The sequence below is a fragment of the Dipteris shenzhenensis genome, chromosome 23 (assembly GCF_047967505.1).
Source record: "Dipteris shenzhenensis isolate YYH24624 ecotype China chromosome 23, Dip_SZ_1.0, whole genome shotgun sequence".
In the NCBI taxonomy this organism is placed as follows: domain Eukaryota; kingdom Viridiplantae; phylum Streptophyta; class Polypodiopsida; order Gleicheniales; family Dipteridaceae; genus Dipteris; species Dipteris shenzhenensis.
In genome coordinates this window covers 14,015,168-14,159,346 of record NC_141618.1, presented here as the reverse complement: position 1 = coordinate 14,159,346, position 144,179 = coordinate 14,015,168, and the positions used below count along the sequence as shown (strand labels likewise).

Here is a 144,179-nt window from a genome sequence, read left to right as displayed (position 1 = left end):
TGTGTGTGTGTGTGTGTGTGTGTGTGTGTGTATGTGTGTGTGAGAGACATTACATTCAAAAATTTTGGACTTGTATAAAGTCCAATTCCAAAACTGGACTAAATACAAGTCCAATTTTTTTGAATATCATAGTCCCATGGTTTTTTTCCCATATACTTCAAAACAAATATTGCAATATTAGTTGAAACTCACTTGCATAGAGTAACCATTGGCAGTTTTTCTACCAAACTTTGAAAACCAAAATTTAGTCAAATTACCAAATATTAGATAAGCCTACAAAATTACCTTATGTTACACTTTGCTCCACACCACATAGTTTTGAACCAAAGTCCTAAGTATATAAAGATGACTTGTTCTCTAGGAGAGATGGTGTACGTATACACCTTCTTGGTGTTAAAATACACCATTTAAGTGCAGGCCTTTTTAAATTACAACTGGATGCCCGCTTATTTCAACCAACTTTATGATAAAGTTTGCAAGGCATAGTGCTGTACTCCTCAGTTCCGATGCAACGCCAAAGATTACAAGCTCTCCTATCATAATGCAAGGTGTTGATCATACGTATAATTTGAAACAAATATTAGACACTACACCATATCATGAAGTTTGGGAATCAAAGCTCTCTCTCTCTCTCTCTCTCAACACTGTATTCAAAATTTTTGGAATTTTTCTCTTATTTTGGACTTTTTTTCCAAACCAGTCACCTCCACATCATATTCACCTAGTGCACTCAAAAATGGGTATTTTTAGAGCACTACATATATTCACCTGCACACAACCATATAGTATTTTGCTTATTTGACATCATAAATGAACTCATTGTCCCTTTTCCAATTGATTTGACAACAAACACCACTACATTCTCAAATTTCTAGTGAAAGTTATGATGGAAACATGGGAAGGTAAGAAATTTGGGGTTATGACTTACGTATAACCAAAAATCACAAAGTACATAAGCTCAAAGAGACAACCATAATTTCTAATCAATTTTATCTTCTCATTAGTTTTGTAATTAATTATTAATTAATTTTGTAACTAACAATATTTACAAATTAGTTTCATTTAAAAAATATATGAATTGTTAATTAACAGTCAAACTAGTTGTTATATCATTTTTATTGATAAATACCTCCGTAATTATTTATTTAAAAATTCCTTAATCATTTACTAATTAATTTTTATTATTTATTAATTGAATAGTAAATAAATTAGATAACCTATATATGATAATCTAAGAGTTGTTGCTATCAACATAGAGGTCATGTAAAGATACACCATTTTTTAAAAACGATGCATAATATATCTTCTCTTATGCCTCTAAATCTCTTCTAGAGTCATTAGACTTTGTTGTAGCCCGTTGATGCACAATTGGAAACTTAATAGCACATTGATGCACACATGAACTCTCCTGTAGAGTGAAATCCTATATTCAAAGAAACAAAGGCTAGCAATGGAAATGCAAAGTAGAATTTAATTACTTCTAAAAATATTTACTTGATAAGCAACCATCCCTCAAAATAGGAAACAAAACAAATAGTCACATTTTGTTTACTTGACAAGCAACCATCCCTCAAAATAGGAAACAAAACAAAATGTGCATGACTATGCTTCCAGCTTATGTGTGTGTCTCTAATGGGCTTGATACTTTGCACAAGCATTAATATAAGTGGGATTTAGGGCTCTATAAAGTATCCTTTTTTTTTTGCATGGTTGGACATGCATATTTCCTGGTTTCTTACCATGAATGATGCATGAATGTTAAGAAATATGCATAAGTGTACATCTAGCCTATGGACCCATATCTGTTGGGCATAATACTTTACATAAGCCTTAATCTAGCTAAGGTTAAGGCCTGTACAAAGAATCATATCCTTTGGATATAATTTTCATGTTGGACATGCATATTTTCTCGTTTTCTTACCTGAACCCTAAACCCTTAATGCTAAACCCTAAACCCTAAATGCTAAACCCTAAACCCTAAATCTTAAAAGCTAAACCCTAAACCCTAAAATGTGAAATAAGTTCCTTTGTTTAAAATCTAAACCCTAAACCCAAATTTAATGGCAAAAATTTAGAAACAAATCAAATTATACAATTATTTTTTTGAGAATCCCTCGCTTTTTGTTGTTAATTTCAAAAAAATATCAAAATGTGAACAATTGTTCTTAGAAAACCCCATTTTGAGGTACAAAAATGTGGAAATATGTTTTTTGGGAAAAAGAATCAAAATTTTTCAAAATCTGGGAGCTCTTTTGAGAAACCCTAATTTTATGCTATTGATTTGGGAAAAAAACAAAATGGGACATGGTTTGAAAACTCTCATTTTTTGGTCTAGATTTAGATTAAAATTAGAAATATTAGGGAGGAGGGGAGGGCAGACAACACATGCATATAATAAGAGGAAGAGGGAGGGAGTGAGGGGGAGTAGGGAGAGAGAGAGGGAGAGGGGGAGTACTAGGGAGCAGGAGAGGGAGAGGGAGGAGCGAAGAGGAGGGAAAAGGGAACGTGAGGGAGGAGTATGGAGAGGGAGAAGGAGGGTGAGAAAGGGGAAAGTAAAGGGGTCTCTCTCTCTCTCTCTCTCTCTTCAAGCCCCTTCCCCCCCCTCTCTTCCCACCCAACATGTGGCGCATGCCAGATGTTTGCCCCCCCCAAAAAAAAAAGGTTTTTCTTCCTGAGAGGGGGGGGGGCAACATATGGTGTGTGCCACATGTTAGCAACATGTAAACCCCCCCCCTTCCCACCAACATTTGGCACACACCACATGTTGGCCGAAGCCAACATATGGTGTGCACCAAATGTTGGCAATGTGGCATACACCACATGTTGTTTGGGGGGGAGGGGTAGGGGGGGTTTGAATTCTCGTTTGGGGGTGGAGGGCGCTTCTCTCTCTCTCTCTCTCTCTCTCTCTCTCTCTCTCTCTCTCTCTCAACGCCCCCCCCCCAACACACACACACACTTCTCCCTCTCCCAACTCCCCACTCCCTCACCTTCCCTCTCCCCTCGTCTCTACTCCCCTCTCTCCCTCTCCCTACTCCCCCCTCACTCCCTTCCTCTCCTCCTTATTTCTTAATCCCCCGCCCCCCCAGCCCCCTTTCCCCCTTCACCCTCTCCCTACTCCTCCCTCACTCCTCCCTCTCTCCCACTCACCCACACCACATGTGGCGAGAGGAGGAGGGAAAGGAAGAGGAGGGGAGGGGAGAGGTGAGTGATGTGAGAAAGAGGAGGGGAGGGGAGAGGCGACATGAGAGAGAGAGAGAGAGGGAAGGGGAGAGGCACCATGAGAGACATAGGACGAGAGGTGAGCGATGTAAGAGAGAGGAGGGGAGGGCTACGTGAGAGAGAGGAGGGGAGAAGGGAGGAGCAGCGTGAGACAGAAGGGCACATATGGCTCAAGCCACATGTTGGGGTGGGGGGCACATGTGGCTCAAGCCAGGTGTTGGGAAGGGGGGGCGCACATTTGGCTCATGTTTGGGGGGGGCGGGGGGGGGGGGGGGGGGGGGGGACAATGTGACTCACCCCACATGTTTAGGGGTGGGGGGGGCACATATGGCTCAAGCCAAATGTTTTTATTTGGGAAGGGGGGGGCGGCACATGTGGCTCAAGCCACATGTGGGGGGGGGCACATTTGGCTCATGCCACATGTTTGGGGGAACTGTGGGACTCTCTCTCTCTCTCTCTCGCTCTCTCTCTCTCTCTCTCTCTCTCTCTCTCTCTCTCTCTCTCTCTTCCAACTTTCCCCCTCCCTCACTTTCCCTCTCCCCTCTTGTCCGCTCCCTCTCCTACTCCCCCCTCACTCCCTCCCTGTCCCCACATGTGGCGCACGTTGCATGTCAAGGTTCTCCCCCCACATGTGGGTATTCATTTTTAGATAATTCTTTAATTTGCAAAACTTTTGTTGATTTCCAAAACAAACTTTTTTTTTTAATATATAGATTTTTTGGGGGAATTTTCTTTTTTTATAAATGTTTATTAAAAGTCAAAATTCTAGGAAATTTTTAAAAATAAATAAAAAGTTTTAAAAGTTTTTTATTTTTTTTGTTATCTTTGAAAATAAAGTATAATATATATCAAACTTTTGCTCTTTTTTGAGTGAATTTCTTAATTTGCAAACTTATGTTGATTTTTAAAAATCATTTTTTCAAAAAAAAAAGGAAAAAATGTTTTTGAGAAATTTCTATTAAAAAATCTAAAATTTGGGGAACAAGATGCTCTCCTCTACATGCATTTTTTGCTTCCACTTGAATTCCCCAGTGATAATATAGAGGGAATCTCCTAGTATCTTCAATCCCAAGATCCTTATCTAGAGTGCTTGTTGCAATCCACTATGAATGCCATCCATTCACCCAAATTATTTGTGTAGCTAGCATACATAAGACCTAAATTTCATGATGTTTCCACTCTTTGTCAACAAAAATTTGCCTATTGACACTTTGCTCTAAGGTCCTTGAGAAGCACCATTGAATGGGAGGATGGACTTGGACTTAGACTCACGATCAAGTGATATGGGTTTGTAGATATGGTGGACGATGTTGACATCAACGAAATTTTTTGAACACTCCTTAGATTCTTCCATCACTTGCACAGACTGTGTCAATGGAGCTTTTGACACCTAATTATTGCATGGACCTAGCTCCATCCTCATAGTTTCCTATAATAGACATATAATGTTTCCTTACAGAACCTGTCACTTTGATGGCTTTGCCTCCTATAATAGGCACAAAAATTCTCTAGACACTCCTTGTCATAATGGCCAAGTTTATTATAAGCTTAGCATACGACTTTCACATTGGGGACATGCAGCTTTCAAAAAATGGTCTAGTTGTGTGATTTCTTCAACACATTCATATGCACGCATTAGAGATTGGAACCTCCCATCCATAGTGTGGTGAAAGTTGCTGATCATATCCTTGACCTCTCCCAATGTGTTTTCAAATGGAACCACATGATGCAATGGTGAAGGAGGTGGACTTTGAGGGTTGACAATAGTTAGTGGGGACGGAGTGAGGGGTGAGGACCTAGTGAGGAGTAGTGATAGCTCTTCAATCTCCTCCGCCCCCATTAGGACTTGGTTCGAACCTAGCATACAACTTTTTAAAAATTGGTAAGGTTTAAGTTCATGTTTCTCCCCATCTCAGCGTCGAAGCTCATAGAGTCCTCTGAACTTGAGGATGCAATGTGCATGGGACCTTGCACCGAGTATGAGCTTAACATTGAGATCTCGGATACTGACAGTGCAAAACTAGTTGGGATGGTTAGGATAATGTTGGAAGCACTATCCTCCAGGTCAGGTTTAACTCCTATCACACTCCTAGACCTCAAGTGCATGTGTCACCTACTCCATCAGGATGCATATATGCATATCTAGAGATAGTGATGTGTCGAACAAAGTTTACTCGTACAATTTTCGAGGTAAAGATAGATTTTGACAACCACTTGGGGATGTTGGCCTTTGACCTAAATTATGTATTTCTTGAAGACATGATCAGAACAATCTTTTTATGCTCAATATTTATTTCATAAGGATGCATGAAATTTTGATTGGATGATCAATCTTAAGTTCTCGATTGGATTAGCATTGCATGGGCAACTCCAAATACTATGGTTGTGATAAATTACTAAATCCATGTGGGAAAAGGTGAATGATTTAATGAGTTCTAAACTAGCTAACAAGGTACTCCTAAACCCAACCTTCACATGATGTTACCAAAATGATGAAAAAGTGGTTTTTTGGGAATCAAACATGTGCCTTTAGTCATCTTTTGGTTATCTAGAATGGTGTTGCCACATGATCCATTATAATAGGTAACATAGGTTGTGGTGGCCATTAAGTTAGATTGCTACAAAGGAAATATAGGAGAAGTAGAAGGAATAACCTAAGTGCAATGAGAAATGTATGAATCTCATTTGCCTCCTAACATATGGTCCAAGAGATCAAACAAAAATATAGGCAAGATGTGAGATTCATACAAGTGCAATCGGGGCATCATAGGAGGAATCAAAGCAAAATTAAAGTTCATAAGGATGCAAACTTGTGTGCCATTGATGCAGAAGCAAGTCATTGGAGTGAGATATAGTACTAGCAAAGCATCTCCAAGAAAATCCCACTCTTAGATTGTAATTTTGTCACATGTGCTTATTTGGTGTACATAGCACTTTTCACTCAAAAAAACAAGTTCTCACTGTGAGAATCAAGGAATCTTGCTTTGGGACAAAAAGGCAAAGTTGATCAAGGTGAGATTTCACAAAGTTTGTTTGTTGCAAATTTGGTCCTTTGAGGGGTGCCTCAGAGGCTCAATTTCACATCATAGTGAAAAGCATGTTTTGTATTTTACTCACCAAGATAGTGGAACCAAAAATCCAATCCCTTTGTGCATCTGGCTCTCCAAATATGCCACACTACAATAGTCACCAATATCTCCCATGAAGATTCCATAGAGGCAACATAGCTCTAAATGGTGAGGCAAGAACATCATTTAAAGGACACAACTCAATCAAGTGGCATTAAATCGATAAAGCCCAAGAGGAGTCATGTCTTTCATAAAAGACCTAAGGCCTCGAAAGAGAGAGTCATGAAGAAAGGGGAACGGACAAAAATACTGAGAATCCTGGCTATTCCCCTCCAAATAATCCTCACCTATTTGCAATCCCATAAGCAATGCTGAACTGAATCCACAGCAAAAAAGCAAAGAGGACAAGTAAAGTTGGATCTGCATAAGTTCACTGGAATCCCACCATGAATAGAAAGCCAAAAGAAAAGAGTGATTTTTGTAAACATAAGGGATTTCCAAAGTCTCTTCCAGTTCTTTTGTATGTCAGCAAAAATCTCAAACCCCCTCCCAATAGGGAGCTCTAGATGGCCTCCAACCTCTACAACTTAGCTGAAATCTCTTGGCATTGCGAACAGTGTAACAAAAGAAGGGGATGCTCTTCTCTTGGTGCCCTTCGTTGATCCACTCCCACTCCCCAAGAACCCACTGCAAAAACTTTATGGGAAGCCCACCATAAAGCCACAATCTCCATGCACCCAAGGTAATAAGGCGCAAGTGAGGGTCTATGTACAACTATGAGTCTGAACCATGATCCACAAGACCAACAATCTTGATAGGCTAAAATGCATAATAAAACATCATGTGTGGATCTAGAGAGCCTTCCTCTCACAATGACATCAAAAGCCATGGCATCATCATCTGCACCAAGAAAATCAATAACTTGTAGAGGAATGCGTGCTCTCTTGAAAGATTCCATCCAAATGGAACATGAAATAGGCATATCATGTGTGTCCATCCAATCCATTGGAATGGTTGCATCAATTTGCTGAACTCTACATAATCTCCCTCTAATAGTACTTACTAAATGAGCCTTAAGGTCCTCTATAAGCTTTTTGAAAGCTTTCAAGGATCCCACAATAGAGGCAAGGCCCCTCTCTCGCCCAAACCATTGGTTTCCTCATCATTGATCCAAAGCCATTGGATTTATGCCACTTGATGTGCTCCCCCACAGTGATACAAAAGATATACAAGGCTACCTTGAAAGAAGTGAGTGTATGTGGCATGGCATCCAAAAAAATAGCAGTATCATCTACCAGTTCACTATCTGGAAGTCTTATTCCCATCTGAGGGGAAGTCTTAGCCCAAAACTATCAGCTCGAGATCTGATATAGATACTCATAGCTTTGGCCACAAACAAAAAGAGAAAAGGAGATAGAGGGAATCCATAGAGGACTGATCTAGAAATTTGAAACCTCTCTCCCTTGACTCCACCAATAAGCACCTAGCTATGGGCTGATCTTAAGGAGGAAACCTCTCTAATCCAAGCATCTATGAATCTAAAGCGAAGAAGAGTGCCCTCTTAAAGCTCGAATCTACCCTATCATAAGCTTTCTCAAAATCCAAGAGTAGAATGGTGAGCCTCTGGCTACTTTGCATAGCCCACTTATAAGCTTCCCAAAATGAGAAGATATTATAAAAATACTTCTTCCATGCACGAAACCTATCTGCACATCATGAATAAGACATATAAATAAAGGTTACAACCACAAGCTAATTGCTTTAGCTAGTATTTTGTCAAAAGTGCCCAAAGAGTAATAGGCCTCCACTAAGACACTAAATTTCTGCTACCCCCCTTTAGAATAAGATTAATGATACAATCTATAAGTGAGTTTGGAATCTCATCAGAGTCCCAAACACCCCGCAAGGTTGAGTAATGTGATCCCCAATCATATCCCAAAAAATAATAAAGAATGAGGGGGTAAGCCCATTCAAACCCAGACACTTGTCCTTATGAAGGGCAAGAAGCATAATTCTAAAATATATGTTGGTGAAAGGTGCACCGAGTGAGAACCACATCTTTGGTTTCACCAACATATAAATATAGCATATTTAGCATCATTTCTAGTCCATGTGTCAAGATCTGTTGTAAGAAGGGAGGCATAATAATTTGTAGATATGTACATGATAGCATCAGAATCTGTCTGCAAAACCCTATTTGAGCAAGCTGTGAGACACTCTCTCTACTATGTCGGGGGCCAAGAGAAGTGAAGAAGTGTTTATTGAATCTACCTCCCATTTGAGTCCAAAATGACTCGCATGCATGAAAGGCATACTCTACTCTCTGATCTAGCAGTATTTACTGATAAGCCATTACCGTAGTAAGGCGATCCTGAAGCCAAGCATCTGTAGGCCATTTCTGCTCTTCCCTCTACAGGGCTACCAACTATTGGCAAATGACAATCTTGGGTCTGAGAATGTCATGTCTCCTGCACACTGATGGTTTAAGTCACTAGCACCTTCAGTAGAAGACCTTCTGCCAGGATTACTAAGGGGAGGGAAATCCATGGGGCAAAGAACCCCCGCACCCACTAAAGGAGATCCTCTATCAATAAGAAATTCGATAACAGCATCCCCAAAAGTGGAGGGCACAAACTCCTCCACCACAATCTTTGACATATCTGCTAGGACTAAAAAATAGTTCCTATGAACCAAGCCTAATACCGGAGTGTGAAGAATCACTGCACTCAAGGAAAGTGAAGGAGATGAATCCCCCTTACCTCTGTCAATGCATGTAGCCTGGAGAGCAGAAGAGTTTCATTTACAATGGATTATTTAAAGCCTAACACCATACAGTATAAAAAATATACATTTTCATGGAGATAATATCTCTAGCTCTTTGAAAATTGAAAAAACTCAACTCTACCCATTGTGACAAGTGTCAAAGCACACTGAGATCATATTTGATAGAAGTCAACCTTTCAAAAGAAATTGAGAAAAATGGAATCTATTAAGATATATGCAACTCTTGGAGTCTTCCAAACATAAAATAGTATTCATGATGAGGCATCCCAAGGAAGGTGAAGTGGGGTTATTTAAAGGTGCAATGTAGTTTTATGCGCTTACTTTGCAGCTACAACAATTTGAAAGCAAAATGGTGGACAATCGTTATAGGCCTAAGTAAGAAGGTTAAACTATCCAAACCAAACATAGATTCATGGTAATAATTGTAAGATACTCATCCTTAACCCTTGGGAGAAATGACCTCATTGTACCCATATGTCTTTGACCACTTTAAAATGGGATAACCACATATGATAGGGCACCATATCTCTTCATAAGCACCGATGATGAGCTGATGTACCCTGGATCTCTTCATAAGGCCAAGGATGGCAAACCATACCTATCTCAATGGGCAGAGCTAAAGGTTCGAACTTGGAGATATTAGTAATCTTCACCTTCCAATTTGGGAACTTTTATTACGATTCATTATAATTAAAGCTGCGTAAAGGATCTCGCACATAGTGCCTATTGTGCATCGTTGGAAGTGATCTAGATTGAAACCTCTCCAATGTAGCCTCTAGCAGTGTATTTCCTCAAGATCCAAGGGTCACCTCCACATCCCATGAATCTCGACATTGAAAACGATTGTGAGTCCGACCACTTGGTCAAAGAATTGGCTCATGAGCATACCTCTAGTCAATTGTGCGCCAAGGAATAGCCTCTTGGCCCACTGTACACAGAAACTAGATTTGTGATAGGCAGTCTTTCCAGCATGGAGCAAGTAACTACTAACTTGAAATTGAAGTTGAATCCTACTATTTTATCAATTGGTTAAGGAAAAAAGAGAATGAGTAAAATAGTGGACATGAGATGCGACACAAGGTTTGTTAGGACCCGAACCTCCCTGCAAATGTTAGGGGTGGTGATTTATTATTGATTTTGTGATGTCCATATTTTGGAAGCTGAAGTCCAACAAATACATGAATAAGGCGATACAATAATTGATCCTCATTGCAGCTTTTACAATATTGTCACGTGCACTACAACCATATCAATAAAGGTGTAGTCATCCTTCAATCTTGCATCCATCTTGGATTTCCTTGCTCCCTCGCATCGATAACATACATTAAATGAGAGGTTTTGAATGGACCAATAATTGAAAATATTTATATTATAATATATAATATATAATGATTATAACCACACATAGTGTGGACGAGTAGGTGCCGCGCTTCCTTCCCCAAAGAGTTTTCGAGGGAACGGGCCCTTCCCTGGGCATCGAGATAACGCCGAGAATATTAGCGTTGAGGATAAGTCTTGCGAATGGATAAGAAACTGGCATATTACCTGAATGTCAATAGTCGTAATCATAATCGAACGCCGAGAGACAATATCCAAAAAACTTGCCAATGTGGCCCTGAGAGGATTTGTGTGTGTCCTTGAGCGGGATGATTCCAACATTCTCAGATCATTTAGTAAACTCTGGATAGCACAAAAAGATAACTATCATTAGAGGAGTTCGAAGTAGAGCACGTAACATTCTCACTCTCCACTTAGCTAGCATTATGTGCCTCTCCAACCTCGGGAAAATGGGAGTTTGATCACTATATTAAGTCGAACTTTTAGGCTTGTGAGAGTAGAGCATAAGGTCATCGCGAGGCTCTCCAAAGCTTCACATGCCAATAAGCCCAAACTTGCAAATCAAGTAGACCATCTCTTCAAATCGAATAGGTTTGAAACGTTTATATAGTCTTTTTATTGTGAAAAGCACCTATATGCTTTTAGTGCTTTAGTCAAACGAGTAACCTGACCCGTCTACGACGGGCTAGTGACCCGCTCCGCCGGGTCTCAAGATGCTAAAATGTCTGAAACCAGCAACATATTCTAACCAAAAAAAATGTCTATGACATAGTACTTCAAAATATTACATCCGAAAGTAAAACCAGAGAACTCATTGATATGTCCAAATACACATCCACATACAATGTCATAACTAAACATACAAAATCTACAATAGACACACAAACATCCCTAAAGGGAAAAGTCTGCGGCCATGTACTATAGGGAAAAGCTTGCGTCAACCATGTACTCCACATCCACCATGTCCAAAAAAAAATTCTGTATGACAGAGTACTTCAAAATATCACATCCAAAAGTGCAGACAGATGTCTGAACATGCAATAGCTACATCAAAGAACTAATTGATATATCCAAATACACAGCCGCAAATAAAGTCATAACTGAACATACAAAATCTACAATAGACACACAAACATCCCTAAGGGAAAAGTCTACGGCCATGTACTGCACGGAAAAGCTTGTGACGGCCATTCACTCCACATCCACCGTGTCCGCCGTGTCCACCACGGCTACGAACATACAAACGGAGTACCAGCAATCGTATCTGGACCAGCATCACATAGAAAGATAATTGAGGAACTATAATTATTGAGCCATAAATCTTTTATACATGTATGTTGGTAAAACCCAACTCATTCTTTAGAGTACTTACTTAGACGCAAAGGGATGTCAACAATGCTCACATAGGTGTATGTGTAGTCCCCATTTTGCCCTCGATAGAAAAATCGTGTCCCCACACATTCATAGTATCCCAGCCAGCGAATAGTGATGGTTTGTGGTCGATCATCCCTATGAAGCCAGCAAGCCAGGACAGCGTAATATCCCAAATGGACTCGCGCTCCTGTTTCGATGACAAACATGAACTGCCTAGACATCCTATCGCATTGCAAAAAAAGAACGCACGTGTCAATCTTCATATACTGGAAAAAAACAATAGGCTTGAAGAGAAAATAGGCTGTAGTATATTGCAAACCCATGACTCAAATGAAAAATGAAATCCAAACATTATCAAGGACAAAGTCATGAAATATTACGTCTCAGTTCATATTTCTATAAATAGCCAACATTCCCAAAGACCTATGACAGTTGGAATATTGAAAGAAGTTTAAAAAAAGTTATACAAAGATTACCGAAATGAAGATTTGCCACCCAAGAAAGTCTCAAGAGGGCTTGAAAGAGCAATGTCATACTCCTAGGCTCTTGCTGTTGCCAATTGCAAAACTTCCTTGTACACAACATTTGTGGTAGAAGTATTATCCATCTCCTCGCCCCTGGCATCAGACGCACTCTGCAAAATGAAAACCTTAAGTAACAACGTTTGATGCTCGGATATGTGAAAATGCCACGTATAGTTGGCCATGATTGAATACCGGTGTCGCCAAGTACAGCCCCAAAACAAACAATGTTTGGCCCTGTGGCTTATTGATTGTCATGCCAAATGCCAATCGGATAGGAAATTACTGTCTCCTCATGTCGAATGGGAGTTTAAGGTTGGTCGGAATGAATGCTATCCTTCGAATAAACGTTCTATCACCAGCATTGGTACCAGTAATGATTTCAGCTTCTAACACTTTCGTGTGAAACTCTTTCCAAATACATATCTGCAAACAAAGTCATAACTGAACATACAAAATCTACAATAGACACACAAACATCCCTATAGGGAAAAGTCTGCGGCCATGTACTATAGGGAAAAAGCCTACGCCAACCATGTACTCCACATCTGCCATGTCCAAAAAAATTTTCTCTATGACAGAGTACTTCAAAAATATCACATCCAAAAGTGCAATCACATGTCTGAACATGCAATAGCTACATCAAACAACTGATTGATATATATCCAAATACACAACTGCAAATAAAGTCATAACTGAACATACAAAATCTACAACAGACACACAAACATCCCTAAGGGAAAAGTCTGCGGCCATGTACTGCAGGGAAAAGCCTGCGACGTTCGCCACATCCACCGCAGCTATGAAAATACAACGGGGTACCAACAATCGTATCTGGGCCAGCATCACACAGAAAGATAATTTGGGAACTATAATTATTGAGCCGGCAATCTAGGACAGTGTAATATCCCAAATGGACTCGTCCATCCAAACGATTATGGGCGTGGAGATTCATTAGAAACCTTGAATCAGGAACAGTCCTAAAAGACAAACAATAGCATGTCTTCCCGCTCAAATAAAAACTTTTGTTTTAACAAAAATAAAGCAACAAACAATGTACACGGTTCTTACCCAAGGTAGCTCTCCAGCTCAAGCAAAACCAACAATAGTTGCGTGCTCTCCAGAGATCCCCAGTGTTTGATGCTCAGATATGTGAAAATGCCACGCATTGATGGCCATGACTAAATACCGGTGTCGCCAAGTACAGCCCCCAAAACAGACAATGTTTGGCCCTGTGACTTATTGATTATCATGCCAAATGCTAATCAGATAGGAAATTGCCGTCTCCTCATGTCGAATGGAAGTTTAAGGTTGGTCAGAATGAATGTTATCCTTCAAATAAACGTTCTATCACCAGCATTGGTCCCAATAATGATTTTAGCTTCTAACAGTTTCGTGTGAAACTCTTTCGAGTAACCTGACCCGTCTAAGATGGGCTAGTGACCCGCTCCGCCGGGTCTCAAGATGCTAAAATGTCTGAAACCAGCAACATATTCTAACCAAAAAAAATGTCTATGGCATAGTACTTCAAAATATTACATCTGAAAGTGAAACCAGAGAACTCATTGATATGTCCAAATACACATCCGTATACAAAGTCATAACTGAACATACAAAATCTACAATAGACACACAAACATCCCTAAAGGAAAAAGTCTGCGGCCATGTACTATAGGGAAAAGCCTAAAGAACTGATTGATATATCCAAATACATAGCTACAAAATAAAGTCATAACCAAACATACAAAATCTACAATAGACACACAAACATCCCTAAGGGAAAAGTGTGCGGCCATGTACTGCATGGAAAAGCCTGCGACGGCCATTCACTCCACGTCCACCGCATCCGACACATCCACCATGGCTACGAACATACAACGGAGTACCAACAATCGTATTCGGACCATCGTATCTGGACCAGCATCACATAGAAAGATAATTGAGGAACATTAATTATTGAGCCATAAAGCTTTTATACATGTATGTTGGTAAAACCCAACTCATTCTTTAGAGTACTTACTCAGATGCAAAGGGCTGTCAGCAATGCTCACATAGGTGTACGTGTAGTCCCCATTTTGCCCTCGATATAAAATTCGTGTCCCCATACATTCATAGTATCCCAGCCAGCGAACAATGATGGTATGTGGTCCATCATCCCTATGAAGCCAGCAAGCCAGGACAGCGTAATATCCCAAATGGACTCGTCCATCCAAAGGATTGTGGATGTGGAGATTCATTAGAAACCTTGAATCATGAACAGTCCTAAAAGACAAACAATACCATGTTTTCCCACTCACATATAATCGAAAAAAAACCTTTTGTTTTAACAAAAAAATAAAGCAACAAACAATGTACATGATTCTTACCCAAGGTAGCTCTCGAGCTCAAGCAAATCCAACAACAGTTGCGTGCTCTCCAGAGATCCCCAGCCCGCAGGATCTGCAATTTTCTAAAAGTGAGTGACTATACCATTAAACATGTCAACATAAAACATGGTTGTCAAGCAACTATGTACCGTGCACCTGCGCTCCTGTCGTCTCCTCATGTCGAATGGAAGTTTAAGGTTGGTCGGAATGAATGTTATCCTTCGAATAAACATTGTATCACCAGCATTGGTACCAATAATGATTTTAGCTTCTAACACTTTCGTGTGAAACTCTTTCGAGTAACCTGACCCGTCTACGATGGGCTAGCGACCCGCTCTGCTGGGTCTTAAGATGCTAAAATGTCTGAAACCAACAACATATTCTAACCAAAAAAAATATCTATGACATAGTACTTCAAAATATTACATCCAAAAGTGAAACCAGAGAACTCATTGATATGTCCAAATACACATCCGCATACAAAATCATAACTGAACATACAAAATCTACAGTAGACACACAAACATCCCTAAAGGGAAAAGTCTGCGGCCATGCACTATAGGGAAAAGCCTGTGCCGGCCATGTATTCCACATCCGCCACGTCCAAAAAAAACTTCTCTATGACATAGTAATTCAAAAAATATCACATCCAAAAGTGCAGTCACATGTCTGAACATGCAATAGCTACATCAAAGAACTGATTGATATATCCAAATACACAGCTGCAAAATAAAGTCATAACTGAACATACAAAATCTACAATACACACACAAACATTCCTAAGGGAAAAGTCTGCGGCCATGTACTGCAGGGAAAAGCCTGCGACGGCCATTCATTGTACGTCCACCACATCTGCCGCGTCCACCGTGGCTACGAACATACAACGGAGTACCAACAATCGTATCTGGACCAGCATCACATAGAAAGATAATTTAGTAACTATAATTATTGAGCCATAAAACTTTTATATATGTATGTTGGTAAAACCCAACTCATTCTTTAGAGTACTTACTCAGACGCAAAGGGCTGTCAACAATGCTGACAAAGGTATACGTGTAGTCCCCATTTTGCCCTCGATAGAAAATTCGTGTCCGCACACATTCATAGTATCCCAGCCAGCGAACAGTGATGGTCTGTGGTCCATCATCCCTATGAAGCCGACAAGCCAGGACATCGTAATATCCCAAATGGACTCATCCATCCAAAGGATTGTGGACGTGGAGATTCATTAGAAACCTTGAATCAGGAATACTCCTAAAAGACAAACAATAGCATGTTTTCCCACTCAAATATAATCCAAAAAAACTTTTGTTTTAACAAAAATAAAGCATTAAACAATGTACACAGTTCTTACCCAAGGTAGCTCTCCAGCTCAAGCAAATCCAACAACAATTGCGCACTCTCCAGAGATCCCCAGCCCGCAGGATCTACAATTTTCTAAAAAGTGAGTGACTATACTATTAAATGTGTCAACATAAAACGTGGTTGTCAAGCAACTATGTACCTTACACCTGTGCTCTTGTTTCGGTGACAAACGTGAACTGCCTAGACATACTATCACATTGCAAAAAAAGAATGCACGTGTCAATCTACATATATTGAAAAAAAACAATAGGCTTTGAAGAGAAAATAGCCTCTAGTGTATTACAAACCCATAACTCAAATGAAAAATGAAATCCAAACATTATCAAGGACAAAGTCATGAAATATTACGTCTCACTCTATCTTTGTATAAATAGCCAACATTCCCAAAGACCTATGATAGTTGGAATATTGAAAGAACTTAAAAAAAGCTATACAAAGATTACCGAAATGAAGATTTTCCACCCAAGAAAGTCTGAGGAGGGCTTGAAAGAGCAATGTCATACTCCTAGGCTCTTGCTGTTGCCAATTGCAAAACTTCCTTGTACACAACATTTGTGGTAGAAGTATTATCCATCTCCTCACCCCTGGCATCAGACGCACCCTACGAAATGAAAACCTTAACAGCGTTTGATGCTCGGATACGTGAAAATGCCACATATAATTGGCCATGACTGAATACCGGTGTCGCCAAGTACAGCCCCAAAACTGACAATGTTTGACCCTATGACTTATTGATTGTCATGCCAACGGATAGGAAATTGCCGTCTCCTCATGTCGAATGGAAGTTTAAGGTTGGTCGGAATGAATGTTATCCTTGGAATAAACGTTCTATCACCAGCATTGTTACCAGTAATGATTTCAGCTTCTAACACTTTTGTGTGAAACTCTTTGCATATCAACCGTGTCCCATTGCACAAACCCTGGCGAGGATTCAAATTACGCAACAAAATTATAGGAGCATTCCTTTTCAAAACCAACCGATGCGGGGGATATCCACCACCAAGATCAAGACTGTTCAAATACTCGACTGCAAACAAAAAGGAATCTCCCCCTAAGTTGTCCACTGAGTCTGCACTTAGGTACTCCCTTTCCTCACCGGGCATTGCCTTCAATGCCATAGCATTAATTGCATCAACCTCGGTGTTTCGAGGTGCAAGAATAGCGCGCTCTCGAAAGTATGTTGCACAGTCCAAAACAGTTGCAAGCCCTCGATACACCCATCCAATGAGGCCTTCCATGGACTTTGTCTCTAAAAGCATATGCGATGGAATCACAACAGTATCTTCTTTTGTACATCTATTTATCCCATTGCCAATGTCCAGAACCCATTGCATGAACTCTTGCTCAGCATAATTATCACCATTCTGAAGGACCCACATATTCTGCGTCAACTTCAATATTGTAGTGCGACCCCAAATCCTTGAGTGGCATAAGGTAGCATTGATAATGTCCTCTCGTCCTGCCTTTGGAAGAACTGGCAAGACTTGCCTAAAATCCCCCCCCCAACAATACCACCTTCCCACCAAAAAGTTGCTCATTGGACATGATATCTCGTAAAGTTCTGTCTAGTGCCTCGAAAGCAAACCGGTGAGTCATGGGTGCCTCATCCCATATTATCAGCCTAGCCATCTTCAAAACATCTGCAAGTTGACTATTAACCTTAATATTGCAACTGCTAGTACCATCCAGCTCCAATGGTATCTTGAATCGTGAGTGTGCCGTTCGTCCATTAGCTAGTAGCAATGCAGCAATCCCAGAAGATGCACATGCCAAAGCGATGAGCCCCTCCCCACGCAATCGAGAGAGCAAGCAATTGTAGAGAAAGGTCTTTCCAGACCCTCCTATACCATCGAGAAAAAAGACCTCACCACCATCTCCATAGACCCTTGCCAAAATCCGATCGAATGCAGCACGTTGACAGTGATTCAAGGACATTTCCATTTGCTGGGCAGTCTGTGCTTCTTTCACACAATCAAACATTCTTTCTTCTTGCAATAAGCTATTTCCAGCTTCTAACAAAGATGTTCTATCTACAATAGGCATTCCGTCAAACTCAGCCAACCTTCGCCCATGTTGTTGAAGAATGTGCTCCAAGTGCAATACAACCTTCTTTATTGCTAGTTCACGACGACCAATTAAATTCCCCATACTTGATTCCAATATATTAAAAAAATCATCCGAAAGCTCAAGGGAAAATTTTTCTCACAAAAGTCGAGGAGACGTTGGCTCACAAAAAACCAATATTGTGACAAATAGGTGTCTCAGTTGTGCACTATTTTGATAAAATACAACCTCTTGCATACACACAAACCATTCATCATCACTCTCCAACAATCCCCGTGCTATGCATGCTGCCTTGAAAGTAGGGTACACTTGGCTGTCAAAAGTACGTAGGTCATCAAAGGACTTGCATCCCGTGCACACATTAAGAAGCATACGCATGAAGTAGAGCTCACCAGCTGAGGGGGAAATATTGTACATCCGACCTATGGTATTCCCCTTTTGTCTTCTAGTCCACCGCTTATTGGTTTTGTTCCAAACCAACTTGTCTGGCAAGTCACCATACAGCAAGTTGCTTCCGTCAGATTGCAATTGATTATAAGTGAACCATTCTGTGAGGGTGGTCTTTTGATTTTGTTCCCTGCCTACAACATTTTGCAAATCATCATCATCTTGAAAGATGACATTATTGCGCATTGGAAGATGAACCTGCAATCTTTGCACATCGGGTTTTTCATCGTGCGTGGCATACTCATAAATCCGCCAACATGCTTCTGATGCTGACACGTAACGTGCATCTAAGTAACTACTAATCTCATCAATGCCACCGTCAACTATGTTGTGCAAATGCCCTTGCTCTCCTGCATTATTTACCTGCATCTTGATAATGGCTCTATCATGACCTTTGTACACATATTTATACAAATACTTAACTACAGTGATTGTGGAGCATATTTCAACATTTATGTGTGCCTTGCACTTCACGGAGAGGAAAGGATTAAATGGCACAATCCAACGATTATCAATCACACCCCCTTTCACTTGTATCTTTCTACCATCATCACGACGCATGTAAACTAGATAGCCATCATTGCCAACAGTAGTCGTCTGTGAGAATCCACGTGGATAATGACGAATGCATTTTCCATCAACCATGCAAGCTGCAGATGGATTTAGTGCACCACACGGACCATGGACATTAGATTGCACAATAATATCATGCAACTTTGGAAACATAGCCTTATCTGGCAACTCCGCACACACTAATCGGTCATAGTGACCGATCTCCACGGGTTTGAAACCACTTTCTAATATCAACAATATGTGTGAGTGTGGCAGACCTCTCTTTTGAAACTCTATGACACTCACATATCCAGCCACCTTCCCAAACAAATTATGTTTTGTAATTGACTGCATCATGTCCTTATGCTTTTGGAAAAACACACGGGCTGTCAAATCTGGACGGTCTTGCGCAGTTTGCCCCGGCAACAATGCTATAGATATTTCAGGCCATTTGGGATTACAGGTGAATGTTATGAATAAATCAGGTTTGCCCCTTTTTCTGACAATTGCCATAGCATCTTGGTATAGCTGACACATATAGCGAGGCCCTCCCGTAAAAGAAGAAGGCAACACCACCCTACGCCCTGCAGCATTGCCAAGCACAATACGTGTCCCATCAGTTGTATTCACCATGTCCATCAACCCTTGATAGACTTCAGCGCGTAGGGAAGCTTGGTTGTTTCGTATCCACACCAACCTGGACTCTTCCATGCTACTGTAGGCATCAACCATGCATTGCTGCAGCAATCTACCCCCATGCAAAAGACATGCATTTGTATCATATCTCACTTGCAAACGATATGCGTAGTATTGTCTCTGGGTGACACAACTCTGTCCACGTATCTCGTGCAATGGTGTGTGATTAGGAACATCACTATATGGGATATATGAATGCCAACCATCTTCCCCCCAAGGGAACAAAAGAACATACATGAGAGGCATGTATGATCGGTGCAAATTAGATATTCTACGCACAAACCCATTGCGGCTAAAAATCTGAATGTCCCGATTTCCAATATCGAAGTCATCCCCTTGTCCTGGCATGATTGCAGCAACCTCGCTAGCCATAGGAGCCAAGTACTGCCTTGAGGTGGAGCGGCTCTCACAAATAACCATCCTCAGGTTTGTATGTAAATTTGTTCTTAGCACTTGCCCAATAGCCATCAATGCACTGGCATATGGATTGCACTCGTGCATCATCCTCTGCAACAACTCCAAAATGCCTGGTGGATCCAAACCAGGCATCCCATGTAAATGGTGTTCTAGTTCAGTGTCATACACATACAACTGTGCAAAACGTGGCATCTCTTGCCTAGCCTCATCGGGCAATAAATTTCCAACCCGATGATACACACTACCATGGACCCGAAAGTTTTGTATACCCCCATTCCCATGGAACATGTGATCAACATGAGCTCCCAATGAAACAAATGCCATGGCACTATTATAAGCCCTAATGTTTTTCTTAAATAGTTTGCTTCTAGCATCATGTCCGTGCAATAGAACTCTCAAAATCTCTGGTGGTTCTTCTAACGGCAACAATGACACACGACCAACTTTGCAACAGTGCTTGCCCACAACTTGATGCATATGTATTCGCGTCTCTTGTTTCCACAGTTGAGCTTGGCAAAAGCTGCATGTATGATCCATGGATCCAAGTGCATGAACAGAAGGAGCATTGAAGACCAGTGGATACAAAGATGGATGCTCTACATTTTCCCTTAACGGAAAAGTATGCAAGATAGAGAGGCTCCCCCCTGCACCCAAAATCACAGCCCTGTTGTGAACAACACGCCTTCGGGCTCTTAAATGAGTAGCATCCCTGCTTGCATCCTTGCAATGAGAGTTCCAGGCAATTCTGCCATGCCCTGCGCTATTACTGCAGCACCATCTGAATGGATTTCTCCCCACAAAGAGCCCAAATATCGTGTGTACATGGCACATGCATCCTTATTATTCTCGCACATGGCTTGAATGGACTTTAAAAGATTGTAATGACTTGAATGCTCAGTTGCATGGGTTGAAGCTCTCCCCCTTGTAAGTCGTTTCATTATATTAGCAGTGCGACGTTCGTGGCTAGACTTAAAACGCTTTGAAGGCAACTTGGGACCGTGATTTGCTCCACGGGTTGAAGTCTCGGCCCTTGCAAAAACTTGATTTATCACATGAAGGCTATCTGGCTCAGGAAAAGATGACAACACAATGTCAGAAACTGCAGAGCCCTCCACCCTTGCAGCTCGCTTTATTGCTCGAAGGCTTTGTCGCCCATGGAAACCCGACTCCCCAAGATTTGAAACAACGATAGAAGCCATTTCTGGAGTTGCATCCATAATAAAATACAAAAACCTTTTCAGGTATGTATTGGCTCAATTGTATAATTGGATCACACAGATTCCATAGAATAAACATGAGCAGAAATCAATTGGCATAGGAGGTAGATACCCAAAGATTGTAGCCCATCTCCTCTCAACAAAGAATTTGGAATCAAGTTAGATGGATTGAGATATTTGTGAATGAGCTCTTGCCAAGCACTCGTGCAAATATTTTCCGATTCAAAGGCGGTAAGTTGCTTAGAGTGACCAAGGATATGGTGGTAGGAAGTAGAAATCATAGGACATATTAAAAGGAGAAATCGACATGGAGGGCACATGGCCCTAGCGTCTATTTCAAAAATCAAATCCCCCTAACCTCCCCTTGCCATGTATTAGCCTGCTCTACCCAACCCTAAATCTGAGACCTTAGTCCTATGATCATCACCAAGAAATCTTACTGCAATCTTATTGTCTACTCATGAAGGTGTATCCAACCACATCATGGACTTATTTCACTTCTGTCCACCATTATATTTTGCTCTGTGTGTGTGTGTGTGTGTGTGTGTGTGTGTGTGTAGCCCCATCTATCATCCAATCGTCTCACCTCTCGAGCTTAGTTCTCATGGCTATAAAGCACATGACGTGAAACACACTTAATCCTTTACTCTCCTTGAGAAGCAAGGCTAACTTCTGAAAGAGGTTAGATTAGATCACTTAGGGAAGAGGATGCTGGCTTATCTCTAGACATACTGCCAGCTCGATGCTCCTAAGAAAAATACAAATACCTTGAATGATTACTGGTCCAAACACATCATGGCCTTGTCTTATTTCACTTCTGGCCTACCACCATATTCTTTCGTTCCCCCCCCCCCTCTCTCTCTCTCAGTGTAGCCCCACCTATCATCCAATCGCCTCACGTCTCAAGCTTAGTTCTCATGGCTATAGTCTACATGACATGAAACATATTTGATGCTTTACTCTCATTGAGAAGCAAGGCTAGCTTCTCAAAACGAAGGTTAGATTAGATCACTTAGGGTAGAGGGTGCAAGCTTATCTCTAGACATATTGCCAGGTCATCAAGATGCTCCTACGAAAGATACAATCACATTTAATGATTACTGGTCCAACCACATCATGGCCTTGTCTTATTTCACTTCTGCCCTACCATTATATTCTTTCATCCTCTCTCTCTCTCTCTCTCTCTCTCTCTCTCTCTCTCTCTCTCTCTCTCTCTCTCTGTGTAGGCCCTCATCGCCTTGTCTCTAACTAATACACTAACTTAATTCACTTCTGTCCATCAATATATTTTCCCTCTCTCTCTCTCCCCCTCTCTCTCTCTCTCTCGCCTCTATTATCTTTTAGTTCTTCCGTCTCAATAATATAATCATCTAGAAACTATAAGATCATAATGGTTTGGATGATTTTAAAAATGTAGCTTACATTTAATGATTACTGGTCCAAACACATCATGGCCTTGTCTTATTTCACTTCTGGCCTACCATTATATTTTTTCGTCCCTTCTCTCTCTCTCTCTCTCTCTCTCTCTCGGTGTAGCCCCACCTATCATCCAATCACCTCACGTCTCAAGCTTAGTTCTCATGGCTATAGTCCACATGACACGAAACATATTTGATGCTTTACTCTCATTGAGAAGCAAGGCTAGCTTCTCAAAACGAAGGTTAGATTAGATCACTTAGGGTAGAGGGTGCAAGCTTATCTCTAGACATATTGCCAGGTCATCAAGATGCTCTTACGAAAGATATAATCACATTTAATGCTTACTGGTCCAACCACATCATGGCCATGTCTTATTTCACTTCTGCCCTACCATTATATTCTTTCGTCCCCTCTCTCTCTCTTTCTCTCTCTCTCTCTCTCTCTCTGTGTAGCCCCACCTATCATCCAATCGCCTCACGTCTCGAGCTTAGTTCTCATGGCTATAGTCCACATGACATGAAACATATTTGATGCTTTACTCTCATTGAGAAGCAAGGCTAGCTTCTCAAAACGAAGGTTAGATTAGATCACTTAGGGTAGAGGGTGCAAGCTTATCTCTAGACATATTGCCAGGTCATCAAGATGCTCCTAGGAAAGATACAATTACATTTGATGATTACTGATATCCAATTGCCTCACCTCTGGAGGTTACTTCTCATGGGTATAATGCACATGACATGAAACATACATAATCCTTTACTCTCCTCGAGAGGTTGATTAGATCACTTAAGGTCCAACCACATCATCGCCTTGTCTCTAACTAATGTGTCCTAAGGAAGCAAAGAATTCATAAATTATCAGATCGGAATGGTTTCAATGATTTTGAAAATGTAGCTTGTCTTAAACGATGCAAACACACACACACACACACACACAACGTATCCTAAGGAAGCAAAGAATTCCAAATAGAAAGCAAAGTCAATTGAAAAGCAAGGCTAGCTTCTCAAAATGAAGGTTAGATTAGATCACTTAGGGTAGACAGTGCAAGCTTATCTCTAGCCATATTGCCAGGTCATCAAGATGCCCCTATGAAAGATACAATTACATTTAATGATTACTGGTCCAACCCCATCATCGCCTTGTCTCTAACTAATATACTAACTTAATTCACTTCTGTCCACCATTATATTTTCCCTCTCTCTCTCTCTCCCTCTCTCTCTCTCTCTCTCGCCTCCATAATCTTTTAGTTCTTCTGTCTCAATAATATAATCATCTAGAAACTATAAGATCATAATGGTTTGGATGATTTTAAAAATGTAGCTTCTAAGCTTCTCTCTCTCTCTCTCTCTCTCTCTCTCTCTCTCTCTCTCTCTCTCTCTCTCTCTCTCTCTCTCTCTCTCTCCTCCATTATCTTTTTGAAAAAAGATGGTTCTTAGTTCATTTTCCCCTCCCAAGAATCTAAGCGTCCACGAATTACGATCAGAATGGTTTCATGAATGTAACAAAGAATTCATGAATTATCAGATCAGAATGGTTTCAATGATTTTGAAAATGTTTAAGATGCAAACACACACACACACACACACACAATGTCAATTGGAAAAAAAGTGATCACCTACCTGGATAAACAAAAGTTGTGGAGAGAAGCTAGTGCTAGTCCAACAATAAATTGAAGCACTTGCAAGAAAAACAACCCCAAAAAAAAGTAAAGCTAAGCGAACTGTACATCTCTCTCTCTCTCTCTCTCTCTCTCTCTCTCTCTCATAGAAATACGTAATGACATACACCCCCACGTATAAATTAAGCTAATGCCTTACACCTTTATCCCCCCCTCCCCATTTCCTTTATATTTGATTTAATCCATATTCTTTTGTTTTCGACGCATGCAATGAAATAGTCATTGCACCCCTTCGCCTCACTACATGGGCCCTCCATGGTCTAGATTCCATAAACTGAATCACACTCCCTCACCTTTTTCTTTATGCCGCAAACCTCCAATGTACCTCCATGAGTGAGGGGATACTTTTCCTTCACTTTTGGGCCGATGATGCTCAGTTACGTCTCAAAGTGGATGTTTGAAGTGATTTTTGTTATGTGCTAGAGGAGCATGCGATGAGGCAAGGAAGGGAAGGCAATAGATAGAAGATAGATGCTCAAGGGCGCTCGTATATGACTGTACATCTCTCTCTCTCTCTCTCTCATAGAAATACCATAGCTAGAGAGAGAGAGACAGGGGAGGGGGGAGGGGGTTATCAAATGACTAACGACACTATCTCTCAAAATGCACATCTCAACACACACACACACACACAAAAAAAAAACCCGTAGCTAGAGGTGTTAACACATACACATACACACACACACATACACGCACACACACACAAACAATTGATTAGATATACATATAGCTTGTAAGGATTATAAATGTTATGTTTTTACATTTGTGTGTGAATGTGAGCACCATGCAAGATTTGTGAATGCGAGAGAGAGAGAGAGAGAGAGAGAGAGAGAGAGGGGGGGGCGAGGGGTTTATCAAATGACTAACGCCACTGCCTCTGGAAATGTGTATCTCAACACACACACACACACACAAAACCATAGCTAGAGAGAGAGAGAGAGAGAGAGATAGAGAGAGAGAGAGGGGAGGGGGGAGGGGGAGGGTTTATCAAATGACTAACGATACTATCTCTCAAAATGCACATCTCAACACACACACACAAAAAAAAAAACCGTAGCTAGAGGTGTTAACACATACACACATAATCTCTCTATCTCTCTAAAAATGGCACGTACACTTTTATGCATGCTATAGATAGAGGCTAGAGGCACAAAAATACAAAACTTCACATGCCACTATCTCCCAAAATGCACGTAAGATTGGCGCCAGCATGTACCCTAAGTTAAGGAATATGCTAAAATCAGTTAATTAGTTGAAGGGAAAGGAGGGTGTAGCATATGTGTCTACATGCAAGCTTGCACGATGGCGATTGATTGACCTATCGTAGGGTGCACACTACCTCATTTCCTTCAGGAAAATCTCTCCTTGCTTGCTCAAATCTACCTTCTTTCGTTCCTCCATTATCTTCATTTTCTTTCATCTCCTTTCCTTAGATATTCATGCCCTTTCATCTTCCCCTAGCATCGATCAACCCCTACACCTCTCTTTCTCTCTCTCTCTCAAAACCACATACAAAAATTCTATAAACCTCCCCCCCCCCCTCTCTCTCTCTCCCTCTCTCACAAAAACACAAAAGCACACACACACACACACACACACACACAAACACACTCTCTCTCTCACACACACACATATAATCTCTCTCTCTCTCTCTCTCTCTCATAGAAATACGTAATGACATACACCCCCATGTAGCTAGAGGTGTTAACACATACACACATAATCTCTCTCTATCTCTCTAAAAATGGCACGTACACTTCTATGCATGCTATAGATAGAGGCTAGAGGCACAAAAATACACACAAAAAAAACCCGTAGCTAGAGGTGTTAACACATACACACACACACAACACACACACACACATACACGCGCACACATACACACACACATAATTTATTAGATATACATATAGCTTGTAAGGATTATAAATGTTATGTTTTTACATTTGTGTGTGAATGTGAGCGCCATGCAAGATTTGTGAATGCGAGAGAGAGAGAGAGAGAGAGAGAGAGAGAGAGAGAGAGGGGGGGCGAGGGGTTTATCAAATGACTAACGCCACTGCCTCTGGAAATGTGTATCTCGACACACACACACACACACACAAAACCATAGCTAGAGAGAGAGAGAGAGAGAGAGAGAGAGAGAGAGAGAGAGAGAGAGAGAGAGGGGGAGGGGGGAGGGGGAGGGTTTATCAAATGACTAATGACACTATCTCTCGAAATGCACATCTCAACTCACACACACAAAAAAAAACCCGTAGCTAGAGGTGTTAACACATACACACATAATCTCTCTCTATCTCTCTAAAAATAGCATGTACACTTCTATGCATGCTATAGATAGAGGCTAGAGGCACAAAAATACACACAAAAAAAACCCATAGCTAGAGGTGTTAACACATACACACACACACACAACACACACACACACATACACGCGCACACATACACACACACACAATTGATTAGATATGCATATAGCTTGTAAGGATTACAAAACTATCTCTCGAAATGCACATCTCAACACACACACACACAACACACACACACACATATACGCGCACACAACACACACACACACATACACGTGCACACACACACACACACACACACACACAATTGATTAGATATACATATAGCTTGTAAGGATTATAAACGTTATGTTTTTACATTTGTGTGTGAATGTGAGCACCATGCAAGATTTGTGAATGCGAGAGAGAGAGAGAGAGGGGGGGGCGAGGGGTTTATCAAATGACTAACGCCACTGCCTCTGGAAATGTGTATCTCAACACACACACACACACACAAAACCATAGCTAGAGAGAGAGAGAGAGAGAGAGAGAGAGAGAGAGAGAGAGAGATAGAGAGAGAGAGGGGGGGAGGGGGGAGGGGGAGGGTTTATCAAATGACTAATGACACTATCTCTCGAAATGCACATCTCAACTCACACACACAAAAAAAAAACCCGTAGCTGGAGGTGTTAACACATACACACATAATCTCTCTCTATCTCTCTAAAAATGGCACGTACACTTCTATGCATGCTATAGATAGAGGCTAGAGGCACAAAAATACACACAAAAAAAACCCGTAGCTAGAGGTGTTAACACATACACACACACACACAACACACACACACACACATACACGCGCACACATACACACACACACAATTGATTAGATATACATATAGCTTGTAAGGATTACAAAACTTCACATGCCACTATCTCCCAAAATGCACGTAAGATTGGCACCAACATGTACCCTAACTTAAGGAATATGCTAAAATCAGTTAATTAGTTGAAGGGAAAGGAGGGTGTAGCATATGTGTCTACATGCAAGCTTGCACGATGGCGATTGATTGACCTATAGCAGGGTGCACACTACCTCTTTTCCTTCAGGAAAATCTCTCCTTGCTTGCTCAAATCTACCTTCTTTCGTTCCTCCATTATCTTCATTTTCTTTCATCTCCTTTCCTTAGATATTCATGCCCTTTCATCTTCCCCTAGCATCGATCAACCCCTACACCTCTCTTTCTCTCCCTCTCTCAAAACCACATACAAAAATTCTATAAACCTCGCCCCCCCCTCTCTCTCTCTCTCTCCCTCTCTCACAAAAACACAAAAGCACACACACACACACACACACACACACACACATACACACACACAAACACACACTCTCTCTTTCACACACACATATAATCTCTCTCTCTCTCTCTCTCTCTCTCTCTACTGCACATGCTTAAAAACCGTCTTGAGGGATGATCCTATGCAAGAGAAAGATAAGTGGAAGAGGGGGGGGGGAGAGAGAGAGAGAGAGAGAGAGAGAGAGAGAGAGAAAGAGATTGCAACACGTCCACTATCTCTCGGAATGCAAAATAAACTCGCTTAGCAGACCGATCAACTGAAAGTAAACCATAGCAAATCGACCTGGCAATACAAATGGTTGTTGAAGGAATTGTCCACCAAGACGTCGAGCTGAGGATGTCTACTTCAAGTCTGCACACAGGAGCAGAGGATGTTTGTTGGAGCCTACTCGTGTATGTGAACTGAGGACGTGAAATCCTTGGAGCTGGCTGCTGGTCGACGGAACTGCTGGAGGTCGAGATATAGAGCGGATCAGGAGCTGTTGGAGGTCGAGATATGGAGCAGATCAGGAACTGCTGGAGGTCAAGATATGGAGAGGTACAAAAGGCTGCACAAAGGTGGCGATCGATATCTTCTATACTTCTATATGGAGAGGTACAAAAGGCTGCACAAAGGTGCCGTGGTGATATCTATCTGCTGGAGGTCGAGATATGGAGGTCGAGATCTATCTGCTGGAGGTCGAGATATGGAGCCTGGAGGTCGAGATATGGAACTGCGATATCTATCTGCTGGAGGTCGAGATCTATCTACTGGAGGTCGAGATATGGAGCCTGGAGGTCGAGATATGGAGCTGCTGGACGTCGAGATCTGGAGCTGATCAAGAACTGCTGGAGGTGGCGACTGGAGGTCGAGATATGGAGCTGCTGGAGGTTGAGATCTCGAGCTGATCAAGAACTGCTGGAGGTGGCGATCGAAATGCTGGAGGTCGAGATATGGAGCTGCTGGACGTCGAGATCTGGAGCTGATCAAGAACTGCTGGAGGTGGCGACTGGAGGTCGAGATATGGAGCTGCTGGAGGTCGAGGTCTCGAGCTGATCAAGAACTGCTGGAGGTGGCGATCGAAATGGCTGCACAGGAGGTGGCGATCAAAATGGCTGCACAGGAGGTTGATCGATGCTGTCGAGGCGCTGGAGAAGCAACGGCGAGAGGCGATGGAGGCTGCAGGAGACGGCGTTGTTGAAGACGATTCATGGCGTGACGGCTCCGACGGCTCCAAAACATTAACACTCCCAGCTCCCTCCGAGCTCGACACGTGGCTCCAAGGTTCGCTCTCCCAGCTCCCGACACGTGGCTCCAAGGTTCGGTCTCTCCCTCCATAATAGATAGTATAGAAGCTTAGCTTTTACATCAAACAAAATCAAGAGATCAAGGGCTTAGATTCATGACACGTGGCTCAAGGGGGTGTGAGAAAACCCAAACATCTCCCTAGGCTACCTGCCGTAAACATTTTTCTTAGCGGCGGATACAAAAACCTTCAAGTTGAAAATCTTGAAGTTTTAAGTTAAAAATTTGCAACCAAAATATTATGCAAAATGCCTTGAATTTCATAAGTTTTAAAAGCTTTGGCTTTGGAATGTGAAGGTTAATTTCCAAAATATGCCATTCGTGTGACATTTAACCTGGGACACTCCCTCCGTGACACGTAGTGGTAGGGCTAACCTCAGCTCTCCTTATGGGGTTAAGCAAGTCAACTCCTGGTTTGACTGGAGCAACATTTGCGTGAAGCGTAATTTATTTGCGTACAGTAGTTTTCAGCTCCGTCGCTTGTTCCCAGAGTTGCGATGGAGAATTTCTGCCGGATGTGTTCGGAGTGAAGAACCGGATCAAGCGACTTACGGCAAGATTTGTACGATTCAATTGCCCCCAATTCTGATGCTGACAATAATAATCCATCGAGAGTTATGCCTTGTGTGTTTTCGGTTGTTTTTTGCGGTGTGTTGTTGTGGGGAAGAGGGAGGGAGGAAAGAAAGGAAGAAAGGGAGGGAGAGACAGAAAGAAAGAAAGAAAGAAAGAAAGTGGCAGTGTGGGATAAGGAGAGAGGGGAATTGAAGATCCCTAGTCCTTGCCTTTGCAACTATATAAGAGATTCTCAGGCTCTCCAGTCTGCAGCGTTGCACAGTGCATTGATTTACAGCGCAATCTCTGAGACATAGTGATTTCATAGACCTCTTTTGGCTGCGACTTGTTTGTGAATAAAATCTCACACCAAGAAAATTCATCAGCTTTAACTTTCCCGAAGCTCTTAATCGAGTTTTAGCATGATTGCAGTTGAAGTATCGATCTGCATTTCTTAAAACTTCACCAGTCTGGCTTGCTCCCGTATGCTCAAGCTTCGAACGAGTGAGATATTGTGTCTCTTCTGGCGAGTTCTTTGATCCAGTTCCACAATTGTACCTGTCCATTGATCTAAACATTTGCTCCACCTTCCTAGGCACGTTAAGTGGAATGAGCGGGTCAATTATATTCACATTCTAGCATCACTCTTGATGTGAACATGACCATTATAGCCAAAAGTGTATGCGCTAGGGACAATCCAGGCTTTTGTTCAATCTTGCACAATTTATTGTGCCCTTGGTTTGTAGAATCAATTTTTGCAAAACGAGAAGGTAATTGAGTGTTATGCTGCGTGAAGATAAGGAGTTGGCGTGGAGCCAGGTATGTCTAGAGGATTATTAAAAAGTTTATGCGCTGGGGACACTCCAGGCTTTCGTTCAATGTTGCACAATTTATTGTGCTTCTTGATTTGTAGAAAGAGAAGGTAATTAATTGTCATGCTCTGCGTGAAGATAAGGAGTCGACTTGGAGTCAGGTATGTCTAGAGGATTATTAATCACTCTTGATGTGCACATCATCGCCATAGTCAAAAGTTTATGCGCTGGAGAGACTCGCTTTTGTTCAATGTTGCACAATTTATTTTGCTTCTTGGTTCGTAGAAACGACAAGAGTAATTTGACTGTCATGCTCTGCGTGAAGATAAGGAGTAGACGTGGAGCCAGGTATGTCTAGAATATTATTAACCACACGGTTGTATTCCAATTTGAAAGTTAAAGCAAGTTCGTTCAAGTAGGTTTTTTTGGGCTGCAGAAGTGAGTTGATTTTGCAACTTTTCATGATTGAAATGTCAATCCCTTGGTGGCTCACGAGTAATTGTATTTGTAGTGTTGTATCTGCATTTGCATGCAAAAAGTTTTCCGAGTGTCAGCTTTGGAAATGAGTTATGTACTTGTAGTGTTATATCTGCATGTGCATGTAAAAAGTTTTCCGAGTGTCTGCACCTATCCTCTGTCCAAACTCCTAGGGGCGTAGAAATGATTCCCAACCAAGGGAAAAGAGAGAGAAAAAGAGAAAGACACAGATTTTGGGAGTTGAGAATAGAAAGGAGAGCAAGGCTAATGGCTGGAGAGGCCAAAAATAGGAGAAAAAGGCTAGAACATCAGCAACAGGGCCTCCGGAGATGCACCAACAGCCCGTACAGCTTCCAGAAGTAATTTCGGGGTGCATGCCAGCTGCAGAAAAACGAGCTTGGGACTGCGTGCAAGGAGTTCTGGGGCAGAGAAGGAGCCTTGGAATGCGTGTCGACAACAAAATCAGGCTCCATACGATCATTAAACGCTGTCTGATGCTCAGACAGTGTGGAAGGGAGTCATGGGGATCTTAGCGAGGGCTGCACCCGAGCTAGGACCGGTCACTTGGGGAGCCGTTTGCTGGTGCAGCACCGAGATGGGACATCACTTGGCTTATGAGTTCTCTAGGCAGGATCGAGTTTTCTTCATCACGCAGGCCACCTGGGCATACATGGACAGCTTTCCTTGGCATCTGACAGAGACAAATGCAGGAGCGATGACTCGGCACCCAGTTTGGGAGATCATAGGGAGTATTGTAGGCTGGCATATCTGGACTTCCAGATGCGCGCAGACCTTAGGAGATCAGGCTTCTTCTGCTACCCAGACCCTAGCGGACATTTGGAGCACGATCATTCACACGCTCAAGGGTCAGTGAGATCAGATTCAGGGGGAGTCGCGGGCAGGGAAGGAGAAGAGACGGCGCTTCCTTCGTGACTGGGACCATCAAGAGCTGTTCTTCCAGCACTTTGCTTAGAGTCTTCAGTGGCATTCCTCCCCCCCACCGTGGCTGTTTGTCCACACTCCGATGATTATGCCTTGAGAGGCTTGTAATTATTATTTTGTTACCACGGGCTGTATCCATTTTGTGATTACAGCCCGCTGGCCTTTAGGCCCTCTTGTACTCTCGTTTTCAAGCAATATAACTAGCACTACTTTTTGCGCAAAAAAAAAAATAAACGCTGTCTGTACTGCAATAAATGAGGTCCGTACTGTCATTAATGCAGACCGTACAGCATTTAATGCAACCTTGGAAAGCGTAGAGAGAGAGAGAGAGAGGTAAACATCTCTAAATGCGTGAAGAGGGAGAGAGCCAAAAGCGTGGAAAATCCGTACAAACGAGGGAAATAGCTGAAACGTTGGGTGTACGTTGGCCATCTCAAGCTTCTCGAACAAGAAAACTATGAACCGGTTCCTAAGGAAACAAATGTTCGTGAGAACCTGTGCTTTCTGGGTCCAAGCATTACATACCCAACCTTCCAGAAAGACTGCCGGCAGCCTAGGACCATGAATGTAACCAATGACCGTACACGAGCAAATCTGTTTCCTCGTCTCATTTAACACTTTGTTGTGAGCCTTGATGCAGGGAAGCTTACCTTAATAAGCTCCCCATCTGGTTGAGCAGTGCCTTGATCGGTTTTACTGTCTCGTGAGCTCTTTTGGAAGATCTTCTGGGCGTTGGTACTGAGTGCTTCCCACGAAGTTTGCTTGGGGGGTGGCGGTGCTTTGAAGAAGCTCCTGCAGCCTCCTTGGACAGCCGCGCTGTAAGAGGGCTTGCCTTGCAGTAGCAACTGGTGCAAGGGATGGTTCCTTGGCTTGTCCTCATTCGGTTTCCTATCGGAAGCAGTGGGCTTGTTTGCTCCTTTGACATTCTGTGTAGGAGCCGCTCGACACTGACTGTCGTGAGTCCATGTAGAGGAGCCTGTTTGTCTTTGTTTACCGGTCTCTAATGTCCACTGATCTAAGCCAAAAAATACTTAAGAGCCTCTGTTTCCTTGACTTGTCATGCAGGTCGTTTTCTTGTAGATGCAACATAAATTCAGGGAATGGGAAAAAAAGACCTGGGATGTTGTCTTCCTCATTACCTCTGTCCATATCGACCCGATTTTCCACAGGTACTGAGGAGTTTGCATACACAAGTGGGACTTCAGATGCTTCAAAAAGATTTGCCTGCGGCCCATCAGTAGCAGTCTTGTCATTGGAAATTGGAGTAAAAAAGATAGCAGGTACTTTGGAGGTGGAGATGGCGGCTGTGCTATTTCCCCTATCACTTGTTAGACTTCAGATGCTTCAAAAGATTTGTTGGTGGCCCATCAGTAGCAGTTACACCCATTGTTGGGCACTGATGAGTCATGACGATGGCATCCCCTCGTATGGTCTTTTAACTGCAGGTGACGATCATCAGGTTAAAACTGCACACTCTCCTGTTTTTAGAGCATCGGTTTGGGCATGTCCCTGGATTCGTCTAGGTATGTGTATACTCTCATAGCTAGCTTGAAATATCTAGAAAGGTAGAAACTTGAATAGATAAGATAGCAAGACTACAAGTGAGGAGGTGGTTTTGTCTAAGTGACAAAACCACACTAACCCACTAACTGTGTTAGGGGGGAAACCCTCTAGTAAGGGAAAAGTGCCCCGAATTCACTTATGGATTACATTGGTCACTGCCTAGAATATACCAATAATTCTAACACCCCCCTGTCGCACCAATGTGATGATGTACAAGGAAGTGCTCAATCACTAAAAGGAGATAAGTTCAGGGCACTGCGAAATGCCTCAAAGTTCTCACGTGGAAGTGCTTTGGTGAAGATGTCTGCAACATTGTCATGTGTTGACACATAGATCATACTGATCTCCCCTGCATGCAACTTCTCTCTGACATAATGATAATGAACCGAGCATGAAACACATGATTCTTTGCCACTGTTATAGCACTCTGACTATCAATGAGAATTAGAGAAGGACCCCTCCAATAAGAGATGAAGATCAACAAACAAATGACGCAACCAAACACGTTCAATTGTCGCTGTGAAAGCTACCCTGTACTCAGCTTCACATGAGGAAGTAGCCACAGTAGATTGTTTCTTGCTCAGCCAAGAAATGCAAGCTTTGCCAAAAAAGAAACAATTACCGCTTGTGGACTGCCTAGTGTCATAGTCTCCAGTCCAATCTGAGTCACTGTAAGCATGCATCCGCAAGTCACCCCCCTTGGGAAACATCAAGCCATAGGACTTTGTTCCTTGCAAGTAACGGAAGATGCGTTTTACAGCCTGCCAATGTGTTGTCTTTGGGCTGTGCATGTACCTGCTCACTTGAGATACTACATACTAAATATCGGGCCGTGTATTGTACAAATAACCGAGGCATCCAACAACCTGGCTGTAAAGTGTGGCATCCACTGACTCACCTGCATCATACAAAGTAAGCTTCAGCCCTGGTTCCATGGGAGTGGCTGTAGGCTTACAATCTTGCATGTTGAACCTATCCAAGAGCTTTTGCACATACTTGGATTGAGACATAACAATGCCACGCTTGTCTTGTATGAACTGGATCCCCAAATAGAAATGTAACATGCCCAAAGCTGTCATGTCAAATTCAGCTTTCAATTCAGCCTTGAAATTTGCAATTATTTCCTCATTTGACCCTGTGAGCAGCATGTCATCTACATAAAGAATGATGACTAAAATATCCCCGCATAATCATTCTCTTTGTCTTGGACTGCACACTGAGCATCATCAAAGATAACTTGAAATCCTCCTCGATTGAGAGAGGACACTGAAAGTAAATTCTTCCTTATACTTGGCACATAAAGAACATCAGTATTTTGAAATCTGTGCCATCCGTGGAGGTAAGTATGATGTCACCCACTCCACACACTGAATAAGAAGAATTGTTTGCACATGCCACCTTCTTTTTAGCGGGTGGTGCATGCAAAGATGCAAAAAGACTCTTCCTTGAAGTGATATGCTTGGATGCACCACTATCAAAATACCATGTGTTCAATGTCTCATTGACACTCAAAGAGCATGCATCCTTCGAAGGGTCATAGCTGCAAGTCAGGAAAGCATATGAGTCATCCTCAAGAGTGGCTGTAGTATCTGGACCAGCCACTGGAAAACTCTGAAATGCAAGACAAAAAGGCATAATCCTCTTCCACAAACTTGGCTGTAACATCCCTCCTTCATGTGCATTAGGAGACGATGCATCTGAGACAGCCAAAACCGAATCCTTTTTCTTCTCCTTTGCTATTCTCTTCTTGCATTCACTAATGTAGTGACCCAACTTCTTGCAGTAGTGACAAATGCCCTTCCTCTTTGGCTTCTCTGCATCACCTTTAGCCTTATGAGAGGGCTGTCCAGAATTAGCTTTATGCTGATGTGTGGGATGATTTCCATGTTGCTTTTGCTGCCCTTTCCCTTTGGGCCTGAACTTTGAAAGCATGGCATGCTCGCCAGCCCGTGTGGCCATGTTCTTTCTTGTTTGCTCTTCCTGCAACAAGAGTCCTACCAATCCGTGAAAAGAAAGAGGATTGCTACCCCCCCTCAATGACAAATTCAACGAGGTATGAAAACCGAGATAGGACTCGGGAAGAGAATTTAGAGTGGTGGTAATCATCATCTGAATCAGGAATGATCTCATCTATATTCAGCAATTGTTCCCTCAAATCCTGAAGCTTGGTGAGGTGAGCATTCATGGAATCACCCTCATCCATGTGTGTATGAGATAGCTCTCTCTTCGAAAATGAGACTCGGGCATCATTTCTGGCTGCAAACATGCTCTCTAAAATATCCCAAGCTGCCTTCGAGGCCTTGCATGACTGAATGTGAGGAATGATAAACCTTTTGACAGAAAGGGAAATGACTGAAAGAGCTTGTGCATCCCGTGAATCCCACCTTTTCTGTTCCGGTGTGTGAGCCACTAAAGCAACAGCTGCTCCTACCACTTGTCCTGCACCTTGATCTTTATCCCTGCCTCCAGCTGTAGGAGTGACATGTGTAGCCATAGTTTTTGGCCTTGTCTCATCTCCATTGACATAATCCCATAGATGTCTGCAATCTAAGATGTCGCGCACCATAAAGCTCCACAAGGACAGCAAACTAGACAATTGAAATCCCTTCCTAGGATGTAAAATGCACAACCAAAGTCTGCAAAAATCTGCCCAAAATGACAATTTGCTTTCACAGCCTATCAAAGGCTCAAAATGCACTAAAACGCTCTACAAATGCCCAAAATCTGCAAAATCTGTCTGCAAAAAATGGTAAATGTCTGCAATGTGACTCAAACTGAGTCCAAAACTGCTTGAAAAGCTCCCAAATTATCTGCCCATTGCCAAATTGCTCCAAAATGCAAAAGCCCCAAATTCTTGCAACGGAAAGGGGGCAAATTGACCAAAAGCCCCAAATGTTGCCAAAATTGCACTTTGCCTGCAAAAGCCCCAAATTTTGGACAAACTGCAATTTGCTTGCAATGTCTGACCAAAAATTGCACAAAAACACTCCAAAAAATGCAACGTGCCTGCAAAGAACTCAAAAGCCCCAATTTCTTTGCAAAGAGAAGAACTTGCAAAGGAAGGTGTCTTTAAAGTAATCCTGCAAGAAGACCCTACAAGGAAAACTTGCAAAACGTATTGACACCAAAGAAAGAGTATGGACGCTTGCAAGACGTACGAAATTGACAGTACGACCAGTACTAATGTACGGTGTTGCCAGCGTATGGACTGTATGGTGTGGAGTAGGGATCGTATAGACTGTTTGGCCGATGGGTGTGCAAGCTGTACGGCGAGCTGCAGGTGTATGGACGAAATCCGTTCGGACGAGCTGTTGTGCAGGAAGCGTATGGATGAAATTGCGTATGTTGTATGGACGGCTGGCACAGCAGTTGTACGGATGAACAACAGCAAACACGACGGGAGGAGCTTGGGTTGGAGGCAGGAGCTTAACAAGGCTCTGATACCAAATGTTGGAATGGGAGCAAGAAGCAAGCAAGAGAGCAGAACGTAGAAGCTTGAATAGATAAGATAGCAAGAAAGAAAGAAAGAAAGAAAGTTTATTAAAGTCTTCAAAAGACCGATGGGTCTATGAGACTGAAAATCCTGATACAACGAGCTGTGGTAGTGGAGCTACTAAACGAGCGTCCATACCAATGCAAAATGCAAAATGCAAAAAATGCAAAAATGCAGAATGGCAGTACTAAGTTCTAAGTACAACATAGTCATGTCGATGGTCGACTAAATATCAATCTCAACATCATCATCAATATCATCATCATCCCTAGCAACAGTAAGATATCAGGATGGATGAGGTAGTGGAGGCATGAAGTTGGCAATAGAGTGCTGTCGGCCACTCAGAGGTGCGGTCTTGGCACGTCTCCTGGTTGTAGCTCTGCGTCTAACCAGGGCTACTGTGACCCTCGTCGGTTGGGCTCCAACTCTAAACAAGGAGGGGATGTCTCCAAGTGTGATCTGTGTGTCGACCCTCTGTCTGAGTTTTCGGGTCACGGGCTCCGGGTCACGGTCATGTCGAGGCCTCGTCTCGTTGGGGTCCATGTGATCTAGGTGAAAGAACTCCGTGATAGAGCTCTGAGAGGGATCAACCGAGGAAGAAGTCCGCTCATGTCTCCGTGCTCGGAGTATCCTCTCGCGGTGTTTAAGTGCCTCATGAATGAAACCTGCCAAACACCGCTGGTCTGGGTACGAGAGGAAATGGGCTAAAATCCCATAACTATCTCTGAAGAGGCAGTGGAAACGTCCTCGGATCTCATAATACACAAGACACCTGAAGATGAAAATGTAGCATCTAGCTGTAAAGGGGGTGACCCAAACTCAGCCTGAATGATCTAGTGAGGAACGGATGACTTACCACGAATCATCCGTGATAGCATGAGAACCTGTAGCCGCTCCACATGGGTCCACTCTGTATCCGACAAGTCTGGTCCCCAACAAGGACTGCCGTACATCCCCGTTGGGCGAGCCAAGGAGTCCAAAAGCAACCCCTTGGTGCGTGGATCCTGAAAGTGTGAGCGGAAGTACTGCCTCTCTAGCCTGGCCAATGAGGCATACCCTCTACTCAAGCGTGCCTGCATCGCGGGTCTCATAGTGAAGCTCGGTCCAGAGAAGATAACCCCAAGATAAGTGTATGATGAAACTATCTCAACAGATGACCCCGCAAATGTGAACTGCTCTTGACGCATGATGGCTCGAGATGTATTGAAGATCATGACCTTGGTTTTACCCAGGTTGACCTTCAAATCATGAGACTCACAAAAGGACTGTAGTGCGTCTAGGTGTCTCTGAAGCCCCTCTGCTGAGGAAGACAAGAGAGCCACGTCATCTGCATAGAGCAAAATCTAGATCAGCGTGCCCGCAAGAGAGCAACCTACACCCCCCTATGTCTGCATCACTATCTCAAGCTTGTCAATGTAGAGGCCAAACAAGGTAGGCGACAAAGGACACTCTTGTTTGACCCCGATGGTACTCATGATCTCGTCTGTCCACCCGGATCCTACCCGAACTCTGCCAAAAACTCTCTCGTAAAGTGCCATGACAGCCCAAATGATCTCCTGGTCATAACCCAAGTCTTGTAGGCGTCGTATGAGGCGGGCTCTCGGGACCATGTCAAATGACTTGCGAAAATCCACAAAGCAACAATAAACCCTCTGCTTCCGTGACCTCGCCTCCTCGATGATACATCTGAGCGTCAGAATGTGGTCCATGGTTCCATGATCACGCTGGAATCCGGCCTGTCCTGCTGCTCTGAGTCCTTGACACTTTGCAAGTCTGCTAACCTCGGAGTCAAGTACTGATGCATAAATCTTGGACATGACATGTCCAATCATAATGGTCTTGTAGTTCTCCGGGCTCATGGGATCCCCTGCCTTGTGGATGGGTGAGATAGTGTTAATGGTCCAAGTGTGTGGAAATCCCAAACAAATTGCTTCATTAAAAAGCTTTGCTAAGATCGGGGCTAGGAGGTTAATCCCATATGCAATGAACTCAGTGCATAGTCCCTCGTGATCCTTTGCTCGGCCATTATGAAGTGTCATTACAGCATCCTTTACCCCTCCTCTAGTGAAGAGGGTGCAGGATGTGGGACGAGGCATGTGTGAGAGGCTAGAGACTGGCTGATTTGGGATGTCATAAAGTGTGCGTGCATAATCAAACCAGATCTGGGTGTGAGTGAGTGGCGGAGGGGACCGTCCTTCTAGAAATATCCGCCAGAAGTCCTTAGAGTTGTTACTAAACAAAATGTTCAGTAGCTCCTCCTCGTTTCGACGAACGAAGTCTAGTTTCTTCCTCCGTACCAGTCTACGGTATTCACGTAGCGTATCTGGTGCGCTCGGAAGACTACAAGTGAGGAGGTGGTTTTGTCTAAGTGACAAAACCACACTAACCCACTAATTGTGGTTAGGGGGAAAAACTCTAGTGAGGGAAAAGTGCCCCTAACTCACTTATGGATTACATTGGCCACTGCCTAGAATGTACCAATAATAAAAACACATGTCACAAACACAAACTATGCACCTTGCCCTTAGTGGGGTCCAAGCTTTGTGAAAATGACAGTGTGATAGATGATATGTTCTATTGGCATACACTACTGATTTAAAAGGCTTACGTTGACTGATAGGGCTCATCAAATTGGCTTGAATAGAAAATCACTCTAAAAGGCATGTCCTCTTGAATGGCAGTAGTCGGCAATAATTTTTTCCTGTTATCTTGTGTTTAAATGGTCTCACTTTTTGACATTTTATCATTTTAATGGAAGTGATCACAGAACAGATAAGTTATTTTAAAGAAAGTTTTAATGATTCATATATGTGGCTTATCTTGGATAACAACGTTTGGTCTGACTTTTGATCTGTCGTGGTAGTACTTTTACAAATATAAATTCAGATTTAAAATAAATGCTGTCCTGATAGTTTGAGCTGCTATTTTCCCTTGAGACATTAAGTTTTTGTTTTGTTCATTTGTGACTTGCAGGTTTTATTTAACACAAGCAAACCAGGCTTATAGTTTGTTCCGAGATGTCGGAATGGGATACCTCCTTGCAACTCTGTGTATTTGACATGAGTAGAGGGCAGCATGATGGTCATGAACTTGACAAAATACTATTTTTCTTTCCGACAGATTGTCCTTTGACAGCACAGCTTTCTTTAATCGGCCTTGCAGAAGGTCTCATAACATTTACAAAGTAGGTCAATGCTTAAAGCATGCATATCTGTTTGCGTTCCCTGATTTGTGTTAAAAAGATGGTGAAACAGGAAGCATGGTAATATTATATTTTCGTTATAAGTTCATTTAACCTCGTGGCATGTTTATGCACGTGAAGACTCAAATTAATATCGTTTCATTTTTTACCTTTTATTTTGTCAAAGTATGAGTTCTCCTACATTTTTCCTTATCACAACCTCAAATGCTATGTATCAAATGTGTCATCTCCCACGAGGGCATTGCGGAGGGAAGCCATGTCGATGTATGACATGCTTTCAGGCATGACCTTGCACCACGAGGAGTTGTTCCTGCTGACTCAGGTGGCTGTATGTTACTAGCATGTCTTTTGTTTGGATGTTTTGACCTGGCAGATCCAGAGGGGGTCTCCTAGTGTTCTGCTGCAGCTATTGTCCGATGCTGTTGGAGATCCGGATGGGTCAGCAGATTTATCCATTACCAAGGATATTACATCTTGTTGATAGAGAAATAGAGCATAATTAGAGAGAGCTAGTCTGACATGTTCTGCTCTTCAATGTCTTATCCACTTCTCAAGCTCACCTGTGAATCCAAATAGAGTAGGACGGAGCAGGCAGCCTTTTCTTCACCCAGACGGACTCCGCAGTAAGACTTCCTTTTCTTTTTGTGAGGGCCATCCATCATATATTTTCCAGCTCGGCTAGGGTCCAACAATTGTCTCATTACTTGTCTTGGGACTAGCAACATAGTCATTCTATCCCATAGCATCCAAAGGCTCCTTGAAGTCTACGAAATACAGAGGGAATTTATATCCCTCGAGCTGCTTTTATCATTGACTGATTGGTGATTATAATGCTTTCGCCTGAAAATTTTTTGTGATTAGTTCTCACATGACCATTTGCTTGGCATTTGTGCCAATGTAGCTCCAAATAGCATGGTCATCAAGCTATTCAGCTGCTTGAATATTGTAACTATTGCAATACTTTTTTACTTGTCAGAGAAGCCCTCTTTGTTCCTTTGTCGAATCTGTCTGATGTCCTGATCAATGGTATAAGCTGGTAGTGGAGCCAAGGGCACGAGTCATGACGGTATGCTTTATGTTCTGAGTGGTGTGGATGTTAATGGCATTTCTAAAAAAGAATATGAGCATGTCTGCAATTTTTTTTTCCCAGGATATTTTCTCCAGAGGCTCCTTGTGAGAAAATTGAATCCGAACGGCGAACACATGTCTTCTTTCAACCTGAGCATGACATCTGGATGATCATGGTGAGTCTGTGCTAAAGCTCAAAACACACTGTAAGAAATTGCTTCTTGGTTGTTTCATCTAATTCTAAGCTTCTTCATGGGATATAAAAAATTCCACAAGAAGCTTTACGAAAAGCAGTTCTTTTACATGCACAGACCCCGAAAAATCAGCATAAAGCTTAGATTTTGTCATTTTGCATAGAAACTACAGAGCCTGAAAATATGGAATATCTGAACCCCTTAATCCAAGGAAGATATCGACATATAGTTGGAGTGCTTTCCACAGTAATAATTCATTTTTTGAGTTACTGTCAAGTCGTATTGAAAAGGAAGCTTTTGTTGTTTGGTAGTATTAGGGATATGACTTTCACAGTTTGTTATGTACTAGCAGTAGATGATTTATACAAATGGATGGGCTTCAGCTCCATATAACATTTCTAGCCTGGTTTGACCTTTCATAAAGCCTAAAAGGAAACTTATGAGCTGAAAGGAGTTTCATTCCTTCATTCCGATATGTGTCTGAAGTATAGCTGAATACAGCCAATTTTGGCTTGTACTATATGTATTGCTTTGATAATTAATTGCAAGTTGGTATCGTTCCTCTCCGTTTCTCTTGCTGTTTGAGCATGAAAAAGTTTGTTCCTAGTCAAAGTTACTGCAAGTTTTTTCTCTTGCTTTGGCTATGTGCTTTACTGGTTTCAGTGCAGTGAATTGTAGATGATGTTTCTCATGCATAAAGTCTGATGCTATTTTACGTCACAACCATTTTCCTGTCCTTTTTTGTTTACTTGCATGTACAAATGATTAATGTTTGTCTTCTCTGTCTTCCTCTTCAAATGAAACCTCATGCAACGTCTTATGATTATCTCCTAGACATTCTTTTTTTGTTTTTTTCTTTGTTATTTTGTGTGTGTGTGGGGGGGGGGGGGGGAGGGGGTCTGGTGCTTTCTAACCAGAAAAAAAAAAGTGTGCTAGAAGGTAAGGACTAGTTAGAACAAGGCATAACTGATTTAACAGGTTGTAAGACTGGAGCTGTTCGTCATGGCTGAGTTTGCCCTTCACCTCCGGAGTGCCGACAAAAACTCAGTACGAAGACTTTGTATAAATCAATAATCAAGTATGTGTGGGTGTGTGGATTTGTATGTGTGAGAGCATACGTTTATACTATGGTCTACACCCACTGTTGGGCGCTGATGACGTCAGTGGGGATGTCATAGTAGCTAGTCCCTGCTATGCGTGATGGAGTTTATGGTTTTCAATCTTATGAGTGACTATCGTGAGATTGAAACTGCACTATGTTGTGTTTTTAGAGGATGAGTTTGGGAATGTTCCTGGATTCATCTAGGTATGTGCTAGAAGGTAAGGACTAGTTAGAACAAGGCATAACTGATTTAACAGGTTGTAAGACTGGAGCTGTTTTTTTGGGGCAGGTGTTGGAGAAGAGGAAGGAAAATGGTGAGCCTATAAGAAGCAGTGGATTGCAGTCTGTACTGAAGGAGGCACATGGCCTCTTTTCAATGTTCTTTGGGTCCATTAGAGCCCTGCTTTCAAAGCATCCAAGTGGAGATGTTGCAAGGAGCTGTCTTCATGCTTTCTTTCCAGACTATCTTTCAGGTTCTGGAGTATCAAGTGGTTGTGCAAGAGCATTATTTTTGCACTGCTTACTTAGTTTTTGAAGATGGTAATTGCAATTTGTCGCAGTTGATGTGTTGCAACTCGGGGTTCTTTTTGTAGATCTGATGGTTGGAAAGAAGCTGTTGATGCCTTCCATTCGAGAAGGTCTCCAGGAGAGAGGAACCATTCAAATGATTTCCTTGGAGCGTAACACTGCTTTGGAGGTCCAGGTGAGCTCTGAGCTTAGACTAGTTTATTTAGATGGTTTAGTACTGCTAAAGGGAAAATCAACATTTTTGGTGAAATGTATGAGATGAGCATGTAGTTGTTATAGAATAGAGATTTCAAGGGTAATCTCATTGAGGGTGCCTTTGCTGATGGGGGTTTGGAGTGAATATGATCTCAAAGCTGAAAATGTAAAGGAATAACCGTTCAGGGTCAGAATGCTGGAATAGATGTTGGTAGAGTCTATGGGAACTCTTAAGAAATGTTTAAAGTGAATAATGGTGTTTATTTTACCCTTTCTTTTATTGTCATATGCATTGAGAAAAATAATGCTCACCTATTACTCGTGGGTAGATTAAGTCCAAGAACAACCAAAATGTTAATATACAAGATTGGATATATTCTAAAGTACATATTACTGAATGAATGACAGTACTGAAGAATTTTGCCCATACCACTTTTGGTTCAAGAAGTAAATCGAAATCTTTTGACCTAGTATGACTGAATTCAGTGCACTTGGAAGTGAGTGACCCAGTAAGAGGAGATCTGACAAGTCAGATGGGTTGTTGCTTATCCTCCACCAGTAACTTTGCAAGATGGACAAGCCGGATTTCTGGTCTAGAGATGAGCAAGAGGATGACCATATGCCGATAGTGGGCAAAAATCGCTTTTATGACAGAATTCCTCTACATATGAGACAGTTATAGCATGGCTCGACTCATGGGAATCTCCATAAGGGTTGAACCAAGTTTGGAAAATCTGCCCTGCCAAAGTTTTGGGAAAGAATATCAAAAGGCTAAGTGTGTATATATATATATATATATTCAAAGAAAAGAATCTTCTTTCAATGCTTGAAAACTTCATATAAAACAGCAGCCCCGAAGGTGCTGAGTATGGAAAAACTGGGAAAAGGCTGAAAGGAAAACTGGAGAAACCTAGCTCACTGCCTAGGGGATCTCTGGTACTGGGGCTAACAGCCAGGTGGGGGGACTATACCACCAGCGAATCCCTTGCGGAGTGAAATTGTAAAAAACTCTTGCAGGCCAAGCCTTGCAGAGACGAGCACGCCTTGCGACAGTTGCCCTGGAGCCTGGGGTCCCATGCTCCTAGGTGGAGCGGAGGCTGTAGATGATATTTAGCCAGATGGCGACCAAGGTAGCTGAGGGTGGAACGGGATGTTCACTTATCACTAGGCTGCAGCGAGCAACCCAACTGTTCCATGCAGTGATACTGGCTAATACCTCCCATACACTGTCCTCCGGAGGAGGAACCAGGCTATCAGGAGGGACCGCCTCATGGATGCGTGTCCTCCCTCAGTCAACCAGGTCACCATCCCCCAAGTGTAGTCTCTCTGAAGACTTTGCATACGGGTCATGATCTTGAGGGATCCCATCTAGATCCTTGCTGCGCTACGGCAGCTCCAGAGGCAGTGTGGGATCGTCTCCAGAAAACCAGTAGAGCAACTATGACATTGCTCCTCCACCTGCATCTGCTCCAACCACGGGCTGATGGGCAAGCCTTCGTGGGCGGCCAGCCAGAAGTAGTAGGATATCTTCCTCGGTCGCAAACTGGACCATAACCACGTCCAAAACCTAGAACGGACGTCCCGAGGCACTCTCTGGGCTACCCAATGCCTCTCCCTCGAAGGGGTCCACATCGAAGAGTCCATCTGAAGCCTCCTGCCAATTCGTGTGGTGTAGGAAAAGAAGGGCACCTCGTCCACCTGCTCAGCAAGGTCACCCCTGGAGGGCCAGAACCACTCTCCCAGATCCCATTGGACCTCCCGCAAGGGCCTACCCTCCCAAAGCCAGAGGTGCCATCTGGGGGCATCCGGCTCTGAAATACTGGGAGGGTCAATGTGCCACTCCTTCCCCAAACATCCCACCACGCTAATCATCTGCCAAATCCCATCAAGATTCCCATCCATCTCTGGGTCTCTCTCAGTGAGTGCCTGGAGTAGGCCTCTAGGTCCTACACGGAAAAAAATGGGCTGCGTGCTGCCTCGTTGCATCATCATTCTCAAGGGGACACTAGTTCGAGAAAACTGGCCCAACCATATGCTGTCCATCCACACGCTAAGTCCCTCCCACCAGGACTCAGGGATGGCTAGGTCAATCTCTCTCATCCGCTGCCCTGCCCCTCGCAGATGCTCTTCTGTGCTAAGCGTCGCCTCTGCATCCATGGGTAATTTGCTCCATCTGCCAAAGGAACTGGCCAGTCCACTGTCCCACTGTGCCTAACCAATGTGAGTCTGCTGTGCGAGCATACGTTCCTTTTGATCCCGGATCTTAGGGTGCCAAACAAGGGGCTGACGCTCGAACTCCTCTTTGCATCTAGGCCGAGCACAAATGAGGCCCTGTGCTAATCTCTGCCAGACCCTATGGAGGCTCCTTATCAAGGGGGAACCCTTTCCCGTAAGGGGGGCCTCTGAGAAGATCCATCTGTGTGAAAGCTGCCACTACCCCCCAGTGCGTGGGGTGTTTTTGAGAAGCCCTCGCTGTAAGAGGAGCTTCCAAGGCTCTGCACCTGGGGTGAGGCCGTGAACAACCAACTTGCCCAAGAGCGCTTTGCTTTGCATCTTTGGATCATCTCTGGATCAATGATACCCAAGCGTTTGCCAAGCGACTTGGGCTCTAGTATTCCGCGTGCCATCCGAACTTGCCCATAGAAAGTTCGGAACCAACCGTCGGAGCTACCCAATGAACCCTATGTTAAAACACCAGCATGAGGCAATATACCAGGCTGTGGCAAGAAGGACCTGGTTTGCCACTAAGGCATGACCTGCTAGGGAGAGTTTGGCTGAGCTCCAGTAGAGAAACTTACACTCTCAAGGACCGGGGCGATCTGTTGCTCTGCTGTAATGTCAAAACCGACTTGGCATCCGAGGTATCTTGCTGTTTGGCCCCGCAGTATCCATCTGAGGCCAAAGTCGCTCCCCTGATCTCCTATGTCTCCTCAGAGCCTGTGAAGAAATCTGTGGACTTTGTTGAGTTGATCCGTGCACCCGAGGCCTCACAGTAGATAGCTAGGGTTCCCCTGACTCTCTCCAAACTCGCTGTGGTGCCCTCTACATACAAGGTTGTGTCATCTGCAAACTCAGAGTAAAGAGCTCCTCCTGTTGCCTGATTGAGAGCCGCAACCCTGTGAGGCCTGCCACTTGTGATCTCAAGTAGTAGCCCAGAGCCTCCGCCACAAACAAGAAGAAGAAGGAGGGAGCAAGGGGGCAGCCCTGGCGGACTGAGCGAGAAAGAGGAAAGGCCTCGCCTGTGTATCCTCCGATAAGCTTCTGGCTAGAGCTCCCCACATAAAGCGCAGAAACTCCTCTGACCCATCTATCTGAGAAACCCAATCTGCGCATAGTACCCTCAAGAAAGGACCACTCCACCTCGTCGTAGGCCTTCTCGAAATCCAAGAGGAGGATGGCCAACGGCTGTGACTCCTCCTTGGACCAATCCATTGCCTCCCAGAATGTGAAAATGTTATCGAGGATGTTGCGCTCTTGGACGAGAACCCGGTCTGTGTGTTGTGAATGATGTCAGTAAGATGAGGCTGTAACCGCAAACTCAAGACCTTGGCGAGGATCTTGTATGCGGTATCAAGCAAGGTGATCGGTTTCCACTGTCGGATATCTGACCTATCTCCCCCTTTCGGGATCAAACAAATCCACCCCCTGCTTAGGGATTGAGGGAGGGAGCCTGTGTCGAAAATCTCATGGCAAGCTAGTCGGAAAGGGGTGGAGATGATCTCCCATAAGTTTCGGAAGAAGGCCGGAGTCAAGCCATCCTTGCTAGGACACTTTTGGGTCGGGAGAGCCTTGAGGGCTTTCCATAGCTCCTCATCCATGAAAGGCTCCTCTAGATGGCTACACAAATCCTGCGAGACTACTGTTGGAACGTGATCCCAAACTGCCTCCCGGGCCACAAGACCAGTTGCAGTCATCCTCTTTGTCTGAAAGAGCTGGCTGTAAAAACCTGTGGTTAGGTCTAAAATCTCTTGTGGGTCAGTGTGCATAATACCCTGCGGATCTCGAAGATGCTGCAGCTATATGCCTGCCCGATCGTGGTCCAGTGGTTTGAAAAAACTGCTTCATCATCCTGTCCCACTGCTGTACCCATTGGGCTGGGGAAGACTAATAGGAGAACTCAGCCCACCGAATCTCCGTGTCCTGAAGCTCAAGGCGAGCGCTCTCAAACCTGTCTCTAAGCCACTGAGATCCTGAGTCCTGCTCCTTGAGCCACTCTATGGAGGCAAGGTCTCTTCTCAGTGCCCGCTCGCGCTCCTGAAGAACCCTCCTCCGCCTAAGGGCATAAGCCTGCAACTCCTCACTGCTTCTCTGGATTGCATCGGCCACCCATGAAGCCCAGCCCTCACATGGTGCCGTCTCTGACTGCTGCCAAATCCCTGCCATGACCTGTCGGATCTCCTCGTCCTGCAGGAGGTCTTCTGGAATGCAGACCCCTTTTGGGGAAGACCCTTGCAGGGCTAGTCTAAGTGAAGTACTATTGGAGAGTCGTCTGACATCGTGGTACCTGCCAGAATCCCAGTAGAGCCGCCTCTGTGTAGTGCCCAGTCCCCAACGTAGAAGCGGTCTAGCCTCTCAAGCAGTCCATCCTGTCTCCTCTGTTCGAAAGAGAAGAGGAGGCTGGCAGGTATCCTGCTGAAATCCGGCTCTCGCCATGGGTATCTGCCATTGATCATGAAAATGAACTACTCCCAGGTGCTTTGCTCTGCCGCTGGCATCTCAGAGAAGGAGGCACTGCCTTGCTTGTCCTCCCTAGACTCTAGGTTGTTGAAGCTCCCTCCAACAATCTAGGAATCTACATCTAGAAGACACTTTGAGAACCTCCTCCAAAAAGCCGGACGGTGCTGTCTGCATGCTCCGGCATACACGTTCAAGATCCCAATCCTGGACTCTCCCATCCTAACTCCCATCCAAACTGCCCGTCCTGGGATAAGCTCGCCTTGATCATAGACCTCAAGAGCCATTGTTTGTTAGATCGAGATGCAGACTCCTCTGCTCCGTCTGACTGCAGGGGACCACACCTTTGGACCTCTCCATGGGAGGAGGTGGTGTCGTCGTCTGATGTCTGATGTTGAGAACATATGCTCCTGAATCAAAAGGAAGTCCACTGTCCGCCCTACCACTGCCCTCTGTAACTCCTGCCAAAGGATTAGGTACTGCGGTTGACTACGAGCACGGTCGTGGAGCCCGTGCACGTTCCAACTCACTATGGTTCAACTTATGAGGACGTGGATGCAAAAAACAAGGCTCTCCTGTGAGTGGGTGCCTGTTCAAGAAAGACCGCCTTACGTGACTTTGCTGGGGTTTCAGAGGGCGAGTAGTCCGTGTCTGTATGACGACGTACTAAAGTGGACACTGGCTCAATGCCAATCTTCCGTGCCCACTTCATCATGAAGGAGACTTCCACCCCAAACAACTCCGCACACTTTTGGAGTGGCCAGTAGTATGCCCGATCAACCTTTGCCTCAAGTGGCAATTTGATAACTCCTACCGCCAAACCACACATTGGATCCTCTCATGTGAGGCCCAGCTGAAAACTCACCTCCGCACCATGGGCATACCAAAGGTCCAGTCCCTCTGGCCCCATCCACTCGTCCATCATGCGTGAAATCTAATCTCCCATAATAGCATCAAACACTACTGGGGACCACATCTCCAACCCTGTGGATGCAAACTGGAATCTGCAAACTGGGTGTGTCTGGGAGCCCACTACGCTGATCGACGAACCCCCTTTCCAGGCTGCAAGACCACTAGCGTTACCTCTAGGGGTAGAGGGTAAGAGTCTGGAATCTCCAAATAATTCCAGGGTCCCAATCTCCAGAAGTCCCACGGTAAGGGATGCCCAGGTTGAAGATTGGGAGGCTGAGCCCCTTCCCTCTGGCTCCTTTCCGGACTGGTCCGGATGCTGCGGTGAGGAAGCAGAAGGGGACGTCGTCTTACCCTTGCCTACTGGCAGGGGTGTCGAGGCAGGGGAGGGATGGGAGGTTGAAGAACCTGTTGAGGAGATGGAGGGGGGGCGGGTGGTGAGGGTGATCATAGTAGAAGGGGCAAGCGGAGGGGGAGGGGGTGGGGGGAAACCAGGAGGAAGGGGGGTAGTGGAGAGGGAGCGGGATCTAGTGGGGGAGGGGGGCGGGGGGGAGTAGGGGCAGCCATAGGCTCCCCTTGTTGATCAGGCTCTCTGGGGCTCTGGACTCGCTCCTTCTCAGCCGCTAACAGGCTAACATCTGCAGTTCTGCCATTGCAGCATCAGGAACTCCTGGGGCACACTGCTGATGCAAGGGTGGGTGCGGGCGTTGAACCTCCATAACGGGAGGATCCTTTGGCTGGGCAGTGGCCCCTTCTGCTTGGGGAGGTGGATCTCCACGTAAGGGCTCGTGCTGTTGCTGCTCCTTAGGTGCCTCTCGAAAAGCCTTGTCTCTCTCTCTGCGTCTAGCCCTCTGCCTGCGACGCTTGCGAGCCTGTTTGCTTGGTTTCTTTTTCTTTTTAACCTAGGTCCAATCTCCTTCTGCACCCAGGGGTTCTGAGACTCCTGCTGCTCCTGTTTGGGGGGTTTTGTGGGCTTTGGCTTGCTGACTCTGTCTGCTTTGCGGGAGTGGGGGAGGAGGGGCTCGGCCTTGGCTGCGGGGACAATCTCTGGCTAGGTGACCCATCTATCTGCAACGAAGACACTGGCTTGGTAACCTGTAAATCTCCACTCGTTGGTGAAGTGTGCCCCCCTCGAGGGCCTGGGAGGATCAACTCTGGGAGGGACTCTGGGTTCTCAACCACCAGTTTGACCCGGGGGACCCCGCCATCTGCTACAACTGAAGCAATCGACTTTGGCGGAGGCTCGAGCACGGTGCCAAATGCTCGACCAATGGAGGGGAGGATGGCTCAATACTCCTTTGGGAGCCCTAGGAAGCGGAGCGTAACCGGAAAACGGGGAACATGGTGTGTCGTGTCCATATCCTCCACTGTAAAGCCATGGTACCAAGGAAAGAAGTACACTAGATGCGGGCCAAGGAGGATGGGGCTCTGCTCCACAAGTGTCGAGGAAGTGGCGAGGGAGCTCAGTTGGATGAGGAATATGCCTCTTCCATAGATGGTGACCTCCTGGAGGTGGTCACCCTCTAATGCCAAGCTCGCCTGGATCCACTCTCGCACCTGTCTCCTTGTAGGAGTGAGGCCCACAATTCTACCCACAATCGCCTTGTCCTCGAGGGATTGAACTGCTTGTTGTATTTGTTGCTTGTTAGTTGGGGAAAGAAGAACCTTAACGGTTGTGGGATTCGAGGGTACTGCCATAGAGTTCCTTTGGCCGGACCAAGCGTGACCTCCAAGATTTTCTTTCGCCTTAACAAGCACAAATGCTCCTGCTGCAAGGAGGAAGAAGAAAAAAGGGGAGGGGGCTGAGGAAGAAAGATGTCAGAGGGGGAGGCGGAGACGAGGCGAGGTGGGGAGTGAACGAGGACAGGCTGGGTGAAGGAGGAAGAAGGCAAGGAAGGAGGTGGAAGAAGGAAGAGGGGAGGTGGGGGGGAGGAGCGGGAAAGAGAAGGCGAAGAGACAGAGGGAGAGAGGTGGAGTGGGCGGGGGGAGGCATGAAGGCGCGGGGGGACGACGGAAGGCGGAGGAGAAGAGGGGACGAGAAGGTGAGGAGGTGGAAGAAGTGGCAGGGCGGCGGAAGAGAAGTCAGGGGAGAGGAGGCGGGGGACGAGAGCCGGCGAAGGAGAGAAGAAGGGAGTGGAGGAGATGGCGGAAGGGATCGAGGAGGTGGAGGGACGGAGATGATGGGGGGGAGGTGAGATGGCGGGGGGCGGAGATGACCGGGGGGGGGGAGGCAGATGGGGAGTGCGGAGGGGAGGCGATGGGGCTGAGGAATGGGCAGGGTAGTGGGATAGCCAGGGAGCAGCAGCAGCAGCTCCTCCAAGCATGCCTTGATACCACTTGAGGGCCGGCCGTGAAGTAGCTCAAAATCTCATCTTATAGACATCTTTCTCAGGTATGTGAATCTGGTGATCAAAGGCTAAGTATATTTATGCTTATTAATTTTGATTTGTTCTTTTTGTTGGCTATGGCAAGCAATGGGAGCTCAGAAATGAGTGGAAGGAGAAAAACGAGATGCTGTAATAGATTGCTACAAAACTGAGAGTGGAGGCTCAAGGGGGAGCCAACATAACAAAACCCTAGGGCTAACTGTCCTAACTGCACTAAGTGTCTTAACTGACCTAGGTGGTACATGTACTAACTGTATCAATAGTCCTAACTGACTATAACTGGGCCTACAAGGCACATACCAAGGAATAAGTGGCACCTATGAATAGCCCATAGAATGGCCCACAAAGCCCTACAAACCCCCCTCCATGGTATGGGCTGAAGTATCTTGGACATGCTCAGGATACCTAGATATCTAATATCATGGTTACACATGTTCATCCTATAGGGATATAGCAACCTATGATTGTACAGAGACTACTACAGATCAAGTTACAAAAGGTACTAAGTTTAAAGCTTGCGGAAAAGCCTCAAACTTAGGTCGAGGTAGAGCCTTCGTAAAAAGATTTGCCAAGTTGTCTTCAGTGGGAACATAAGACAACTGAATATGACCTGCTGATAATCGCTCTTTGACATATTGATAGTGAACCTCAATATGCTTTGTGCGAGCATGGAAAACAAGATTCTGTGCAATAGCCAAAGCACTCTGACTATCAGTGAAGATGACGGTAGGAGCAGTCTGACATGCATAAAGATCCGCAAGTAGCTTCCGAAGCCAAGCACACTCCACTATAGCTGTAAAAGCTGCTCTATACTCAGCTTCACAGCTAGAAGTAGCAACTGTACTTTGCTTCTTGCTGAACCAAGAAACACATGAAGTAACAAGCATAAAACAGTTGCCATTGTGTGACACACGACTGTCCGAACAACCAGCCCAATCACTATTAGTGAATCCATGCATGACAAGTGAAGTATCAGCCCCATAAAGAAGGCCTAAATGCTGCGTGCCTTTGAGATATTTGAAAACACGCTTCATGGCACGGCAATGGTGCATAGACGGGCTGTGCATATATCTGCTCAACTGTGAGAAAGCATATTGTAGATCAGGTCTTGTATGGCATAGATAAATCAAACAACCAACCGCCCGCTGATAGAGAGTGACATCACATGTACCGCTACCATCCTCAGAAGAGAAGTGAAAACCATACTCTAATGTTGTGGATACTGGCTTGCAATCCTCAAACTGAAAACGCTGCAAAAGCTGTCCAATGTACTTGGATTGTGACATTAAAATGCCCCCCTCATTACTAGCAAATTGGATGCCCAGATAGTAGTGCAAAAGACCAAGATCAGACATAGCAAATGTCTGCTGCAAATCAAGTTTAAAATCTGCAATTTGTTGAGCATGTGTCCCAGTCACAAGCTTGTCATCCCCATAAAGGACTTAAATCAGCAAATTTGTCCCACGCTTGCGGATGTAAAGGGTAGCCTCTGTAGGGCTGTTCTGAAAGCCAAGTGTGAGAAAATGAGTATGAATCCTGGAATACCAAGCCTGAGCTGTTTACTTCAATCCATAGAGGGCTTTTTCCAAGCGGCATACCTTGCTTTCAAAACCTTCAACCTCAAAGCCAAGAGGTTGGGAAACATAGAGCTCTTCCTGCAAATGCCCATGAAGGAAAGCTGTCTTGATATCAAGCTGATGTATCTCCCAATGAAATCGGGCAGCAAAGGCAATAACAATGTGAATAGTAGTGATCTTGAAAGTGGGAGCAAAAGCCTCAAAGTCAATGCCATGCTGCTGAGCATAGCCCTTAGCAACAAGACGGGCTTTGTAACGGTCCACTGAACCATCAGCTTTCCGTTCGATTTTGTAAACCCACTTAGTTCCAATGGCATTCTTGCCAGGAAGCAAATCACACGACTCCCAAGTGTTATTCGGATGGATAGAAGCCAATTCAGCTTGCATAGCCTTCAACCAACAATCATTCTGAAAGGCATCTTGATGACATAATGGCTCTTCATTGCATGCTATAGCAACCAAAGCATAAGCAACAAAACTAGCATGCTCTCTCCGGACAGCCGCTCTAGTATAGGCTGGCAGAAAAGAATCTTTTTTGCTATCTTTTAACGTGTCAAGGAGCCAGCGGGGTACCTTTTCGGGCTCCTGGATTTCAGCTCTTTCCTGGTCAAGAGCCCTGTGCAAATGGTCTTGATCAATGAGAGGCATATCAGGCTGAATATCTGGCTGCACATGTGGCTGCAAATGACCAATAGATGGAGGAGGTACAACCTCAGATGGAACATCATCCCGAGCATCGGATGGAAACAAAGGCATCAAGTTGTCAAAAATGTCTGGGGCATCAACAACGGGCTCTTTTTGGCAGTCCAACAAAGGCATAGTAGAAGATTCATCAAACACAACATCCTGGCTGACAACACTTGCCCGTGCGGGGCTGATATAGCTTATAGCCCTTGCTCTTTGAGCTATATTTAATAAAAATGCACTTGACAGCTTTATCATCCAACTTAGTGCGTGTCTGTGAAGGCACATGAGCATAAGTTAAGCATCCAAAAGTCCTCATGTGAGAAATGTGAGGCTTACGACCCATCCATGCCTCATAAGGTGTGATAGTCTGCAATGCCTTTGTGGGACATCTGTTCAAGATGTAATTAGCACACATGACCGCCTCCAACCACAACTTGTTAGGCAAATGTTTGCCTTTCAACATGCACCTGGTCATCTCCATTACTAGCCTATTTTTTCGCTCAGCCACGGGATTCTGTTGAGGAGTATATGGCACTGTGCATCGATGATGTATGCCACGTGAAGCCAAAAAAATGGCAAACTCCTTTGACATGTATCCACCCCCCCTTTCTGTATTAAGGTGAGTAATATGCAGCCTACTCTCATTCTCAGCCAAGGCAATAAAGTGCTTGAAGCATGAAGAAACTTCAAATTTGGATTTCAGGGCGAAAATCAAAGTGTACGTGGTGAAGTCATCAATAAAAGTGACAAAATAATAGAAGCCTCCAAGAGCTGCAACCCTCATGGGTCCATAAACATCACTATGAACTAGATAAAGCTTGCGTGAAGCACCAACTCTCCCATCCTTGGGAAAGGCAGCACGGTGCATCTTACCAAGCAAGCATGGTTCACAAACGTGCTTTGAAGGCATATGCATTTTGGGAAGATCAACAACCATACTATCCTTATATAACTTCACCAAGGCTCCAAAATTGAGGTGTCCAAACCTCTCATGCCACAAATAGGTATCTGCCATGGTAGAATCAAGAGCAAAGGCATGTGCATCTGCAAGTGCATCATCATCATCCAAACATTTGTCATAAGCATCAAGTCTATAAAGAACTCTAGTTAGTGTGCCAGTCAAGACCATGGTAAAGGCATGTGTAGCATCATACACTGCACACCTAACACCATAAAAAAGAACTTGAAAGCCACGTGTAGCAAAAGGCTGAAATAGAAATGAGGTTTTTACGAATGCCTGGAACATAAAGCACATGCTCTAGAGTAACAATACCACCAGAGACAGAAGTAAGAGCAACTTGCTCAATACCTTTCATGGTATAGGATGCAGTTTTGGCACATGTGACACTGCCCCTCTGAGATGTATGCTCTAATGAGCTGAATAACTTCGGTAGGAAGTGATGTGCTTGCTAGCACCACTGTCAAAGAACTAGGCATCATGAACATCTGAAACTGCCATACAAGCATCATGAACATCAAGATTATACTGACATGTAACCAAGAAAGCCCAATGCTGGTCTTGTGCAAAATTAGCGGACTCATGTTGATCTTCTTCACTAGAAGAACGAGATATTGCAAGACTAGACTCTTTCTTCTTCTTTTCAGATCCTGCATTCAGAAATATGATGCCCAAGTTTCTTGCAATAATTACATCTCTTCTTCTTTTTGTTATCCCCTGAAGAAGAGGCACCATCTGAATGATCAGCATGGGAATGAGAGGGTTTTCCATCTGAAACCTTGCCTTTACCTTTGTGTTTGTAATGGGCAGCAAAGGCTTGATCACTAACCATAAAAGCATTGCGATTCGCACGACTTTGCTCCTCTTGAAGAAGAAGAGCAACGAGCTGGTCAAATGAGAAATGATTGGCATCACCCCTACAACCAACCTTAATGTAGTAGCAAAGCCTTGATAAGAATCAGGCAACCCATCAAGAGTATTTGAAACAAGCTGAGAATCCGGCATTCAAATCCTTCACATTAGTGAGATAGGCATCCATGTTACCATCCTCTTCAAGCTTCAAGTCTTCCGACTGCTTGTGGAGATAGGCAACCCTTGCCTCATTCTGCAGCTGATACAAAGATGCAAGCTGATCCCATGCTTGCTTAGCAGCCTTGCAAGACCGGATATGAGGGATGATAACCCGTTTCATTGGAAGAGAAATCAAGGCATGTGCTTTGGCATCACGACCATCCCATTGAATCTGCTCCTGCATAGGAGGCAAAGTACCTGTAGCAGGAGCTGCAGGTGTTTTGGAAGTAGCATTAGAACCATCACCTGAAGACCCATCTCCTGAAGAAGAACCTGAGGCAGTAGGTGCGGCACCAGAAGGGGTGCTACGTGTAGACCTGGCCTCAGAACCTGAAACAATATGCCATAGATTCTTGGCAACCAAAACATGTATGACCACATGGGATAATTGGTGCCATCAAGCTTGTCATCGTCCCAAGCATCCCAAACAAATCATCCTTGCCGCTAGTCATGGTGCTGAAATTCAAATGCACCAACTAGCAAAGCAAATGAGAGAAAGGCAACCTCTCAAAATCAAGTGACAAAATTCTGCTCAAGCTTCAAAGCTTATGCTTACAAGAGACTCTGCTGTCCCAAGGTGTATCTGTTGTGCAAGAAAAATCCCCGAAAGGCAACATGAGGCCTTCCAAGGCAACACGGGGCCTTTCCAAAATGCAAATGAAGCAGGAATTGGAACGAACCAATGCAACAATGGCTTACCCAATGATGTAGCTCGAAAGGACAGTAGTGTAAGGCTCTGAATGCGAGCAAATGAGGGCTGGAAATGAGAATTACAGCAAGAGAAAGTGCTCCCACAAGGAGGAGAGCACTTAGAAATGAAAAGAAAGAGAGCACTTAAAAATGAAAAGAAAGAGATCCAATGGAGGAGTACTCGCAGCCTGAGGAAAAGGTAAGCTAAATGAGAAGAAATGGGCTCAAGGAGAGGCCTCCAGATTGCTCCAACAACCTCCAAAAGTCTTCAACAGATGGCACACAGCTCGAGGCAGCTCCAAAACACTTGCACGCTTCACGAAACAACTCCAAATTGTTGGAAAAGCTTCAGCTTTTTTGGCACACACCTTGAGGCAGACCGTACATCATTAAATGTACGAACTGTAGGTCCGTACAGCAGTAAATGCCTGTCAGCAGTTTCGTACTGCACCGTACAGGAGCAAATGCCTCCGTACAACAGTCCGTACTGTTGTACGGATCACACGTGCGAACTTTGAAGAAGTAAATGCAGCCATATAGCACTACGCCCATCTTAAATGCATCCGTACAGCAGGCCATACAGTTGTACGGATTCCGTACAACAGCAATAATTCCACACGTGTGGGTCAAATTTGCTGCAGCAGGCTGGAAAATGCTTCGAAACGCAGCTCCCTTCGTGGTGGATGCTCCAAAGTGCGGTCTTCTTGCGCCAAAAAGAGGGTTGTTGTGACAGAAGTGCTTGGACAAGCCACAAACACTCACGGGTGCGTAGAAATCAGCAAGACCAGCAGGAATGAGGGCTGAGGAGGTTGCCAAAGAGCTTGGGAAATCTGTCAATGGCTGAGGGAATGGATTCTCGACCTGCTTTGTGTAAACTACTCGGTCTATCAATTCAGACAACGGATTTTGCAGAGGCGTTTGAATGAGATGATTGCGAGTTGCCAAACACATATACTTGAACTTAAGAGTTTGCAATTAAGCTGGAATTAAGACTTATACAGCTTAAACACAAAGTGACATCATTGGAAAATGCAATATGATTGAGGGGCCAAGACACCCCCCCCCCCCCCCTTTATCTAGGCTCACCTTATTCTTGAAAATGGAGATACAAGACCAAGGTGCAATGCACCTCCCAAACTGATGAACTCAGTGAAAACCTAGGACCTAGATACAAGACTCAAGAGCATATGTGTAAGGTAGACAACAAAAAGGAGGACTTCAAGCTCAGGTTTCAACTCTTGGCTTGCCCAATCCACAAGGAAGAAGCGTGCAACAATCACCACTTACATCCAACATTAGAGACAAGCACTAGTTTCTAGAAAGATAGTAGAAACAACATGAAATAGTGCTGTAAATGAGATAAACTTGACAATACAGGCTCCCTTCGTGAAGTGACCCTTTTGTAGATGAAGTCCTTGATGCCTCTGAAGTTACCTTGGGTGAGGAGAGTGTGGAAATGGGGCTGGAATGAGAACAGCTTAGAAAAACAGCCTGTAGGCTAGAGAGAGAAAGCTTTTATGGAGTGATAGCTGTAGAGAGAGAGTGCCAATGCTGATCCCAAGGGAGGGGATGTAAGAGAGGAGCTGCTGCTGTTCCAGAGGTGCACAGAAAGGCAGATTTCTGCAAGGGAAATGGGCTGGAACAGTAGAGAGAGAAATTCCGCAGTAGAGAGAGAGACTGCAGCAGGAGAGAGAAAAGGGGTTGTGGCTGCTCCAGGCTAGGAGAAGGAGAGAGGATGCTGCTGCTGTTCCAGAAGAGCTGAGAGGTGGCAGATTTTTGGAGAGGAGGGGCTGGAACTGTAGAGAGAGAATGTGCTGTTGTAGAGAGAGAAAGTGCTGCTGAGGTGAGAGAATGGCCTAGGGAGAAGCTGGCTGCACCCAAGGAGCTGGAGAGGTTCTGTTGCATCATCCAAAAGGAGGGAGAAGAAAAGTGACGAATTTTTCATGTGAGGAATGAAGGGGAGAGGCCGCCTTTTATAGGCTTAGCCCCCCCCCCTCCCCCCCAAGGCCTAGAGTGGAAGGTGGACACTTGTCCCAGATTTTTGGTGGGCTGCAGTCCCAAAGAGGACAGCCAAACACTTGGCCTGCATGCCCTGCCACTTGCCATGCATGCTGCCACATGTGTGGGACAGGTGGACTGACCTGCCAGCTCAGATTCCATGTGGCAGTCTGCCACGTGTCACTCCCAAAAACCCTAAAATTTCAAAGTTGTCAGAATCCAATTCAGATCGCACCCACGGGTTCCTAACAGCTTAGACTATCTATTGACGTACTCTAAGGTCATAATTGAGCCATACTGAGCTCATTTGTTTGTCGTCTTATCTTGTATCTCCATTACTCTTGGCATGCTACCAGGCCCACACCCAAAGCTCAGGGAACATTCTCTTGAATGGTTCCTAGGTCAGTATGCAATCTGTGCATTTGATTGGTCTCATGTTTGGGTACTCAGGTGGGGCGTGGTTTCGAGATGTCCCTCTCAAAGAGAGACCATCACTCTTGTGGGTCACTAATGCCCATAACCCCAAGCAAGGGGGTCCACCCTCAAATGCTAGACCTAGTCCCCATTGGCCGTAACTGAACAGTAGGAAAACATTTCATTTCTTAATAAGCATACTATTAAAAAACAAAAAGAAATAGTACCAAGCAAGTGGATACATTTTGAAGCAGGATGACACTTTGATACCAGTGTTGGCTATGGCAAGCAATGGAAGCTCAGAAATGAGTGGAAGAAGGAGAAAAACGAGATGCTGTAATAGATTGCTGCAAAACTGAGAGTGGAGGCTGGGGAGCCAACATAACAAAACCCAAGGGCTAACTGCCCTAACTGGACTAAGTGTCCTAATTGACGTAGGTGGTACATGTACTAACTGTACCGATAGTCCTAACTGACTATAACTAGGCCTACAAGGCATATACCAAGGAATAGGTGGCACCTATGGATAGCCCATAGAATGGCCTACAAAGGCCTACACTTTTGACCCTTTTCAGTCTATCTTAAAGGAAGCAGAGAAGTGTATCGTCGTCCTGATTGTTTCAGGAACAAGCATGGTTTGAAAAGTTTATTTTGAGGCCAAGACTTCAGTTAAGGGAGTGTGAAATCAGTTTTCACACAGCTATTTGTTCCGATGTATATGGTTCCAACCTTTGGAAGATTTTAGTTATAATATCTCAGCTATAGTGTTGCTATTATGAATCTAGTCTCTTCTATATAGTCAAGATTATGGACTTGTAGTTTGGCCATTGCAAAGGAATATGGATATCTTTTGTGGATATTGAGAAATACACAGTTTGACTTAATATGATCCTTGGTTCTATTGAGTCCAAAGATTCGTCTCTCAGTTAATTCCCAAGCAATGAGTTTATATGGTTATAGAGTGGCAAGGGTGGATATCAGTCTTTCTCACCATTGTGCACAAGTTTTACATCATTCTCAGAAAGCAAAGAAAAGCAACAAGGTTTATCGCGTGCTTTTATGGTGTTTGCTTGATATTGGACAAAGTGGATTCATTTACTTTGTGGTCTAGAGATGTCTATTACAGAAAACAAGCCCTTTTCAAAGATCCAATGTGGGAAAATGGGTAACTCATATAAAGTTACTAAAGAAGATATGGAAAGACTACCAGAGATGATCTCATCGACATCTAAGGCTAAGTATCTCTTTCATGTTTATAAAGTTTGCTTTATACTTATTTGAACACATAACCCTTGTATAGCAATGCAAGGAGAAGAGCGTATTGTTTTCTTGAGTAGGTTTCGAGAATACACTTTTCATGAATGAGAAAGTATTGTTTATATGGCAGTGGTTTATAGATTGATCATTAGCCAAGTGTTTCTATTGTGCCCTTTATTTGGGACTTGATAATTGAAGATGGTTTTGAAACTTTTATGCTTGTTCATTCGGCTGATAAGGACAAGTAAAAAGAAAACCTTCCAGCAGCTGAAGAAGTTGAGGGGAAACAAAGAACCCTATGAAGAGACAACTAGCTTTATTCTAGATTCATTTTGTAAGAAATATGTTAAGGCAACAATAAAGTATGTATCTTTTGGAATCATTGATGGGTTTCCACCACCAGCATAATTGCAAGAGGTAGGCCTAGTATAAGCCAAAGACAAAGCAGTCGAAAGAAAAGAAGGGCATTGATATGCCAAGAAAAGAAGGGCATATATTTTCCAAGAAAGAAAGACATGTATTTTTCAAGAAAGAAAGGCATGAATTTGCCAAGAAAGAAGGGCATGGATTTTCTGATATGAACTTCCTACTTACTACAGCAGATCACGGGAGTAGCACCACAGAATATCCTCCCAGCCAAATCCTTGCTAGAGCGTGAGAGCTCTCAGAGAAAAAAAAATAAATCACGTAAAGGTCCATTCTCCTTCTCTCACTAACTCCAGCAAGCCCCATCTCCCTAGATGGATCTAGATGCCATATGTCATCATCATAGGGCCTTTTTTAATGCATCTTTTCACCCCTCTCTTGGGATACTTTAATTTCCTTTGCCCCTAGGCACATTGCTTGCATTAGGCCCTTAGCCTTAGATCCACCTAGTCTGGTGCTATCAGCCCTCACCTAGGACCTTGACATTAATTCCCTCCCGATCATTTACATGAAGCGCAAACAAATATATTACAAACATAGACTTTAAGGGAAATGTCGATTGATTCTTCCGAGGTCATGCTACCTCGGCTAGAGCGTAACATTCCTTCCCTCTTCAGACATCAGCGTCCTCGATGATAAAGTCTGGGAACACTCTCCACAACTGGTATACGGATTCCCAGGTAGCTTCTGATAGAGGTTGACCATGCCATGCAACTAACACCGTGGGTATCTTTCGATTTTGCACTTGCATTGTTCCTCGGTCCAGGATTCTTGTTGGTTTGCGTCTTGCATCATCCTCTATCTCCTGAAACAAAACCACACCTTCGATTAGTGAGTCACCAGTATGCAAAAATTTCTTTAAACGAGAAACATGAAACACTGGGTGCACCTTGCAACCCTGTGGCAATTCTAATTTATAGGCTACCTTGCCTATTCTCTTTAGAATTAACCACGGCCCACAGTATCGAGGTGATAACTTAGCACACTCTCCTGAAGTTAACGACTTCTAGTGCGAAGGAACTCTGAGAAAAACTTTCTCTCCTTCCTTAAATTCTCTTATAGACCGGTTTTCATCCGCATACGCCTTGGCTCTATCCATAGCCTGGTGGATATTAGTTCTCGCAAGTGCTAGCATCTCCCGCATCTGAACCACAAAGTTCACGGCACTAGGCACTCTCTAAGGTATTCCAACTGTAGTTGGATTTGCTGGTCTATAGCCATAATTCAATTCAAAAGGACTAAACTCCATAGAGGAATGTTTTCTATCATTGTATGCAAACTCTAACAATGGCAACCACTTGTCCCACGTATGTTGCCTCAATGACACATATGCCCTCAGCATATCCTCTAAAATCTGGTTGACTCTCTCCGTCTGACCATCTGTTTCAGGATGATCCCCACTACTCATTCCCAACTCAATCCTTAGTGTCTCAAATACCGCTGTCCAAAAATGACCGGTAAATCTGACATCTCTGTCTGACACTATGGATCTAGGCAATCCATGCAGATGAAATATATGTCTAATAAACAAATCCGCCACTTGCGGGGCACTAATAGACTCTCTAGTCGGAATGAAGTGAGCCATCTTGGTTAGACGATCAACCACTACAAGGATAGAATCATATCCACCTTGTGTCGTAGGCAGCCCTACAATAAAGTCCATGGAAATGCTCTCCCACTTACTTAGTGGTATCTCCAAGGGCTGTAAAAGTCCGAGTGGCTTCACCCGCTCGGCCTTGCTTACCTGACACGAAAAACACCGTGTCACATATTCATGAATATGCTTTTTCATCCTTGGCCAAAAGAAATCTCGCTTCACGAGATCATATGTCTTCTCGACTCCTGGGTGTCCTGCACATGGGCTATCATGGCATTGTTGAATGACTCTCTGCCTGAGATCATTCTGACTAGGTACTACTACCTTGCCATTTCTTTTTAGCATACCATCCCTTATGGCATATCTTGCATATGTTTGGCCTTTTCTGGATGCCAGGTCATCCTTTTCTTCCCCGGGTCTAAACACATGAGCTTTAGGCCATAAGCTCTGGACAAACTCGTCCACCTTTTGAGTTTCTCTAATCTCGGGCATTAGAGCACTCTCTAATACCGTAAAACTCATATTGTGCATAATGCGAGACAACACATCAGCAACCTTATTATCCTTCTCTCTTCGGTACCGAATCGTCAAATTAAACTCCTGCATGAGCTCTGCTCACCTAGCTTTGCGGCCCCTCAAGTCAGGTTGTTTACAAAAATGTTTCAGAGTATCATGATCCACATCCACATAAAACTCTGAACCATACGAATAATGCCTCCATGTTTTCAAAGCATGGATAACATCATACAACTCCAATTCATGAGTTGGCCAATTCCTTTGAGAGGGAGAAAGCTTCTTGCTTTCAAAGGCGACTGGCCTTCCCTCTTGAAGGAGAACTGCTCCTACCGCAATGCCACTTGCATCGGTTTCCAGGAACAACGGTTTCTGGGAATCAACTATTTTTAACACCGGTCTTGTGACCACAGCTTGTTTTATGGTATTAAAACTTTCTTGTTGATTCTGTCCCCATATAAAAGGTACTTTATCTGAGGTCAGATCAGTCAATGGCGATACTATTTCGGAATATCCTTTGATATGCCTTCGATAAAACTGGACAAATCCCAAGAATGATCGCAAAGCGGTCAGACTCTGAGGGATTGGCCAAGTTAGTATCGCAGCCACTTTCTTTGGATCCATTTCTACTCCCTCTGGAGTAATTATGAATCCTAAGTATTCAAGTCTAACCATACACAATATAGTTTTCTTATTACATAAAGACTGGCTTTCCTCAAAGTACTGAACACTATTCTTAAGTGTTCACGTTGCTCAGTAATACTTTTATAGAACACTAGAATATCGTCAATAAAATGTACTACAAACTTTCGGATATACGGACGTAGTAAATCGTTCATAAGCATGACGAATGTAGCAGGAGCATTGGTAAGTCCAAAGGGCATTACTAAAAACTCATAATGACCAAACCTGCTTCTGAAAGCGGTTTTATGCACATCCTCGGCTCTTATCTGGATCTGATGGTAGCCACACTTAAGATCTATCTTGCTGAAAATCACGGCTGCATGCAATGCATCTAGCAAATCATCAATCCGAGCCATCGGATACCTGTGCTTAACAGTGATATTATTCAATGCTCTGTAATCTATACAGAGGCGAAACGTATCATCTTTTTTCTTCTTTAATATCACTGGCGAAGCAAAAGGTGAGAAACTTGGTTGAATTTGCCCTAACTTGAGGTATTCTTCCCGTTGTCTACGCACCTCCGCCTCTTCAGTAAAACTCATTCTATAGGGAGGTCTATTTATAGGTTCTGCCCCCGGGATCAGTTCAATCTTATGCTGAACATTCTGCTCTGGAGGTAACCCATAAGGTAGCTCATCCCTAAAACAGTCAGAGAACTCCTCTGCTATAAGATTAGCCAGCTTGGCCATCTCACCACTTTGCGCAACATCAGTGCTAGCCGAAGAATCATCGACCGGCTCTACCGATGATGTACAAAGGAATAAAAACTCTTCTTGAGCTTTTCGGATTTCCATCACGGAAACCAGCGGTTCCTGAGGTACATCTTTCTCACCTCGTAAGACATAAAGCACATCATTCATCTTGAATTGATATACGTGCTTTTTCCAATCAATGGCTGGATTCTTCCTAGAATGCCACGCCATACCTAGGGCTATATCTGCATGAGCAAGCTTAGTCATTTCAAAATCAAGCTTCTGAGCATAGTCCTGAATATGAAGTTCCAACTGGGTAACCCTTTGGTCCCATACTTCAGTTGAACTTCCATCTGCCATCCTGACTGTATACGCATAGTGAGATGGGCTAGTCTTTAACTTCAGCCTCTTCACGAGCTTGGAGTTAATCACATTGTGCGTTGACGCCGAGTCAAACAACACAATGACATCATGATTGGACACTTGCCCTTTCATCTTAATTAACTCCATATCATTAAAGGCTGTATATCCCGTTGCTACGGGCCTAGATAGGATGTTATCAGGTGCACTTGTTACTAGCTTAGCAACAGACACACATAACAAACAAGGTACTGACCTCTGAGAAGATCCCGCTAGCTGAATCAGCATCTGTTCCGCTCTGGGACTTCCCTCCATTTCCACGTCGCATTCTGAGACTACCATCTCAGCCATCCGACAATCCTTATTTCGTGGACAATCCTTCCACTGATGAGGCTGAAGGCAACCAAAACACAAGCCTTCTCTCTTTGCTTTTTCTCTTTGCTCTGGGTTTAAGGGAGACTTTGACCAAGCCTGGGCTGCCATTGGTGTTACTTTCCTCTTCACTCCAATGGTGGTACTTGATTTAGGAGTTTCAGCTGGTTTTGCCTGCTTGGCTTGACCACTTGGCTGAGAACCCCTCCCTTTACTAATCCACTTCTTCTTAAAGCCAGATTTCTTCTGGTACCCATACTGGGTCCCGATCTGCGCAAACCCACTTGGCCTGCTGCCCTTGGCATCTTCATAGTTCAGGGCTATGGCTATTGCATCATCCAACGTGTTTGCATACTTAGCCCGAATATCCATTTTAATCCGATCATTCAATCCAAATATGAAATCTTTCACTTGGATTGATTGAGGCAGGGGTTCATCAACCTTCATTACGCTCTCTCGAAACTTATCAGTGTATTCTGCCACTGGCAAATTTCTCTGACGAAGGTTTCTATACTGGTCCCAAGCTCGGGATGCTTCGTCAGGAGGTAAGAAGTGTTTCCTAAATTCCCTTTTAAACCCCTCCCAGGTAGTGGATGCAATACCATCTTTCTGTTGTTTAATCCACCACCGATCCGATGCCTCACTAAACATGTGGGAGGCCTCGCGGATTTTCTTGATATCATTTCTGATTTCATAAATGGTGAACGCCTCGTCCCATTTGTGTAACCAGGTCTCAATGACATCAGAACTACGGTCATTCATCCAACCAGAATACTTTTCCGGCCTATAATTGGCAATATTAGGTACTTTAGCCTTTCTAGGCTCGATCGTATGGACACTAGACTCCGGTTCCATTGGAGCCTTTCCTTTCTCATCTCGAGAAGGTCTGGCAGACATACTGTGTATCACTCTTCTAAGTTCAGACTGCCCTGCATTTGCCTGTAATTGTTGCGCTAATAACTGTTGCAAGGCATCTTCAAGTAATGCAATCCTGCCAGATAAGGTGTGAGCTACTGGGCGCAACACCTGCTGGGTCGGCCGGACTCCTGACTCTACAGGGTCCATCCTGGAAGCTCCTTCTTTTGCTTCCATTTAGGTCAATGGGTGTTAAAAAAATAAAAATAAAAGTAAATAAATAAACACCGCTAGAAACTGTATTTACAGACTGACACAATTCCCTATACTAGGGAATACCTGCAATCTGACAACTATACTGACTAGGTAATTGACACAGGCATATATCCAAATATCGCCTTTCCCTATACTAGGGAAATTCCTGCAAACAACTGACTTTATCACAAAGGCATATGCATAAGCATAATCTCCCAGATTGCCCACAGGAATTTGAAGATGTCAAAAAAATCCCAAGTCTGCTATGTACCCTGCTATGGCATCGAACCTTCATGCAGGCTAAATATTCACGAGAACCTCTTCATGCAAGCGGAGCATCAACAAAGATTAAGGTCGGGAAAAAAAAAACACAGAATTGATGAATGCCAACGAAAGCTCCCTGGTTGTTCGCTTCTCTCTTTCAAAATCAGCCTGTTGTCTGTTCGGAGTCAGCCTCAGCCTACAGGCTAGTTACGTGACCACAAACGCTCTAAAACTTTTTCAAAGGTCGTTGCCTTCCTTCTCGTCGGTAGAGTGTAGTGCAACAGGATATTCCACCAGATAGAGATTGCCCATAAGCAAGCGGATTGTTTAGCTATCGACAGGGACGTGACACATAGACATGCGAATTTCTGCTCAGCAACTTCACCCAGTGCGTAGGGTCACTTTGGAGCTTCCGCTATCTACCTACGGGAACCCTGCTTCGAAGCCATTAGTAGACTGGATATCCTCCGTCACCTTCCTTACGAGAATCCTCCGCTCCTGTTCCTCGTCAATCTATTTCTCCCAAGCCGAGTTTCTTCGTAGATGAGGCCACTGCTACGCTTGACACCGCCAACACCTCACTTATCGCTTATCGCTTATCGTCCCATCAACTGAACAAAATTGCATGGCCTAAAATTTGTCGCAAGAGCACAAGTTTGCAGCTGAATTTCAGCGCACTGCCAGGCTGAGTGCGATCTCCAAACCATCACATATCTTGCGCCTACGCTCTCTGGCTACATGGTTGACTGGCTCGCGATACATCTCGCCCTGTTTTCCCAACGGACTCACAGTCATAGCCCTCCAAGGTCAGACAATAAAAGTCGAGCGACAACCTCACTATCAGATTTCAACGTTGCTTGCTTTTGCGCAACGTTCGTCCACCTTTTCGATAATCAGCGCTCTGATACCAAATGATATGAACTTCCTAGTTACTACAGCAGATCACGGGAGTAGCACCACAGAATATCCTCCAAGCCAAATCCTTGCTAGAGCGTGAGAGCTCTCAGAGAAAAAAAAAATCACGTAAAGGTCCTTCTCCTTCTCTCACTAACTCCAGCAAGCCCCATCTCCCTAGATGGATCTAGATGCCGTATGTCATCATCATAGGGCCTTTCCTAATGCATCTTTTCACCCCTCTCTTGGGATACTTTAATTTCCTTTGCCCCTAGGCACATTGCTTGCATTAGGCCCTTAGCCTTAGATCCACCTAGTCTGGTGCTATGAGCCCTCACCTAGGACCTTGACATTAATTCCCTCCCGATCATTTACATGAAGCGCAAACAAATATATTACAAACGTAGACCCTTAAGGGAAATGTCGACGGATTCTTCCGAGGTCATGCTACCTCGGCTAGAGCGTAACATTTTCCAAGAAAGAATAGATTGTGTACCACATAGAGAAGAAAAGAGCTCAGAGACAAGGTTACCAGCCGGTACCTTGTCAAGCTCAAGAACTACTTTGCAGTACATGCTAAGTAGGTGGATGAGGAGTTTTTCCGAGAGTATTCACAAGAACCTTTTCAATTTAGAACAACTGATTAGAAGTCAAGGGGATGTCACGAATTATACTTTTTCGAAGAAATAAAGAGAAATGTTATTATTATTGGCTTTGCCCAAAGAAACTTGACTTGAGTATCTAGAAAGAAAGAAAGAAAGAAGCTTTATTAAAGTTTGCTTAAGACCAATGGGTCTATGAGACTGATAGAAAACGTGATACAATGAGCAAAAGGGTGGAGCTACTAAGTGAGCATCCTAAGCCATGCTAGAGAAAACTGTGTGGACATAGTCAATGATAGCATCATACATGTCATACATGTCACCATAGTCCTATACATGTCATACATGTATGATAGCATCATACATGTCACCATAGTCATATACATCCTGATCTAGTACAATATGATACAGTGCATAAAAAAACGTCAACATACACCCGATGACAGACTAGGTAGTGTAGGCAAGAAGCCTGTGATAGATCACTGTCTGCTATTTGGATGAGTAGTCTGTTGTGCGCTCCTGGTAGCTACCCGACGCCTGACGAGCGCCACAGTAACCCCGGTCGACCGTACCCCAAGTTTGGAAATAGAGGAAATATCGGTGAGTGTCATCTGTGTGTTTGTCCTGTGTCGAGTGTGCCGCACTTCGATCTCGAGGTCTCTGCCTCTCCTGCTATCTGTGGCCGGGAGGGCAACATGCACTAACTGGAAGAACTCTGAGATCATACTCTGGGATGGGCACGGCCCCCCGTTCCTGTCTCCGTGATCAATGAGACACTCTCTATGTTGGAACGCCTCGTGGATGAAAGCGGCCATGCATTTCTGATTTGGGTATGAAAGGAGTCTGGAGAGGCCCTCAAATCCATCTCTGAAAAGGCAGTGGTATCGTCCACGGATCTCGTAATAGACTGGGCAACAGAAGACAAAGTGCTCCTCTGATTCCACCTTGTGCCGCTCACATAATGTGCAAATACCACTCTCTCTGGGAATCCCATCTGCTCGCCCATTCTCGATACAAAGTCGGTTCGATGACACGCGGAACTGTCCAATGGCAATCCTGAGTGAATGTGGTAGGTGGATCTGGGTGTACCTTGGTGGAAAACCCTCCTTGATGTGCAGACAGGAAGCTTGTCTGTGAATGTGTGTAGCTATAAGAGATCCTATCGAATGATCGGGTTGAACTTGTTGCCCTGGAACGGGACAAACGGAGCATCAATGCTGTACTGAAAGGGCTTGTCTATATGGAAACCCAGTCTCTCAAACCTATGCATGTGTGCGCATACCAGCATCTCTGATCACCCTGAGTTGATAATGCTGTAGAAGATGCTAATGCCAACCAAGGTAGCGTGCGTTGCCTTGTAGTACAAGACCCATAATCTCATATGCGGTATAGATAAGTGATAGTGTAGAATGCCACATCTTACTGCAATGGAGATGCCCCGAACTCAGCCTGAATGATCTGATGAGGAATAGATGGCTTATTGTGGATCATCCGTGATAACAAGAGAACATGTAATCTCTCCACTCAAGTCTATTCTGTGTTGGATAGGTCTGGCCCCTAGCAAGTGCAAGTTTGCTTTCCTTTGTTTACATCATTTAGTAAGTACTGTGGGAATGCCCACAAGGGACTAGGATTAGTCTAAGAAGAACACATGTATTAGCTAACCCCTAATGGGTTAAAGTGTGTTGGATATTGTGGCAGGACCTTGGAGAGTGCAAAAAGGCCTCGTTCTAAGGGAAAAAGTACAAAGGTTCCACAAGAGAAACGCAGATATGAAGCACCCAATTTTGGGAAGAAAGCATGTGACAAGGGAGCGAGCAGCCTAAAAGAGGGTCCACAGGGCTGAAAGCAAGAAAATCGCCTTTTTGAGAAGAAAGCTATTGCTTTCTAGAAAAAGACGGCCTATTTTGGCTAAAAGTAGGCCCCAACTATTTGGGAAAAGCCTAGCTTTTTTGGCTACATGCTGAGTAATCTTGCTCTTTGTAGGGTTGAGAATTGTTAGCACTTAGCCCTGGTATGAGCCTTGTAGGTTAGGTCAACTCTATGAGTTGACTTGGGGGCCATATAGGCCACCCTTTGTATTTTTCTCTTATCCATTTGAGCAGTACTACGTTTTGCTCCAGCTTGTTGTTTGCTTCCCGCCCTCCACTCCCGTTCCATTGCTTTCTGCACCCAACAGTGGTATTAGAGCAGGTTCTCTTGCTCCTACCTGCCTTCCCTCGTGCTCTCCCATTGCTCCTACCTGCCATTTTGCTCCAGCTCAGGCCGGTGCCTCATTTCATTGTCAAAAACCTGTTTTTTGAGCAGGAAAACAGTCCAGCGACTGTTTTTTGACTTTTTGAGGTTCGATTTTAACGTTTTTTGAAATTTCTGAGCTGCCCACATACAAACGACCATGTCCCACACCATTTGGCTCATTTTTTTTTGCCCGTACAGTTGTACGGACAGCCGTATGGCCGTATGGACAGGTGCACGATGTTGCCAGGAATCCGTACGACTTGGTAGAGGTTGATTTCGAGCATTTTGAATAGTTTTTGGAGGTTTTTTGCTCAGATTTGGACTCTTTTCAGTCATTCGGGCCTTCCTCTAGGTGCTCCAACCTGCTCTAGTACCATTTGGCTGGGATTCTCTCCCTCTTGACTAAGATCTGCTTGATTGCGGGATATTTTTAGATTTGCAGGTTCTATTGTCACATTTGCTTTATTTCAACAAAATTTGGGGCTTTTGCTTTCCCCCAAATTTGATAGTTTTGCCCTTCCAGAAATTGGGGGTTTTGTCAATTTTGTTGAAATTTGCAGTGACATTGGCTTGGTACAGCCAATTTTGGGAGTTTGGCAGACATTGACATTGTCTTGGAATTGCTGCATATTGAATCACATTTGCAACTTGTAGCACAATTTGGGGCTTTTCCCTCTTTTTGGCATATTTGCCCTTTCAGATTTTGGGGCTTTTGCCAGATTTTCTGTCCTTTGCAATGACATTTGCTTTATTCACCTCAATTTGGGTATATTATGCATTTGCCCCTTGATTTGGGCTTGTTGTCTTGTCAGATTTGAGGCACGCAGCCTCCATTTGGGACATTTACAGCTCAATTGATCATTGGATACATTTGCAGACATTTGCCCCTTGTTTTGGGCTGATATTTTTGCAAGACAGATATCTTTGGTAGGGGGTTCCTTTGACCACAGATTTTGTTTTGCAGGTCATATTTTTGGGGATAGCACGTGCATTTAGCTCATTGTTTGAGCAATCAATTTTTGGTTATCACTGCCTGACATTTGCCGTCATTTTTGGACAACTAGCTCATTTTGCAGTGAAAGCCTTGAGGCTGCTCTTGAGCGCACATTTTTCCTTCAGGGATTTATTTTTGCCATGGGAAGCAACGATTGGATGGGTGTGTTCTCAGTTGAGGACAGGCTCAATGGACCCAATTATCCCATGTGGTCATACACGGTGAAACATTTGCCAGTTGCCAATTTTTTTTGGGGTATTGTCTCAGGATCGGATCTTTGACCTTCCTTTGTGGCATCCACTTCTGCTACTACTGCTATAGTTGGTGCAGTTGCTACAACCACTTCTGGATCTACTACCGCTGCTGGTGCAGCTGTTACAGCCACCTCTGGATCTACTACTACTACAACCATACCTACACCGGGACAAGCCAGATGGGATGGTAGAGATGCCCAAGCACATTCTATCATTGCTTTTTCAGTCAAGAGACATATCATTCCTCACATTCAATCTTGCAAAACATCAAAGGTTGTGTGGGACATCTTGGCTCACCTTTACCAGGTTGCAATGAGACACGTGTTGCTTTCTTACGCAGGCAATTGGAGAATGTCAAAATGGAAGAGGGGGACAGCATGGATGCATACATCACAAAAATCAAGGATTTTCAAGAGCAGCTCATTAATGTGGATGAAATTATTTCAGATGCTCAGGTAGTGTCCACGACACTCAATGGACTTCCTGAGTCCTACCAGGAGTTTGCTACTACATTGAGGTTGGTTGCCATGGGCAATCCCAACACTTATACTTTCAACCAAATTGTTTCCCTTCTCCTGTAGGAAGAGCAGAGTCGCACCAATCGTGCTGCTTCTCAAATTGCAAATCAGGCTTTTGTCGCTAATCACAAAAATAAGGGAAAGAACGGGCAAAATTACAGCAAACCCAAGCCTTCTGGAGGCGCATCTACTGCTGGACACTCATCTAATTCTGCCCCGTCTGATGCAAAGAAGAAAAACAGCAAACGTTGTAATTATTGTCGGAAGCTAGGACATGACATTTCTGAATGTTGCAAGCGCATCGCATCTGAAAAGAAAAAGCAGCAAAAGGGACTTGCTGTCACTACTGCTGCTGCTGCCCTAGATCATGGTCATGGCGCAGCAAACATTGCTCACCATGAGCGGGCTTTTTTTAGTGATGTGTGCGGGCGGATGCGGATAGCATCTCTTGGGGGCTACCTTTACTTTTCTAAATTTGTGGATGACTACACTAGATTTGCTTGGATATATGGCATGAAGGTCAAATCTGATGTGTTCCCATGCTTCAGACATTGGCTTGCCATGGCTGAAAATGAATTAGGGAACAAGCTCCTTACTCTACGCATTGACAGGGGGGAGAGTACACGTCCTGTGAATTCTCTGATTTTTTGGCAGCTCGGGGTATTATTCATCAATGTACAGTGCCTTATACTCCGCAGCTGAACGGGCTAGCAGAGAGGAAAAATCGGTTAGAGATGGAAATGGGCAGGTGCATGCTCAAAGAAAAGTCTTTGCCAAGTAAGTTTTGGTTGGATGCTGTCATGTGCTCCAACTATGTGCTCAATCGGGCACCCACAAAGGGATTGAAGACTATCACAACGTATGAGGCATGGCTGTAGGCCATCTTCTCCCGTTCATATTGATGCCCTCTGGGCCCTGGTATGTGCCATGTAGCTTTAGTTATTGGCACTTAGGTCACCTAGTACTTTTAGTGTCTTATGACACCTAGTACTAGTGGTACCAGTAGGACACTCTGTTCTAGGGTTCCCTTTTATTGTACTTTGTACTTTCATTTCTTTCATAGTTGATGTGACGGCTTTCACTCCTTGCTTTTCAGCACTGTCACATTGTGCCACGTCATCAAATCAGGGGTTTCCAAAATTTGGGGCTTTTGTATTTAAAGCTCAATTTCAGCTGATATTTGGGACAGCCAGCACTTTGCAGTTGAAAGCCTTGAGGTTTGTGGACAGTTTTGCACTTGTCTTGGATATTGTCAGTTAGTGCTCTTTGCTTCTTGTAGGTCAGCTCAACTCTATGAGTTGACTTCTTTGGTCAACCATATGGTTGACTTGGGGCCATATAGGCCACCCTTTGTATTTTCCTCTTATCCATTTGAGCAGTACTACGTTTTGCTCCAACTTGTTGTTTGCTTCCTGCACTCCACTCCGGTTCCATTGCTTCCCGCACCCAACAAGAATCCAAGTTGTAGCAGCTTCATGCTCCATTGTGAACCAGTTGTAAAGAGTTTTCTATTGCAAATAATGACCTTCAAGGGGGTCCAACCCTTATTTTTGGACCCTAGCATGGTACCCTGTTCTCTCTCTCTCTTTGTCTCTCTCCCTCTCCCTCTCTGTCTCTGTCTCTGTCTCTCTCTCTTCGTCAAGTTTTCTTGCTGTACTAAGGTTTCCAGCCAGAATTTAAAATTGTTTTTGAAGTGCCAAGTGCTCAGATTTTCTGTGAATCGAATATTGAATCTGCGTTTTAGTTCAAATTTGTACGATTGGATATGTTCTAGTCTTACAAAGGTATATATAAAATCTTGCCAAGGGTTCCTTGAATACCCCATCATCCGCTAATTGCTGAATCTTGTGCGTCATGGAGTATGGTAGCTCAAAATTGGGATAGCACATGAACGCGTCCCTCAAAAAATAACCAACCATCATGAATGGTATAATCACCGAGCTGGTTATCCAACATAACTCTGTACCAATGAACCTGAAAATATGAAGCCATATGATACTAGTTTTGCATGGTTGTAGGTTAAGGTTCTTGAACAATGGAGATGGAGGTTACCATGCCCTGTGGATTGAGAGCATCAGCAACCACATTTTCAGCACCGGATTGATAATCGTACCCCATACTCCTGAAAAGTCTAGCTCCATCAAACTTGGCAATCAGACCACTCGGCAACTGGCATAGTGTAGATCCACTTCAATGCTTGATGATCTGTCCAAACTCTGAAACCCTGACCATACAGAAAGTGCTTCCATGTTTTTAAGGCATGGATAATTGCCAACAGCACCTTACAAGAAACTGAATATCTGCTCTCGGCTGGGATCAGCTTGTTGGAGATTATATGGTCACCTCCATATTTGTAAGCGCCCCCATATGAGGAGAGCATGGTGGGGGTGAACCTATAAGTGATGTGGTTGCCACATGGGTAGCACTTTGACTGCCAGCAAGCTCACAGCAAAACACAAAGACATGGGGCTGCCAGATGGGGCAGTAGATTCAAGGTCATACCTGGCAGGTCGGGGGGTCTTTGGAGGCTTGGAGCTGTAAAGATCTGCCACGTATCTGTATGGAACAGTACGGGGCAGTTGGGAGCAGGATTCCAGAACGGAACAGTATGGATCTGAAGCGGGAGCAGTACGGGCCTGGACAGAAATAGGGGCTGTATGGACCTGCAGTGTGGGATCCAGGGGCTGGAAAGGCCTTGATAGGAGTCAAAATTGATACAGCAAAGAGGCGCCTGGTTGGAGGTGTCTTTGGGCCAGGATACAGGCTAGAATCAGGTCGTGGTGTAGGCAGGACTGCCTGGGTGAGTGGCAGCCTGCCACATGGCCAGGCAGGGGCCTGCAAGGCCCTCAAAAAGAGAGTCCTGGTGGGTTGGTTTACAGACCCACTAGGTCGGTTCATTTAGGGCTGCAAGTCAGTCAATTTTGGGGGCTCTCAGCCCCTATAAAAGGGGATCCCTTAGGGCTCATAACACATCCACTTGAGCAGCAAGCAACCAGCAGATCAGCACCTATAGGGCCTGGGTCGAGCAAGTCTAGAGAAGGCTGAAGAGATGCAGACATAGCTTGGAGGGGGCTGCACACCTAGTCTGATGATTAGGGCAGCAAGGTGCAGGGATCAAGGCAGGGTGCCTAAAGTCTACAGAGGAGCATCCGGGCTCATGGATCTAGAAGTGCCAAGGAGGTAGTAGGACAACTTTTGGTAAGGGCAGAGGATCATGATTTGGTGGAACTCAGGACTCTTTTGTATTGTGTCCTTTTGTGGATGGAAATATATCCTATGTTGGTTTTATATCTGTCTTGAAGCATTGTCTATTTACTAGTCTGCACACATGATTGTTGAGTATCACATAAGTAAAGAAGCTTTTGGATTCTGTAGTTAAACACTTGTGTGTAAATTCCCGGGCTCTCTATCAGTCTTCTGTTATGTAAGGTACCCTATGTTATGGTCATGTCTAACATTATATCAGAGCCCTGATCGGAAGTTCACAAGAAGTGGAGCTTGAAGGCAAAGACCTCGCTGAGGATGGCCTTAGAGCTCGGGGTAATCTATTTCGATGTCCGAAGGATTGTGCCCTTGTGAGAAGGAGGGAGGCTCAGGTTCAGATGAGTGTACGACTCTCTTACTCTATTCTTCTAAATTCATTGTCATGGCCCAGAAATATGCTGTTCCTAATGTTGGGGACACATGCAAGTTGGATGGGACTAATTACTCATTCTTGAAGATGAAAGGCTAGAGCCATTTAGTGTTGAGGGAGTCATGGTGGGAGATTGCGACAGGCAAACAACTAATGCCTCAGCCCATGGTGACTCCAACTACAATGACTACACCACAAGCGATTGTACCGGCAGATCTTATTTTAGTGAGAGCCAGGCACATTCAAGATGTGGAGGATTAGCCATTATTCTGGGCACTATGGCGGATGCAGTACTTCCTCAGTACAGACGTGACGGATAGTTCCTTCAAGGCTTGGACCACTTTGAGGGACATGTACGAGCTCAATAACGAAGCAAGGACTCTGGACCTCAAGATGAAGCTCTATGGCATGATCATGGATGAGGGGAGATTCAATACAGGATCACATCACCAAGAGGAAGGTGGCGAGGAATCAATTGGTGGCAGGTGGTCAAAGCTCGACAAGGATGGCTAGGCGATTCATTGGCATGCTTCCAAGGAGCCACAACAACTTCGTGACTATGATGATTGCAGGACAGAGGGTGGCGCCAGTCACATTTGATGAGTTGGTACCCTTTCTTCTACAACAAGAAGCTCAGGAGAAGAAATACAATAGAACTGATGACAAAGCTCTTATAGCTTGGGATGGGAGCAAAGGCAAGGGTAAGGGTAAGCTTGGCAAAGGCAAGGGTAAGGGTAAGGGTAAGGGTAAGGCCATTTGTTATGCCAAATACACAAGGTGCTCCATTGTAATAGTCTATCTATGGATCTGGTGTTTATTTGCATGGCCAAGGCAATAATATTAAGTATGCAAACCAGGGGCAGCAAGCTATTCTCCAACCCTCGGTGCATCCATGATATTTTGGTGGTGGTTCAGTGTTCAAGGAAATGGCTGGTCAAGCTGTGGATAATCTTGGAATGCTTGGAAACTACCCTGTTGGTTTTCAGCCTGGAAGGCAAGGGACTATGCTTGGGGGTATGCAGCTCGGAAAACATAGTGTAATGTATGGAAAGATTGGCATGCAGCTAGGAATGCAAAGTGGAATGCATGGCACTATGGGAGCTCCTGCAGGCATGTTTGGTATGCAAGGAACTGGGGCTGGTATGGCAAACTCTCTTATGGGTGGTGGCGATGTTGATCAGGCTGTGGGTAGTGTTATGCATGCTCCATATTTGCAGCCACCTGTTTGTGATAATTTGACACCCAAAGGCAAGGCAAAAGACTTTGAGGAAGGTGGGGCAGCAGTGAAGTTTGAGACCTTTAATGGGGCACAAGATAGGCTGAAAGCTTTGACCTTTGATAGCTTGATGCAGCCTTTTCAGGAGGTAACTTCATTGAGTCTTCTAAGCTTTCAAGGCAGCCACCTTTTTGAAAGGGAATGCATTACAATGGTGGACAAATTTGCACCATCTAGTTCGGTTCAATTTAAATAGATATTCTCAGCTGCTTGGCTTACAACCACATTTGAGATGGATGTAATGACAGCCTGGCATAAGTTGGATGCAGCCAATTGCTATGAAGAGTATAACAAGAACTTTTGGGAGGCTTTGTTGCCCATTAGCTCTTATCGGCATGTGCCTCGGCCCTCTATGAGAGCGGATTGAGAAGCATTGTTGTGGGCTGCCCAAAGAAGTCAAAGACTACTGCACTAAGACTAGAGTAACCAACACGTCATAGTTGATTGAAAATGCAACTACAGCTAATGCATTGTCGCTTAGCTTTAAATGACCTAGATCCATATGTATCCCTTCACTAGAAATAATATGACCCCAATACTTGATTTCTTTACAAAGAAATCACACTTTGATTGTTTAGCATATGATTTATGTTGCTTGAGCAACTTGAAAACCAGCTTCAAGTGCTCTAGATGCTCATGCTTAGTCTTATTGGTAGATAAGAATATCATCTGGAAAGAAAACTACACATTTGCTTAGATAAGGTCTAAGCGCACAGCTCATAATTTCGTGAATGCAGCTGGAGCTTTGCTTAACCCAAAAGCCATTACTCTAAATTGAAACCTTTATGGGTTCTAAAAGCAAGTTTGGGTGCCTAACTTGATGGTTACCAGAATGTAAATCAATTTTACAAAAGTGTTTAGCTCCTTGCAATAACTGAACAAAGAGCTCATCAATTCGAGACATTGGATACTTATTTTTAACTAAACGCCATATTAAGGGCATGATAATCCATGCGCAAATGCATAAACCCATCTTTCTTCTTTACTAAAAGAACTGGGCAGGCTAGGAAGAACTATCGGGCTGAATTTGCCCTTTCCTAAAGTACATTGACAACTGCTACTCTACTTCTTCCATTTTACTTAAAAGATAAGGTACTTTGGAAATAGGAGAAACTCTTGGAACTAACTCTATTCTATGATCTATTGCTGGCCCCGGAGGTATACCATCAGGAAGGCCTTTAAGAAAAACGCAAATATATTCATGTAACAAAAATTGAATCTTTCTCGTTTTTCTTTTCAACTGAATGCGAAGCAGCAGTAAAGAAAACATCACAAAGAAATACCCTAGTATCATCATATTCGATCAAGTGCTTCAACTTCATACAACTAATGAGAGGAGTGTCGGGAATACGTTCACCATGAAGGTGGATTAGTTGTTCATCCTTCTCAAAAGCAAGGAAGTTATTTAAATAACTGCTTTGTAGGGTGTGACATTTCCATATTGTTCAATAAGAATAGGGCCCCCCAGCGACAAAAAACTCCATATTAGAATTAGTCGAAGGGAGCGCAATGTCGATTAACATAAGGATTGCGAAGCCTAATCGATGGGAGAGGCGAATTAAAGTGGCAATAGGAGAGGCGGATTCAAGAGCTTTCTGGGTGGTGGCTTTGGCTTTTCGAAGAAGCCACCAAGTCTTAAATGTTCGCAGGACGCTTCGTGGCTTCTTCGAGAAGCCTCGCACTCCAAAAGCTTCTTGAGCTGGGTACAAAATGAGAGGGGGGGGGGGGGGGGGCGGTGCAGATAGGGGGGATTGTGAGGCCTCTCCAACAAAAGGAGGAAGAGCTGGGGAATAAAAAAGGCGGAGAGAGGGGAAGGGAGGGAGGGAGAAGGAGAAGCAAGGGAGGAGGGAGAGAGCAAGAGGTAGAGGAGGGGAGGAGTGAAGCGGGAGGTGGGAGGAAGAAGAGGAGGGAAGGAGGGAACGGGAGGAAGAGGAGGGAAGGAGGGAGCGGGAGGCAGAAGAGGAGGAAAGGAGGGAGGAAGGAAGAGGAGAGCGAGAAGGAAGAGGAGGGAAGGAGGGAGCGGGAGGCAGAAGCGGAGGAAGCGGGAGCAGCGATTAGATTAGATAGGCTACTTCGCGATTAGATTAGATAGGTTAATTAGTTAGTAGCTTAGGTTAATTTGCAAGTAGGCATGTTGCAACTAATTAATTAGTAGGTTTGTAGCGCAGATCGAATAGACACAATAGACAGAATAGCGCAGATCGTTCAATAAGATTAGCTCATCATTCTTGCCTCTTCTCTTTTGCTTCACTTTGGTGTTTCCGTAGATTTTTAAATAAATTTTCAATCTTGGTTTTGACTTGAGCCCCTCGCTGCAGCTAAGTTTATGGTATTTTTCTCCTCATTAATGTGATGTCTCATGTGTATAGTTGATTGGTCTGTTTTGAGTCTTTATCATACCCCATTCTTTCTTGTATTTTGCAGTCAGTGGTTGACATCTTACGGTCCTGGTTTGGAAGTGGAAAAATATGTCACATGGTCATTCTTTTTCAGGACCTCCTCGTTTCAACTACCCTTCCGCCTGTAAGTAATCTGTATTCATTTCCCCCCCCTTGGGCCAGTAAGCACATATTGAGATTGTATGAGCTGGAGTCTGTAATGATGGTACTCATGATTTCCCATTGCCATGAGCTGGCTTTTTAGCATTCATGGTGAGTGGAACTTGTTGCTACGTCTTGTAGGACACTGTATTTCTGAAAATGCAGTTTTTAAGATTTAAGTTGTAACCATACTCCTTTTCAGTGGCATGCTGGTTCTTTGCACATCCAATTCATCCATTTTGAAGGATTTTACACATGTGCCTATTCTAAAACCATCAAAGTTGCAACTTCTTTTCGGATGTTATTGTGGTAACTAAGTGCCAAAGCTCTGCAGAAGATCTAATTAGGGAATCTGAGCATGCGGTGTCATCACAGCCTGAAGCACATCCCATGCCTGCCTGTCTGCAACAATGAGTGTGATGCACTCGTCTTGCATTTTTGAGTCATACGGTAAGGTCTATCGTGCAAGTTGAGAGATAGTGCACTACATTCAAATTCTCAGACAAGCTGCTGATATAGAAGGGATTTGTCCATCTTCAGTAACCGTAATTGATTGCAATGCTTTTACATGAGGCTATACAATGCGGTATCTCACCTTGTTGTGAGCTGAGCAGCTCATAGGATATGCCATAACCACTGCAATAGGTGTTAGTCATGACTGCTTGGATGTGCTGCATGGATGTGAGAGGTTTCCATAGCCCTTAGAAGTGATGTGCTGGAAGTAAGAAATAGTGTCGAAAGGCGTCCCTACTTTGCATAATTCTATCAGACCTTGTCACTTCTAGTCATAAATCATATCCAATTGCTTGGTAAGTCATTTATTGCATATCTTTATTTACTGTAATTTCAAGCTCTTTACATTAGGATGTTTGCCAAAAGGATGCATATGTTTCCCTTGTGTAGTTGGCCAGGGTCTAGCATTTGAGGGTATATACCCAATTAAGGTGTTACAAGCATTAGTATCCCACAAGTTGAGGTGTATCTGTACAAGAAAAAGCGCAAAGACCACACCCCAACCGAGTGCTAAAAAAATGAGAATGTATACCAAACGAGCAACTATTAAAGAGAATGTTTGCAGTAGTCTTGGGTGTGAGCCAGTGAACATGAGAGAGTCAAAGAGACAAGACAACACGACAAAATAAATAGGCCTAACAGGTAATAGTGAGAAGGTCAACCAAACTGAATTAGTCCGAGGTTAGCCCTTTGAATAGAGCTAATTGCCAGAAACCTAAGGATGAAAACAGAAGTAAACTCACACTAATATCGACCACCCAAAACTGAAATTAATGGTCAGACAAATTGTGTTGTTGAAACGACCTTGGTCCACAATTATAGCATGTGACACGTGTCATGTTGAGGTGACAGCCATGACACTGGCAACCTTTTGACACATTGCAGGCTGAGGTGGCATAGGACACATGGAAGCTTTAGGACATGTGGCCCTGAGAGATGGCATAGGACGTATGGCAGGCCACCTATGACCCATGGCACCACTTGTCACATCATGGACTCAGTCTCCTTGCAACCAACCAAGCTCGGTTTGGTCTCATGTTTGAAGTTGTTGATAAGATTTACTTCAACCTAGCTTTATTTTTTAAAGCAAAATTGCATATTTCAGTTTCTGCACATATGGATCTCTGAGTAAAGAAATCCTTCCACATTAATAAGCAATCCAATCTTTCTCCTTTAAGAGAGTACAACGAAATTTCATTGGTAGTAGAGCTAGTGATCCTCAAATCTGTGTACTCCCTTATTGAGTTTAGCTATCTTTATTCTCATTGAGTCGAGTCTCGACCGGCAAGCATGGCTATTCATGGTCCCCATCTACCTCCATGTCTCAATGAGTTGAGTAGTGTAGCCCAACGGATTCACACTCAGGAAGTCAACCGTGTTGATTCACATGAACTAGGGCCTCCATCCTAAAGGAGTTGCTGTGCAGACATTCAAGATTTTGTAAAGAAAGGGTAAGTGAGTTTACTGACTCAAAGGATCGCGCCTCACCTTCAAGCTTTCCTCCTCCTCTCCTCTTGTGTGCCCTCCTCCTCATCCATCTCGATCACCTCCTTCAAAGACGCACAAGCTTGCCTTGCGGCCTTGCGTAGGCGCTCAGCCATATGGGATCACCTGAAGATCTACTTGGATGAGGACCTTACACTTTGCAGGTTGAGGAGAGGTGTACCCTCATATGGCATCGGGATGTCGCCTCCAAGGAGGGGAAGTGGGCAATAGTCTGAGAGGAGCGGCTCTTGATAGGTCCTGACGGGCACCTAGTAGCTCCCCTACATAGGGGTTCGTGGTCTGTGAGACTCAAAGCATCGAAACCATGACATGGAGTGTTTGGAATTGTAATGGTGTCTCATGGCCAAATCTAGGGAACTTTTCGGAGACTTACATTGGTTGAGACATAGCTTTTTACTCAGAGACACATGAGAGCCGGTAGTCAGTTGACACACATGGGAGGCAACATATCGTGATGAGACCTGGGAAATGGGAGGAGTCCGAATATCAGGAGTGGCAGTGCTATACAGATCATCCCTTTCCTGGGCAATCTCCATCGAGAGGCGATATCCACATGCCAGATTTCTAGGGGTGCAGATCCGATGCCTTCGCAAGAGGACTTCTTCATCGGAGTGTGTTACTTCCCTCTTGAGACCTCACACTTTGCTCGAGCTTTGCATACATAGCCCTCTATTCAGACATCATGGGTTTCTCGAGCCGTGAGGTTGTTCTCCTTGTTAGGGACTTCAACGCAAGGATAGGTACATGCTAGGTTTCACTTTTGGATTTTCGCATTGGTTTATCCTTTTATCTGATGTTGATCTAGATGAGGCTAGGATGTCTTGAGTCTTGCAGATAGATGAGTCCTTGTCACATCTTACAAGCCGCCCTATTAGACATGGGCATGATAGATAATCTTATCATCTATAATGGTTTGGATCGCTAGCCCTCCTTAGGTGGTCACATGGGGGAGGCAATGTAGTTGACTATCTCATTGGATCTCTTGTCTCCACTTCACATACCATGGATTTCTCCATCTCACCAACTTCAGGAGCGGATCACACCTATTTGTTTTAAGTATATCCACCCCACGGCTTATTTCGTACATCACAATGGCACCCATACACACTACATATCACGACATACACTTTCATCACAACCTAAAACACGAGTACTCTGCACGTCTCTCCACCTACTCACATATATCGACCACATATCACTCTTAAGACTTGAGGTGGAAATTCTTGAGCGGCGAGCCCCATCCACACACGCTTTATGATATTTGTAATTGGCCAACACTCAATCTCTCACACACACCACGCCCCACATCGTGCACACTTTTTACAGCGAGTGGTGTCAAACATGCAGCCCTAAATCTTTACAATGGGTGAGCGAAGAATCATGAGGGCTTGTGTATTGGGTTCATTGCATATGGAATAAATACTATGGCCCCAATCTCAGCCAAGCTTTTTAATAAAGCAGTTTGCACTAGTTTCTCTCACACATGGACTCTTAACACCGTCACTCCCATTCACAAGGCAGGGGATTCCATGAGCGCGGAAAACTACAAGACCATTATGATTAGACATACCAAGTCTAAGATCTATGCATCAGTTCTTGGCACAGAGGTTAGCCGCTTCATAGACCTTCAAGGACTTAGAGCTATGGAACATGTGATGGGACCATGGACCACATATTCACTGAGGAGGCCAGGGCACTATTGTTGCATTGTGGATTTTCGTAAAGCTTTTGACACAATGCCGGGGCTCGACTCATCAGACGTCTGTAGGATTTTGGGTATGATCAAGAAATCACATGTGCAGTCATGGCACTTTATGAGAGAGTCTCAAGTAGGGACCAGACAGGTGCAGGGTGGACAGAGGAGATTATGAGTACCATCGGGGTCAAACAAGGTTTTCCACTATCATAACGTTGTTTGGCCTCTATATAGACGCGTCCTTCATTGGGACTATAGGAAGGGTTGGGTGCCGTCTAGCAGGATCTTTGCTCCGGATTCTCCTATACGCCAATGACAGGGTCTTACTTTCCTTTTAAGAAGAGGGACTCCAGTGACACTTGGATGCAGTGAAGGTCAACCTCCATGAAACTAAGGTCATGATCTTCAATACATCCCGAGCAGCCATGCATAGAGAGCTCTTCACGCTAGATGGTTTACCGGTGGAGGTGGTTGCATCCTATCTTTGGCCCGATCTTCACGATGCAACCCGCTCAACTGAGTAGGGATATGCCACACTTGCTAGACTTGAGCGGCGGTGCTTTCACACTCATATCCAAGAGCCCCAGACCAAGAGTCGTTTATTCTACTCCTTGGTCCACCTAGCGGCGGTTGTATATGGTAGTCCATGTTGCGGACCAGACCTATTAGATATAGATTGGGCTCGAGTTGAGAGACTTCAGGTTCTCATACTTTTAAGGATGATTCATGGTAGGCCTTCAATCCTGCATGAGTTTGTCCTAGCAGAGTTTGGAGCATCCCCGCCACGACAGCTCGATGCAGCGTTCTAGGTTCTCACGTACCTCTACTGTGTTAGAGAGTATGGATCTTGCACTACGGGGCGATGCAGGCTACCGTGGTTAGCCCTTTGCTCATCCATGGCTTTGGTAGCTGAGGGTGACCAAAGGTGCTGGTATGCACACACATGTAGATGGTTTGAGAGCCTAGGGCTCCATATAGATAGATTACCCCCCTTCCAATATAGCGTTGAGGCCCCCTCCGTCTTGCTCACGTATCACGAGGTGAATCACGTTATCCCAGAGGATATCTTACACCTACACACATTTAAGACCTTGGCGTGTCTTGTGGACTACTGCCTCAATCCCACGATTTCAGAAGTCTCAGGTGGAAGTCCCTTGGCAATGAGTCAAAAAACACTCTCCAAACCGATTAAGAAAATCTGTCCGCTCTTTATACAGCTTAGAGACAACATGTTGTGGATCGTCAGAGTTAGTATCCTTCGCAAAAGCTAAATACGAAGAAATACGGTGTTTCATTGCTGAAGCAAATACAACAGGGACTCTCCTTTAAGTTTGACATCCAATACCTGTGTCTTTCCTCGATGCTCCAGAGTAATTTTCTGATTATATGTATCCACCAAAACATGAACTTTGTGACACCAATGCATAGCCGGCAAAACATCACAGCCCTCAAGAGGCATAACATAAAATTTCTCGCTGCCCACAAAGCTCTGAATGTACAAGTGAAGCTTTCCAATGATAGGGGTGACCAAAATGCTAAACCCAGGACAAGCCAAGCTTGCCTCTCTCATAGGCCCCATCTATTTTACACCGATTCAAAGTTTGCCTGCCAACTCGTTTCTTTCCTCACATGACAACCAATTAGAGCTTGGCCTATCGTGCTTCTTCCCTTTATTGAATGGAGCCTTGGAAGCATTCCTTGGCTTCCCTGCTCTCTTAAAGCTATCATACTTACTGCTCTTGTACCTGCTGTTCTTTCCAAGCAACACTACATCACTGTGGTAGCGTTTTCAATTAGCTGAGACATGTTGGTTACCCTTGTCTCTGTGCAGTAGTCTTCGATTTCTTTGAACAGACCACATCAATATTTTTAAGGCACCTGCGTGGCAATAGGGCTTCCCAAAACTTTTTATGATACTCTTCCAAGTTATGATAGTTGGTTGCATCCAACTTGTGCCATGCTGTCATAACATTCACCTCAAATGCAGTGGTCAGCCGAGAATACCCATTTGAACTGAATCCAACTGATCAGTTCTTTGTTCTGTACAGCAACAAATGGGTCCACCACTGCAAAGCATTTTCCTTCAGAAAGGTGGCTGCCTTATGCCACATCTTAGAGGACTCATTGAAGTTTCTTTCCTGAAAAGGCTGCATCAAATTGTTACACAAAAGTCAAAGCCTTCAGCCTATCTTGAGCCCCATTGAAGCTCTCAAACTTCATTGCTGCCCCACCTTCCTTGTAATCCTTTACCTTCCTTTCGGTGTCATAAACAAGTGGCTGAAAAATGGAGGATGCATAGCATTACCTCTAGCCTGTCCTGCACTGCCACTACCCATTGGAGGGTTTGCCGAACCAGCCTCATGCATTCCAAACATGCCCGTGGGAGCTCCACAATTACCTTGCATTCCTGGCTGCATGCCAATGTTCCCATACATTTTGTTATGCATTCCGGGCTGCATACCCCCAGACATATTCCCTTGCATTCCTTGCATACGAGGTTGAGAACCCATTGGGTAGTTTCCAAGCATTCCAGGATTATCTACAGTTTGATCAGCCATAGCTTGGAACACCGAACCACCACCAAAATACCTTGGATGCTTAGAGGGTTGGGAAAAAGCTTGCTGCCCCTGATTTGTATTCTGAAAATTATTTCCTTGGCCATGCATATCCATACCAGGACCATGAAAAGATTGATGCAATGGAGCACCTTGTGCATTTGGCATAAATGAGGGCTGTCCATTTAATGGCATCAAACCAAGTGACTGTTTTTTTGACACCACTGGGCTCTCCTGCATGAGAATGCCTCTTTCTCTTCTTAAGCCTTAAAAGAGCGTGCATGAACTTAAGAAACCATGGGTCCTGTGTGAGCTGTGTGAGAGTTCCCATTGCACTCATCAACTGTGCCTTAAACAAAGCATTGGCATCCTCTGCATCCTCAGCCTCTTGTGACCCTTTAGATTGAAAGGCACTCCCACCAAAAAGATTTTTAGCTTGCTGTGCCTCAACATTCTGATCATCTTGAGAGGCTCCCTCATGCATAGATTGCTCATCTTGCTCATCCTGAGAGGACTGCCCTTCCATATCCCAATCTTCATCAGTGTAAGACATATTTGCTGAGTTTTCCTTGCTATAATCCAATTACAGTAGGCAATACTTCACCAGAGACAACCATGAGCTAAAGAAGATGGTGTTGTCCTGGCAACCGAACCATGAAACCAGCCGCAAGGCCAACAAGAGGGCGATAATAGACAACTAACCAGCCAATGCTTTTACAGTGATAATACTCAGCAAATATTTTAAATTCAAATTGGGAGCTAGGGTGCTCATGCTCAAGAAAAAGGACACAGACTGGCCCCAAACCCTTGGCGCCCCTTTCGGTATTTCTTTATTACGTGGAAGACCTTGAAAAGGCACAACAGTCACAAATCCTCTTGCATTTAGAGCACTTCACATTCCATTAGGCATCAATGCCCGTGTGCCTCAGCCTTGCTGGGCTCTGTCTTCATCAAGCATACAATAAGCATTGAAATTTGTCCTAGGCACTTGCATAAACCCGGAACTGTTACTAGTAATCCATTATGGATCACACAGTTCCCTTGCCCACCAACAAATGCTCATGGGACCACTGATGTGCTCAAAGTCCTAGATGAAAACATAAATGACTTCGGAGCAACCAACTAAGCTCATACACGAGCTATAGTATACCACTTGGAGAGCACTCTTTTCACATTGCCACACAGACAGGCGTCCATGCAACCAAGATCTGCTTGCCTGTGTACGTAGCGCGAGACAATTCCGAACAGCCCATACACAGCCCGTACCAGTTACGTATAGATTGTATGGTTGACTCGTACACAGCTCGTATTGGGTCCATACAAATTGCAATATGTACATCCCCACACACACCTGCAATCCATGCAGCTGTTTACTCTTCTTGTAAAACTGCTCAAGAACTTGTGTAGTCATAGGGTAGATTCGTACTCAGCAGTCTATACAGCCACTCTATTACTGTATATGCCGTACATCACTTTCATGCACAGCCATACTGTGCCCTCCGTACAGTAGTCGGCTTTTGTACCAGCACCAAAAGTTCATACTGGTGCGGGAATCCGTACGTAATTCCTTTTTTCTACTCTCACTAAATCCCGTCATCAAAAGACTTTGTCCGTACGTGATTTTTCCATGTCCTTCCACTGGCAACCTTGCAAAACTCGTCCAAGCCATGGGGAATGCCATGTGGCATCCCCTTCTCATTTGCCCCCATTGCCCCCTCTAGTGGGGCAATTTTTAGGATCCAACCAATGGCCCAACTTGAATTCTAAGGGTCCTTCGCCCCCTCTTTGGACCAATCCACAAATTCACCTCCAAGGCACTAATCCCTAGGGGAGAACTTTGTATACCCACATCCTATGGCCTTGCCCACTTAGTTTTCCAGGGTCTTGCCCACATGCAAGTTCAAAAACTCACTCCCTCGTGACACATTATTTGGACTAAATTGGATACATTTAGTAAACTGGGTCATTTCATTCCATGTCGAAAACAATTAAAGGGCTTGTAGCTGCATACCTATTTATTAGGCATGTCTTCAAACATCATGGAATATCCAAATCTATAGTTTTTAGCGGAAATACTAAATTTATTAGTAATCTTTGGCAAGCATTGTTTGAAACTTGGAACTATTCTAAGCTTTTCCTTGGCATTTCATCCTCAAACTGATGGCCAAAGTGAAATTGCTAATAGCACCTTACTTGATCAAAATCTATGTTCATGACCAGTAGACCATGTGGAAAAAGCATCTTCCATAGTTGACTCTCTTCTATGGGAAAACTTCCTTTCGAATTATATGGTAGAGTCTACTAACTCCATTAAAGAAAACTAAGGATAAGATATTTGCTGCTGATCAATTTGTAGATGATTATGACTTTGCTTATGCCAAAGTGTGCACAGCAATTTAGAGCAGCTGCAAATAAAAGATGGAGGGTCTTTGAGATCAAGGAAGGCTAATGGCTTTTGCTTAAGCAAGATTGAAAACCAAGCTGGGACAAAATAAGATCCATTTGAAACTATTTTTAAAGGTATTATGGCCTTTTCAGAGTATTGGAAGTTATAACCAGGTTTTAGTACGGTTATATCTCCCACCACATTGAAAGATACTCAACGTCTTCCATGTCAGTTTGATCAAACCATATATTGGAAATACTTCTTAAGACCTGGTCTAGGTGGAGGATAATGAGATGGTCTTGGTGTAGAGCAGATAACCTTCCACGACTTCATCATGGGAAGATGAGGAAAAGGTGTCGCTTGATGTTCATAGGGATTCCATCTAGCTAATGGATGGAAAGAGCAATGTTTCAGGAGTTTCCTAGTATTCACAACCCAAAACTGAATTTAATGGTCACGTAAATAGAGTGGTTGGAACAACCTTAGTCCATAATTATAATGGAGATTCTGATTTTGGAAAACGTGTGCTTCTAGCTTCCTGATGCAACGTGAAAAGATATGCATTTAAACAATGTAAAATCTGCTGTCTTATCATTTTAATCGTTTACCACTGAAGTAGGTTTGTATCCAACATAGAGTGACAAATTGTCATCATAGCTGAAGGCCGGAAGCTCACCTCTACGTGGAGTCTGAGCAAGAGGTGAGGTTTTCCCTTGGGAACTGGGGGTTTGTAAGCCAGTCTACAGGCATAAGCTGTTCAAATGACTAACCAAAGTGCAGAAATCTTGTATGGATATGAGAAGCCTAGCAAGAAGCTTGCTGTTAATGCTCTACTTCAAAAGGTCTATCCCAAAGTAAAATTAGTCTCCCAGAGGCATCCAAACTAAGCTCAAGTGTCTTTCAACTTTGATCTAGTTGGCTGCCCTTGTAGCCAAGCTCACCATGATTGGCTTGACTCTAGTAAGTCAGCCTTGAGGCACTTTCTTCTTCATCATGACATCAGTTCGTCCATTCTTGCACATCGTATAGATTTGTGTAGGTACAGGGCAAAGAGAGAGAGAGAGTGCAGGTACAAGACGAGTCGAAAGAGAGGTCACGTCAAACTTAGATAAGGTTGCAAGACACAAGTACAAAGTACTTGTATCTAGGCCTAGGACTAAGTGTCCTAGGTGTCACATAGGACTAAGTGTCCTATGTGGCATAGAAGGCACTAACACTATAAGTGCCTAGACTTATGCCTACAAGGCACATACCATGGCCTATAGGGCATCATTAGAACCACCAAAAGATGGCCTACAAACCCCCCTCCATGGGATGGGCTGAAGTACTCTGGAAACGTCTCAGAATACCTGGTAGTTTCTGGTCATGGTGATACATGTTCATCCAAAAAGATATAGCCACCTATGAATGTACAAGGAATGTCATATCATGTAACAAAGGGAACCAAGTGTAAAGCTTGTCGGAAGACTTCAAACTTGGGACGAGGAAGTGCCTTTGTAAACATATCTGCGATGTTGTCCTCTGTGGGAAGATAGGACAACTCTATGTCTCCTACTGACAACCGCTCCCGAACATAATGATAGTGAACTTCAATATGCTTGGTACGCGCATGAAACATTGGGTTACGCACAATGGCCAAAACACTCTGGCTGTCAGTGTAGACAATAGTGGAGGATGTCTGGCAAATACCAAGATCTGTAAGTAACTGTCGAAGCCAAACACACTCTATTGTAGGGGTGAAGGCTGCCCTGTACTCAGCATCACAACTAGACGTGGCAACTGTCGGTTGCTTCTTGCTGAGCCAAGAAATACATGAATTGCCAAGCAAAAAACAATTGCCAGTATGTGACACTCTGGTGTCAAAACATCCTACCCAGACACTATTCGTGTAAGCATGCATGGTAAGTGAACCCTGATCACCATAGAAGAGGGCTAAATCCTGAGTGCCTCTGAGATATCTGAAGACTCTCTTCACTGCTTGCCAATGCTGTGAACTGGGCATGTGCATGAATTTGCTGAGCTGAGATATTGCATACTGCATGTCAGGTCTGGTGTGACATAAATAAATAAGGCATCCAACAGCCTGCTGATAAAGAGTGATATCACATGGTGGGCTCCCATCATGAGCTGAGAATTTGAAGCCAGGGTCCACTGGAGTAGAGATTGGCTTGCAATCCTCAAACTGAAAACGATCAAGGAGCTGTCCAATATACTTGGACTGAGACATCATGATACCCCCCTCAACATGAGCAAAGTGAATGCCCAAATAATAATGGAGCTGTCCCATGTCTGACATGTCAAAAATCTGCTGCAAATCAGCCTTGAAAGCTGCAATTTGCTGAGTATCTGGGCCCGTGATAAGCATATCATCCACATATAAAATCAGCACTAAAAAATCAGATCCATTCCCACGGAAATAAAGAGTGGGTTTTGTGGGACTATTCTGAAAACCAAGGGATAGTAAGTGTGCATGAATTTTGGCATACCATGCCCTGGGTGCCTGCTTCAAACCATAAAGGGCTTTTCTAAGCTGTCATACCTTATTTTCAGAATTAACAACCTCAAAGCCAGGAGGTTGTGTGACATAGACTTCTTCCTGCAGATCCCCATGAAGAAAGGCAGTCTTGATGTCAAGTTGGTGCACTTGCCAATGATGATGGGCTGCAATGGCAATGACACATCGAATGGTAGTAATCCTGGATGTGGGAGCAAATGTCTCCTCAAAGTCAATGCCTTGTTGTTGGGCATACCCTTTTGCAACAAGACGGGCTTTGTATTGATCTATGCTGCCATCAGATTTCCTTTTTAATTTGTAGACCCACCGCGTTCCAATGGCATGCTTGCCAGGTGGGAGATCTACTAATTCCCAAGTGTCATTTTTGGCAATAGATTGTAACTCAGCTTTCATTGCATCCATCCACTCTTTGCTGTCAAAAGCATCTTTATGGCACAAAGGCTCCTCATTGCAAGCTGTAGCAAGGAGTGCAAACTCAAGAAAGTGACCATGCTGTCTATTCCCTGATCTTGTCCGGGCAGCAAAAGGCTGATCTTGTTTGCTGTCCCTCAATGTGTCAAGAAGCCCTCTGGGAACTTGCCTTTGCTGTCTATTGACAGCCTCAGCTGAGATGGTACATGAACATATGCAAGAGACCCAAAAACTTTCATGTGTGAAAGTGAAGGCTTCCTACCTTTCCATGCTTCATAAGGTATAATAGTCTTTAATGCCCGTGTAGGTGATCTATTCAGCACATAGTTGGCACACATTACTGCATCAAGCCAAAATTTATTGGGCAAAGACTTGGCCTTAAGCATGCATCTGGCCATCTCCATTGTGGACCTGTTTTTCCTTTCAGAAACAGGATTCTGCTGAGGAGTGTAAGGAGTAGTGCATGAGTGAATAATGCCCCGTGAGGATAGAAATGCATCAAACTCCTTTGACATATACTCACCCCCCCAATCTGTGTTGAGGGTGACAAGCTTGCATCCTGATTCATTCTCAACCATATTCAGCCATCTCTGAAAGCATAAGAAAACTTTAGATTTGGCCTTTAAAGGATATACCCAGCAATACCTTGTGAAATCATCAATGAGAGTCATGAAATACTTGTATCCTCCAATGGCATTTGCCCTCATTGGGCCACAGACATCACTGTGTACTAGCTGCAATTTCCTTTGTGAGAGTTTTGGACAATTCTTTTGAAAAGGAAATCGATGCATCTTACCCAAAAGACAACCCTCACACACATGTTTAGAAACTGTGTGAGTCTGAGGTACATCATTTGCCATCTGCTGTGAATGTAGCTTTGCAAGAGCTCTATAATTGAGATGGCCCATTCTCTCATGCCAAAGATGAGTTCCAGCAAGCTGTGAATCTGAAATAGCCAATGCTTCAGTAGAAAGTGCAGCTGAATGATGATCAAGGTGATAAAGCCCTTTTTGCAAAGTGCTAGTGAGAACTATGGCATTGTCATCACGAAGATCATATACTAGGCATCTGTAGCCATCAAAAATTACTCTGAAACCTGAAGTAGCAATTGCTGAAATTGAAATCAAGTTGACTTCAATGCCAAGCACAAAAAGAACATTTGTCAGAGTGACAGGATGACTGGAAATGGATGTGAGCTGCACATCTCCAACTCCTTTTACAGCATATGAAGCATTATTGGCACATGTAACAGTCCCCCCTCGAGGTGCATCAGCTAGAGAATGAAACAACTGTCTGCAAGATGTGACATGCTTGGAAGCACCACTATCAAAGTTACCAGGACTGAGCATCATTAGCAGTAAAAAGTGCATCAGCTTTGGAGGGATCAAATGAGCAATGGACAGCCCATGCCCAATCATCCTGAAGAGCATGTGCATGTGAAGCATCTGTTGGCTCATGGGATTCAATGGCATGTGAGGCATTAACTGTCAATCCTGCTTTCTTTTTCTCCGAAGCAATGCGCTTCCTGCATTCTGAAATGGCATGTCCAGGCTTGCGACAATAGTTGCATCTTTCCCTTATCTGCTGTATTTTTAGATGCATGGGAGGAATTGCAGCTGCTATGCGTAGAGGAATTGCAGCTGCTGTGCGCAGATTTTGGCTTGCCCATAGGCTTGGAAGCCTTGCCTCTTCCTGTCTGCTGTGAAGCAAATACATGATCATGAATAATGGCTTGTCTGTTAGCTCTACTTTGCTCTTCCTGCAAGAGCAAAGTAACTAGCTGATCAAAAGAATAGTGGTTTGGATTACCCATGGCCACTAATCGAAGGGTTGTAGTAAACCCTTGATATGTATCTGGTAGTCCATTCAATGTAGTACTGACAAGCTGTGAATTTGGCACCACCTCATCAATATTGGCAAGCTGTTCCATGAGGTCCTTGACCTTTGTCAAATATGCATCCATTGACTCACCTTCATTTATATTCACTTCATGTAATTGCCTTTCTCAAATATGCAACACGAGCTTCATTGCGAATCTGATATAGAGAAGCCAATTTATCCCAAGCATCCTTTGCTGTCTTGCAAGACTGGATGTGTGGAATAATGATTCTCTTGCATGATAAAGCAATGCATGAATGTGCATTTGCATCTCTTGCATCCCATCTAGACTGTTCTTGAGTTGGAAGAGCAGCAGCAGGAGTGCTAGAGGAAGAGGCATCAGGAGGAGTACCACCTGCAGAAGGTGCAGCAGTAGAACCAACCACTGTAGCATTTGTTGGCAGCCCTAGAAACAATATTCCACGAATGCTTTGCAACAAGATTATGTTTCATGAGATAAGACCACATCGGATAGTTGGTGCCATCCAACTTGTCATCTTCACGAAGAACTCCAAATAAATCTTGATTGTTCCCAGCCATAGCAACTGTGATAACCTGTAAAAGACCTGAAAACCCAAAAGCCTCAAGGCTATCACTGCAAAAAGCTGGCTGTCCCAAAAATGACAGCAAATATCTGCAAATTTCTGACCCAAATCAAAGGGCAAATGCAGATCTGACCCAAATGTGACTGTGACAGGCAATGTTCACTGCAAAAAACAGCAAATTTGGCAAAAGCCCCAAATTTATTGAGGGCAAATAGGCCAAAGAGAGGGCAATTTCAGAAAAGCCCCAAATTTTGCTGAAATTTTTGCAAATGTGACCCAATGTATGCAAATCTGATGCAAAAACAGCAAATTTGGCAAAAGCCCCAAATTTATTTAGGGCAAATAGGCCAAAAAGAGGGCAAATGTGGGAAAGTCCCAAATTTTGCTGAAATTTCACAAATGTGACCCAATGTCCTGCAAATCTGACTCAATATCCTGCAAAAGACTCAATGTCCTGCAATTAAGCTGTACAAACAGCTCAAGTACAACGTACAGCTGTATGACTGTACGGACGTATAGTGTACCACTGAAGGTACGCAGATCTACGTAGGATTTGTACTGCAGGTACGGGAGATCTGTACAAACAGTACGACGAACGAGCAACGCAAGTACGGATCGCGTGTACGACGACGCAGATGTACGGCGGCGCAAAGTACGAAGCACGTACGGAAGGTACTGCGTAGTGTACGTTACACGTACAGAAGGTACGGCGCAGAGTACGATTGATACCACTGAAGGTATGACGGATCTATCACTGCACCGTACGTACGGCGAACTGCAAGTACGGATACCTTGTACGACGATGGTATTGTTGTACGACGGATCTCAGTACATCGATGCAACGTGCAGGTACAGCTTCGTGCAGTATGGACGCAGCCATTGAAGGTACATCTCGAACAAGCTGGGAATGGGTCGACCAGGGCAGAAAACTCTCAATGAGCAATGGAGGACTCGGGGTTGAGGAGAGCTGAAAAGCTAGAGCAAAACCTGCTCTGATACCACTGTAGGTACATGTCAAAGAGAGAGAGAGAGTGCAGGTACAAGACGAGTCGAAAGAGAGGTCACGTCAAACTTAGATAGATAAGGTTGCAAGACACAAGTACAAAGTACTTGTATCTAGGCCTAGGACTAAGTGTCCTAGGTGTCACATAGGACTAAGTGTCCTATGTGGCATAGAAGGCACTAACACTATAAGTGCCTACACTTATGCCTACAAGGCACATACCATGGCCTATAGGGCATCACTAGAACCACCAAAAGATGGCCTACAATTTGGTCAGGAGTCCTTACAAGATCTTCTCTTACCGGGTCCTTATTGGATCTTCTTTTGCCTCAAGAGACACTTCCCCAATATTCTTTCATTAGATCTATCCGTCTTACTTTGTAAGAGATGAGGATGGACTTGATTCGTTTACTACCAAAGAAGATGAGGTTTGCAGATAGCCCTTGTTTTGGAATTCCTAGATGTTGACTTTGCTCTATAATTTGAGATTAGAAAACTTAGTGTTCACTCTTTAGATGGTGTGAAGGTGTATCACACTCTGAAGGTGTTTGAGACCCACCATTGCCATTGAAGAAATCAAAGCTCCGGACAAACTTTGTGATCACACAGAAGGGGGTGTGTATATGCGCGCGCGCCCGCACACACACACACACACACACACACACACACACACACACACACAGAGTTGCTGGGTCTTCTCATCCACAATGTAGTTGCCAACTTGTTAAGTCTAAATTATGTCATATGCGTTGGACAATTTGTTTTGGGTTTGTACTTATGCCTCCCTCAGCACAAGAGGCAGAGAGAGTTCTCGCCTTAACATTTGCCCTTGTTCCCTTTTTGCTCTTGTGACACAGAGACCAGCTTCTCAAGATACAAAGACGCCTATTTGGAGTCCACACAGAAGGTGATTACTGATGTTTTTCAGTCAAGTGGCATGGACTAGTAGTCCCTAGGGATATGCCGCAGCCAGGTCATAGAGAGTTGACACGGAAGACCCACCACCACGCTGACCCACTCATGAGGGTTGGAGATGTCCCTTTATGTTCACTAGCTTGGGAATTGACTGATTGGAGTGATAGTACTAGGAGGCGGCAACAACGGACTACTTAAATTGATCGCCAATACCACTCCATTACGGGTGTTACCTCTTGACGATGCCAGCCTTCCGGAGCCAGTGTCTAGCCCGTTGAGACCCTCCTGTCCACTGTGGTCTCTCAGACAGCATACAGAGGACCCACCACATAGGTGGACAACCAGTTTTTTTCAGCCTTGTGCTTCCTTCTCTCCATGTCTTCTCCCTGCTCACTGATATGATGCAATAGGATACGCTATGTACTCACAGTGACATCACGTTGTATGCCTACTTGTCATGGGTTTTGGATATTGGTATTAGTCTTGCTGTGGGTGCTGCTTAGTGGCTCCACCTTCTAGTTTTCTCACTGTCTCTGGTCTTTACTGTCTCATAGACCTTTCAGTCTTTCAGAGACTCTAATGAATTTATCTCTTTCTTCCTTGCCCCTCGTCCTCCCAAATCCACTTCACTTTCATCCCTTTTGTGCTGCTCGTTATTCGTTATTTGTTAGCTTAAAATGTGCACTTTCCATAAGGTGAACTGCCCAGTTGGATCTCCTTTGACGTATATGCTGATAGATTTCCTCCTAATCTGGAATGATTTCGGACAACATCAAAGTTTGGCAAAGGGGATAAAGATGTTTCTTTTCCTTTCCTCCTCTTTTTTCTTTTTTTGAGGGGAAGTCTGTGCACGCATATAAATCTGATATTTGTATTATTCAGTTTTATACTGAGATGGAATTCATTTAATTTATAATGGAGATGAATACACCTTCAGGGAGATACATCCTGTCTATATGCCTATGCAAGGATGCGACTGGCTCCTGCCGCCATTTCAAGTACCTCCAGTGGTCGTATTTCCAAGAAGGCACACTCTAATTCAATGCCAAATTCAGTGCCTTCAAGTCCCTTGGGAATTAATCCTGAGAACCCAGCAGGTGCCCAACTTCCCTTGCGAGAGGATTCTGGTGATCAACTCTCTGGTTTCTTCACTCCAAGGCCCATGCAGAATGACAAGTGGTGGCGAGATCAAGACGGGTTCCTCTTAACAGATGCATGGGGTGTGGAGGCAGAGGGGACGAATGCCATTGCTCCTACTGTCTGGCTTCAGCAATCACAAGAGCGAATGCAGTTGTGTGCCTATCAACAAAAGATGCTCACAGTTGTCATGTTAACATCAGTCAGTCATCCTGATACTGACTCAGAAGGATCGCACTTATTGAGAAATCGAATTGTTGAGAAGGTATACTTTTTCTTGGTACAAGATTAGTTTGGTTCAGTGTATTTAAAAATGTCATTTTTTAATAGACATGTCATCAATTATTTGGAGTCGAGCACAAATGGCTAAGTTAATCCTCTTGTTTTTATTCAGTTTATGTTTCGTATAAGATTATGTTTTTGTTGCAGGCATCTCGAAAGTTAGGAAGTCTTGAAGAGAACATAGCTAAAGAGTGGGGAGGTGGCAATGCAAATCATGTGCCAGGATATCGTTATTTGTGTATTGATCTTGACAGTAGGGTCTCCAAGGCTTCCCCTGGTAGCAAAGTTGCAACCCTAATGAAGGTATTTCAATAAAATAAACAGTCGATAGAATTTAAAAAATGATTACCTCAGTAATGAACATTTAGGCAATGATATCGCACTGGTAAAAGAGCCTTGGTCTCTTCCATTTCAGGATTCTCTTGTGGCACTTAACAAAGTAAGGGCAGAGATAGATGCTGCCAAAACGATGTCTGAAAGGAAAGAAGCACAGCAACCTTATGATCTAGAGACATGTGTGAGGACTAAGAGCAATGCATGGGTGGTTGTGAGGGTCCGTGGAGGAAACGAGCTATACATTGTGCTTGAGCGAGCAAGTGAGACACTATTGCTCACGTCTGAAGCTGTGGAAAAATTCAGCAGAAGGTGCGCCTCATTACACATATAATCTCTCTCTCTCTCTTCATGCCCTTCTGGCTTAGTCATACTGAGATCCATCGCTCCTGTTAGTGTCAAGTTTACATGTGTCATGGCTAGAATACTGTCATTGATGAGGTGATATACAGTGCTTGTATTAAGTAGTCTTTACTCATTTCAATATTGGGATGATGTGCTCGTTCACTTCCTATTCTTATCGGACCATACCTCTTTACAAATCAGATTCTGATGAATCAAAGATGAATTACAGGTACTGTAATGGACTATTTGCCTCCGATTGAGTCGACACTCTGCATGGATAGAAGACATTCCTGCTGTTTAGTGTATGGAGAATGCATTCTGAGGTCTGGCAAATTTTACTATGCATATCTAAGGTTTTCTTTTGGCATTTTTCTGTCTTATTTGATGAGATAACAGGTTCATGTTGGCTCGTTCAACAGAAACGCCTGTAATATGATGTTGAAGGCTCTTCATTTGCAAAATATAAGCTAAAGTGCAGTTTTGTTGGAATGATTGTGTTACCAGAATACCGATTGTTCCGAATAAATGACTTGAAGGATGGAACCAGGCATGCTGTGCCAATTCCCACAAGTCATATTATTTCTATCTGCATGGGAGATTGGTCTCATCCATCCTGACACTGGTTTGTGTCCTCCTCCTAGAGTACAGATGTACATTGGCGGAGTAAGAATTCTACTGAAGAGCACTCATTGTTGTAAGTGCTCAGCCTAAAGTTTAATATTGCATTTTGTGCGAGATTTTTGTACCACCCACACCACCTTGCAGTGGAAGTTTACCTTGCCAGTTTGGTTGAAAAGCAATCTTGCCATTTATTGTGTTAAAAAGTAATATTTGCTAGAATGGAACCTGCTAGGGAAAAATGTTAATTGCTAGTTGATTGCTGACCCTTTTTAGTTATGAGGTGGAGAGCAAAGATAACAAAGGGGATCTATATATATTAATTGCCAGATCATTTTCAGTTGTGTTGTATATCACATGTTTTATTGGTATTATTTTCCTTCTGTACGTGTATCAGTGAAGACCAAGCTTTTGCATGGATCCTAATTGTCCCTAGCATGTTCAACCTTTATCTGCCCATTTGTAGAATGTGTATATGGGTGCTATATCTAGTTTGGTAATATGCTCATAACTTTTGTGAGCATGCCGTTTTGACTAAAAGGCTACTGTAACTTGAGTTAACCTCTTCACTAAAAAAATCACATCATCCAAGAGGTCTTTGGCTTGTTGATCAAGGAATTTCTCTGCATCCAGTGTGATCAGTAACAAACTAAATTGCTGGATTTCGAGAAAGTTCTTTCAGTTTAGTAGATACCGATGTCAATCCTAGAGCTCAAATAAACACAGTGGTCTGTTTGGTCGAAGAATAAGCACAATGATCTCCTCTATTGATGAAATTGAGGATTTCTGTGAATAACATGAGCTTATTCCAAGCAGGTTTCCAAAAGTTTATAACATAGATTAGATGCTCTCATAAGAGAGGGCATTAAATATTGTAACAGGTTGTTTATTGTCCCTCCATACAATGTATGAAAATAATCTCATATTGGCTTTGATGGGCATAACTTTTTATTTTCCAACTCTCTACCATGTGCTAGGGTATGCATTTTATGAGTGCAATTTATTTTTTGGGCATTGTTCCATTGTATCTTATAGCCCAATGAATCTCATCAAACTTTCACATTCTCCTAGAACTCAGTGCAAATTCCCAAGTCATTTCCTTTGGAAACATTCTAGTACATAAAGCATGAGACTTACGTGATGGCCATTGCTGGTGTAGTAGTCCTCAATATAGTGCTTAGGTTGAAGTGCATTGTCATAGGGATTGATTTTTGCCAATAGCAAACTTTATGGTTTTGTGACCATGGTATTGGTAGGAAAGAGTGAAGTTAACCATTCTAGCTTACTAGAAATACAAAGATGGATAGGTATGGATGGATTGAGTTTTCAAGATGGCAAGATTGTATTGACGCTACTAGAAAAAAGATAGTCACATGTGGGATGTCACCAAAAGAGATGATTTAATGTAGAAGTTCTTCTAGATGCCAAAAAAAAAAGTCACATGTGGGATGTCACCAAAAGAGATGATTTAATGTAGAAGTTCTTGTAGATGCCACAAGAATACATTTCCTTGAGAGACGTATGGAAGAGGACTAAAAAGATTAGGATGCTCATTACATGATCATCCACAATGGCAGCTTGAATGTTGTGTTTTGCCTTGAAGATGAGTTTTGTTGGTGGGGTTGATTGTTGACCCGTTTTAGATATGAGATGGAGAATGGTAGTTGCTTAGCAAAGATAACAAACATGATTTATATGTATTAATTGCCAGATCATTTTTTAGTTGTGTTGTATATCACATGTTTTATTGGTATTATTTTCCTTTTGTGCATGTATTAGTGAAGACCCTCGACCTTGAAAAATCATGTGACTTTATATAGTAAAAGAGATCATTTTATTCGTGAAAATATTGAGTATGGAGAGATTTAAATACCCCTTGGATGCACGTTATACATAGGGTTTCTTTGTCATGCAACACCTGAGTTGTACCTGAACATATGTAATAAAATTACTGATGACTCTTCTTACATGTAGTCTAGCCCTCTCTATAGCTACTTAGTACATGACCTATGGCCATCCAAGCACAACAAAATGAATTCCCCAAAAGATGACATGACACGTCTAGGCTTTTTATAAAATTTCAATCATAAGCCAACTCAAGACTAGGTTTCTTAACACTCACATAAGGATTAATAAAATATGGCTCTTCTTTCCAAAGAGATCTTAAAGTTCACTAAACATTAAAATCAAGATAATTGAATGAGATTCTCTCAACGAAACAAATTCCCTCGCAGCATTCTCAAGCTATCCCTATAGTTGTTAATCAAGAACATTTAAGCATAAAATTTGATGTCATTATAAAAGAAGTCAGCAAAGAAGCACTCAAGGACAAAAGCTAAACACAAAATATAAAATAAGAAGCAAACACAAGGGCATGCTCTTCTATAAAATGCCAAGATTATGGCATTCATCTATAGTTCAAAAAGTATCATAAAGGCATCTCACATAGCTATTTCCTACTATGCCATTCAAGGATTTATTTGTCCATAAAGCTTTCTAGATAGATTCTTTTAGAAACCATGTTTTTATCAATCTAAATACAAAATACCTCATGACATGAAATCATTCATTGACCTTTCTTTTGAAAGCTTTCATTACAAGGTCATTATCAAGTTTAACAAGTAAATAAAAATAAGTTTGCACTAAATTATGAAGTTGGATGCCTTAACATGCCCCAAATTAAAATCATTATTGACACCATCCCAAGTGTTCTTGAGAACCCGGACTTGCAAATAGACAGACATCCATAGAAACGATGAACTAGTAGGCCAACCATGACATCTATGAGAAGGATCTCGGATCAAGAGATGTCCCCTCCAAGTCACGAGTTGAACCCTTGGCACATCATCCATCTGGTCACAACCAACCTAGTGTCCCAAGGGGAAATGGAAGTTGATGACTTGTCTGGAGATAATCTTTTGATTTTTTAATAAAAATGTTGGTTGTGATGATGTACTAGAGTTGCTAGGTTTAGCACTATTACTATTGCATGCTACGAGAAAGAACGTGGAGACCTAATATTGCCTATGGAGAACCTTTACTGGCCTATGATTCTTCATTACTACGAGCAAACTTCATGTGGCATGCACTTGCTCTGGCATCTAGTTTCTTTAATGGCTCAAGTTTTATAATGAAAACAAAGGGCCTTAAGTAGCCAGGTGCTTTGCGCATTTGAAAGAATATTAAAAAGAGAGATCATTTCAACTTTCGTTTTGGAGGTACTCATAGTCTGAAAGCTTTTTTGACAAGTTCAAGAGGTTACTCGTGTAGCTTGCACCAACCTTTATGGTTGGATGGCTTTATTACAGTTAAGCTCTGTCTTTGGTCTCCATAGGACCCAATTTTTGTTTCTCTTCTTATACAGGATTATATCGATCTTTTAACTTAGAATTCTTTGGCTGAAACTTGAATTAAAATTATTTTAAGTAGGATGTTTAGTTTAGAAAATTTTTGACATCCTTACTAACATGGGTAGCATCTTTTGCACCCTATCATCATGCTTAATCATCATGTCCATGATGCCTAACCTTTGATATTTTAATATGCTTGTCAATCATGTATGAACATTTATTTATTTGAAAGACATTGCTGTAGTTCAGCAAATACTACCAAGTGGCGCCCTGAGAGGCCTCAGACTCAGATGAACCTAGGGCAACACTAGATAGCAGGTGCACGTCCACACTCAATCCAAAATCAGACCCGCAAGAGAGAACTAGCTCACTCCCACTCACGATATTGGCAATTGAGGCCCAGAACCTCTTATATAGGCTCAAGCAAAAAAGCAACGCTAAAAATAGCAAAAACCCTAATCTGTCAGTGCCCCTTCAACTCAACTTGAGAATTGCATGCATCTAGCCCTAAGGATCCCCAAGCTTCCTAAGCTACGCTCGTGTGACTGACACATGTCACATGATCCATGCACATGACGTACTCCTTCACCTCTAAGAACTCACTCGAGTTCAAAAGAAAGGCCGGAAGGGTAGTCAATGTCTCCCATGTAGCATTCTCCTTGACACGATCATTCCACTCTATTTGTATTGTGTCAAACTTCTATTTCTAATTTGTCATTCATGGAAACCAATTATTCTTTTAGGCTCATGTGGTACAAAGGTTAAATCTTCAACCTTTATGATTCTCTTGGGGAGTAACAAGTTGATCATTAGCACACAATACTTCTTTTAGTCTACTAACATAAAAAACAGGGTGTACTCTCACATGAGGAGGCAATTCTAATTCATATACAACTACTCCAATCGGTTGCTTAACCCTAAATGGACCACAATATCTAGGGGGTAACTTCGGAACCTTTCCAGTGCTAAGTGTTTTGGATTTCTTGGGAATGCGCAAATATACCAGTGTTCTCACTGAAAAATTCTCTAGGAGATCGATGTCTATTAGCATAAAATGTTTCCTAATCTTGGGCACTTCTAATAGACTCTTTGGCAAACTGCAACATCTTCTGCATGTCTTGCAAGTATGTCTTTACAGCATTATTTTTAATCCCTTGCATCCAACCATGACTAGAGACCTAGGTTGAAACCTGTACAAAAGCATAAAAGTATTGAAAACAATACTAGAATGCTTTACACTGTTATAAACAAATTCAATCATGGGTAAATATTCTTCCCATGCAATCTATCTCTTAGAAACATATGCACGAAGCATATCTTCTAGTAGTTGATTTACTTTTTCTGTATGGCCATAGGATTGTGCATGGTCCGAGGAACTCATACTCAAAGTAGTATCCAAGTTCTCAAACAATAAACTTGGAGTCCCTGTCACTGACTTTGTCAAGTGGCAAACCATACAATTTAAACAATTGGTCCACAAACTGGTGAGCCAATTGAGTAGCTTATATGGTTGATCTTGTAGGTAAAAATCTAGTCATTTTTGTCAATCTATAAACGACGACCCATATGGTAGCATGATCTGTGCAGGTTCTTGGTAAACCGGTAATAAAATCCATGGAAATACTTTCCCATCTCCAATGGCTATAATAAACCTGTGCTCCTAAGCCTTTCTGCCTTAGTCGTTTGACAGACTTGACAACCTACGACATAGTGTTCCACAAACTGTCTCAACTTAGGCCAATAAAAAGTGTGTTTCATAAGAGACAAAGTCCAGTGTACCCCTAGATGTCTTGCACTAGGTGCATCATGACACTCCCTAAGAATCTTAGATCAATAATCCCCAAAATCTGATACACAAATCTTATCATTTCAAAACAGCAAACCTCTTTCCGCTTGCATGGTGGCCGGCACAATCTCTGAGTCTTGGTCAACCATGCCAAAAAGAAAAAGTATGGTCCTTCCATCTGATCTAGACATCGTGGGTTTTAAACCACTTAATGCTAAGTAACAAGTCTACGTAATCTAGGTGCAAAATATAGCACTACAAAAAAGTCTAATAGTCTTGAATCTGGAGAGGAAAACTATCAATCTTTCGATCGCAAAATTGTTTCCCTGCTGGAATACGGACCTCATAAGTGTGATCACTTGGTGTCGTGTCCGGCTCAAATTTCTGCACAAGTTTGTCATGAACAAAATTGTGAGAGCTTTCGGGATCAAAAAGAATGTGAACTCATTGTTCCTTTACTTAGCCATAAGCGTGGAACAAATCATTAGGACCAAACAGCGTATGACAAAGTACAATTGCAAAAGATAGGACAAGTAAGAATATGTTGACATAAATACATTTAACGTTGGCAGCTTTAGACTTAGAACCTTGGCCTTGCTTTGATTTTGAGACTGAGGGTTGCGGGTTGCCACTAAGTTTGGAGCATTTCACTTTCATGTGTCCCCGTTCCTTGCAATGGAAACACCGACCTTCCTTCTTGAGCCATAAAGAACGAAGGAGCCAATCTCGGCTGATGCCCTTAGTCGGATTAGATCATTTCTTTGAGGGATTGTCCTGGGACTTTCCCTGATTGGTGCCAAAACAATTTTGAGTAAACTTACGTTTATTCTTCGCATTGTTATCATGTGCAGTCGCACTCTTTGCAAGTATCATCATATCATCATAAATGCATGCAAATGATATGGCTTCTCATGCAAAGACGTAGCTTTATTATTCTTTACTTGGAGTACTGATTCAAACCAAATCAGGAGTGGCTACTATGGCATATGCAATTCATGTGGGCAATTTTCGGTGACAATTATATAGGAATCTGGTAAACCAGCCACAAAAAATCCAAGCAAATTGGTGGAATCCATCTTTGATGCCCGTGTTTGTAGATCTCTAAACTTCTGTAGACAGGTCTCGAACATGAGATTGTTCTTGACCATATCAAGGTCTCTGAATTTGCTCACAATATCATAGTCCCCCTCCTTCTTCAAGAACTCCTCCTTGAAGGTATCCTCGAAATCAGCCCATGTGGTGGGTTGCTGCCGCCACAGTTCCTTCCACCATAGGAGGGCTTTCCTTGAAAGATAGCTAACTGCCAATTGAATCTTCTTGCCGTCAAAGTATAGATGAAATTTGAAGTGGACTTGCCCCTTGTGAAGCCATGTGTCCACCACTTCTTTAGCTCTAGCCTTGTGTTCCACGAATATGGATCTGGAGTGATATTTGGGCCTAGAATAGAGGCCCTTGCCTCTATGTGTGTAAAGGTCTACATAGTAGTAGTCATCATCATGACAGAACCCTCAAGCATCATAAATTGTCGAGCCAAATTAGTAAGGTCAATAGAAGATGCTTTGAAATGGCGATCCAAGCCTGTGAGGAAATCCTGAAAAGTTAGCTTGGTGACAAGGTCATCATAAATCCCTTCGTCATCCCTGGCTGGTAAACCCATCATATGCTCCTCCTAGGGAACAATAGGGATATTAGCTTTTGGGATTGTTTTTTTGCTTTCGAGAATTCTGTAGCTTTCTTAGACTCCACAGGTCTAGCCAATTGCCAATGCAACATGATCTTCCCCCCTCTTCTTATAGCGCCTACCCCTAGAAGCCTTAATCAAGGAATTTGCACGCTCGATCGTCTCCTCCTTGACTTCGCAACAGTTCAAATCGCCCCACTTGACTGTAAATCCAATTGTGTCGCCCTAAGCAAATTGTCCTACTTGCCTAGAAGTCCAACTAGAGCACCAATCCCTAATGTAGATCTAACTCTTGCGATTTCTCCAGCGAATCAAGCACTAGCTTCAATGATGCATGCCCCGACATAATCTTGATGATCTCACTAGTGTAATCATCCACACTTGCAGGGATACAAGGCAAATTTTGAATTTGAGACATACCTGGAAGAAAATTTGTTCTCCTTCTCTCTCAAAGATTCATACCTCAGATTTTGGCTCTGATACCAACTGACCCAACCCCAAGCGCTTCTGAGAACCCGGACTTGCAAACAAACCCAGACAGCCATAGAAACGATGAAGAACTAGCAGGTTGCTCAATCAACAAACCATGACATCTATGAGAAGGATCTTGGATCAAGAGATGTCCCCTCCGAGCCATGACCTAAACTATTGGCACATCATCCATCTGGGCACAACCAGCCTGGCGTCCCATATCACCAAGTGGTGCCGTTAAGGGCCTCAAACTTAGATGAACCTAGGGGATCACTAGACAGCAAGTGCGAGTCCACACTCAATCCAAGATCAGACCCGCGAGAGAGAACTAGCTCACTCCCACTCATGATACTCACAATTGAGGCCTTGAACCCCTTATATAGGCTTAGGCCCAAAAGTAGCGCTAAAAATAGCAAAAACCCTAATCTATCAATGCCCCTACAACTAAGCTTAATAATTGCCTGCATCTAGCCCTAAGCCTCCCCAGGCTTCCTAAGCTAGTGTCATGTGACTGACACACGTCAGATATGATCCATGCACATGCCAATTACTCCAAGATTCATGAGACACTTTTAGTGCCCATGTAGATCCATATTAAGCCATTTCTAGAACATTAGGGCCTAGTCATAGCCTTCCATTCCATAGAGCAATAACTATGTGTGACTACCACATGGTTGCCAAACTTAGGCCTGGGCAAGCTGGGTGAGCCATATAACCACCAAACTTTAAAATCTTCTGAAAAAGAAAAATAGACAATCTCGATAAACAAAATAAACAACCATTGCGGCTACCAACCATCCCATATCCATCTTCCCTCCAATAAAACTCATCTTCAAGGCAAAACACAACATTCAAGCTACCATTGTGGATGATCATGTGATGAGCATCCGCATCTTTTTAGTCCTCTTTTATGCACCTCTCAAGAAAATGTATCCTTGTGGCATCTACAAGAACTTCTACACTAAAGCATCTCTCTTTTGGCTGACTATCCTTTTTTTAGTATTGTCAATACAATCTTTCCATCTTGAAAACTCAATCCATCCATACCTATCCATCTTTGTAATTCTAGTAAGCTATCATTGTTAACTTTACTCTTTCCTACCAATACCATGGTCTCGAAACCATAAAATTTGCTATTGTCAAAAATCAACCCCTATGACAATGCACTTCAAGCTAAGCACTATATTGACCACTACCACAACAGCAATGGCCATCACATAAGTCTCATGATTTATGTACTAGATTGTTTCCAAAGAAAATGACTTACAAATTGGTGCTAAGTTCTTTCTAGGAGAATGGGAAAGTTTGATGAGATTCATTGAGTCATAAGACCCTTTATAGTGGAACAATACCCTTGAACATCAAAAAATAAATTGAACTCATGAATTGCAATTCGAAAATAAAAAGTTATGCCCATCAAAGCCAATATGAGATTATCTTCATACATTGTATGGAGGATTACCAGAATTCGAGCAACTGCGTTTGAGCGAGGCAGCGGTTCAAGACTTTCATAAAATTTGACATTCTAGTGTGATGATTTCAAAAAGTATCATGCATTGCTTACTTTTATGGTTGTTGTCCTACCCATGATATTATGAGTAACCAATTGTCTTACATATAAACAACAATTTCTAAAAATGTTTGGCTATGTTTTTGCAAGGGTCAAGGAAGAAGGAGGGGTTGAAGAAAGGGGTCAAAGGATGTGTTTTTCTTGTGCAATTTCCATTTTAAAGGAAAAAAATACTAGGAGGAGGAGCCTCCTAGGAGGCCGCGATATCACGCCCTCTTGGAAGGCTCATCCTGCCAATTTTATTTGGGCCATAACTTGGTCAATTAGACTCCAAATATGATCATGTTTGTAGTCAAAATGATTGGAAAGATATGAATGAATCCATTTATCATGCTAAAGTGTCAAAATTCTAGAGCTTTAGATAGTTTGTACCTATCTTTGTTTCATGAGAGCTATACCTTATCAAACTCTATATTTTCTTATGACCATAGATTTTTCTCATATAGAGTTCGGGTCCTTGGATTCCTCCCTCCATCCTAGAGGTGTATACATGGTCATGTACATATGAAGGTGATCTATATTTAGTTAGCATCATGGTCATAAGATGATCAATAATTTATTAGTTTCATACTTTAAACATTTTATTCATATGATTATTTCATGTACAAGATGGATCAAATCATATGGGTAGCATAAAAATCAATGAGCTCTAGCTATTTGTGATGAGTTTTGCTAGGAGGAGCTTCTATATCATGGGTGGGACTATTGTTGTTTGTATGTAACTCCACAAAATAAAGAATTTACCCCTTCAACTCACGTGCTACCTTACATAATTTTGAGTGACTTCCTCGATATGTAGACATTGCAACATTTACCCTTTTGTATCCATTAAATGATTGCTAACTTGCATGGATTTATCATTTATCAAATTATAGGTTTTCTCTTTGTATGTTGCCATTTAACCTTTAGTATTCATTGAGACTTGCATGGATTTATGAGTTATCCAATAGTAAGTTTTATCTTTGAAAAAAATAAGTAAAAACAATCTCTGATAGTGTCATGTAGATTTATGAGTTATTCAATAGTAAGTTTTATATTTGTAAAAATAAGTAAAAACAATCTCTAATAATGTCATGTAGATTCAACCATTTTTAGTACAAAATTATTGCTACTATAGGTTTAGACAAAGTTCCTCACAAGCATTGCTCAAACTCCAGGCTCGCTCGAACGCAATCGCTCGATGTTTCTACTTACCCGTATGGAGGGACAATAAACAACCTATTACAATCTTTAATGACCTCTCTTATGAGAGCATCGAGTCTATGCTATAAACTTTTGGAAACTTGCTTGGAATAAGCTCATGTTATTCATAGAAATACTCAATTTCATCAACAAAGGGGATCATTTTGCTTATTCTTCAACCAAAGGGACCACCACTGTGTTTATTTGAGCTCTAGGATTGACATCAGTATCTACTATACTGAAAGAACTTTCTCAAAATCCAGCAATTTAGTTTGCTACTGATCACATTGGATGTAGAGAAATTTCTTGATCAACAAGCCAAAGACCCCTTGGATAATGTGATTTTTTTAGTTAACTCAAATTATAGTAGCCTTTAAGTCAAAACGACATGCTCACAAAAGTTATAAGCATAATACCAAACAAGATAGAGGACCCGTATACACATTCTACAAATGGGCACATATAGGTTGAACATGCTAGGGACCTTTAGGATCTATGCAAAAGCTTGGTCTTCACTGATACACGTACATAAGGAAAATAATACCAATAAAACATGTGATATACAACACAACTGATCTAGAAATTAATACATACACATCCCCTTTGTTATCTTTGCTAAGAAAGTACCATTCTCCACCTCATAACTAAAAACGGTCAACAATCAACCCCTCCAACAAAACTCATCTTCAAGGCAAAACACAACATTGAAGTTGCCATTGTGGACGATCATGGGATGAGCATTCTCATCTTTAGTTCTCTTCTACACATCTATCAAGGAAATGTATTCTTGAGGCATCTACAAGAACTTCTACATTAAAGCATTTCTCTTTTGGTGACATCCCACATGTGACTATATCTTTTTTCTAGTAGTGTCAATACAATCTTTCCATCTTGAAAACTCAATCCATCCATACCTATCCATCTTTCTATTTCTAGTAAGCTACATGGTTAACTTCACTCTTTCCTACCAATACCATGGTCACAAAACCATAAAATTTGCTATTGGCAAAAATCAACCCCTATGACAATGCACTTCAACCTAAGCACTATATTGAGCACTACTACAATAGCATTGGCCATCACATAAGTCTCATGCTTTATGTACTAGATTGTTTCCAAAGAAAATGTCTTACAAATTTGCGATGAGTTCCAGGAGAATGGGAAAGTTTGATGAGATTCATTGAGCCATAAGACACTTTACAGTGGGACAATGCCCTTCAACATCAAAAAATAAATTGCACTCATAAATTGCATACCCTAACACATAGTAGAAGAGTTGGAAAATAAAAGTTATGCCCATCAAAGCCAATATGAGATTATTTTCATACATTGGATGGAGGGACAATAAATAAAATGTTACAATCTTTAATGCCCTCTCTTATGAGAGCATCGAGTCTATGTTATAAACTTTTGGAAACTTGTTGGAGGATCTTCAGACAACTCACCAATCATGAAGTGCTTTTTTCTACTAGCAAAATACAAGCACTCAGATGAAGCTACACAATGCTACAACATCGGACTGCAGCAACGCCTCTATCTGATAGATTTTTTTTGTCGATGAAATATTTAAACTAATTTTTCAGAATCTCAAAGAATCTAGAACCCTTAGCTTGATCACGTGACACATGGTAGATTAGGTCAAACCCTTAGCTTGGTCAAGGTCTTGACAGTGTCACCCTATCTGACATGTCATTAGCTTATCCAAAAGTGCAACATCATCGCTTGAGTCATCTTATCTACCACATCAGCAGTCTAGCTCATCTACCACATCATCGTCCACATCACCAATGCCATGTCAGCACTAATTACCACATAACCAACCACATCATCTACCATATCAGCATCTAGATCATCATTGCCATGTTAATGGTGGCTCACCAGTGCCACATCATCAAGCCACATGGATAGGCCATGCCATTATCAGCATTGCCACATGGCATAGCCCCTACTAGGCATAATTACCCCTTCAAAAGCACACATTGTATGTTGCATGTGCACACAACTACCACCTTATCATTGTACTCCACAGACACACCACTTCACAAGCACACATTGCATGTGAATCTGATTGCCACATCATCATTGTAGCCACCTCTTTCATCTTTCGTCACTAGTACACTCATAGGCATCCCTTGCGGACTTGCTTTAGTCACTGGGTTTGGTGATGGAAAGCCACCAATGCAACAAGACTTCTTCTGACTATTTTCTTGTGGAGGATAAATCCCTTTTAAAATAGGTTTCAATAATCATGAAGGAGCCACCGTACTCTCCCTTGGCTATAAATTCTCTCTCTGCTTGCTTGTTTTCAGCCCCCTTTTTCATCTTTCTCACTACTGCTCATAGCCATCTCTTGTGGACTCACTTTAGTAACTAGGTTTGGTGATGGAAAGCCACAACAGTAGCAAGAATTCTTTTGACTATAGTCTTGTGGAAGATGAAGCCCTTTCAAAATGGGTTACTTGGTGACCCAAGATTGTCATTCACTAGATGGATCACTTGGAGGAGAAAGTTTGTGTTCCACAATGTTGACCCAAGATTCACAGGATGGATTGCTTTGTAGAAGGAGCTTTGGGCAGGCCTTCAACATTATAAGGACCCATAGTTTGTGAAGTATGTTGCTGAAGGGTCCCACTATACTCTATGTTGAGCCTATGTCATAGAAGCCTTGCATACATCACAAGTTCTTACTAAATATAAGAGATCTCAGACTTGATCAATTGGAATCTCAACTACTCTATTTTTTTGTATTCACCCCTTTTTTTTGGCTTTGCCTCAATTTCAGAATCACCTTTTAATTCTAAGTGAAACCAATTCGAAACGTATAAGAGTAAATCTTGGATATATATTACTAGGGTCTTTTTAAAGTCTTTTTAAAGGCTGAACACTCCTCCAATGTATTTGGCTTTTCTATATACCTTCAGTTTTAAAGTAATAAATTGTCTTTACATTTATCCATCTTTGGATATGATGGTTTTCTCTTTATGAGTGCTTCACTTAGTTGGACTTTATGATTTGTTGGACATTTTTAAATTATATAGTATGATTCTCCATAATATCGCATCTAAATTAGAAGTACCAAGATATGATCTAATGCAAATGACCACTAAAGTGGCCTGGCTTACCCTGTTAAACCACAACCTCCCAACAAGCAATTAAAAAAATATCACTACGAACATTCCATCCCAAATGTGTCACCCTATTCCTCCACCTTGGCACAGTTCTAGAGCATCTCACACAATCTTTCCTCCTCCATTCTGAAAGAGATCTCCTCACATAATCATTTCTCCTTTAATCTTAAAATCATGACATATGAGAGCTCCTCACACGGTTTTTGTGACATACACAGTCTCCTCACACAGATCTTGAAAGATCTATGCTACAATGTTACCTTGAATGCAAGCTAGTGGTGCAAGACTTGTTTTAGATGTATTCAATGATAGATAGAATATATTTTCTAATCCCATCCCTCTCTTTACCCCTGAATTGGAATTTCATGCAACCTTTTGCATATAATTGCAATCCCAAGGATCGGTATCTCTTTTCTCTTTATTTGTAATATGATGTACACTTTCTCAATGTGACAACAAATGAATTAGGGTGTTCCACACCCACCAAAAGTTGTGTGGCTCTCTGTTTCTCTCTCTCCCTCTTTCATTCTTGCTTCCGTTGAGAGCACTCTCAACTAGTATCAGAGCCTGGGTGATCTAGCTAAGCGTGCGTGAATGCCTAGAAGCTCAGCAGCTCTATAGGAGGAAGGAGAAGCTCTGTGGGAAGCTTTGTGGGTGATTTTACTTGCATCCGAGTGCGCAAAGATCTTGAAGGAACCTTTGGAAAAGTCACTTTGGTTTTGCGAAGTGGTTTTGAGAGCCTATTAAGTGTTTTCAAAGAAAAAGTCGTTTTTTAAGCTTTTCCCTGTTCCGTTCAATGATAGAGACTCCGTATTGACTTGTAGAGGCAACTATTGCTTGCTTTTGGTGTCCCTTTCACTTCAAGAGCTTGGAAACACCTTCATTCTTGAATCTGGAATCATTTCATTGGATTTCTGACTCACTGTGTCAGTTCCTACGTTTTTCTACCGTAGTGTTGGAACTCAAGCTTGGAGCAACCATTTGCAGATCTGTCAGTTCCGATGGACTCAAGAGGTCCTAAAACTTCTATGTTGCTCATCATTTGCACTCTGGTGGAGTTTACAAATAGTTCAGTTTCCAAAAACGTTTTTCAGTCTATGTGTTGGACCCAGTGATTGGGACCATGGTTTTCAAAACCGTCTGTCCCATTGCGTTTTGGATGCCTAAAAACTCTTCACATCAATTCTTGCACGATTCAGTGGAGTATTTTTATAGTTATAGATCTATGTGTATTGGATTTCATCTCTCTGTTATGCATTTTTCATTCTAAGGTTTTGAAACCTTAGATTTATGCCACATGGCAGTGGATAAGTGTTGACTCCCATTTCTCACTCATCGGTTGGGATTTTGGAGTTCCAGTAGAAGAGAGATATTTGCATATTTTCTTGTTGAGTCTGATTATGCAATGGCGCCCATGTTTTGAGGCATCTCAGGTTCTATTTTTAGTAGTGGTCATTGTCGTGGGACCATGATTTCTTGAGCATACCTTATGCAGATCACTCTGGTTGCAGTTTGAGCCATGTGCACTCATTCTTGGTGTGCATTGGGTTGCAGTGGATGATTTATATACCATTTGGAAGCATTGTGATCCTTATTGGATGCACTGATAGGCCCAGATTGCCTTGTGGGATGCTATTTTTATGGACGCTTTGCACATGGATGCTATTTCATGTTGAGGGATAGCTTTGACACATTGCAGGTGATGCACTGATAGTGTTATGCTCTCTTGGATGAGATATTATTGATGCATATGCCCATGGACGGTGTTTATGCTTGAGCCATTTGGCACTTATTGGCATTTTGGATTGCCATTGCAGTTGGCATTTTCATTTGGGCCAGATTTGCTCATATGGATGCATAGTACATGCACATGAGTCAGTTGTATCTTTTGATGCTTTGAGCTTTGAGTTTTGGTGACATTTCACTCTATTGTGGCATGCAAATTTGGGTGCACCTGGTATTTGGTGTGATTCTCTCTTGTAGGTACCAGCATTTGGGATTTTGTTTCATTTGCATCATGGCATCCTCTTCCATGTCTAAAAAGGAGTTTTTCAGCATTAAAAAGTTTGATGGGACAAACTTTTCTTTGTGGAAAGAACAAATAAGGGATGTGCTTATTCAAAAGAAGCAGATTAAACCCTTGGCAGGTATTGAAGCTAAGCCTACAGATATGTCTGAGGATGATTGGAATGAGTTGGATGCATTGGCAAAGTCTACTATTAGACTTCATCTTGCAGAGTCAGTTTATTTCACAGTAGTAAATGAGTAAACTACGGAAGATTTATGGAAGAAACTGTGTGCCACTTATGAGAAGGAAACTACCTCTAATAAAGTTTACCTCATGAAGAGGTTGTTTGAGCTGCAAATGAAGGAAGGGGTCTCCATTGCTTCTCACTTGAATGAATCCAATATTATTTTCAGCCAACTTCAAAGTCAGAAGATGAATTTTGATGCGGAGACGAAGGCAATATTTCTCTTATGCTCATTGCCATCCTCGTGGGATACCTTCCGTACAACTGTCAGTAACTCTGTACCTCGTGGAGTACTGAAATTTGATGATGTTGTGGGTAGCTTGTTGGCCATGGCCATATGAAAAAGGATTGCTACAAGCTGAAAAGAGAGCAAAAGGATAAGAAAAAGAATGCAAATTGGGGTGCAAATCAGAAAGAAGAGAGTCCAAGGGAGGACAAAGGAAACGTGAAGATTAAGGAGATCAATGCAGTCACACATAATAGTGACAATGACATTCTCTTCATGTCTAGTTTATCTGTAGAGTTGCTTACCACTTCAGATGATGCATATTTCCAGGATTGGATTTTGGATTCTGGTGCTTCATTCCATGTTACTCTCCATAGGGAATAATTCTCCACTTATGACAGTGGAAAGACAGGTTGTGTGCATCTTGGAAATGACTATGCATGTGACATAGTGGGAGTAGGTGACATAAAGTTTTCTTTCGAAAATGGGTCTGCATTTATTTTGAAAAATGTGAGACCTATGCCTAAGCTGGCCAAGAGTCTCATTTCAACGGGTCAGCTAGATGATGCTGGTTTTCAGACCAACTTTGGTTTTGGGAGTTGGAAAATTCAGAAGGGCTCTATGCTTTTGGCCAGGGGTGCCAAGTGTGGGACCTTGTATCCCTTACATGTATCAGGGGTGTTTGATCATGTTGTTGCAATAACCGAGCAGCCAAGTACTTCTTTGTGGCATTGCAAGTTGGGGCACATGAGCCAGAATGGAATGAAACTCTTATGCTGTTTGGGTTATGTACCACATTTGAGTTTCTCTGATTTTGAATTTTGTGTGCACTGTCTCTATGGGAAGCATACTAAATCAGCCCATAAAAGAAGGGGAAAGAAAGAGTTTGAAAAGCTTGATTTGGTGCATTTAGACGTATGTGGTCCCATGCCTACACGGTCATTAAGTGGGGCTAAATACTATGTTACATTCATTAATGATGCAACTAGGAAAGTATGGGCTTATGCCATAGCTCGGAAGAGTGATGTGTTCCAGGTATTTCATAAATGGCTGGCCTTGGTTGAGAATCAGTCAGGTAGAACACTTAAATGCCTACGAACTGACAATGGTGGAGAGTATCTCTCTCATGACTTTCAGCATTTCTGTGATACACATGGGATTAAGAGGGAGCTCATATCCCCTCGTACTCCAGAGCAAAATCTAGTTGCAAAAAAGATGAATCATACCATTCAAGAAAGGTTGCAATGCATGCTTTCCAATGCGAGTCTTTCTGGTGGTTTTTGGGCTGAGGCAATGAAGATTGCAATGCATGTGATCAATAGATCACCTAGTAAGAGTTTGGATGGTGGTATTCTTGAAGAGGCATGGAGTGGCAAGAAGCCCACTTACTCTCATTTGTGTATATTTAGGTGTGAGGCATATGCACATGTGCCAAAAGAGCTTCAAAAAAAGCTAGATGGGCTATCATCTCTGGGATCCAAAAGCAAAGAAGATCATACATAGCCATGATGTAGTCTTCAATGAGAAGAAGATGCATAAGGCACCCATGAGGGATGTTGAAATGAGGAGAATCACTTTCTAGGACGTGAATCCACCCACATATGTTGATAGACAGCAAGCTGTCCATGCACCAAATGTGCAAGAAATGGTACCACCAAGTACTCCCATAGGTATACAATCAAGGGTAGATGATGGATCATCTATTGGTGGAAATTATGAGCCAAATGTGGCTGATATGTAGCTGGGACAGCAAGCTGAAATGCCCTTGAGAAGATCATCTAGAGTGTTTAGACCACTTGATAGGTTTGTTCCAGGGGTAGACTATGTGATGCTTATTGATTGTGGGGAGCCTTCTTGCTACAGAGAGGCTATGATGCGCAAGGATCAACGCAAGTGGGAGTATGCTATGCAATCAGAGATGAGTTCACTTATGAAGAATAAGACTTGGGACTTGGTTTCTTTGCCACATGGAAAGAAAGCATTGCCATGTAAATGGGTCTACAAGATGAAGGTCACAGGTGATGATGTGTCTAGGTACAAGGCCCGTTTGGTCGCTAAAGGGTTCAAGCAAGAGAAGGGTGTGGACTTTGATGAGATATTCTCTCTGGTTGTGAAGATGACCACACTTAGATGCATGCTTGGACTAGTGGCAGCAGAAGATATGGAGCTTATGCAAATGGATGTTAAGATAGCTTTCTTGCATGAGGATCTGAATGAGGAAATCTACATGGTGTAGCCAGAAGGCTTTGAAGAAAAGGGCAAAGAGTATTTAGTTTGCAAGCTGAAGAAGAGTCTCTATGGTCTTAAGCAAGCACCTAGAAAATGGTATCAGAAGTTTGATGCTTTCATTCAGTCCCACGGTTTTAGAAGGAGTGAAATTGATCACTGCCTCTACACTAAAAGGGCTAAGGATAATAGCTTGATAATCTTGGCACTATATGTGGATGATATGCTATTGGCTAGCAAGAATACTTATGAGCTAGATGCATTAAAGGCCAAGTTGCATCAGGCCTTTGATATGAAGGATTTGGGACTTGCAGGTCATATTCTTGGTATGTGCATCACGTGTGATCGGAGTAGGGAACTCCTTTGGCTTTCACAGAAGGAGTATGTTACAAAAGTATTGCAGCATTTCAATATGGAGGGGGGGAAGGGAGTGAGTACTCCATTGCCTCCATATGTGAAACTGAGTCATACAGATAGTCCCAAATCAGATGAGGAGAGGGCCATGATGGCCAAGGTTCCTTATGCATCAGCGGTTGGGAGTCTTATGTATGCTATGATAGCTACTAGACCAGAGATTGCATTTGCAGTGGGAGTTGTTAGCCAGTATATGGCTAATCCAGGAAAGAGGCATTGGGAGGCAGTGAAGTGCATCATGAGGTACATGAAGGGTACCAAGGAGATGTGCATCTGCTTTGATAGAGGAGACTGAGATTCATACTATGCAAGGCATGTGGATGGTAGGAGATCCACTTCTGGTTATGTATTCACCTTTGTAGGTGGTGCAGTGTCGTGGATGTCTCGCACACAAAAGTGCGTTGCCTTGTCTACCACAGAGGTTGAGTATGTTACAACCACAGAGGGTTGCAAGGAGGCTATATGGCTTGATCGGCTAGTGGGAGATTTAGGGATTCATACAGGTGTACCGACGTTGCATATTGATTCCATGAGTGCTATTCAGCTAGCACGGAATCCGGTCTTTCATGCAAGGACCAAACACATTGAGTTCAGGTACCATTTCATTAGGGAGGTACTTGAGGACAAGTGCATAGAGCTTGTCAAGGTTCATATAGATGATAACCCTGCAAATATGCTAACGAAGAGTCTACCTAGTCAGCAGTTTGAGTATTGTCATGTATTGATGGGCATTGGATAGTATGCTCACTGGTTGTTTTTCCTTAAAGCCACATTGTCCTTTAAGTGGGAGGTTGTGGGGGTTAAAGGTCACTGTGCCTTTACCCCAGTTATGTACAATACTCAAACACATATATAAATGAATGTAAAAGAAGATAAGGGTGTTCTGCACCCACCAAAACTTGTGTGGCTCTCTGTTTCTCTCTCTCCCTCTTCCGTTCTTGCTTCTATTGAGAGCACTCTCATAGGAAATGGTTTCCTTGCCTATTTTCTGAATTGACAGGCTTCACATACCTTATGCATTTCTGCAACCTTGAACTTAGGCAATCCAGCAATAATATTTTGGGCCTGCATTAATTTAAGTCACTGTACATTAACATGACCAATGCGTTTATGCCAAATATCAATATCTGCAACTACACCGGTCCCATGTGCAAACATTGCTGCACTCAATTCAGGCATGTCCACATCCAATGTAAACATCCTGCCCTTCTTCTTCCCTTTTGCTATCAAGCAACCTTTATTTTTCATATCCTCAACAAAGCATCCATGAGGATTAAATCTGACCTGCAAGCCCTACTCAACCATTTGACCAATAGAAACAAGGTTCTTGGTGATATTCGGGACATGAAATACATTAGACAGGTATATCTTTTTTCCATCTTGCCTAGACAAAGGAATTTTACCAATCTGCACAATAGGATGTGCAGTATCATCACCAGTCTCCACAAATCTTGGTCTTTCTATTTTCCTTGCATCTTGCATCCATTCTGCATGACCTGTCATGTGGTTTGACACACCTAAGTCAACATACCACACATCATTGCTTTCTTCTGCACTTGTCATAGAATTGGTCATGTGTTGCACCATAAACAGATGCTCATTTCTGTCATCACCCTATCTACTAGACGATGCATAACTACCTTGCTGCAATTTTCCAGTCATGATGTCATTCTTCTTTTTATAGCAGTCTTTAACCATATGACCCATTTTACCACAGTAGTAGAATTCAACATTGTTGTTTGCATTTTGGCCTCTCTGCCATCCACCATGACCTCTTTGGCTCCCCCTACCTCTAAAGTTACCACATCCTCCTCCATAGGACTGGTTTTCTTGAATTTGCTGCATATTTTGATTTCTGCCATAGCCTCCAAATCGGCCTGCTCTACCTCTACCTCTACCTCTTCCATCATTTGAGTAGAAGACAGCTTCTTTCGAAGTTCCTCTTGAAGAAGATGCACCACCATTTCTCTGCTTATCAGAAATTAGAAGAGCAATTAACTCCTCAAAATCAGGAAAATTCTCACGGATGGCTATTGGGAGTTCATTACTGGAGCTGAACAAGAACTAGTTATTCCTAATGTTCCCAATCAACAGGAGTTATAGGCATTTAAAGGCTGGCATGAGAGAGCTAGAAAAGTTATGTACTGGCTGTCTATCAGTATTTCAAATTCTATGATTATGCATATTCAGGATGCAAGCACGCCGAAGGAGGCATGGGATACTTTGACAAAAATGTATAGCACAAATACGCAAGCCAGGAAAATGCAGCTCAAGCAGGAGTTGCATAATGTGCAGAGCAAAAATATGAGCATCAATGACTACCACATGAAGGTGAAGAAGATTGCAGATGCACTTGCTGCTATTGGGTCGCCAGTGGAAGATGATGATTTAGTTTCTGTGACCTTGAATGGTCTAGGAAAGGATTATGCAGGCCACTGTTTTATGGGGCCAAGAGCCCAACCAACCAGTCCCAAAAAGCCAACTGAAAAGTCGGTCAGTTTGGGCAGGTTGGCTCAGCCCTCCAGCCCTATAAATAGGGGCCATCCATGCCCTCATTCCTTGCTCATAATCCTTTCCTAGACCATTCAAGGTCACAGAAACTAAATCATCATCTTCCACTGGCGACCCAATAGCAGCAAGTGCATCTGCAATCTTCTTCACCTTCATGTGGTAGTCATTGATGCTCATATTTTTGCTCTGCACATTATGCAACTCCTGCTTGAGCTGCATTTTCCTGGCTTGCGTATTTGTGCTATACATTTTTGTCAAAGTATCCCATGCCTCCTTCGGCGTGCTTGCATCCTGAATATGCATAATCATAGAATTTGAAATACTGATAGACAGCCAGTACATAACTTTTCTAGCTCTCTCATGCCAGCCTTTAAATGCCTATAACTCCTGTTGATTGGGAACATTAGGAATAACTAGTTCTTGTTCAGCTCCAGTAATGAACTCCCAATAGCCTTTTCCCTTAAGGAAATTCGTCATTCTAAACTTCCATGCTTGGAAGTTGTTCTTGTCAAGCTTTTCAGTGACAATCTATGAAAGAGCATTAGACGCCATTAAGAACACTGCAAAATATTTTGTCACTACAAAAAAAACACAACTTCTGCTTCACAAGGGCAAATTTGCAAAATTGACGAGAGTGGTATTTGACCACACAGTCACTTCCTAGTGACGATTATGCATCAATAGGCAATAAGAATGATTCTGTCACTCCAATATCTCTATGCATAGGCATACCATGTAATTTCTACAATAACTTTTCACCGACCTGCACAATAGTGGTCGCACAGCAAAACAGGGCACTTTCCTGAGTGCCTGCGGAAAACTTCTGCCACCAAAACGAGCCTCGAAATGGCCTCGAATAAAAAAAATACTGCCCTCTTGCCACACCACGAAGAGCGTCCTACTTTGAGACAGTGCACTCTTGTACTTTTTAGCTGTGCTATCTGCAGAGATTTGCTCCCAAACTTGAAAAAAAAAGGAAAGCAACACTGATCCTCATACTAGGACACCGTGAACTTGGTTTGCTTTCTTGAGCTCCTTACCATGAACTGAGATTTGATACCATGTGAAGAGAGTGGGAGAGAAGGAAGGAGTCTCACTTGAAGCTTTTTCACATACACAATGGGGGAATATACACAAAGGTGGAGGCTGAAAACAGTTTTTCTCTTCTTAGCTGTGGAAGCCAAAAGAACTCTAAGTACAAAAGAATAGGTGAACCCTATATGTGGGTCTCAAACCAAACTCGGCTAACTAAGGTGGCATACTAATTGAGCCACTAACGAGAGTACATAAAGATAGATGTCATCCAGCTATTATTCATGGGCGATGTACCAACCGCATCTGTAGCTAACAAGTCGGTGACATAAATGCACAACAGTCACCCTGGCATATCACAAGTGGAGCTCAATATCTCAATAGAAAAATGAGATTCGTGGGGACTTTGACCATCAAAAGCATATCCGATGCATATGATACTTTGCACGCATAGATTTGATTGACACATGTGCAAAGGATCGTGCCCATCGGTTATGTGCATGGTCAAATAACACACCTCAAATACTATTTTTTGGCTTAAGGTTTAGGATATAGGGTATAGGGTTTAGGATTTAAGGTAAAGGTTTTAGGGTTTAAGTCACAGGAAATAGTGTTTACGGCATAAGAATTTGGGTTTATGCTATACAGATCAGGGTTTAGGATTTAGGGTATGGGGTGGAGTTACAAATATTAGCCATGCTACAACTATTAGCTTGTGAATTTGGTTTAAGTATAATTAAACTTCATTCACAGGTTTTTAATAAGTTGGAATTTGGAAATTATAACCCTATAGATGACTTTAGAGGCTTATGTTGATCGATTTGAGGACTTGGAGGACTAAATTTGGACCTCATACGATAAAGTAATGTTAATTTTTGGGCGAATTTATCAAATTTCAAGATTGAAAGATTAGCCACACTAGTTTGGAGAAGCTCCTAAATTCTTAAAAATTTTTCTTGGGGAGGGTACTAGGAAAGAAAGGAAATTAATGGAATGGAGGAAAGGGGGAGGGGGAGGAAAAGACAAGGAGGGGGAAAAGGGGAGAGAGGGGGTGGTGGAAGGGGGGAAAGGGGGGGGGAGGGGAGGGGAAAAGGGGGGACAAGGGGAGGAATGTTGGAATATCTCAAGGTGTATGCCCCAAGCACTTCTTGGGCTCTATGTGTGTGTGCTAGAGGCACAATTAGGTGCCCATAAGCACTGTTAGGTGGTGGTAGATGCCACATAGGCTGATTGAGAGATTCTAGGAGCTGATTGAAGAGATGATTGTGGAGCTTGGTGGCTCATGTAGAGGTGCCTACATACAGACCTCACCCTTCTTCATTCGATAAGCATTCTCTTGTTTTATGTTCAGCTCCATGCTTTCCTTTCACTTCTCCAACATGGTATCAGAGCACTATGATCCTCCTTGAGCCCATTTATGCCATGTCATCATCTTCTTCCCCACCTCCACCTTCATCTCCATTTTGCCCCTTTCTGCCCAACCACTTGGAGGGATGAATTCTCCTCCTATAGGTGACCTCTTCTAGAGTCCTTCTGGCTGGGGAGACCCTTCATATGTGTAACCTTCCACATGCAAGGAACTAGAGAATGATCATCACTGCTGGTCGCCATTCCTCGAATTTTGTCGAAGATCTCTTTCACATATTCTCCTTCTCTGCTCCACCTCTTTTGAATTCCTTTTAGGGAAAGCTTTCCCATACCTTGGACTATCTTGTATCCAAGTTTGAGTAGCAATGGTTGTATATTCAAAGAGAACAGAGCCAAAAACTAGTCGACAGTGATAGCATTCTAGCCAACAATGCCGCATGACATCACGCCTTACCTCTGCACTAGAGATTCATCCATATGTGAGCTTTCATTTGAGCTAGAAAGCCCTCTTTTCTTTGCTTTGAAGAGGGAGATCCAAGCCCTCCAAGATCAGGCCTTTGTTTTGGATAGTTTTGATAGTATTATGAATTTGGTGCTACATTAGATGCTACTTTGGCATTTTTGATATTTTAAAGTATTGAATAGTATCAGTACAATTATGGCTACAACTTTCTTTTAGGTTTCTATGCCTGGATTTGCTCGAAATACTTTCATTTAGCCACCTCTATGAAGCATGCAAGTTGAAGTATCATTTCCACTATGATTTTTATTATGGAATTTGGTTACAAATCTTTGCTACACCAAATGCTTGTACTTTGAAGCTTTTCAATTTTTTCTAGCCTTGTAAGAGAGTAGACACTGCCCAATTCTTGGGTTAGACCCTCTCATGGTTTGCTTATGCAAAATATGTGAAAAGCCAAATCTTGAAGCAATGTTTTGTTATGCTACAATGGAAGAGAATGCCAACATGGCTTCCTTGTTGCAGATTGCCAAGATAATGGTTGCCAAGAAGGAAGCAACTACAAAACCAAAAACTGCCAGGTTGATGTGCTTCCACAAGATGAGGCCTCGATTATGCTTTTTGAACCAGCTCCACATATGCTCCATATCTCACTTTTATGTTGAGTCAAGGTACTCTGCCTGGATAGTCCTCCAAAATGAATGGAATAAACTATTGTGTTCTTTGTAAACAACTCTGGTCACCATAGGATGTAGGCCATGTGTATGTGTTTAGCTCCATGGTACCTCCTCCAGACATTGTGTGCCATGTGTATGTGTTTAGCTCCATGGTACCTCCTGTAGACATTGTGTGCATGTACATGCAGGGGAGATAACCATTGGGGGGATCTTATGTATCCCTTTGTTTGCCTCACACGCTTGGGAACCCTTGCTAGCATGAGATCCTAGCCATAGATTTATCCTTGACCACCATGAGATGGCTTGAGACACTATGTGGCTAGATGTATCCTTGACATAGCTTGAAGCATTCCCTTGAGGGGGGGTTTGTTGGGATATCTCAAGGTGTATGTCCCAGGCACACCTTGGGTTCTATGTGTGTGTGATAGAGGCACAGTTAGGTGCCCATAAGCACTGTTAGGTGGTGATAGATGCCACATAGGCTGATTGAGAGATTCTAGGAGCTGATTGAAGAGATGATTGTGGAGCTTGGTGGCTCATGTAGAGGTGCCTACATATGGACCTCACCCTTCTTCATTCGATAAGCATTCTCTTGTTTTATGTTCAGCTCCATGCTTTCCTTTCACTTCTCCGACAAGGAATGGGGCGGAAAGGGGCTTTGGGGGGGGGGGGGGAGGGGGAGGGGGAATGGGGAATGGGGGAAGGGGGGAAAGGGGGGAAGGGGGAGGGAAGTTTGAATTCTAGAGTGAGAAGTTTGAATTCCTTGAGGGAAGTATATTGACTCTCACCTCTCCCTCTCCCTTTGCAATCACACCGTCCCTCTCATCTTGTTCCCCTTCCTTCCTCTCTTACTCCCCCTTCCTCTCTCCCTCTTCCTTCTACTCTAGTCCGTCCTTCTTCTCTGTCTCCCATCGTGGTCCCCTCCCTTCCTCCCTCTCCCTCTCCCTCGTGTTGCGCTCCGTTCCCCCTCTCCCTCTTCCTTCCCTTTCTCCTCCCTTCTCTCCCTCTCTCTTCCCATTCTCCTCCCTTCTCTCCCTCCTCCCTTCTCTCCCTCTCTCTTCCCTTGTCCTCTCCTTCCTCCCTCCCTTGTCCAAGAGATCACGTTGTCGTAGCAGCGCGGAGGTGGTGAAAAAAATAAAATAATTTTTTTTAAATTAAAAAAAACTTATTTCCCTCTCTTGTTCCCTCTTTCGCCCTCCATCAAGATACGTCATTTGAAGGTGTTTGCTTAAAAAATATTTGTAACTATTGCAAGGTGTTTATTGGCACCATTATAAAGTTCTTTGAGATTATACCATTTTTGCTTTTTGAAACTCTAAATGGTGTTTATTGGCACGTTATTAACTCTTGGAGATTTTAGAGTTCCGAAACTCTGAAAGGTGTTTATTAACACCGTTATTAAGTCTTGGAGATTTTAGAGGACTCTCATGGTAAATTAATCTAATGCATGGACCTTATATATATATATATATATATGTACGTATGTATGTATGTGCATATGTACATATGTACACACACACACACACACACACACACACACACACACACACACACACACACAGAGTTTACGTATGTATGTATGTGCATATGTACATACGTACACACAAGCGCGCACGCGCGCGCGCACACACACACACACACAGAGTTTATCCATGGATTTAAATGATTTTTATTTATTAAAGTTATTAATAAGTTAAGAAAAAGTTAAACTTCTAAATGAAGATTCTTTAAAATGAAAAATTATACTAGGATTCCTACAATATAGAGTAATGTATGAATTACATTTCTTAGTTTTTGCATTAGTACAATATGATAGTGTGAGTAAATGAACTCTTTATTTCAAAAGGGTAGTGTCATCTTTTGGTTTTGGAAGGATATTTTCATAAAGTAGATTTTTTCAATAGAAATTTAAGTACAAAAATGAATCGGGACTGTGCACCAGACTATGTAAGAAGTTACGTTAATTTTCATAAATTTAGTTTTATTTTGCTATTGTTTCTTATCTTTTGGTGTAGCTTATCTTTGTTACTTGCATTGGTATAGAAATTTGAAAGCAACATTGATCCTCTTACTAGGACACTGCAAACTTGGTTTGCTTTCTTGAGCTCCTTACCACTAACCGAGCTCTGATACCATGTGAAGAGAGTGGGAGAGAAGGAAGGAGTCTCACTTGCAGCTTTATCACATAGACAATGGGGGAATATACACAAAGGTGGAGGCTGAAAATAGTTTTCCTCTTCTTAGTTGTGAAAGCCAAAAGAACTCTAAGTACAAAAGAATAGGTGAAACCTATATGTGGGTCTCAAACCAAACTCAGCTAAGGTGGCATACTAACTGAGCCACTAACTAGAGTACATAAAGATAGCTGTCATCCAGCTATTATTCATGGGCAGTGTACCAACTGCATCTGCAACTAACAAGTCGGTGACATAAATGCACAACAGTCACCCTGGCATATCACGAGTGGAGCTCGATATCTCAACAGAAGGATCTACAGACTCTGATAAACTTTTCTAATCTTATTTTAGAGGGGCACCAATAGGAGAGATAAAAAATAGCTATTGGGTATATGAAATGGTTTAGACCAATGCTCCTCCCTGCTAGATTAGCCTATAAACCTCTAAGCCTATCTTTTTTTTTTTTTGAATCTATCTAGAAACCACTCCCATCTATCTTTCATCTTAACTTTGAAGCCCATAGAAATACCCAATAGCTTGAAGATTCGACCATGTGGAATACTTTTGCAGCCCATCTATTCCAGAATTTTTTGAGAGCCACCTGTTAGCAAGGCATAACCTATTTTTGTGTGGTTTATTTTAGAACTGGATGCCAAACAAAAAATGTCCATACAATCCATAGCTCTTTGAATGTCTGCATTTGTATTTCTGATGGTGAGAGTGGTGTCATCTGCAAATTGTTGATTCACTAGATGCTTTCCTGAGGGGAGATCAATACTTATGATTTCAACACTTGACACTTGATATTTTATTAGCCATCCCAAAGCATTAGCATAGCTATGGCAAATAAAAGAGGGGCCAAAGGGCACCCTTGTCTTACTGATCTCTTCACGACATAAGTGGTTGGGTAAAGAGCCCTGTTCAACACTCTCTCAAAACTGCCATTAGAGAAGGTCCCACTGTGTCCCAAAAAAACTTGTAAAACTCTACTGCAAGCCAATCCTCCCCTAGAGTTTTTCCATCAGCCATAGAGAAGGATGCCTCTTTAAGTTATTGTAGAGAAAGGTCATTTTCTAGTTGCATCCTATCTAAGCTAGAAACTTTACATTGTTTGATTGTTTGGCATTTGTCTCTAGCCTCTAGAACTTTATCATAAGCTGTGTCAACTGTACTTAGCAAGTTCTTGAAATGACTGACAATAATCTCCACATTTTCATCTTTTGTTTTGGCCAAGTCACCATCTTCCTTCTGCAAAAGAGGGATTTCCTCTTGGTTTCTCTTTTTTTTGATCCTCATGAAAATTTCCTTAGTTGGTCTATCAACTATTCCTGCCCACCATTCCCTGAAATATATCTTGGCATTATGAATCTTAATCTGCTCCTGGATTCTAATTTCCTTTCTTTTTTTCAGAATTCATTTCTGAGCATTTATGTCATTCATTCTTGCTCTTTGTTCAAGTAGTTCCAGCTCCATCTTCAACTTATCCATTCTCCTTGCCTTGCTGATAGCAGCCCTGCACTATTTGACCTCTTTTAGAATTGTTTGCACACTTGCTACAGCATCTTGCCATCCCTGAGAACAAGATTCTACTACAAAGAAAGCAAGATTCCATCTCTCAATATTCTGTTTCTGCATAGTCTGGAGCTTGAAAAGAGAGGAGTCTACTTTAAAACCAAGAGTTTCATTTTTTCCCATTTCCCAAGTCAATCCAAGCTAGCACTGGCTTGTGATATGAAAGAGTGAGAGAGGAGAAGGTTCTTTGTTTGACTTCCAAAGCCTGATCTACCAAAGGCTGAGCAATGTAAACTTTGTCCAATCTAGCTTCTCTTCTTAGATTACCTATCTATCTATTGCACCAAGTGTAAATGCTAGGCAAACCTATGTCAATCACTTGAATGTTTTCCTTGAGGTCTTCCCAAAGTTGAAGTTCAAGACCTCTAAGTACATAATATTTTTGTAGTCATCTGTCCTTTGAGCTCTCAACCATATTAAAATCCCCTACAATAACACAGTCACTGCCCAAGTTCATCATTGAGTCCCATGTAGCTCTTCTGTCTATTGATCCAGCTAGGGCATACACTGAAACTACAATAAAAAAAATTCTTTTCACCTTGCATTCTAGAGCTAGCCATCTGTGGTTTAAGTCCTGATGGTATTTAAGGACACAGTCTTTGTAGTGGCATAGTATTCCAATTGCAGTGCCTCCTCTGCCTTCATCATGATCTGTATAGAACCATACCCTTTTGTTATCAATATTTTTGAGTCTATTTTCTAAGATATCATTGGTGACTTTAACTTCTTGCAAGACAAGAAAAGTTGGAGAAAGAGAGCTTCCTCACAGCCAATTGGCTAACCCCTGACCTCTCCATAGGTTAGTCAATCCACGAAGATTGAGTGTGAGGAATGAGTAAGGTATACTTACCATTCTTTCTTTTCCCCTTTTTGGCCTTGGGGGCAGGGCTTTTGGGGGGGGCACTCTGGCCTTTGACTTGATAGATTCTTCTCTTATTCCAAACAATGGCTTGAGGTTTGACAGGGGCTTCAGTAGCGTTTTCTTATTTTTGAGCCAGAGGAAGTTCTTCTTGTGATTCCCCTACCTTAGAGTCACTCCATGCTAGCATCTTGTTGGTTGACATCCTCTTCAAACTCTTGTACCAACAAGGTTTAAACTCAACCTCTTCCATCTTGGCATTCTGAATCCATTGCTCAGTTTCTTGATCTATTACTGCCTCAAATGCATTGTTTGTGGCCAAGGGAAATGTGACTCTGTCCTTCACTGGGTGAACCTCAAGAATCATCTACTCCTTTGCCTCCTTGTCTAACCCATTGCCTATCATTGTATCTGCACTCTTCTCTTGAGTTTGACTTTTCTATTTGCCTTTAACAGTCCACTTGGGCTTGGGGGTTGGCTAGCCTGTTGTTGAGTTGGTTCCTGAGGTTGCTTAGGCATGTTCCTTTTCAAAGGACACCTTTTCAATGTATGGGTTGACAACCCACACAAAAAAAAAGGATTGGGAAGGTTCTCATAGACCAGAGGCTATTCCATGAACACACTCCCATTCCTATTAACAATTACCAGGGTGTCTGGGAGTTCTTCAGCCACATCTATCCTGACACAACTTGAGGGTGTCCTCTAGGATTAATAAATTGTTCATTCTCTACATCAATGACCTGACCTAAGCTTCTATAGAGGTTAGGAGCTTGATTTACCAGAGAAAAGGGAAGGTCAAGGAGTTCAACCCACATAGGAACAAATGTAGATCTAGGCTTGTCAGGATTGAAATCTTGAGTCCAAAACTCTAAGTATAGAGGTTGATGTCTGATAGTCCAAAGGGCATGGTGTAAGGCCTTCCAAGCCATATCTTCAATCTTAAATAAAAAGGAAAATAAGCCTCTTCTAAAAAATCTCACACTTGTGACCACTAAGCCTTTTCTAATCCAATTATTCCTCAGCCATCCCTCAATTAAAGCAGCTGGAGGTCTACGTCTTGGGAGATACCCAATTAAAGCATGAGATGACAGCCAATCAATGGATTTCTCTAATCTATCTTTGTCTAGGAAAGCAACCACTTTACCTTTAGCAGATGGTTTCTCCTCATAGTCAGATTGGTGATTCTTTTGTTGATATGGTCGTGTGTCTTCTGGTGTATTTCCTTTAATTTGTTCTTTGCTGTCTACGGTGGGGGAGGCTATTCTTCTCCCTGGGTGGCTACCTGATCTATGCCTATCTGTTGGGTGGGTGTCAGTACTCTTGGAGGGTGGCTACATGTTCTTTTCTTCTTGGCTTGAAATCCTCCCGTCCCTCAAAGCACCTACGTCTATGGTGCTTGACTTTCAACTACTGGCTATGGTCCCTCTGGATTCTACTGTTCTGCCCCAAGCATCTCCATTTGAAGTTCGTTGTTGGGAGGACTTGAGTCTCTTGATTGTATTTCTTGTCCACCATTGCTGTAGTGCCAAAAGAATGATGCTTGAATGGGGGGGTGAATAGCCCTCCTCTAAATTTGCGGACAATGCCCGTGTAAGAGGGCCTTGGCTTGGGAGGTTGAGTGCTAGAAGTTGGCAGGACTAGGATGGCAAAGCTCTAATTCCTTGTGATTCATGCTCCTTCAAGGGAGAGTAATTTGTATTGCTCAGCAGTGGAAAGTAGATGGAAGTGACTCAAGCTATATCAACATCAACATTTGGATTTCAGAAGTCATTATCATGATGGTTGTCTGTAGAGAATCCATGCATGAAGGAGGATGTCACGTCATGTGTATGGTCAGTGGTGAAAGTTGGGGATGGATTTGGAGGAGGATCCTTTCCTCCAGTATTAGTACCCATGTCTCCAATGAGTGTAAAAGGTATCTAACTAGTAAGTACATGGTATTTGTATGCTACCATGCAAACACCCTTACCATATTTTCTGCTTTGCCCAACTAACCCTGCGTGCATCATGGTTGTGGGCAATGAATTACTAATGCTGCAAGATCATTGGTGGTAGGACCACATTGAGCACCACATGAGGACACTCAACCACATGCTTTGGACTTTCGGGGTAAGTTCTGACCAACACTAATTGGGTCACTATTTTGAGCACTAGCATATCACTTGTAAGATTTCTTATTCTAGTAGCACATTTTTGACCAAAACCATTGGAGTACATAACAAGTATCACACCACTGACCATCACTATTGGTCTACTAATAGGAACTATTAGACCACCAACATTCACTACCATAGCTAATAAGCACTAGCACTATTATAGTACTAGCAAGTATTGGCCCTATTAGAGGACTAACAAGCACTAGAACTCTAACAAGTCCTAGCATATCTCTGATCAACTGCATAAGCATAGCACTAACTAGGACTATTAGAGCACTACTAGAGCACCAACAAGCACTTACACTATTAGAGCACTACCAAGCACTAGTAACAATAAAGCAATAGCACTATTAGAGCACTACCAATCATTACTAACTATAAAGCATTAGCACTATTAGAGAACTAACAAGCAGTAGTAGTCCAACAAGTACTAGCATAGCTCTAACCAGCACTATCAGAGCTATATTAACAAGCATAATTATAGCTCTAAGTAGCACTATGTTGCACTATCACACACTACCTAGCATTAACACTAACATGCACTAGCTTTACTACTAACACTAACAAGAAGTTGCACTAGTAGAGCACTAACAAGTTGTAGCACTCTAACAAGTATAAGCACATCTTTGACTAGCTATATTAGTGTTACAGTAACAAGCATAAGCACATCACTAAGTAGCACTACCTTGCACTAGCACACACTACCTAGCCCTAGCACTAACATACACTAGCTTAACTACCAGCACTAACAAGCACTGGTAACAAGTAGTAGCACTATAGAGCACTAACAAGCAGTAGTACTCTAACAAGTACTAGCATACCTCTGACTAACACTATCAGAGTACTAATAATCATAAGTACATCACTAAGTAGCACTTCACTAGAACTGACACTAGCATTAACATGCACTAAGTTGCACTTGCAATAACCATCACTAGCATTCCTACTAGCACTAATAAGAAATAGAACCAAATAGCATTACCTTTAAATATCATTATCAATAACTAGCAGTAGCACTAACTTGCAACATATCTCTTGGATTTAAGTTTGTTATTACTTGCACGGTATCAAATGTCTCACATGGGTTTGTCACAAGAGCGGTTAGAGTGTGACACTTTGTTTCCTCTTTCCAATTTCGATGACAAAGCAGAGATGGGGAAGGAGGATGCCAGTGAAATGCAAAGTAGTATAAAGGGGATATCCCCTCAAATTGAACCCAAAGTGCAAGAAAAATACCTTGAGGATGAACCTACAAGGCAAGATGAACCTGCATAGCAGCATCACCTACTGTTGTTGTAGGACATCCTTGGTAAAAAAGAAAAAAAGAAAAAGATGGAGGGACTTGAAAAAGGTATGACAGTCTTGGTTTTTAGTAATTTAGAGTCGCAAGATGAACATGTGTATTAACCTTTACATTCTATGACTTCACATGTGAAGGGTGCAAAAGAACCTCGGAGACCAGGAGTGGAGGTCCCAGCACAGAGCAAAAGGAAAGAGGCCATGTAGTTGCTACAGGCTTCAGTGCAAACCCTATGGATATCTCAACAAGGAAGTAGAGCACACCGATGCCTACATGAGGTAGTTTTGCTAGTCCAAAAGCCAAAACAACTCCCCCACCCGGTCCCCACTTCAAGCCTAGAGCATGCAAGAAGTTGTAGTGGCCTTGTAAAAAGTTGTAGTCAGCTACAATGTTCAGAGCCCTTCCAGGGCACACTCTCTTGTGTTGGATTAGAGACTATTAAAACTATTGTACTTCCAAGAGTGTTTTTGGGTGTTCTCTTTTTTCCTTTGTAGTGCCTTTGTGTTTCCCCATTCATTCTCATCTTCTCCTCCCCTTCTCCCTCTCTTTTGCCATCTCTCCTTTCCCTCTTTCTCTCATGGAAACACATTGCAACAATCTGGGAGCCACTTGAGTGACACATGCGGTGGACGGCTCGTGCTTTGGATTTCTCTCACAAGGAGTATCTTGGAGTGGAGGCTCCATCGACATTCCTTCAAGATCCCGATGACACTTGAGTCACCATTGAGACCACACATTTGTGGTGCCATTACCGACGAGTTCAAGGTATGCTTTTGCATTGCACTTTCTTTCTCTCATAATTTACCCATTGTTCATTGCTTTAAGCTTAACTAGGAGCATTGATAATGAAGTGGTAGGAGAGGGATGAGGGAAGAAGTATGAGTTTTGGAAGGAAAAAGATGAAGCTATCATTTTCTTGTTGGAAAGCATTTTGGATCATGTGAAGCTTGTTTTTTATGTTTTCTAGTCTTTAGAATCGATAGGAAGATCGTTTAGAGGTTTGCCAAGGTGTGTGTGATAGCACACTCCAACAAAAACACCCAAAAGTGATGCTTTGAGTGTTCATTTCAAAGTTGGTTTGGAAGGAGAAACTCTCACATTTTGCAAAACATCTCATTTGTCATTCAAATGTTGTTGTTTTTTGTATTGAGTAGGTAGAAAAACTTCAAAATCAACAAGAACCATTAAAAACCAATTGGTGACACTGTGATTTTCTATCCCCATGACTTGTTGCCTTAGCCCTATCCCCACGACCTAACACATGTCAGACACCTAATTTGCCTCCTTATTTATGACATGTGAGGGACTGATATCCCATGATTTTGATAGGCATTGATGTGTGGCCTTAAGCATATTCCCATGATCCATCACCATAGGCATGGTGTACCTCCACAGAGACCTCATACCTGCACTTGAGGTCGGGAAGACTTTCGTCCAAGGAACCCAAGCCCAAGGACGGTATTTCAAACTATGCATAGCCCACCTTTTTTGGGGCCACCAGCTCCAACAGGGAGCTCAATTACCACCTCACTCCATGTTAGGGCCTTGACGTGGGGGCCCCTTAGCTCCAAGGAGTCCGAGAGCTTGAACGAGGAGATGCAAGATCCCGCTGGGCCGAGGGCTTCTGGAGCCCCCTACACCAGCCTAGCTCCACCTCATTCTCTTACTCCTTTCATAGCCTCTAGGTTAAGAGGTACAATATCCAACATGTTTGGACGGTTGGGCCGAATAGATTCAATAGAAATGGAGAACCCCTTTGCTAGTACGTCCATGGAAAGGGGAGGCCAACAACAACAACTAGGTCCTGAGCCACAAGTAGGCATTGAGGCTGCCTTTGTGGACTCAAGACCCATAGTCTTCAAAGGGAACCCTAACTCTGAGCGCATGGAGGACAAAGACCAGTGGATGAGGGACTTTGTAGGGAAAAACCCTAGTTGAGGAAACACATGAGATTTCCAAGGGGGAAACTCTTATGAACTTCTGACCTTCCAAGTGCCCCCAACATTTGTTGGCTACATGGCCCTGCAAGCTCCATCTTATCGACCAATGCAAGGAACATCCATGCAGATACCTGGTAGCCCGTTTCCTCCTGGAGGCTGATAGTTTACTCCCGCAGTTGCAGCTCCCATGTAATCGGGAGTAGACTTCATAGCCCCAACGTTGGTACTGGCAACCCAATGGATCCCACTGCTAGGGCAAGGCTTGAGATCGCCGCTACGACCCATTAGGCCCACAATAGCGCCGCCTCCACAAGCTTCCCAAACGGTGCTATTGGATGAGGAGATGCGCATCTTGGTGAATGCACTAGGAAGGGGGGCCAGTTGCACCTGTATTCCCAGCAGGGGTCAATAAATCGCAAACTATCTCCTGCTATAGGTTGTATTGAACTTCCATTATCAGTGATTAACCATCGTGTGGCTAGTAGATTCTAGCCAACAGGTGCTATGGTTGAGGAGATCCCTAGTCTAATGTTCCCTGTTATAGTACAAAAGGGTAGCTCATGATCCCAACAGACCCAACAAAATCTTCCCCATCTACTATAGTCACCAATTCAAAAGCAATTGTAGTAGTAGCTATAGCTATGAAGGGCAACAGATCTATTGTGATTGCACAAAGTACACACAAAGGCAAGAACTTCTACGGGCTCCCAAAGGATAGAACCCTAGCTCCAACTCCTAAGGCTATGCAAGGATAGGGTAAGTATGTAGCTTCCCAACCCCGTCCCCTCTACAAAATCTCAAGCTGCGCGACCACAAAAAGTCAATTCTCAAAGATGCAAGTTGACAAAAGGTCAACAAAAGCACCACCCAAGGTGGATACCCAAGCAATTGCTAAAGGCATCAGGATTATACCAAGCCACAACCTAAGGCATGCACATTTCTTTTGGTGCCACGCAATCCCCCACATCATCCATGGCAAAGGATGTAGTAGTACCACAAGAATCCGACTTTGAAAATGAGGTAGACACACAAGGATCACACAAGAACCTACTAAAGGAGCCTCACATCAAAATAATTGCCAAGATATGACTACAGGCAACCCCCTTGTTGTGCCCTTGCATGATCATGCTACAAGAATTAGCTACACAAGCAATTATGGCAATATCACAAGAACCTCTCCTAAACATGGGACAACACAAGAACCTGCTATGCTCAAAGGGAAAGGTGAGGCTCATTGGGTTTTGAAATGCCCCCTATAAAACTTAGCTTTGACTTTTGCTATGGTATCGGCCATAAACATGGTAGAACCACAAGAACCATTCCTATATAAAGGGGACAGGAACCTGCCATCATCTCTATGCCACAAACATCGAAAGAAAGCACCAATCCCCTCGTAAGAAATCCAGGGATGCAATAGATTCCACAAGTTTATGTTGCGCTTACTATCAGTTGAGGAAGGTGCTTGATTCAAGCAATTGAATACCAATAATGGACTCACGACACCATTTATGCATGCTTCAAGGATAATATTTTTAGGTGCGATGAGAATAGGGAGCTGACATCATAGGTGAGAATAGGGAGTGTTGACATTGTAGGTGAAAATAGGGTATGGTCAAGTCCACTTCCTCTTTCGGTGAAAGGGAGTCCTCGCCCCATCCATTGGAAAATCCTCCACTCCACAAGGTCTCAATCCATACCAACTAGGTGATTAGAGGCCATGTGTCCACCTACACTCCATTCAACAAGTCACTCACTCGCCAACCCATGGCCAGAGTCACATCATAACCCGAGGGATTCACTCTTCATTAAGGGGGGGCGTCACCTGCATGCATGAACTTCAAGAAAACCCCCTATTTAAGATCCATGTAGGATGATAAAACACCCCTATTTAAGCTTATAAGATACCACCAAAATTCTATTATGTCCCCCCCTTTCCTTAAATCTACGTTATTTCTCAAGCATTTAGATTACACAAAAAGCAAATTTTGATTACTTTCCCTATGACTATTTAAAACCATAAACAGAACCAAACTTGTTCAGACTAGTTACGCAAGGTAGCCTATACTAAGTCCCCCCCTCTTAAATATGGCATGGCCCCCTAACTTAAATTCAATATTGGGAAAAAATAAAAAGGGCCCCCACCCCTAATGTATAAGCTTATGCCTCATTTAAAAAAAAACCCCTATTGTACACTCACGTGATATCATAAGTTTCCCCCTGTGAATCCCTCGGGCATCATAATACTTCTAGTTTTCATCGTCGCATCATCCACATCACTTCACATGCACTTGCACCAACTTAGGTGAAGTCTATGGCAGTCACTGAGTTAGTTAAATTCCTCAATAGGGCCCACAACATCGATTCATTGCTATAAGGATAACGCAATGATGACGATTAACAATGTGATGATGACTGACTCAATTGTCACTGCTATACAACTAACATGATGACTCACAATCTCCAATGCTAAAATTAACACAAGTCATCACTTCTATATTAATTCCACCTGCTTCTTTAATGATAATTTCTTGAGTCCTAACGCAACGACATGCTATCATGCTAATGCCAATGGCTTCTATAATAATGCGACCCGCTACTTTCTTAACACCGAGTTGTTGGGATATCTCAAGGCGTATGCCTCAGGCACACCTTGGTTTCTATGTGTGAGTGCTAGAGGCACAGTTAGGTGCCCACAAGCACAGTTAGGTGGTGGAGAGCCACATAGGATGATTGAGAGAATCTAGGAGCAGATTGAGCAGATGATTGTGGAACTCTGAAGTCATCAGTGATGTCAGTGAGCATGTATGAGGTGCCTACTTAAGGACCTCACTCTTCTTCATTCCATAATGCAAGTATTCTGAGTTTGTGTCCACTCTTTGCTTTCCTTTCAGCTTACCAACATGGTATCAGAGCCCTTTGATCCCCCTTGAGCCCATTTCTGCCACATCATTATCTTCTTCTTCATCTTCTTCTTCCCCATTTTCCTCCTTCTTCCCAAAATCTTTGAGAGCTTGGTTCTCTACCTACAACCGACCATTGCCCAAACCCTCTGAGCTGTAAACTCCTCTAGTATGGGCGAGCTTCCACCTGCAAGCAATTGAAAAAAAAACATCTCTGTTGGCTGCCATTCTCCAAACAGCGCATTTTTTTGCCATTCTTCTATTGCTCAATACTCCCTGCCTACTTTGCCATTGCTTGATCCCTCTTAGGAGTAGATGGGCAACCTTAAGATGAAGATTTTGAGTCATTTTTCAGCTCATTTGGTTTAGTAACAAAGGAGAAATCGTCAAAATTCAGGTTCAGCCTGTAGTACCTCCCCCGGGCAATAGCGCGTGCCATTTCGTCCAACCTCTGTGCTGGATCCTCTCTGGTAAATGAGCTTTCTTTTGCTTCACAAAGCCCTCTTTTCCTTGCTTTGAAGAGTGAGCTACAAGCCCTCCAAGTTCAGCCTTTTGGTTTTGATAGTTTTGGACAAGTTTTTGAAGATGATGCTACATAAAATGCTACTCTAGCACTTCTGAGTTTTTGAAGTTTTCAATAGCATCAGTGCAAGTGTGGCTTTAGTTTTTCTTTGAATTTCTAGACCTTGTTTTGATTGGAAAGTATTCATTTTAGGCACCTCTATGAAGCATGTAAGTGAAAGCATCATTGTTTGAAATTTGGTCACAAAACTTTGCTACATTAAATGCTTATATTTTGAAGCATTTCAGTTGTTATTCTAAGCCCTGTAAGAGAGAAGACACTCCCCAATACCTGGGTTAGACCCTCTCATGGCTTGCTTATGCAAAATATGTGAAAAGCCAAAACATAAAGCAATGTCTTGTTATGCTACAAAGGATGAAAATGCCAACCTGACTTCCTTGTTGAAGATTGCCAAAAAAATGGTTGCCAAAAAGGAAGCAACTACAAAGCTAGAGATCTACCCTCTCATGGCACCTTCATTTGACTCCAAGTACAAGAAAAAGATGAAGGTCAGATACCTAAGATATGCTTCTCTACACAACTATGGAGATGACAAGATAATTGTTCTCTTGAAGGATATGATTTTCAGATCCACTTGTTCTATCATAGTACCATCTTATAAGGCACTAGACATTGCCCATGTGGTAAGACCTTGCCTTGACATGGATATTTTGCCTCCACAAGATGAGGCATCCCATGAAGATTATGCATTTTAAATAATCTCTATGTATGCTCCAGATCTCTCTTTTTATGTCAAGGTACTCAGCCTGGATAGTCCTCCAAAATGAATGAAATAAACTATTGTGTTTTTGTGTATTTTGTAAACACCTCTGGTCACCTTATGATGTAGGCCATGTGTATGTTTTGCTCCATGGTACCTCCTGTAGACATTGTGTGCATGTACATGCAGGGGAGATAACCATTGGAAGGTCTTTTTGTATCCCTTTTGTTTACCTTACACCCAAGGGAACCCTTGCTAGCATGAGAACCTACCATAGATTTATCCTTGACCACCATGAGATGGCATGAGAAACTATGAGACTAGATGTATCCTTGACATAGCCTGAGGCATTCCCTTGAGGGGGGGTTTGTTGGGATATCTCAAGGTGTATGCCTCAGGCACACCCTCAGGCACACCTTGGTTTCTATGTGTGAGTGCTAGAGGCACAGTTAGGTGCCCACAAGCACAGTTAGGTGGTGGAGAGCCACATAGGATGATTGAGAGAATCTAGGAGCAGATTGAGGAGATGATTGTGGAACTCTGAAGTCATCAGTGATGTCAGTGAGCATGTATGAGGTGCCTACTTAAGGACCTCACTCTTCTTCATTCCATAATGCAAGTATTTTGAGTTTGTGTCCACTCTTTGCTTTCCTTTCAGCTTACCAACACGAGTCACTACTTTATTAACACTGAGTCACTACTTTAATCCACCGCTAATACAAGTTGCTGCTTTATTTTAACACCAGTCGTTGCACTAATGTTAAAGATGACCCATTGTTTCAATAGGTCCCCTATATAAACAACCACCCTCATTTTGTAGGATCTCACTTGTTGTTGTACCAAAACTTTGTCAAAAATTTTAACAAATTTTCATAGTCTCCAAACACTCCCCTGATTCTTGCTACCATTCTCTCTACATGTCACCACCTCCTCGCACTCTATTAGTACTCACGACCTCTTCTCTATTGAGGAGTTGACAAAGAAAGACTCTTTAGCATTTCCCCACTCTACTATGCCTTCTTCTTCATGCATCATCCCCCTTCTACTCCCCGACTAGATGGAAGTAGAACCCTCCATACAACAAGCCACCCACAAGCTAAAATCCTCGGCTCAACAATCTACCACATGTACTCTTTGCAAACATCACATCGTGGATACTGAAGATGTGAAAAACTTCTTTGAACATGCAATCCAGGTCACAGGTTCTCCCCCCTCACACAAGATTTTGGCTGGAATAGCTTCAGGGGGTTGTCATTCATTCATAGTATAGGTGTAATATGAAGGAATACAAGTTATACTACCACAACTTCCTATCATGCTCCCCATGACCATAAGGTAGTATCGTCCCTCCAAGAAATTGGGCTACACACAATGGTTGGCAGATTCCCCTACCATCTCAATCTCCGCCAGGCAATGGAATTCATAGATAGATACAATCAGGACACCGGCAATATGAAGGAATACAAGTTATACTACCACAACTTCCTATCATGCTCCCCATGACCATAAGGTACTATCGTCCCTCCAAGAAATTGGGCTGCAATGGCTGGCAGATTCCCCTACCATCTCAATCTCCACCAGGCAGTGGAATTCATAGATATTACTACTAATTTACGATAGATGCAATTTTATGGGCCTTTGGTCTCCCTACTATCTCCCAGCCATTTGCAAAGCTGCATACCATGGAGAAAAGGCTGGCAACCATGGTGAACTACAACACCAAGATGCATAGGGGTAATATCCCTATCAACCTCATCCAGAATGCGGCACTAGCTAAAGTAGCTTGAGTCATCACTTTGTTGGCACAAATCTAGTTAACAGAGCATCACAACATGGTTCTCCTCAACTTTTTAGCCCCCCTCCACAAACTGAAAGAGACAAACTGGGTGGATTTTTTCTATGAGGATCCAACAAAAAAAGGTGGCACTACAAAAAGAGAAAGCCGAAAGTTTGGTAGTGTAGGCCAGTGGACTCCAAGCCATTGAAATCAACAAGAAGCTAGAGTAAGAGCTGCACAACAAATGCAAGAGACCCTCACCATGGTTGTTTTTATAGAAGCTATACTTATATATTAATATAAAATGTTGGCAAAAGTTTATCAAGATCATTTTTTAAGTTTCACTCTATTAATAGAATGTAGTATACTTTTATACATTTTCTTTTGAATTTTGAAGTAGAAAATGTAAATCTTGGGTGAAACTTTAATTTTATTTCCATAAAAGTTTCAAATCCTGGCGAATCTTTCAAACGTCTATTGTTATTAGGGCATACAAAATTTTGACACCAATATAAAATTTTAGCTTCTTAACAAAACTAACTTGAAAAAATCATCCATGGGGCCCCTCACCCATGAAACACTCTCAAAATGACACCCTCTAGATGGACTACGAGGCCTTACAGCAGTAAGTGACCATGGACCAAGAGCAACATGCCCATGTCTAGGACGAGAAGCAGGTCTTGAATCCAAAGTGTAGTAGCAGGCCCAACTCATTGAATGGCTGCATGTGCAATGATCCAACAAGGTCAACAACAAATTGTTTCCCTCCAAACGGATCTACATGTAGCTCATGCATCAACCCCTCCATAATAGGCACCAGGTCACATCCATGAAAGGCTGCTTGAAGCGTCATCTTGTGCCTCCACCCTATACTTCACTATACTTCACTTCATGCACAGTTAATGAAACCTTCCACTACTTTTTGCACACCACCTCTGCCACTTAATATTGGGATTATGTGCTATATATTTATGTAGTCCTGTGTGGGAGCTTTGTATGTGCAAGCCCGATGCTTGTGTCACCCAATAATCTACCGGATTGAGTGCAAGTGATTCCATTAGGGAGAAATGAGAGAAGGGGGAGAGGAAGGGGGAGGGAAGCCCTTGATAACTTTGGGAAGTGGACTCACATGCACATGGGAAGGAAAGATTGGTTTCTCCTTCAAAGACAAACTCAACTATGTCGAGGAATGATATCGAGAAAAATTAGGAGCCATGTAATGCAAGCTTGTCTAAGAAAGCTATGACTTCTAGCATGATAGTGGGAATCATGATGCAACCAAAGAAACCATCCATAGATATTTTTGTGAAGTGTTCACAACCTGACATTCCAAGGGGGTATCATTTTATCTTATTAAGAGATGTAAAGAGGTTCACAATGCAACCTCCTCCACTATCTAACTTTATAGAATTATGGGCTGCATTGGAGGCTCTCATAGATGAATGGAGCAAATTTCAAAGCGTAGAGGCGAGTAGGCTACGTTAAAAGATTATGGTTGAGAACTGTAAGAGATCTCCATGCAAGGTAGAACAAGAATTCAGTCAAGGGCAGAGAGGACACAAGTAGGATCAGAGGGATGCTATTTTGGTTCACAAGTATCCTAGACAAGAACCACCACATCAAGGTCTACATGTAGCATACTCTTTGAGCTAGAAGCAGATGCATGCGAACTCTTCAATCTAGAAGAATGTGCATATGAAATAATCAAGCTAGAAATAGATGCTGTAACTGAAGAGAAAAGTGAACAAGAAACACAAACCTTGAATCCAAGAGGACTACAAAATATAGAAGAAGAGAAAGGATGAGCCATGGCCATCATGGATGATTTTTTCAAATTAGTTTCGTTAAGAAGCTAAAATTTTATATTGGCATTGAAAGTTTCTATGCTCTAATAAAAATAAATGTTTGAAATATTCGCCATGATTTGAAACTTTTATGCAAAAGAATTAAAAGTTTGCCAATATTTCCAAATTTTCCTTCAAAATTCAAAAGAATATATATTAAAAAGTACTACATTCTACCAATATTGTGAAACAAAAAAAATGAGCTTGAAAACTTTTGCCAAGATTTTATATTAATATATAAGCATAGCTTCGATAAAAACATCCCTGATGGCCATATTGGTACAGTCTCTCAAAGGCAAAGAAAGATGCAAAATGCAAAAGGTTAGTATAGCAAGGGCCACATCTCCAAAGGCTAGCTCCAAAAAAAGACAACGTTCCTCTATCAAGAAACTATAGGTGAAAGAGGAACAAGAACTTAGAGAAGGGAAAGAAGAAGAAGAGTTAGATAAAGAAGTCAAAGAAGATAAAGATGATATCACGCCAGTAAAGAACCTCAATTTGCATCTTAATGAGACAATAATAGAAGATTATGTTGGATAAGTATGGGGACATAATTCCTATGTTGTGAACGCTCATGATGTGGAGGTAACAAGCATTTTCACCAACAGCAAGAATCTTGATGTATCTTATGCTGTGCATATATTCAAGGCTTTGGTGGATTGCAAGAAACCAGTGGTCTCTTATGTAGTTGTGCATTCAATGATGTTCTATCCAGGATAGGTAGCCATGATGATGGAGTAATGTTTGAAGGACCTATGCATTTTCAAGAGACATTCAAACGATTCTTCACACAATACTTTGACAAACCAACAAGGTGAATAGGCAAATGTTGAGAAAATTTTGAAAAAGGCAAAGAAAGATTTCTTGCTGAATTGTAAATTTGAGCCAATTGATGGTTAGCATTATGCTTATGCTTGCAATGAACATGCTAGACAAGAAAGGGAGTCCAGAAGAATGAATGCAAAGCAAATTTCAAAGGTTCTTCCCTTCAATTTTTATATGGCCACAATATGTATTTTCAAGCACCCAAGAAAATATCTAATTGAGTCTAAAAGACTAAATCATGATATTTATGCAAAGTGTAAAATAACCTCAACATCAAAAATCCTAATGAAGGCGAGGTGCCTATGGATAACACTTGGTTCTCTAGCATTGCATTTGAAGAGAATTGACTTGACACAAAAGCAGATGCAAAAACATTGGTAAATTTCTATACATGTTTAAGTGCAACTGTACAAGGGAAATTAAGAACGAGAAGAATCTCTCACAAGATTCAAGGTAGAGAGAGATGGACATGTAAGCCACACAAGTATTGTTTTCAAGCCCAATGAGGTGTTTCAGCAAGTATTGGATGTCTACCGTGCATATGGGAGGGTTGATGTGACGTATGAAGGTCCTTTGTTTCTCTCACAAAAGTCAAAGGTTGAAAAAAAGAAAGGTGACGGAAAGAAAGTGGAGGCCTATAAAATATCTACCAGGCACCACCATGGCAGCGGAGAAACTCCTCAATAAAGAAAGGTTTTTTGGCAAGAAGGACAAAGGACATTGCATGGAGGGGTGCATCAATGTACAGGTCCAACATGATGTAGTGGATAGTGTGATAAAATATTTGCTCAAAAAGATATCCCTCCTGGTGAATGCAATATTGAGCCTAGTATTGTGAAGCATATAGATGCTTTATCCATAGCAAAGGAAAAGGCATGTGCACATAAGTGGATGTAGAATCAGGAAGATGGATTGAAAGTAGTTACCTCGTAGATAGAGTCCAAATCCCACAACAAGTGATTGCGTATGTTGAGCAGCTGGTGAATGAGCACCAAATGAGGATATCAAGGGATGTCAACACAGATTTCAATCCAATGTGAAGATCACTTCAGAAACTGGAAAGGTTGTAGCATACAAGGGAGTTTCACATGATGACTTTCTACTTGATGAATCAAGTTGGGATAAGCCCAAAGTATTCTTCATCCATGACGTTTCTTCCAATGATATTCACCAATTCATTGATAAAATAATATATACCACCATTAGTAGAGTGGGAATCTACAATATTTTCATTTTTGTTAATAAACAAAACAAGGAAGAGATGCATAGCACTTTGGAAAAAGTACATGCCTTTGATTTCAAGATCTACAATGGTGTATATGCAACATAGAAAAGCAAGAGAGAATGCAGAGTAAAGATCCAATGCCTTGAATCATTCCTCTTATGCATACATAGTCCATATCCTAACCACTCGCTATAGGATAACATAAGGGGGACTTCCAACAGTTCATGAAATCCATAGGTCCTCTCATCATCTAAAACATGCCAAAATCTATGAATGTCTAGCAAAAAGTGGGAGTATTTTGATTACTATATTGGAATATTTGCAACCGCCTAATTGGGAGGTCACCTTATTCCGGATGGGGCATCTTTTTGAAGATATTCTCAAAAAATGATATTCCACCAATATTACTGAACGTAGTCTTGTATGGAACATCTTCACTTGCACGTTGATCTAACTATATTCGGCTACAAAAAAAGAGGTGGAACAAAAGAGGATTGGAGATGATGACATGGATGATCTTAATGGCTCACAAGATAAGGAGTACATAGATAATAATGAAGGGGTGGTCGCTGAAGTAGATGATGCATTTCAAGATAAAGATAATGAAGGCAATTCTTGTCGAGATGATCACAAATGATGATGAAGTAGGGGGTGATGCATTGTGTGATCTTGATGGCTCATAAAATTACGCAAAGAAACCACGAATGGATATCTTGGTATGAAATCCGTCTCTTCAAGTTTAATTTTTCTTTTACAAGCATTGTATCTAACAATAATCTTGAGATAATCTTTCAATCTCACAGCTTTAATATTTTGTATAGACAGTGGAGAAGAAGGAGGACTAAATGAGTGCAGTTGGATATGGACTCATTGTTACAGTAGGGAAGGCCACAGTCATAGGACCAGTTAAAACACCTTCAAGTTTAATTGATATGGTAATTTCTAGAAAAGTTGAAAAGGAAATATTTGAGACAGTTAAAGGATCAATGAAATACTTCTCTAACATGGAGGGTTAACTATTTGGCTTATATGGGAGATAAGAGCATCTGAAGTTGGCGTAGCTCACGCTGAAGAATTCTGAAGACTTGTCTAAGCTATAGGACATGGGAAGAAATTTTGAAGTTGAGCTTCTCATTGGAAAGCAATCTCAATCATCGTGAGAAAGAGGTTAATGATAAAGTTATGATGGCCACCCTTAGGTTTGACATGAGCTTTTTCTTAGCTTGGTATTCATATTTTGATTAGATATAATGAGATAATGTTTAATCAATTTCTTGTATAGTACAATTATATCTTGGTTTCTTAAACAACTAGGGCGGTGTGTATATATCATAGATTTCCTCCTTTCTACATGGCTCAATAATAAGAAAAAGTCCATACGAGATATTTGTACCTGGTTGCAGTCTCTCAATGTATTGGATGGCATACGAGTTATCATTATGCCATATCATAAGGAGTCACTAACATCACAACCTTATATTTACTTTTGCTAGAGGCAAGATGCAACCAAATAATAAAATATTCTTAATTGCAGTTCACATTAGAGTTTGGTGACTATGGACCCTCAAGCGAAGAATGTTATTTTGCCAATTCAATGGCAAGATATCATGGCAATGTGCTAATGTAAGTGTACTCTTAATGCCTTGTAACTTTCATGGTATGTACCTTGTGCAATGCACATATTAATTCTGTTGTATGTTACGATGGACATGCCTACATAAAAGTTAATAAGTGCAATCGGACAAGTCACGAAGTATGATGTTGACTTGGAGGAAGTGATGGACATACAAAGATGTGAGGTTGTAGAGCAAAAGGATGTGCACAGCTGTGGGTGGAGAGTGTGCTACAACTACAAGTTTCTCTTTGATGAAATATTTGAATTGAAGGGCTCACAATCCTCAATGTCAACATATTTTAATATAGAACTTTATACATTTGTGGCTCATAGTATTTGATACGTATTGCTCAATTTGCAATTCAATTAAAGAAATATGCATCAAAGCTTCTAGAGGAAGTAGAGATTCAACCTACACCCAAAGCATCATAGTCTCCAAATTAGTCTATGCCAATCACAACCAAGTCCATGATCAAAAGTAGAGATTCAATCTATGCCCAAATCACAACCGAGTCAATGTTTGAAAGTAGAGATTCAATTGATGCCCAAAGCATCAC

At 42.8% G+C, this 144,179-nt stretch overlaps 1 protein-coding gene across 1 annotated transcript; it reads left to right on the top strand.

The window, feature by feature from the left end:
* Positions 1–29,900: 29,900 nt before the first annotated feature.
* On the top strand, positions 29,901–99,583 carry LOC147887027 (vacuolar fusion protein CCZ1 homolog B-like). Its single transcript, XM_087394725.1, has 12 exons — positions 29,901–30,021; positions 40,272–40,482; positions 41,651–41,744; positions 43,154–43,337; positions 43,458–43,567; positions 79,062–79,160; positions 96,038–96,502; positions 96,667–96,822; positions 96,935–97,164; positions 97,427–97,520; positions 97,702–98,098; positions 99,466–99,583. The coding sequence occupies exons 2-10, from the start codon at positions 40,316–40,318 to the stop codon at positions 97,455–97,457; spliced, it is 1,536 nt and encodes a 511-aa protein (XP_087250851.1). The 5' UTR covers positions 29,901–30,021; positions 40,272–40,315; the 3' UTR covers positions 97,458–97,520; positions 97,702–98,098; positions 99,466–99,583.
* Positions 99,584–144,179: the final 44,596 nt, after the last annotated feature.

Excerpts from the sequence above, each read along its gene's own strand:
- LOC147887027 (XM_087394725.1), top strand. The coding sequence starts at position 40,316 with ATGTCGGAATGGGATACCTCCTTGCAACTCTGTGTATTTGACATGAGT. Across the intron at positions 43,338-43,457 it reads CTTTCCAGACTATCTTTCAG|ATCTGATGGTTGGAAAGAAG; the intron begins GTTCTGGAGTAT and ends TTCTTTTTGTAG. Across the intron at positions 96,503-96,666 it reads GAAATCGAATTGTTGAGAAG|GCATCTCGAAAGTTAGGAAG; the intron begins GTATACTTTTTC and ends TTTTTGTTGCAG.